Below are 125885 nucleotides of genomic sequence, written 5' to 3' on the forward strand. Positions count from 1 at the left end.
AGCGGCGTAGCGTATCTCACATACGCTGCACCTTTCTAATTGTATATGGATCTGGCCCAATGTGTATTTTTACTGAAAATCTGCACACATATGATACAGACTACAATGTCCTTTTTGGCACACTAGAAGTACCAGTATTTCTTTATATGATGTGACTAATACATTTGGAAATATTTTTTTATAATAATGTGTTGAATTGATGTCCTTGGGTGCCATCCAAGAAATTCACAATTTTTTTTTTCTTGCTGTAATTACTTGCTTGTTAGAAATGATGGCACTCCAATCTGTTAGCCCAGTGTCATCCTGCTTCGCTCCCTTCTCCTTTGAAATCACTTGGATATGAGAAAAAGACGGCCAGGAAAAAAAGAGAAAGCGCAAAATGACAAAGAATGCTTCTCTTGTTCATTACATTAAGAAGCGGGACTGATGTCATGCTGCTACATGCCCAAAATATCTCTTTTTATCAGCTCCAATATTTAGAAGAAAAAGGGTTCACCATTACTCCAGCTTACAAAATCATATAAACTATGGGCCAGATTCAGAAAGCATTTACGTCGGCGTATTTCCAGATACGCCGCCGTAATTTCAAATGTGCGCCGTCGCATCTTTGCGCCGACTCACAAAGCGAGATACGTCCAAAAACATGGCTTCATCCGTCCGACGTAACTTGCCGGCGTATGGTGGGCGCATAGTTACGCTGGACGCATTCGGCGTTCCCATTATAAATATGCAAATGACCTAGATATGCCGATTCACGAACTTACTTGCGCCCGGCGTATTAATATACGCTGTTTACGTAAGGCGTACGACCGGCGTAACTTTACCCCTCATAAAGCAGGGGTAAGTCATGTTAAGGTATGGACGTCGGAACCACCGTCGAAATTTACGTTAGTCGTACGTGAATAGGGCTGTGCATAAGTTACGTTTACGTCGTAGGCAGTGTTCGACGTATCTTAGGCATTCCAGCCGACGTGATTTTGAGCATGCGCACTGGGATACGTCCACGGACGGCGCATGCGCCGTTCGTTCGGCCCCTCATTTACATGGGATCATGGCTCATTGTAATACAACACGCCCACTGCCTTGATAATTTGAATTAGGCGGGCTTACGCCGGCCCATTTACGCTACGCCGCCGTAACTTAGGGCGCAAGTTTTCTGAAAACGGTACTCGCCTCTCTAAGTTACGGCGGCGTAGCCTATATGAGATGCGCTACGCCCGCCGAAAGTTACGCCATTCTTTCTGAATCTGGCCCTATATGTCTACTTCACTACGAGACTGTCTATCCTGTGCTTTTCAATGGTGTTATTTTATTAAAGTGTATTAATGAAACAGGGATTGGCAATGTGTGTATCAACACCTGGTCCGTCTAATCCAAAATAGACAATCGAAAAAAGGAGAACCTGGTGTTCAAGGCACGGTAATACCCAGGGCCGTCTTTAATATGGTTTGGGCCCTGGGCAAACATTGTTTTTCTCTTTACCCCAACATCTAAAAAAAACAGACACTAGGGTTGCCACCTGCCTGGGATTCACCCAGATAGCCTGGGTTTTAAATCATGTGTCCGGGTTTCAGTGGACTGAAACCTGGACACATTATCCAGACAGGAATGTGGCTTGGAACAGGGCGTGACAGGGGGTGAGTGGGCACTATGTGCACCGCATTACTATTCTCTTTGAAGTGCCCAAAGGTGTCTCGGGTCTGTTACAATCCTACAGCGTATACTAAAACAAAAACAAAAAAAATGTACTATGCGCTGCTAAAGTGTTCGGGTTTGGCTTGAAGAAAAATTGGCAAGCCTGACAGACACACACATAGAATTAGCTAAATGAAAAAAAAAAATTGCAGACCCCCTTCACAGCAGTCCCACGGTGTCCTCAGTTCTCTTTCATGTCACAGCACTCAATTACATTGCAGCCTCTTCACATCACAGCGCTCCATGACATTGCAGACATTTCCACATTATAGTGCCCCTTATCACATCACAACGCCCCCATTACATTGCAGACATTTCCACATTATAGTGCCCCTTATCACATCACAACGCCCCCATTACATTAGAATCCCCTTCATGTCATAGTGCCCCTTTACACATTACAGCACCCCAATTACATTGCAGCCATTGTCACATCACACATTCAACTGTATGGATTTTGGCAGCCCACATTTGCGCAGGCACAGCATCCCATTCAGTTGAATGGGCTGCCGGCTGCCATGCCTGCGATTCCTGCAGAGTAAAAAATGGGCATGCATCATGTAATAGGCTGCGCACACCTATGCCCACTGCCATTTTAAAATGCTGCATGCACCTTTTTTTCTGCAGGAAATGCAGGCATGGCAGCCCATTCAAATGAATGGCTGCAATGTAAAAGGTGCATGCAGCATTTTAAAATGGCAGTGGCCTGGTTGTTATCAGTGATTCGCTCATCCATGGTATAATCTCCCTTGCCGTGATGTCATCATATGTGTGTAGACATGCATTTTTTGTCTAAATAAACTTCTATGGTAATTCATTACCGAAACATTGTAATCAACCTACTATTTGTACTAATGTTCTTGATATTTATATTATAGAACACTCACGATTTTTCAAATGACAATAAGCCTCTGAGGAAGGACTACATGGTCCGAAACATGTTAGGCATCATTTCTTAGTATGCATTCTCGCTAGCCCAACATTGTATACCGGGCAGCTGAGATCCATGCTAAGGTTGTACTAAGTTTACTTGTCATTGTTACATATATACCTTTTTACTATGTATTTTCTACTCCCTTGCTTCTTGCTTCTGCAATTTTATTGTATGTTCATAATAAAAAAAAAATTTGACTCTATTATCTGATCTGTCTTTAAAAATCCGTAGGGGTATTACCGAGCACCAGGTTTTCCTTTTTTAGATTTTCATTAAAGTGTAAGTTCAACTTTACAGAAAAATCTGTAAGGTGAACTTACACAGGACCCCCTCTGTGATACATTTGCCTATATGTCTCAGTGTACTGCTCCCTGCTAGCCATGGGTAGAGGTAGAAAGGAATTTCATGTGTGATTCATTCCTCTGACCGGTTATTGACGTGCTAATGTCCCCTCACTATTCTAAAGGTTAATTGATCTATTGTGTTGTGTAAAGAAGATCTGTGTTTACCCTTAAAAGATGTGTATTGTATCATCAGGCTAAATGATTAGAGAAGTAGTATGTTAATTATTCTGATTGCTTCAGTGTAGTAATTAACTCCAGTGATGTCTTTATCTAAAGAAACGTGTCTGCATGGTCGGCTCCGACTTGTCTCCTATAATCTGTATGGGAAACCCCACTGTGTGAGGGGGGCGTTCCTAACAGGCTGTAACCACATATAAGCTGAGTTTTTGTGTCAATAAAGTGTCTTGGTTCCAGCATCCAGTCTTGACTCATGTGTGGGGAATCCTGTGATGTTCTTGTATGGAGAGGAGGGAATGCTTGACGGGGATATCATACCGATACCGTCACAAATTGGTTGGCAGCAGCGGGATCTTCCCTTCTACTCTCCTTCACACCCGGATTCCAAGCAGACACTGGAAGAACTACTGGAAGGATTGCTAGCAACAAAACCAAGCGGGTCATCATAGCGGAATCAATGGAGATAGACCAGAAGGACGGGATTGCAGCAACGCCAGCAGTACAAGAGATGGAGACACCAGTGATTCAGGAGGAGGAATCGCCAGCCAACAAGCTAATGAGAGAGAAGCTAGCGTGGTTCGGCCCGAACCCAACGCCGGATGTGGTGCTGAAAGTGATGGACCTGTTAGCGGAGGAGGCTAAACAAATAAGGGACGCAGAACTACAGAAGGCTAAACAAATAAGGGACGCAGAACTATAGTTAAAACTGGCAGCAGTCCAACAAGCAGCCGCACCTTCTACGAACAGTGAGTACAGCACAGCAGACGCAAGGAAGATTCCGTTTAGCGCTTTTAAAGCTTTTGATGAAAAGGACTGTGAAATTGATAACTACCTGGCGGATTTTTAGCGACAATGTAACCTGCACCGAATAGCTAGAAGAGAGTGGGTTGCAATATTGTCAGGCAAACTGTCAGGCAAAGCTTCTGATGCTTTCCGGACCGTGCCAGATCAGGATATCCATAGCTACGCCCGGGTTAAAGAAGTGCTCCTGGCTCGTTATGCAGTAACCCCAGAGTCCCACCGACAGAAGTTCAGGGACTCATGCAAAACCACGAAAGACTCTTACGCAGAATGGGCATGCCAGCTGTCCCTGTCGGCCTCTAACTGGGTTAACAGCAGCCAGGCCACCACCGCAGAGGACATTTTGCAACTAATGCTCCTGGAGCAATTTTACAATCACATCCAGACGGATGTCAAAGATTGGGTGAGAGATCGCAGGCCCATGACTCTACCAGAGGCCGCGAAGTTGGCGGATGAATATGCGGATACTCGCAAGACAAACCAGGTCACACCACGGGTACAACCTCCACGACCAACGGCGCCCTCACACCCACCAGCCGCTAGATACCAACCTCCTAACAGACCGGGGACATCTAGCCCTCGCTATCCACGCCAGGAGGACAACGAACAACGCTGCTTCCGGTGCAAACAGTTGGGTCACTTCAAGCAGAATTGCCCCATGAATGACAACACCAGGTCAAATTGGTCTCAACCTGGGTACCGCCCACCAGCAGCAGCCCATTGTGTAGACTCGGCTTGGGATCCCCAGGAGCGGGGTCGGGAAGAACCATTGGGTACCCCTTACGAAGCCCTCATGGTACAATCTGTTATTACGGACAACAGGGAACACCATTGTCAGCTGGTCATGGGCGACAGCCATGAGCCGGAGGGGCCCTGGAGGGAGCTGGGCAGAAAGAGGCACCGCCGGCCATCCTTCAAGAAGAAGAGGTCCTGGAAGTCATATAACCAGCGGACCTGGGAGGAGAAGAAGCGACTGGAGGAGAGGGAGTCGCAGCGGGCGTCCCAGATGCGGGCCGAGATGTTCGCCAAGGGCCCACCGGTGGCCCCTTACACCACCACCCAGTTCCTGATGATGAAGGACCACGTGGAGAGCCTGCAGGACATGAGCAAGCAGGATCTGATCCGTGAGTACTTAGAGCTGGAGGAGTGCATAAGCCGCATGGAGGAGGAGAACAACCACCTGAGGTCACAGCAGGCTGACCCCCCCAGGCTCCATGAACTGGAGATGGAGCTGGAGAAGCTCCAAGAGGAGAACCGGCGGCTGCGGAGGGAGCAGGGGGTGGCTGACCTTATGGGGCTCTGAGTCCCCTCTCTCCCCCCCCCCCCCCGGACTCTGAGCACCAGTGCTACAACAAATATAACTTTTCCTTTTTATGAATCTCCTGTGATTGTCACTTCAGAGCCATAACCTGCCCCCTCCCATAGCGGGACACCTAGACGGCGGCGCACAGACCCATTCGCTGTCTTCACACTGACTTCTGGTGACTTTGCAGATCGCACAAAGACTTGGGGACTGACCGGCGTGTGATCTGACGACCCGGTGACATACCTGAGTCTGAAGCAGTTGTCAAGGGAGGTCAGTCATGCCAAACGGAGTTAACCTCGGACTAAAAGCTCTGAACCCGTTAACCCTACTGGACCAGGGAAGGTCCAACCGGATTTGCCGGAGCAGGGAGCAAAAGGGGGGCCATTGTGATACATTTGCCTATATGTCTCAGTGTACTGCTCCCTGCTAGCCATGGGTAGAGGTAGAAAGGAATTTCATGTGTGATTCATTCCTCTGACCGGTTATTGACGTGCTAATGTCCCCTCACTATTCTAAAGGTTAATTGATCTATTGTGTTGTGTAAAGAAGATCTGTGTTTACCCTTAAAAGATGTGTATTGTATCATCAGGCTAAATGATTAGAGAAGTAGTATGTTAATTATTCTGATTGCTTCAGTGTAGTAATTAACTCCAGTGATGTCTTTATCTAAAGAAACGTGTCTGCATGGTCGGCTCCGACTTGTCTCCTATAATCTGTATGGGAAACCCCACTGTGTGAGGGGGGCGTTCCTAACAGGCTGTAACCACATATAAGCTGAGTTTTTGTGTCAATAAAGTGTCTTGGTTCCAGCATCCAGTCTTGACTCATGTGTGGGGAATCCTGTGATGTTCTTGTATGGAGAGGAGGGAATGCTTGACGGGGATATCATACCGATACCGTCACACCCTCCCCCCCCCCCCCTTGGTCCCACTGACCTGGACTGTGGCAATCTCCTGTTCCGAGCCAGGGTTTATCCATGTCAGGAGTCTGGGACTTAGAAGTCCCGTCAGCTGAATGGGGCGAGGAGGGGGCCCTGTGTAAGTTAACCTTACAGATTTTTCTGTAAATGTGAACTTACCCTTTCACAATATCTGGTCTCAACACAGTACACAGTACACAGAAATGCAATTATTTTAGTAAATATAAACTTTTCTCATCAGCAGTATATAGCAGTCTTGTGACTTCTCTCAGTATCTGGTTAAAGCTTGATGGAGGACCCCTGACCCTCTGTCTGGACAGTGCTAATTGGTCCTGTTCTGATCACATGCACTCTTCCAAGGAAAAAAAAAACTCTCTAGCAATACACACCAAACAGAGCATGGGAAGAGTGTCCCCAAGGCTCTGTACTAACAGCAGATGGATTGGAGACAGTGTAAGAAGGGGAGGATCAGAGAAGACAGGATCAAACAGCCTTTTTACACAATGGAGATGATTAACCCCTTAGGTTCCATAGTGAGTATAACAAGAATGTTTTACAGACTTATTTTACTGTTGTTGGAAAAGTAATGCCGCGTACACACGATCGGATAAATCCAACAACAAAACCGTGGATTTTTTTCCGAAGGATGTTGGCTCAAACTTGTCTTGCATACACACGGTCGCACAAATTCCGATCACCAAGAATGCGGGCACGTACAACGCGTATGACGGCATTATAAAAGGGAAGTTCAATACCAAGTGCGCCACCCTTTGGCGCCACCCTTTGTTCTGCTAATCTTGTGTTAGTAGAAGTTTGGTGAGAGACGATTCGCGCTTATATGTCATCTGCTGCTGTTCCCAATCTCTCTGAGAAATCAGTTTGTGTGAATATCAGCAGCAAAACAACTTCAGTATTCTAGCATTATAAATAAGAAGAGAATGCGCTGCATTAAAAGATTAAAAAATTAGCAGCGTGACGAATGTGTTATCTCCATTACGAACGCTAGTTTTACCAGACTGAGCGCTTCCGTCTCGTACTTGATTCAGAGCGTGCGTGGATTTTTTGGCGTCGGAATTGTCTACACACCCTTGGAATTTACAAGAACGGATTTTGTTGTCGGAAAATTTGAGAACCAGTTCTCAAATTTTTGTTGTTGGAAGTTCCGACAGCAAATGTCCGATGGAGCCTACACACGGTCGGAATTTCCGACAACAAGCTCCTATCGAACATTTGTTGTCAGAAATTCCGATCGTGTGTACGCAGCATAACACTTCAAATTAACAAATCTTGGAAATGATCTGCCAATGATTGTGATGATGCGCCATTGATAATTTAACAACCAGCTCAAAGTAATCTTGGAAAAAAAAAAAAGTAATTGGTTTACGAGAAAGGGAAGTGGTAGTATTCTTCAAGGATGTAGGAATGTGACTCAGGGCAATGATCTAAAATAATTATAAACAGTTTGTGTGATCTTGTTAATGTATTATTGATTTCAACCAGACAAATGACTGAATTACAATCCATACACATGTAATTTGATAAATTCTCCATTGTACATTCATGTATTGTGCAACACATAGCTAAAACAGAGAAGGACAATACTAAAGATACATTGGAATGGGACAGATATACAAGTTGTAATTAGAGTTGAGCGGACACCTGGATGTTCGGGTTCGGCGGGTTCGGCCGAACTTCAGAAAAAAGTCTGGGTTCGGGACCCGAACTTGACCCGAACCTGAACCCGAACCACATAAAAATAAACTTAGAACTATCCCTGCGCAAAGTGTCATTTCTGAAAAGAAAAAAAGTCATTTAAAACCGGCTTTGCGGCTATAATGAATTGTCGGCTTAGGCAATTCAGAGAGGATTCATTCATAAAAAGTAAAAAAAATAGCGTGGGGGTTCCCCCAAATTCAATTACCAGGCCCTTCAGGTCTGGAATGGATATTAAGGGGAACCCCGCCGTCAATTAAAAAAAAAAATGACGCGGGGTTCCCCCCAAATATGTGCAGCACCCCCCCCCTCAGCCCCCTAATGCTTACCTGAGCCAGCGATGTTGCACGAGAGCCTCGGCTGTCCGGGACTCTCCCTCCTCACTGGTTAAGGCAGCAGCTGGTGCTATTGGCTCCTGATGCTGTCAATCAAAGTCAGTGAGCCAATGAGAAGAGAGGGGATGGGGACGAGCTGCGGCTCCATGTCCGAAGGGTCACACAGAGCAGCGGCTTGGCTCTGGTGCCCCCATAGCAAGCTGCATGCTGTGGGGGAACTCTCCAGGAGGGAGGGGCCAGGAATGGGTATGCCTTTCTTCCTCTTAAATGAATAAAATATTAAATATGGAAAAAAAATGCTATAATAAATATCCTAAAATTAAAAAAATTCAAAATAAATGACTTAATCAGATTAGGCTAATATATGTTCTTCTACATATTTTTGGTAAAAAAAAAAAAAAAAACGCAATAGGCGGATATTTATAGCGTCTACAAACTTTGGGAAACATTTATGGCATTTTTGTGGTATTTTATGGCATTTTTACTAGTAATGGCAATGATCTGTGATTTTTAGCAGTACTGCGGACAGATCGGACACTATTGACACATTTTTGGGACCATTGACATTTATACAGAAATCAGTGCTATAAATATGCACAGATTACTGTGTAAATGTCACTGGTAGGGAAGGGGTTAACACTAGGGGGCGATGACAAGGTAAATGTGTGTTCCCTAGAGGTTTTCTAACTGTGAGGGGATAGGACTGACTGGGGGAGGAGACATAGCGTGGTTTCTACTTAATAGGAACAAACGATATGTCTCCTCTCCCTTGACAGAACAGGGATTTGTGTGTTTGCACACACAAATCCCATGCTGGGTCTTGTGCACGCGGTCGCGTCCTCTGCCATGCAGTGGGTGCGTGTGTGCCCTCTGGCGACTCTTGAAGGGAACCCCGTAACCATATGGGGTTTCACGCAGCGGTGCCATTGTGCCACAGTAAATATGCCTGAGTCACCCTCTGGCGGGTGTCACCCATGTGCGGGCCACACCCCCCGCACCCCCATAGCAACGCCGCTGAATGTGAGCAAATTCAGAAGTAAAATTGAAGTATGGTGCATTGTCAAACATCACCAGGCACCCTATCTGGGAACAATCTGTGCCACGGGGGGACACAACACGTCCAACTATTAAGTTATATCCACTTTCTTCATACCTTTGCTCAACGTGCCAACCAAGGTACTCAAAATAGGAGCACAGTAATGGCAGCCTAAATATTTTTTAATATAGGCTTCCTTTAAGCAAACCCATTTGTTCTACCAATATTTTATAGTTGTTTATGTGATGTTAAATAAATTATAATACCAGAGAGCTGAAAATTACCAGAGGAGATTACATATATTCTGGGGGGGGGGGTGACCTGTTTGGAACAGTGCGTTGCGGCACTCCTGGGATCTTACACGTAGTGAAGTATGTCCATAATAGTTATTTCTGGAGCATTAAAGGCCACTGGTCTGTCCGTGATAAGCTGCTTAAAATAAGTTGTTATCTTTTCATTCCTTCCAAGAAAGAACACCGTCAGGCTTTATTGATTAGGTGGTATTTTTAACTGGAAAGGCTATCTGTGTTTCAAATAATCTTAAGCCAACTGAGAAGTAAAGAAAGAATCTGGGTGCTTTTTGGAACAACTTCTCATGTGCTGTTTTAAGTCATTAAAAACATTGGTTACATTTAATACAACCAAGTCTTAAACTATTAGAAGAGAAAGATGATTTTTTTACGAACACTTGACTTCTCGATCATTTTCCAGTAATGTCCAATTTACCTTTCTACAAGTAAACTGAACAGGCCAAATTCAATAGTAATAGAAAGAAGTCCGTACACATACTATAATAAAAACACTCATAATTGCTAACATTTTAACAATTAAGCAGGGAAAATCTATTTAAATGTCAGTTTTACTGCAGCAGATTTTATACATGGTACAAATGCATCACTTTACAGGCAAACTAAGAGGACTCCCCAGGCACTATATTTAAAGGAATTTTTCATTTTTATTGTTTCACTTTAAGCATCATTAAATTTACTGCTCCTTTTAAAAAAAACAATATATATATATTTTTTTGCTATGGTACATGTGCCCCAGGGCGGTACTAGAGCCCCATACCCCTTTTATGACCAATAACTTGCATATAAGCCTTCAAAATGGGGACTTTCTAATTTTCAACTTCAGTTATAGACTTTAATAGGGTTTGGGTCTTAACTCTTACTATGTTCGAGAGTTCTAGTGCAAACCGAAGCAGGAGGTGTTCGGCCCATCTCTAATCAGCAAAGGATCTGTTCACAATCCACTGCTGAACAGAACAGAGCACACCAGTGTAAAAGGACCATTACAAAGCAAACCTGACATCTCTCCTGTCATTGTGCCTTTAAAGCCTCGTACACACGATCAGTCCATCCGATGAGAACGGTCTGAAGGACCGTTGTCATCGGTTAACCGATGAAGCTGACTGATGGCCCGTCGCGCCACCACACCATCGGTTAAATAACCGATCGTGTCAGAACGCGGTGACGTAAAACACAACAACGTGCTGAAAAAAATGAATTTCAATGCTTCCAAGCATGCGTCGACTTGATTCTGAGCACGCGTGGATTTTTAACCGATGGTCGTGCCTACTAACGATCGGTTTTGACCTATCGGTTAGGACTCCATAGGTTAAATTTAAAGCAAGTTGGCTTTTTTTTAACCGATGGTTAAATAACCTATGGGGCCCACACACGATCGGTTTTGACCGATGAAAACGGTCCATCAGACCGTTGTCCTCTGTTTAACCTATCGTGTGTACAAGGCCATACAGAACCCGTGTGTCATACTTGATGATGGTTATATAGGGAAATGTTTGCCATTAAAGTGGAAGTAAACCTGAAAAAAAGTTGTTCATGAAGACTTCTACCTGGTAGAATAGAGGATGTCAAGTCATCTGTGCCCAATCTTGCCACGAAGAGTTAATCCAGCTCTGAGCAAACGACACACAGATAAGTTTGTGAGGTGGGCGAGGAGACTTCTCAGAAGAAATAAGGACATTTAAAAGCAAAATTGAAGGATGAGGTAAGTGAAGGAGGACTGCACTAAGGTAAAGGAAGCTATTTAGCAAAAACATTTTTTACCTTTACAACCCCTTTAATTGTAATGCCGCGTACACACGATCATTTTTCGGCATGAAAAAAAAACGATATTTTTAAAAACGTCATTTAAAATGATCGTGTGTGGGCTTCACATCGTTTTTCGGCTTCTGAAAAACGACAGAAAAAAAATCGAACATGCTGCATTTTTTCTCGTCGTATTTTAAAATGTCGTTTTTCGTGTTGTTAAAAATGATCGTGTGTGGGCAAAAACAACGTTTTAAACCCGCGCATGCCCAGAAGCAAGTTATGAGACGGGAGCGCTTGTCCAGGTAAAACTACCAATCATAATGGAGTAAGCACATTCATCACGCTGTAACAGACAAAAAAGCGCAAATCGTCTTTTACTAACAAGGAATCAGCTAAAAGCAGCCCAAAGGCGAATAGAACTTCCCCTTTAGAGTGCCGTCGTACGTGGTGTACGTCACCGCGCTTTGTTCATCATTTTTCAAAAACGATGGTGTGTGGGCAACATCGTTTTTAATGATGAAGTTGGAAAAACGTTGTTTTTTTTCATGCTGAAAAACGACCGTGTGTACGCGGGCATAATTATTATTGGCATCATTTTACATTTACCCTTCCACTCTCGATAAATTCATTACTTTCAAAGATTTTGTAGCGGTTTGATCCATCTTTCCCAAAGTCCAGAATTCTGCTGTTTTTTGAGTCTAGTGAGGCCAAATAAAAATATGCTTTCAAGATTTGTAGGTATGCTATTTAAACGATACAAGAAAGGAGTCAAACAATTAATATATAAAAACTTTTTTTTTTTTTCTTTTTTTTTTAAACGAATAAAACAATAACAGAGCAAGTCCATTAATGCAAATTTCGGGCACAACCGAGCAGGAGATATTCTGCTCATCCACAAAAAAAAATGAACTTTCATATAATGCTATTTTTTTTTATCAGAGGAAACATTTACATTTTGGAACACAGAAGGTCATGCAAACCTGCGATTTTAAAAATGGTTATTTTTTTTAAATAACATATTTTATAATAATTTTGCTTTTTGCAGATTCATATTTTCTAGAGTGATTATCCTTTAAAAGAGCAAACCTCGCCTGCAAGTTTTATTCTAGACTTCAGTGAATATTCTGTTAAATCCTCTTCTGCCATCTACTGATCTTATTTGGCATGCACACTCCAGCACAAGCACAGATAAAAGGAACCGGATTGTTTTTTACAGTACATACTAAAAGACTGAAACATGGCCAGTGATAATCAAATCATATAAAAAAATGGAAAAATAGGAAGTAAAATTATGCTTACAAATAAAACAAAATGCAGTCAAGCGATAAAGTGTGGTGCAATTATTGACAATAAGATAAAGCTGCCAAACTCCTGTAGTAACATAATCATATCAAATAGATACTGTATGTGGGGCAGATCCTCGTACAGCGGCGCATTTATGCCCTGGGCGTAGCGTATCTAAGATACACTACGGCGCCGTAACTTACTTTTTTTTTTCAAATCCAGAAAGAATCCGCGCCGTAAGTTACGGTGGCGTAGTGTATCTTTGCCGGCGTAATGGCGCCTAATTCAAATGGATGTAATGGGGGCGTGTTTTATGTAAATACGTTGTGACCCGACGTTAACGATGTTTTTTTTAACTGTGCAAGCGCTGTCCGTGGGGGTATCCCAGTGCGCATGCTCGAAAATTAACCCGGAAAAAGCCAATGCTTCCGACGGTGACGTCATTCTATGCAAATCCCTATTCGCGAACGACTTACGCAAACGACGTAAAAATTTCAAAATTGTCTGCGGGAACGACAGCCATACTTAACATTGAGTACGCCTCATAACAGCAGCTTTAACTATACGCCGGAAAAAGCCGAACGAAAACGACGTAAAAAAATGCGCCGGCCGGACGTACATTCGTGGATCGCCGTAAATAGCTAATTTACATCGACGCGGAAATCGACGGAAACGCCACCTAGCGGCCGCCGAAAAATTGCATCTAAGATCCGACGGCATACTAAGACGTACGCCTGTCGGATCGATCCCAGATGTCGTCGTATCTTGTTTTGTGGATACAAAACAAAGATACGACGCAGGAATTTTAAAATTACGCCGGCGTATCGATAGATACGCCGGCGTAATCCTTTTGTGGATCTGCCCCTGTGTGTTTACATTGGGGTTGATTTACTAAAGGCAAATAGAGGCAAATAGACTTTACAAGAAAATTTGGACCAGAGCTTAGTGGATGAGGTGAAGCTCTGTTGACGTCCATCATCTAATCTTGTGGAAGATTTTTTTTTTAAATACATTTCCTTACATGTATGAAGCACTAACCCCCGTAGGAGCTGCTGAGTATTTAGGGTGGCACATTACCTCTATCTTCTCGCTGTCCAGGGTTATAAAAGAGTCTGAAGAATTTCAATGTCCACAAGATACACTTATTTTTCTAAGATTTATTTGCAGAACGTAGTAGAAAAGAAGTTGGAGGGGTGGAAGGGTAAATAGGTAGATAGGTTCAGGTGCATAGTCACAAATAGGGAAACACTCCTGCTTCCAGCAAACAGTTCTCGTCGCCACTCTAACCAGAGCGGGTATTGATCACCCGGATAGGTCCCTCTCACTGGCCTAGCAGCTGGAATGGCACACAGAATAAAGTACAGTCTCTGCCACAGACCTTCCTTTATGAGGAGACACTTTTGGTCCAGAATCCTCTACCACAGGATTCAGCACCCAGAACTCTCCAGTCTAACTTCTTTAGAACTCAGATCTGACAGGCGATCACCATAAAGCCTCTCAGCGTATAGTGCATCCTTTGATGAAGTTTCCAGGCCTTCTCCCAAGATACCAGCCTCTTGCATGGTCCTCTCCAGGATAGGTCCTCCCCTGGCTGCCTTCATCAAGTGGCTTCCTCCCGCAGGACAGACAACACAGGATCACCTTGAAAGCGTAGACTCAGTCTGACTGCTGGGTCTACTAAGCTAAACCACAACCCCGGACCAACGTGGTCCCGGAGCCAGGACTCAGGAGGACGCACCCCAGGCCAGGCAGGCCAAGAGGCGCGTGGGACGGCAGACCGATGACCCCGGTCCAATGGCGTCTGCCACTTAAGCACCCCTCCCAGAATGCATAACGGGACGACCACTCCCCTGATTCGCTGCCGAGGGGGACACCCAATACACCCTGACTCTGCTGCTGCCACCCTTGGCCTGGAATGGTAATAACACCCCAGACGAACAATGGTGGTTACTCCCAGCACAGCCATGGCTGGAACAGAGGCTAAATTGCCCATAATTACATTTGCCTGAGTCAAATAACAACTCAGACCCCCTCTAAATTTACAGCAGCGCCTGTTCAACAGGAGCAGGCCGCTACATGTAATTGCGTATACTTTGCAAAGTGAAACATCACCACAATCGCTAAGTTTTAGGGACATTTTTCATTGCAAAGTGCAACTTCCCAAGTGAAAATTAAAGTACTTATGTTGTACATGTATGAAAAGAATGCTTTTAAAAAAAAAAAAAAAAAGAAGAAAAACATCTATAAAGCAAATGCATAATGTGCTAGTATGCATCCCATAATAGCACATTATGAAATACTTTCCTTAGAACAAAGCCCCCCAGCAGTGTTCTGTTCACTGACAGTGCTTCCATCTTCCCCTGGTCTTTCTTCTGGGTTTGCGGGCTCTATATGTATGAGTGGCCGGAGGCGTGATGATGTCACTCACCTGCATGTGCTTGGGAGGCCTCGGCTCCGGGACAAAGCTCTGAAGGTTTGCCGCGGTATGCCAGATCATCAGAGCGCATGTGTCGGTGATGTCACTGGCTGCATCCAGGGTGAATATCTCATAAACGGTGCACGTTAAGGAAGCTGCCATCTTTCCCTCTGTTTGATTTCCAACTGCCATGATGCTGCACATGTGATTGGTTATGACACACACCATTTTATGAATTGACAATTTGGTTGAGAACAGAAATAAAGGGGACAGTTAGCATCACTGGCCCATGCCAGAATGTAACTGTTTTTTTAAACTGTTAAATCAATGGGTTTAGTTTCACTTTAACCACTTTTAAGAGACTGCCCAGGGTAACTTTATTGCAAGAAACAAGGTACCTGTACATTGTTTTGTGCATGAGATACTGTAGGCGCAAGCCTGCTGCACGGCAAGGGAGCCAATCGGCGGGTCCAGAGGACTCGATGTCCACTGGCGACCCACAATCACTATGTAAACAAGGCAGATCTCCGTTCTGACAGGAAAATACACAGAGATCGGGAACAGTCATCACTGTGTTCTTCCTGTCAGTCCATCCCCCACACAGTTAGAGAACACTAGCAGGGAACACATTTAACCCTTTGATTGCCCCTGATGTTAACCCCTTCCCTGCCAGTGTCATGTATACATTGATCAGTGCATTTTTTGAGACTGATCAGTGTATTGGTGTCACTGGTCCCCAAAAAGTGTCACTTAGGGTCAGATTTGTCCACGACAATGTTGCAGTCTTGCTAAAAATCGCTGATCGTCGACATTACTAGAATTTTTTTTTAAATAAAAATTACATAAATCTATCACATAGTTTGTAAAAGCTATAACTTTTTGCGCAAACCAATACATTTTTACCAGAAATATGTAGAAGGATACATATTGGCCTACATTTATGAAGAAATTTATTTTTTTGGGGATATTTCTTATAGCAAAAAGTAAAAAATATAGATTTTATAGTTATATAAATATAGTCTTTTTTTGTTTATAGGGAAAAAAACGCAGGAGTTATCAAATACCACCAAAAAGCTCTATTTGTGAGAAAAAAAGAACATCTATTTTATATGGGTTCAGCATCGCACAACTGCGCAATTGTCAGTTAAAGTAACGCAGTGCCGTATCGCAAAAAATAGCCTGGTCATTGAGGGGCTGAAGTGGGGTGACAACGTTCTGCACCTACCTCCCAATTGCTCTCTTAAATTGTCACCCTGTCATTAGGGTTAGGGTTAGGATTAGGGCCTAGGGTTAGGGTTAGGGTTATTATTAGGGTTTAGGGTCAGGAATTGGAACAGGGACCTCTCCCAGAGGTCAAAGGTCAGAAGGTGGGTTCCCAGAGGTCACAGGGCGTGGCTGACCCACCCCCACCAAAGTGTACCGCCTACCCCAACTAAATCGGGGAATGAACAAGTCGGGGAATGAACAAGTCGGGGTAAGCGTCTTGCAGGTTCTCTATTTTTCCTAACGGAAAAAGTTCCAATCGGAAAATCCGCTTGTCTGTATGCAATTCCGACACGCAAAAAAACATGCATACTCAGAATCAAGCACAAGAGCCAAACTACCCATTGAACTTCATTGATCTTGGCTCGTCATACGTCTTGTACATCACCGCATTCTTGACGGTCGGAATTTCGGACAAGATTTGTGTGACCGTGTTTATGCAACAGAAGTTTGAGTCAACATCCCGTCAGAAAAAAAACACGTTTTTGTCGGAATTTACGATTGTGTGTACGCGGCATTAGTCTTAAAAAGTTATACTGTATAAGAAAATCAAAGAACATGTGGACTGGCTGAAGCTACAACATAAACACATTGCTATGTTTCAGATAGCAGTGTATTTTTATAAGTTAATCATTTTTCTTTTAAAAACAGCTCTGATCCATATTTTTTACTTTTATTCATCACATGGCCTCTCTGCCATGAGGAAGAGGGCTGAGTGCGTGGCTGCATTCACTGAGGGCAAGAATTACGTACAGTATAGGTAGGCAGGGAACTATGTTTGCCATCTTGCTACATTGATGCATAATGCGATCCATGTATCCTAGCTGCTGCTTTGGATACAAGGTTTCTTCTAAAAGCTGCTGTCAATCAAGCCAAGCCTGGCTGGGCAGTGTGTATGTCAACCAAGCTGATTAAGTAACTATAGGCAAGCTGATTAAGTAACTACAGGCATGCCAAGGGTCAGCACGGGCATTCTGTAGCACCAATTAGGAAATGAGGAACACATACTGACCAAGCCAGCATGAATCTGCTTCCAGACTTCCAGACTTAGCACTGCCAATATACACAAGGAAGGAAAGGGTACTGGCAGAATTAACGGGCATCGGCTGCTTTTAATCATTTATAAAAAGTAATACATTTACAAGCAATATTATGAAAAGAGGAATGCAATAAATAGATTTCAGTATTTAGGTTTACATTCAATTTAAGCAAACAAGTGGTTATTATGATTATTATTATTTTATATATTTTAATTATTTTATGTATCTTTTTCACACCAATTACCCAGCTATATTAACAACTTTAAACAATCTATTGACTGACTGGAAACACCACCTGATCTCTTGGCTTAGACGGATCACAGCATTTGAGACAACACTACTTCCTAAATTTTTATATTACTTTAGTGTTTTGCTAGTGCAAGTTTCCCCACATTGTGTGCTCTCTTCAAGCCAAGATATATAGGGAGACACAAGGTCACAAGTTGAAAAACATACCTTGTTTGAACCCAAGCTACAAGGAGGACTTGGGGTCCTACATATCTCTAACTATTTCTGTGCTGCGCAAATATCACAACCTCCTATTTTTCATGCTCATTAATGTGGCATTTTGAGTTGGTTTATAACAGGCGTCTCCATACTTTTTAAGCAAAGGGCCAGTTTACTGTCTTTCAGACTTCAGGGGGGCCAGATTCTGACCAATGGGGGTAGAAAATGCCCTAGGGCCGAGCATCAGTGAGAATAAACATGGCCCCAGTGTTGGTGAGCAGTAGGAGGAGGAATAGTGCTCCATCATTGCTATTGGTGCAAGAAATAGTGCCCCATTGTTGGTGTCATTGGGAGGAATAGTGCCTCTTATCATTGGGAGCAATACTGCCCCAAGGGCCAGATAAAAGCAGCCTTCGGGCCGCAGTTTGGAGACCCCTGGTTTAGAAGCCTATGTTATTGTCCCCTGTCTATGCAATCTCTCCTTTGGCTTCCACCATCATTATGCAAAGTACTTTCTTGTAATATTACCTCCCGCTCTATCCAAATGCTTCAGTTAAATACACCAGCGAACTTCTATCTTCTCACCTATCATAACTTTCCTTATTGGGAAACCCTTTTCACTCCTGGTTGAGATTCTCCCAGAAGCTTTTCTTGGTGGTTGGACACAAAATTGACTCGCTTGTATAATCCCTTTTGTCCCTCTGGATTAAAATCATTTGAATACCCAAAAGAATTGCAAAACATACCACCTACAGATATTTTTTGATATGTTCAAATTAAACATTATGTATCTTTGCTGCTTCGCTACTCTGATAGCCCTTTACAGTTTACATAATTTGAGAAATTCTGTAACACCGACCAGGTTCTGGGCATTATCTCCACTATTTACCCACTACAATTAATGTCCTGTTTTTCCTTGGAAACCTAGTTATATGACTGGGCAACTGACCTTGGGATCAATATCTCTCAAGAAGATTAGCGAGATATATGGAATAAAACATCTTAGAGTTCAATTAATGTTCTAGATGCTGAAACTAATTATAAAATGCTAATTGAATGATATCTGTTTTTTTTTCCCCCTTCTATTTATTATAATTCCAGGATACCCTTGTGTTTGCTTTAGGGGCTGTTCAGAACCCGATACATTTAGACAATTTTTGATGAGAATACCATAAAAATTGAAATTTCTTGTCCTATACCAACTCATTTATAATGTTTTAGCTAGACCTCTGTGGAAACAACTGTTTCTTGTCCTATATCAACTCATTTATAATGTTTTAGCTAGACCTCTGTGGAAACAACTGTTAGGCCACGTACACACAGTCGATCCAAACCGATGAGAATGGTCCGACGGACCGTTTTCATCGGTTCACCGCTGAAGTGGCCTGATGGTCTCATGTGCGTACACACCATCAGTTCAAAAACCGATCGGGTCAGAACGTGGTGACGTAAAACACACGACGTGCTGAAAAAAACAAAGTTCAATGTTTCCAATCATGCGTCGACTTGATTCTATGCATGAGCGGGTTTTGAACCGATGCTTTTGTGTACTAACCATCAGTTTGGACCTATCGGGCAGCGGTCCATCGGTTTGATTTTAAAGCAAGTTCTAAAATTTTTGACCGAAGGACAACGGACTGATGGCCCGTACACACGGTCGGTTTGAACCGATGAAACTGGACTTCAGGCCGTTTTCATCGGTTTGGACCAACTGTGTGTACGCGGCCTTAGAGGTTTTATTAGGTTAGAAAAGGGAGACAAATGTTCTAGAACTCCCCTTGCTCTCCTGTATTTTTTATCGGGAGAAGTAAACAATTGCAAGTAGATAGGAAAGACCTACTATCCTTTTTTTTAAAACTTAACCCCTTAATGCTTAAGCCTTTTTCTGACACTTGTTGCTTACAAGTTAAAATCCGTATTTTTTGCTAGAAAATTACTTAGAACCCCCAAACATTATATATATATATATGTAAATGTATTTTATCAGAGACAATAGAGAATAAAATTGCAATGATTGAAATATTTTGTCATGATGTATTTGTGCAGCAGTCTTTCAAATGCAATTTTTTGGGGAAGAAATACACTTTCATGAATAAAAATAATAATAAAAAAAACAACAGTAAAGTTAGCCCATTTTTTTTTTTTGTATAATGTGAAAGATGATGTTACACCATGTTTACATGAGTAAATGGATACCTAACATGTCATGCTTTACAATTGCACTACAGGTTGCCAGTTTAGAGTTATAGAGGAGGTCTTGTACTAGAATTATTGCTCTCGCTCTAATGATCTCCATGATACCTCACATGTGTGGTTTTAACAAATGGGGACATGACTTACATATGTGTTTGCTTCTGCGCGCGAGAACAGAAGAATGGGGCGCTTTAATTTTTTTTTATTATTATTATTATTTATTTATTTTTACACTGTCCCTTTAATTTTTTTTTTATGATCACTTTTATTGCTTTCACGAGAAATGTACACATCCCTTTTGACAGTAATAGGCAGTGACAGGTACTCTTTATGGAGGGATTTGGGGTTTATAAGACCCCAAATCCCTACTTTGCACTTAAAAGCATGCAAAACCCCAAGTTTTGAATGTAATTTTCTGGTGCCTTAAGTCTTCCGTAAACCAGAAGTGATGTCATGACATCGCTTCCAAGATACTAGATGCAAGATCCGATTGAAGCCGATTCCAGCTTTGTTCGGGTCTCCAGACAGGCGGCAGACGTGCTAACTGGTCGCTCGGGCCTCCTGATGGGATAGGAGAGCCCAGACGAGCCATGGAAGGTGGCAGGAGGGGGGACGGGACACCAACCATCGGCTCTAAAAACCAGTACTGGGGTGATGTGTGCAGCTGCATGTATCACCTTGATACAACCCCTTCAAGCCAAAGGCCACATATTTGCATACAGTCAACGTGACATATGAGAAAATGGCAGCCACATTGATTGGATACCTAAATTCCTAATAAATTGGGAACCTTGGACCTCCAATTACATGCCGAGCGACTTTGACTGTAGCCTTTTAACTAACTACAACTTTAGTAATTGACCGCTAAAGTTGTTTTTCCTTTGGATGAATATTGTGATATTTCTCAACCCGCCCCCCCCCCCCCCAATCCCAATTTTCCTTCTTTTTTTGTCCTGTTCATCCACCATGGAGGTGGTTTTGTGCTACCTCATCTACATAATTTACTATTATCCTTAAGACACATTCTCTTTGGATGACCCCTCCATCTTTTTGGTTAAAGCAGAGTTCCACCCAAAAGTGTAACTTCCTTTTTTTTGTCTCCTCACCCCTTCGGTGGCATGATTGGCACCTTTCAAAGGGGGGGTGACAGGATACCAGTCTTTGACAGGTATCCTGTTCCCACTTAGGGAGTCGGCGCCACGGCCCATGATGTCACCTCTGGGCTCCCTCCACCTCCCCTTGTCGCCAGGCCAGTGGGAGAGAGGAGCGGGCCTCATGCATGTGCAGTAGGGTTCCAGGCATGAAGCTGTAAGGCTACACTGCCGGGTTTCCCTACTCGCAATGGCGGCGGCAGCACCTGAAAGCAACCGAACTCCAGTACAAATAAGTGTCCTATTATTAAAAGTCAGCAGCTTCAGTATGTGTAGCTGCTGGCTTTTACATAATTGTTTTTTAGGCAGACCTTCGCTTTAAGTATGCTATTATTGGTCTATTTTTAAAACTGAAATACCCAATTATTTTAGGTTCATAGGTTGTAAAATCAATGTTCTGTCTCAATTATAAAGCGTATGAATAAAGTAAGAAAAGGATGCTCTTTTGTCCTATCTTTATTCTTTATTCCAAATTACACATAAACTAAATACAGGGAGTGCAGAATTATTAGGCAAGTTGTATTTTTGAGGATTAATTTTATTATTGAACAACAACCATGTTCTCAATGAACCCAAAAAACTCATTAATATCAAAGCTGAATATTTTTGGAAGTAGTTTTTAGTTTGTTTTTAGTTTTAGCTATTTTCGGGGGATATCTGTGTGTGCAGGTGACTATTACTGTGCATAATTATTAGGCAACTTAACAAAAAATATATATATACCCATTTCAATTATTTATTTTTACCAGTGAAACCAATATAACATCTCAACATTCACAAATATACATTTCTGACATTCAAAAACAAAACAAAAACAAATCAGTGACCAATATAGCCACCTTTCTTTGCAAGGACACTCAAAAGCCTGCCATCCATGGATTCTGTCAGTGTTTTGATCTGTTCACCATCAACATTGCGTGCAGCAGCAACCACAGCCTCCCAGACACTGTTCAGAGAGGTGTACTGTTTTCCCTCCTTGTAAATCTCACATTTGATGATGGACCACAGGTTCTCAATGGGGTTCAGATCAGGTGAACAAGGAGGCCATGTCATTAGTTTTTCTTCTTTTATACCCTTTCTTGCCAGCCACGCTGTGGAGTACTTGGACGCGTGTGATGGAGCATTGTCCTGCATGAAAATCATGTTTTTCTTGAAGGATGCAGACTTCTTCCTGTACCACTGCTTGAAGAAGGTGTCTTCCAGAAACTGGCAGTAGGACTGGGAGTTGAGTTTGACTCCATCCTCAACCCGAAAAGGCCCCACAAGCTCATCTTTGATGATACCAGCCCAAACCAGTACTCCACCTCCACCTTGCTGGCGTCTGAGTCGGACTGGAGCTCTCTGCCCTTTACCAATCCAGCCACGGGCCCATCCATCTGGCCCATCAAGACTCACTCTCATTTCATCAGTCCATAAAACCTTAGAAAAATCCTTCTTGAGATATTTCTTGGCCCAGTCTTGACGTTTCAGCTTGTGTGTCTTGTTCATAGGTCGTCGTTTTTCAGCCTTTCTTACCTTGGCCATGTCTCTGAGTATTGCACACCTTGTGCTTTTGGGCACTCCAGTGATGTTGCAGCTCTGAAATATGGCCAATCTGGTGGCAAGTGGCATCTTGGCAGCTGCACGCTTGACTTTTCTCAGTTCATGGGCAGTTATTTTGCGCCTTGGTTTTTCCACACGCTTCTTGCGACCCTGTTGACTATTTTGAATGAAACGCTTGATTGTTCGATGATCACGCTTCAGAAGCTTTGCAATTTTAAGAGTGCTGCATCCCTCTGCAAGATATCTCACTATTTTTGACTTTTCTGAGCCTGTCAAGTCCTTCTTTTGACCCATTTTGCCAAAGGAAAGGAAGTTGCCTAATAATTATGCACACCTGATATAGGGTGTTGATGTCATTAGACCACACACCTTCTCATTACAGAGATGCACATCACCTAATATGCTTAATTGGTAGTAGGCTTTCGAGCCTATACAGCTTGGAGTGAGACAACATGCATAAAGAGGATGATGTGGTCAAAATACTAATTTGCCTAATAATTCTGCACTCCCTGTATAATTCTGCAAGGGATGCATTGATAGTGGTGACCTACTGCAACAGCTAGCTAAAATAAATTCTTGCTAATAACCAAACCCTTTTGCCATTGTACTCCTAGTGAAACTACATGACAGACCAGCTCACTGTCTGGCTTATTACTAGACTTTGACATGACCCAACTCTCTTGTGCCCTAACCCAATTTAATTTGTAAGAGTAATTTGTCATGGTTATATCCAATTCTCCGATATGAAAGGTACCGTGTAGCATTCTGCTAAGCTGTCAGCATGGAAAAACTATTAGACTTCCTCCATGGAACCTGATTTTGACAGAAAAACTCAAGATCTGCTCAGTATTCCAAGAAACAGGTGAACAAGCTTGGAGTGGGTGTTTCAGTTAACATTAGGGACACACTGTTAGGCATTTAATGGATGGAAAATGTTGTTCCACATCTGAAATTACATTCTCCAGGACAATCAAAAATGTTATATTTGCTTCTACTCTATTAAATGTGCAGTATATAATTTAGAAAATATATGCATGTGTAGCTTTTAATGTTGGTAAAGCAAAGGAGATGTTGTTAGAAAGAGGAAAGTTCACTTTCTATCTTGTAAACTCCCATAAAAAAGTATTATTTATTATGGGTTCAAAGGATTTACATACTGCATTTAGCCCAAAGCAATACCTTCCAACTAGAATCACCTCTATTTAGGGATGATCTTTATGTTCGGGTCAAACATGAGTTCGACTCGAACATTGGCTGTTTGCCCATTCGCCGAATAGCGAACAAGTTGGGTGTTCGCGGCAAATTCGAAAGCCGCGGAACACCCTTTAAAAGTCTATGGGAGAAATCAAAAGTGCTAATTCTAAAGGTTAATATGCAAGTTATTGTCATAAAAAGTGTTTGGGGACCTGGGTCCTGCCCTAGGGGACATGTATCAATGCAAAAAAAGTTTTTTGGGAGCAGTGATTTTAATAATGCTTAAAGTGAAACAATAAAAGTACCTGGGGTGTGTCTATAGTATGCCTGTAAAGTAGCGCATGTTCCCTGTGTTTATACAGTCTCTGCACAAAATGACATTTCTAAAGGAAAAAAAGTAATTTAAAACTATTCACGGCTATAATGAATTGCCGGGTCCCGGCAATACAGATAATAGTCATTGGAAAAAAAACAGCATGGGTTCCCCCTTAGTCCATTACCAGGCCCTTTGGGTCTGGTATGAATATTAAGGGGAACCCCGTCCAAAATAAAAAAATGCGTGGGGGTCCCCCCAAATTCCATATCAGGCCCTTCAGGTCTGGTATGGATATTAAGGGGAACCCTTCACCACATGCCCTCAACATGGGGAGGATGTACCCATGTTGATGGGATCAAGGGCCTCTTCCCCACAACCCTTCCCCGGTGGTTGTGGGGGTCTGCGGGCTTATCAGAATCCGGAAGCTCCCTATCTTACCTCGCCACTCTGAGGTACGTAATTTCCTCTTTTGCATCGGCTCCTGGGATTGCTGTGTCATTAATCCCAGGAGTCAATTGGTGAGATCAGAGACCTCACTCCATGCGAGAGATCGGGAGGTGCATGCTGGGTAGGTTCTCCTCAATGAGACTTCAAGGGTCTCTCATCCCTGTAGTCTCCCTTAGTAGAAACTATGCTTGATCTGCTGTTTCTGCAACTGGGGATTGACAGCTCTGAACATACAGTAGAAGTGTTCTAAACTGAGTACATCTGGGTTCAGTGACCACAGTAAAAATCAGTGAACAGATTCCTGCTGGTCTCCCAACACTCTCCATCCAGACACTCTCCATAAAGATCCTACTAGACAATATGCATGCATGTGCAGAGAATTCACGCCTCTGCGACTTTTAAGGCAGAGTGCAGGCAAGGTAATCAGTTTAACAGACGAGTGACAATTTGAATTTAGAATACAAGGTAAAAGGGACATTAGTCCATTCAAATTTCACATATAACCAACAATATGTGTTAAAAACACAGACAGTTTCATACATAGTATACCCTATACATTAAGATATACCCCAAAGGGATGCCAGCAAAATACTTGGTCAGCTTGGGAAAAGATCTTAGATGGATCCCGACATGTTTCGGAAGATTTTCTTCTTCAAGAGATTTATTGGGTATAAAGAACTCTAAAATATGATGAGTAATTATGGAATGAGTATAGCATAGTTTACATACAATTTGTAATTTATTAAATCTATACATAGGCTGCTGTGTAGAAAAATTCACTTTCAGTTAACAGGTAAGTCAGATAATATATATCAAGCCTATTAGATGGGGCTGGTACAGGCCACTTTCCAATCAGTGGGCAAGGCAGCAATACACGGACCCCCTAGGTGTCCACAAGGACTCCAGACTCCAATGTGTGGCCAAATAGGGGGGGGGGGGGTTGTATCAGTAAAGAAATACAGTTACATAGTATAAATGGAAAGTGACACAGGTGTTAGTGTAAAGCTGATTGTGGCAAAGTAAGCAGGTAAATAGAAAAGAGGCCTAAGGGATAATAAGCCACGAGAGACCGTTGGTTGTACAAACAGACATACCTTGTGTAAGAATTACTGTGACCCACCAAGAGGTGGTAACAAAGTCCCACGTGATAGAAAAAGGTGTAGCCTCATTAGAGTGGGAAGGAGTCAACTCCTCCAACCCCTTACACTCTATTAAGCTTACTATTTTTGTCAATTCTATGGAGATTCTGGGCAGGATGGACAGGTAAGCCTGGGACAAATGGTGAAGGGGGCAGCATGTTTTAGAACATTTAGAAGTGATTGGAGGGATTATTCTACCATAGAGCTGGAAGTGAATAGAAAAAAGGTAAAGTGGTTGTAAAGGTGAAGAACAAGTTACAGTGAGCTCCTTTGTTCTTTTAATCTATCCTACAGAGTGTAATTGCTTTTTTTAAATGATGCCTGTAAATATCTTATCTTTGCTGTTTTATGGCCGGTCACGTGACCTCCGGCTCTTCTATTCCTCCGATCTACGAGCTACAGAGGGAGGGGCCGAGATCCCCCTCTGACATCAGCCAGGAAGTTCACGTGACCGTTGTGACCAGCCAGAAGGGATGAAAGATAAGGTATTTGCAGGCTTTGTTTTACAAAAACAATTACAGGAGAGATTAATATAACAGAGGAGCTGGCTTTACTTTTACTGCCAGTAAATGAAAGCATCGGGGCAGGGGGGGGGGCTGAGAGGGGGAGAGACACACAGGAGCTAACAGGCAGGGAGGGAGGGAGGGGAAACTGACCACGGTAATCAGGGCTCAGCAGCCATAATCACTGTGGTCAGCACACAGAGGGGGACAGAAGTGGTAGGACCAACCAGGTTTTTTAAAGCTTAGAAAGGGGCAAATTAGACAGCACGAGCAATGTGCTGTTCAATCTGCTATAAGGGAACATGAGCTCTCTTTTTTAGGGTTACAACCACTTTAAATAAGCTCCCAACTGCTATTTCTACTGAGGGTTTGTAAATATGCTATTCTGCCATTACCACAATACTTACAGCTATGACTGCAAAATGTTTACAGTGCATGCCTGCAGCAATTTCTGTTCTCCCCTTTACACCCAAATCCTGGGCCATTCTGAACAGGCAAATTCCCACACCTCTAGATACTATCAGAGTTTGCCCACTCCCGCCTTCTCCCACACATTTTTCTTTGCCCATCACTATAAAGTACTGCCTCACTTGTCAACAGAAAAGTATGATAGATGGGAGTGGGAGAATAAGCTCCATTAGTACCAGACGGTGCTAGAGCTTTACTGGATCAGTACCACTCTGCATTCATACATACAGTGTGGTGTGAAAGCGCCAGCACCATATAGCTGCCAGCACCATATACCTGCCAACTTTTTTAAAGTGTTAAAGTCATTTTAAACAATAAAAACTTTTGATGTTACTGTAAATTTAAGATGCCCTAGGATAAAGTCTGCATGTTTGGAATAGACCTAAGACTCACATAACCGTATGACACAGGCCTGTCAGGGACTGAGAACATAAAAAAAGATTCTTGTCTGAGCCTTTGAATTTCAATTTCACTCAACTCTTTCTACTTTCATGTAAAAGTCCCCTGTGGTATGAAAATGATCCCCTTTGGTACTGGAAGATTCATTGATGCACACAATTATAACCAAAGGAGCTGTTGAATCCAAGTGAAGAAGACCTGAAGTTTGAACTCTTGGAATAATGTGCAACAATCTGTATTACTCTTCTACTTGAATCCCAGGTCTTCACACCAAGACACATGACAGCTCAACTTGACTACCGTATATTCTTTCACTACTTGTCAATGAAACAGTCAGCTCATCACACAGTGGGACAGGGTCACTTCATCAAAGTGTCTCACAGAGATCGGCTTCCATAGGCGATATAAGGAAAATATTTAGGCGCTATGTGGTTGATTTACTAAAGGTAAATTGGCTGTTCATTTTCCCTAATGCCACGTACACACGATCAGGATTTCCGACAAGTTTAATGTGAGCTTTTGGTAGGAAATTCCGACCGTGTGTAGGCCCCATCTGACTTTTTCTGTCGGAATTTCCGACAGCAAAAATTTGAGAGCTGGTTCTCAAATTTTCCGACGGGAAAAGTTCTTGTCAGAAATTCTAATCGTCTGTATGCAATTCCAACGCACAAAAAAACATGCATGCTCGGAATCAAGTCGACGCATCCTCGGAATCATTGAACTTAATTTTCTCGGCTCGTCGTATTGTTGTACGTCACCGCATTCTTGACGGTCGGAATTTTGTGTGAACGTGTGTATGCAACACAAGATTGAGCCAAAATTCCATCGGAAAAAAACTCCATGGTTTACTTGTCTGGATTTACGATCGTGTGTACGCGGCATTAGGGGTCGAACTCAACCCTTTACCAAGTGATCAGCTGTCAGTCAATGACAGCTGATCATGTGATGTAAACAGAGCTGATCATCGACGGCTGTCAGAGGGACATAGGTCCCCGATCAAGGAGAGAAGCTGTGGAGTCATCTGTGCCTGCCAGTGCCACCTATCAGGGCATAACAGTGCTGCCTACCAGTGCAAAACAGTGCTCTCTACCAGGGCCCATCAGCACCACCTACCAGTGCCCACAGTACCACACACCAGTACCCACAGTGCCACATATCAATGTCACCAATAAGAGCCTCATCACCAGTGCTGCCCATCAGTGCCACCTACCAGTCCCCATCCATCAGTTATACCTATCAGTGACACCTATTAGTGCCCCTCAGTGCCCATCAGTGCAGCCCCATCAGTGCATATCAATGAAGGAGAAAAATTACCTGTTTGAAAAATGTTATAACAAGCTATGAACATGTTTTGTTTTCAAAATTTTCTGGCTTTTGTTGTTTGTTTAGCAAAAAATAAAAACCTCAGTAGTGATTTAATATCACCAAAGGATAGCTCTATTTGTGTGAAAAAATATACAAATTAAATTTAAGTACAGTATTGCATGATTGTGCAATTGTCATTCAAATTGTGAAAGCACTGAAAGCTGAAAATTGGTCTGGGCAGGAGGGGGGTTTAAGTGAGCAAGTGGTTAATAGATGGAAAATGTGACAAGAATGATCCCTTTGACAGTTAGGTGTAATAACTTCACTGATGTTTTAGAGATGCATGTCAAAAACAAAAAACGAACATTTAAATGGCTATCCTGCAATTGATTTTGTGAAAAAAACTGATTGAACTTAAACTCTTAAATATGCTTCCACCCCTAAAAGGAAGCTGTGATAATAGAATTATTGGAGCTGCGATAAGTGCCCTATTTTTAAATGACACCTAATTGGTGGTCACTGACCTGTTAATAGCATGTTTGTTCTAGGTCAGTGGCCCATCTGAAAGTGAAGCCAGGATCAGCATGAAAGCCTGCAGTCTAGCACACTATAATTAGCTTCCACATTGTTATTCTTATGGGTTCCTTTAAATTATAGGGATGAGCCGAACACCCCCCGTTCGGTTCGCACCAGAACCTTCGAACGGACCGACCATTCGCGTGAACATTTAGAACCCCATTGACATCTATGGGACTCGAACGTTCGAATTCAAAAGTGCTAATTTTAAAGCCTAAGGCCCCGTACACACGACCGAACATGTCTGCTGAAACTGGTCCGCGGACCAGTTTCAGCAGACATGTTCGGTCGTGTGTACGGCCGACCGGACAGGTTTCCAGCGGACATTTGTCCAGCCGACCGTTTTCCGGCGGACAAATGTTTCTTAGCATGCTAAGAAACATGTCCGCTGGAAGCCTGTCCGTCGGACATGTTCGGTCGTCTGTACAGATTCACCGTACATGTCCGATCAGCCCCCATCCCTCGTATGCGTCTAAGTGATTCGACGCATGCGTGGAAGCATTGACCTTCCAGGGTCGCGCACGTCGGCGCGTAATCCTCGCGGCGATGGCGCGGCCACGTCACCGCGGATCGTGTACGCGCGGATTTCTGTCTGATGGTTGTACACACCATCTCCGGGCGGACATGTCCGCTGAAAACGGTCCGGCGAGCCGTTTTCAGCGGACAGTCCGTCCGTCTGTACGAGGCCTAATATGTAAGTTATTGTCGTAAAACGTCTTTGAGAACCCGGGTCCTGCCCCAGGGAACATGTATCAATGGAAAAAAAGTTTTAAAAACGCAGTCGTTTTTTCTGGAGCAGTGATTTTAATGATGCTTAAATAAAAAAAATAAAAAAAATGAAAAATTCCTTTAAATATTGTACGTGCTGGGTGTCTATAGTATGCCTGTGAAAACGTCTTTGAGAACCCGGGTCTTGCCCCAGGGAACATGTATCAATGAAAAAAAAGTTTTAAAAACGGTCGTTTTTTCTGGAGCAGTGATTTTAATGATGCTTAAATAAAAATAAAAAAAAAATGAAAAATTCCTTTAAATATTGTACCTGCTGGGTGTCTAAAGTAGAACATGTTCTCTTTTTCTCGCCGCTAATCGCAGCGTTTTTTTTCCCCACAGTTTTCCTATGGGAAACACTGCGAGGGAGCATACACACGGCCTGTTTTCACAACCAAAGTTCTCCTGGCAGTTTTCCTGTCGGGAAAACCAGCCATGTGTACAGGGGAAAAGGGACCGAGCCGGTTCCCGGTTTTCCCGGCGGTCTTTTGACCGGTGGGCAAAACGTTTGTGTGTACTAGGCATCACAGTTAGATATCAATTAGCTTGGCCAGTTACATACCTCCCACCAAAATGGTTTAGCGGGGGGAAAGGGGAGCTACCGCGGGACGGCTAAAAACGTTTTCTCCTGACACGCGGGATGGCGACCACCAGACAATAGAGTAGATAAGCAGGGGAGCGGCTGCCACCGACGGTCGGTGATGTCTTCTTACCTTATCCTCCAGTGGGGGGAAATCCCGCTATCCCGGGACTGCGGGAAGACATTGTCTATGCGGGAAAGTCCTGCAGAATCCGTGCAGGTTGGGAGGTATGTAGTTAACTGGATCACCCATGAAGATGTACCCTTCAAACACACACACATAACACTCTGATTAGGGTTGCCACCTCATCCCTTTATACCCGAGCACATATTAATTTCACAAGTTCTGCGGCTGATTTAGGTGGTAACTAAACTCAGTTGGTGCCTTATCTGCATTAATTTAGCCTCAGAACCTTAAATTAGCCTCAGTGTAATTCATATGTGTTTGAGTTTAAAGGGATGAGGTGGCAACCCTAACTTTGCCCTGAAAAGGCTTTCAAAGTAGGGTGACCACGTGTCCCGGATTGCCCGGGACAGTCCCGCATTTTGTAGGTCTGTCCCGGGCACAATTATTGCAGGACAATACAGTGTCCCTGAATGAAACTGACACGGCAAGCCCCCACGGCCAATCTGATACCCCCAAAAAAGGCTGCCACATCACCACTTTACTCACTGACAGTACTTGTCCTGGCCGGGAATGCCTGGAGGAGCACAATCCCGCCCGCTGATTGTAGATTGGAGAAATAATAAATTCTGCCTCTTGTGTCCAATCACTGTGCTGTGATTCTTTACAGCTCAAGCTGATTTTTGGGAAAGGAGGGTGTCCCTGAATGGTAGTTTGGAAATGTGGTCACCCTATTTCAAAGTCTTGTTTAATCATGACAATATATTGCCTTTGGTTTTTACAAGGGGTATTTCTACCAGATTGCATAATCCTTAATAAAAATATAACTTTTTCTATTTTTCCAGAGCCCTTTAAAATTAACTTGTACTCATTAACCACCATCAGAAAAGCATCATGAACTTCAAAATTACTATTACTGTCTCCAACTGCAGCTGCTCATTTCCATTTATGTAATTCTCACTTATCCAGGTGTAGGCATCAGCCTATGCCTTATTATGCCTTATTATGTATTTTCATATCAAGCTTGGATTGGATGAACAATTTTCATTTCAGTGTTTTATATCCGACCCCTGCAGATGATACCACATGGCTAAAGGTTTTCTTTGAAATACTCCAACTGGCAAAATACGACTCACTGGCCAGAACAGCTTTGGCTCAGCAGGGATGAAACAAGCCGCTGTGAATATGAGACATATAAGATAAATTATTTTTTTCTGTGTGCAAGCTGCTGAAAAAGAAAACTTATAAAGAGAAAGTTTGACTGTACCTGCAAGACAGCATTGGTAGTACTGTCAGATTAATTGGGTAATTGCATCAGGAAAAGTGTCATAAGGTCAATATCCCAGTGGGATTTTCTTATATAAATTGCATTCGGACCTCAATTAAAGCAAAACTCTTTAAGTATACTTTTAATTTACTGATGTTTTATATAATTTTTCATGTTCTGATTAAAATATTATTCATACACAGCATTTGAGCACCACGCATCAAAAATGCTATTTATCGGTAATTCCTTTTTTAATATTCAAAGCAAACTCACCCATCGATCAATGTCTCCATGATTTATTTTGCTGAGAAACCACTTTGAACTCCCCCCTAGCACTTCCACAGTCATCTTGAGTAAGAACAAATGATTCATGTAACATTTACTTCCTGGCATCCATCTGCCCTTAGTTCAGGTATGCTGGCAGGAGGGTGTGCTTTGTTGATAAAACCCCTTCCCCCCTCCTGAAGACTCATGGGATGTGTGGCATCATTTGTCTAGGCCTGGAAACCAGGAAGTCACTGAAGAAATGTAAAAAAAAAAAAGTTTAAAGCAAGTAAATATTATATACTTTTCTATCTGTGTAACAAGTTCACGGCCAGTTCATGACCATGACGACATGCGTTGGGACAGACAGGCACCAGAAGTGATGCTGGCGAGCTTGGTGCTTGTGGATTTGAAACTAAGCTAAACTATGTTTATGTGAGTACCCATTGTTGTTTTGTAGCACTACCCCCGAGGGAGCTGCTGGTTTAGATTTGGGCCTACCGTTACCTTACGTTAGTCTCAGGGGTTCTCCTTGAAGAGTTATCCAGAAGAAATGTCTGCACCAACACAAAGTCTCTTTCAAGGGTTTTATTGAACAAACTTTCCAACAGAGGGATAGAGGGATGGGGAGAACTCGGGTATCCTACTTGCAGGTCACGAATATTCTCCTAGGTCCAGAGGAACAGCCGTCTTCACACTGGACTCAGCGACCACCGGATAGGCCCACTCTCACTGTCCTAGCAGCCGGTGCGAAGCTCGATCAAAGACAAGTCTCTGCCACAGACTTGGTAGTAGAATTTGTTCATTAGGCTCTGCCACAGACCAGGTGAACTTAGGATTTGCTCAATAGTCTCTGCCACAGACTTGGGTTAGTTTCTGAAGTAAAAGAACACAGCTCTCAGTGCCAGGATCTCTCAGCCGCTCAGGCAGCACTGTGAGATAAATTTTGATCCAGATACATCCTCCAATTGAGTCCTCGGTCCCTTCCATCAGGCAAGGCGACACAGGATCATCCCTGGATCAGTAGGCCCCAGCAACTCCTGGGCCTACGTCTCAGTTGCGAGGCCTCAGGCCAATGTGGCCCCGAGGCAGGAACTGCCAACACATTCCTGAGGCCAGGAGGGCCCTCAGGTGAGGATCGAAAGACGAACCCCACAAAATGGTGTCTGCCCCTTAAGTACCCTCTCCCAGAATGCACAGCGGGTTCACCACGCCCCCTGAGCTGCTTTTGGGAAAGAGGCACACAAACACTCAGCCTTTCCAACCCTGACCAGCGGTGACAGCGACACCCATCGTCAGGAGGAAAATCATGCAACCAGCAGTACTGAGACAGAGCCTCAATTTAGACACAATCCCGAGTCAACTACTGCTCAGATAACTATAATTTGAACACATAGTGCCCACTAATTGGGAGCAGGGCGCTACATTTTTATATTGAATAAACACTACTATTCAAACATACTACACCATCTCGGGATTCCCTTACTTCTTTCCCTGCTACCATCCATGTACTTCATACAAAGAAACACATTATACTGTGGACGGGGTAGCAGCATTTGAACCCTAAGGAACAACAACGGCACCCATCAAGGGACAACAAAGGCAGGACATACGAAAGATCTTACATGGATTATGTTACATGTTGTAACCTCACAGCAGTGAGGTAAGGAGCCACCTATCACTATGTGGATGGCACAGAAGAGTGTATCACCCCACACCATTTTCTGTGTAACTGCGCTCACATAAGAGCATTGGACATTATATCGTTACACCTAAGGAGTCATCACGTTTTCACTTTAAGCATATTTTGTGCACATTTATGAGACAGTCGCTGTGTCGTGTATATATACAGGGCCACTGATAGGGGGGACCACCAGTCCTCCTGTAGGGGGCCCGGGCACACAGGGGGGCCCAAACACCAGAGGGAAGGAGGGACAATTACAGGATGCCCTGTGCGGCTCTCGGCAGCAGCTGAAAACCCTCCCGCTGACTTTTAGCTGTTGCAGGGAGAGACACAGACACAACTGTTGGCTTCCTTGTTCTGTTAACAAAAAAAAAAAAAAACCTGTATTGTTTTAATCCATTGTAAAAAAAAAAATAGAAAATTGTATAAAAATAATTAGTAAAATAAAATAAATGTATTTAAACAAAATATATAAAATGTTTTTGTTCAAAAATGTTGAAAACTATTTTAAAAAACAGGCTAATTCACACAGCTTCTTAGTTATCTATGTGTCCGCTAAGAATGATTTTAGTATATTTATTGTGAACATTTTTATATATATACATATATTTGAGGGGGGCCCTGCCAGGTAGGCTGTACGGGGCCCCATGATTTCTAACAGCAGCCCTGTATATATATATATATATATATATATATATATATATATATATATATATATATATATATATATATATGTGTGTGTGATTGCATTTGCACTTTATTTTATTTTTTTGCACTTTATTACTCTTTAGAAGATCATTTGTCCCCTTTTAGAAGTCATTTACCTATTTAGGTTGTGTTGGAGGTATACGCATGCAGCAATTTTGCACATTTATTGATTGTCACTTGCACTTTTCTATTGGCACTTGCACTTTCAGATTTGTGTATTTATTTCATGTCATTATTTATGTGTGTTCCCACACCCATTATGACATATTAGCCAGTCATTTTTTAAACAGCTCAGCACTATTCTTTTTACTCAAAATCAGACAATAGTATGTTATGAAGCAGGAACCGTCAACAGGTGCAATATTAGTACACTATTTACCAAACTAAAAAGTAGATTTGTTTCGTTCCAAATTAAAATTCGGACTAATTTCTGTTATTCGGAAATCCAGACTTTTTAAATTCGAATAGTTTTTTTACAAGAATAAAATATAACAGAAAATATGGGAATAGAATTGATTTATTTTTTTTATATTCTATGCCTTTATTTTCTATTCTATTTTATTCTTTTTGGAAATTGGAAAACTTTTCACATTCGAAAACTATTCAAAAGTGATTCAAAAACGTTTCAAATCGATTCATAAACCAAACGAATCCCGAAAACGACTGAAACAAATTGAACTAAACAAATTAATGTAAATAACGAATCGAAACTAAACTGAACACATTTTTTTGTTCTGCACTAAAAAACACACCCTCCTGCCTGAATTCCTGAACTAAGGGCAGATTGATTCCAGGATGGAAATGTTATCTAAATAATCTGCCCTTACTCAAGATGGCGGCAGCAAGAAATGCTAGGAGGAGTATTTTTCAAGGTGAATTATTTTGCTTTGTATATAAAAATTGCTTGCATTAGTATTAATCTATAAAAAAGATAATTCTCCTCTCTTTCCTATTAGGAAATATTCCCAGTTGGTCACTGCAATATTTGAATGTAATATTTTGGGCATATTTCTGATACCTTCAGCACACCAGCCTGCTCATGGAAACAGATAGCTGTGTCTAACAGAAGCTGTTATTGGTCCTCTACCCCCCTGACCCGAGCTCAAACAACAATCCTATTCAGCTGAGCTCTGCTGATTTGGCTCTCTTGTTTGACTAGATAACAATCTGTTCTAGCTGACAACAAGAAGTCGCCATTGAGATCCCTTCATCACTCAGCAACTGTGAGCAGCAAAATGCATTATGATGCTACTATTCTGTTCCCAGCACTAACGAGGTCTTGGATAACTTAATGAGCGTGGATTATAAGTAAACTTGTTTTTATTTGTGTATTGCACATTTCGAAAAAAAAAAGTTAAAAATGTGCCAGAAATACACAGACCCAGACAGAAAGAACCAGGTGAGTCAACTTATAACTATTATTGTGTAATAATGATTACTACACATTCTGTAAATACTAACATAGAAATGTTCTAGATAATACTAAAAATATTAGAGTAAAACTTTAACTTTTATTATGGTATTTTATGATGTATTATTATGGCAGGTCTGGGTAAAATATAGTAAAATGGAGTGATCAGATCAATTAAAACCACATACTAACAGCATTTATAGAATCTAGGAACTACTTAGCAGGTACATGAAGTCTATCTTTGTGATCAGAGACAGGAGTAGATGCTAAGGTTGCAAGAAGCTTTGGGATTCATTCCACTGGCAATAGTAGACATGGGTTTTAAGAGCAAACAAATTGATTGAAGATTTATTTATTTTCTTAACCACTTCCCGTCGGGCCTATAGCAAAATGACGGCCGGGCGGTGGTTCAGTTATCCTGACTGGACGTCGTATGACTCTTTACCACGTGATCAACCATGTCCAATCACGGCTGATTACGATGTAAACAGTAAGAGCCGTTGATCGATTTTTCTCATTTGCTGATCGGTGGCTCTCCTAACAGGGGGGGGGTCTGCGCTGATTGTTTATCAGCGTAGCCCCCCTGCGGATGCCCCCACTGCACCACTAGGGAAGCTGCAAGGACCACCAGGGAAGCCCCTAACATGTGGATGGCCAGGTATGTCCCCATGGTATGTCCCCATGGCCATCCACATATGCAAATATATGCCCACTATATGTCCATCAGTACCCACAAATGGGCACTGACTGGCACCATTATGGATCAGATCAGTAATGCCCAGCAATGCCCCCCATCAGTGTCCATCAGTGCCACCCATCAGTGTCCATCAGTGCCACCCATCAGTGTCCATCAGTGCCACCCATCAGTGTCCATCAGTGCCACCTATCAGTGCCCATCAGTGCCCACCTATTAGTGACCATCAGTTCCCATTTGTGCCACCTATCAGTGGCACCCTTAAGTACCCACCAGTGCCACCCATAAGTACCCATCAGTGCACCCTCTGAGTGCCCATCAGTGCCGCATACCAGTGCCACCTATCAGTGCCACCTATCATTGCCCATCAGTGCCTCCTATCAGTGCCCATCAGTGCCACCTCATCAGTGCCACCTCATCAGTGCACCTCATTGGGTCCACCTAATTGGTGCTGCCTTATCAGTGTCCATCAGGGCAGCCATATTAGTGCCTGTCATTGAAGAAGAAAACTTAATTATTTACAAAAAAAATGAAACAGAAACAAAGAAAAACATATTTTTTTTCAAAATTTTCGGTCTTTTTTTTATTTGTTGCACAAAAAATAAAAATCGCAGAGGTGATCAAATACCACCAAAATAAATCTCTATTTGTGGGAACAAAATGATAAAACATTTGTTTGGGTACAGTGTAGCATGACTGCGCAATTATCATTCAAATTGCTACAGCGCTGAAAGCTGAAAATTGGCTTGGGCAGGAAAGGGGGTGTAAGTTCCTGGTATTTAAGTGGTTAATAGTGTGAGGAAAAGAGTACCAGTAAAAAAAGAGAAACTGCGCTCACTGCGACCGTAATGTCAATGTACCAATAAAAACCTAATTAAAGTTCTAATTTTTCCTTCGTGATTTACTTGTTAAAATTGTTAAAATAAGTATTAACAATATTACAGATGACAAGGCATTATAATTTTTACTTCCTAAAATGCTATAGGCTTAACCTCTTCTGGACCAGCCGTCACAGTTATACTGGGCGAGAAGTCGTAGATGTACATCGGCTCTTTAAGACACTAACGGAGGCACGTGCGCACGCCCCCCAGGAGCCAATATGCATGCCCGGCAGGCGCGATGACCGCTGTGCACCCGTGATCATTCGTGACAGAGCGAGAACCGGGATCTGTGTGTGTCAGCCCCTAAATCTCAGTTATTTCAGGGGAGAGGAGAGAGATTGTGTGTTCCTACTAAGTAGGAACACACAATCTCTCTCCTCCTCTAGTCAGCCACATTCCCCCCAGAGTTAGAACACATCTAGGGAACACAGTTAGCCCCTTGATCGCCCGCTAGTGTTAACCCCTTCCCTGTCAGTGACATTTGTACAGTAATCAGTGGCTATTTTTAGCTCTGATCGCTGTATAAATGTCAATGGTCCCAAAAAAGTGTCAAAGGTGTGAGATTTGTCCACCGCAATGTCGCAGTCCTAATAAAAATCGCAGATCACCGCCATTACTGGTAAAAAAAATGAATACCATTAATCTATCACCTATTTTGTAGACGCTATATCTTTTGCGCAAACCAATCAATATACGCTTATTGCAATATTTTTCCCCAAAAAATATATAAAAGAATGCATATCTATTTTGGGGGATCTATATTATAGCAAAAAGTAAAAACTATTGTTTTTTTTTTAATTGACAGTCTTTTTTTGTTTATATTGCAAAAAATAATCAATGATCAAATACCACCAAAAGAAATCTCTATTTGTGGAAAAAAAAGGATGTCAATTTTGTTTTTGTACAACGTCGCATGACCGCACAATTGTCAGTTAAACCGTCGCAGTGCTGTTTCGCAAAAAATGGCCTGGTCATTAAGGGGCCAACTTTTTAGGGGCTGAAGTGGTAAAAAGAGAAGTTTGGCCAAAGTAAAAAATGAAATGCACTCCTGTGAATCACAGGAGAAGTAGGGACAAAGGGCTTTGGTCCTACTTCCCCTTTAACCCCTGATAAACAGAAATCTCCCCCAAAGGGTTGTGATACCCGTATAGCACTTAGTTCTTCACTCTTGTGACCCAGATGCAGAAGACAGTGGGCTGAAGAGACACTCCAGACTCTGAAGGTATCCCGACAATAATGACAGGATCCTTGTTGTTCCTAGTTGCCTTACAGGCAGCTGGCTCAGGCTCTTAGTGCACTGCTGAGAGAATGAGCCAGCTTCTCCCACCCTCTCTCCTGCCCGATGCTCCAGTGAGCACTGGAGGGGCAGAGCAGAGAACAGTGATTGACAGTCACCACCCTCTGCTCAAGGCAGACCTTAAAACCGAGCCATCAGCAAGCATGTGATCACTTAATTCTCAGGCTTAGAGGTAGGGATGGGTGAACGGTTCAGCCCGAGTATAAGTTTGGGCTGAACTTGGTTGTTCGGGTGTTCTGGTGAACACCGAACAATATGCTGAGTTCGGGGAAAATTTGAAAGCCGCGGAACCCCGTTAAAGTCTATGAGACACTAACATGAAAAATCAAAAGTGCTCATTTTAAAGGCTTATGTGCATGGTATTGTCATAAAAAGTGTTTGGGGACCTGGGTCCTGCACCAGGGGACATGTATCAATGCAAAAAAAGGTTTAAAAATTTCATTTTTTCGGGAGCAGTGATTTTAATAATGTGAAACAATAAAAGTGAAATATTCCTTTAAATTTCGTACCTGGGGTGTGTCTATAATATGCCTCTAAAGCGGATAATTTTTTATTTCTCGACTATAATGAATTGGCGGGTCCCGGCAATACAAATAAAAGTCATTGAAAAAAAACGGCATGGGTTCTGAACCAAAATTAAAAAAGAAAAATTGTGTGGGGTCCCCCCAAATTCCATACTAGGCCCTTCAGGTCTGGTATGGATATTAAGGGGAACCCTGCGCCAATTTTTATTTTTAATGGCGTAGGGGTCCCCCTCAAAATCAATACCAGACCCTTATCCGAGCACGCAACCTGGCAGGTCGCAGAAAAAGAGGGGGGACGAGAGAGTGCCTCCCTCCTGAACCATACCAGGTCCCATGCCCTCAACATTGGGAGGATGTCCCCATGTTGATGGGGACAAGGGCCTCATCCCCACAACCATTGCCCGCTGGTTGGGGGGTTATGCGGGTGAGGGGCTTATCGGAATCTGGAAGCCCCCTTTAACAAAGGGGACCCCCATATCCCAGCCCCCCTATGTGAATTGGTAACGGGGTACATTGTACATTGCGGCCTGCCAGGTTGCATGCTCAGATAAGGGTCTGGTATGGATTTTTGGGGGGACCCCCACGCCATTTTTTTGGCATTTTGGCACAGGGGTTCCCCCTAAAATCCATACCAGACCTGAAGGGCCTGGTATGGAATTTGGGGGGACCCCCACGCAATATTTATTTTACATTTTGGTTCGGGGTTCCCCTTCATATTCATACCAGACCCAAAGCGCCTGGTAATGGACCCATGCAGTTTTTTCCAATTACTTTTATCTGTATTGCTGGGACCCGACAATTCATTATAGCCGCGAGTAGTTTTAAATTACTTTTTTTCCTTTAAAAATGTAATTTTGTGCAGAGACTGTTCTAAACACGGAAAAAAATGTGCCACTTTACAGGCATACTATAGACACCCCCCAGATACGAAATTTAAAGGAATATTTCACTTTTATTGTTTCACATTATTAAAATCACTGCTCCCGAAAAATGTCAGTTTTTAAATATTTTTTTGCATTGATACATGTCCCCTGGGGCAGGACCCAGGTCCCCAAATACTTTTTATGACAATAACTTGCATATTAACCTTTAAAATTAGCACTTTTGATTTTTCACGTTCGTGTCCCATAGACTTTAATGGCGTTCGCGTGTTCGAATACATTTTTTGCATTTTCTGCTGCAAACCGAATCAGGGGGTGTTCGGGTCATCCGTACTTAGAGGTGGAACATCACTTTTAGCATCGGCCATGACATGTCCTCTATATTGAGAGATCTGGGGTCTATTAGACCCCAGACCTCTCCTCTGCCTTGATTACTGTATTTATTGGTGTATAACGCTCACTTTTTTACCCTGAAAATAGAGGGTAAACTGTGCCTGTGTGTTATACGCAGGGGGCTGTGGAAAGTTTTTTCCTGAAACTTCCCTCTTAGGCCCCGTACACACGACCGAACATGTCTGCTGAAACTGGTCTGCGGACCAGTTTCAGCAGACATGTTCGGTCGTGTGTACGGCCGACCGGACGAATGTCCGGCGGATCGGACAGGTTTCCAGCGGACAAATGTTTCTTAGCATGCTAAGAAACATGTCCGCTGGAAGCCTGTCCGTCGGACATGTTCGGTCGTCTGTACGACTTACCGGACATGTCCGCTCGGCCGAAAGCCCTCGCATGCGTCGAAGTGATTCGACGCATGCGTCAAAGTGATTCGACGCATGCGTGTAAGCATTTACCTTTCAGGGTCGCGCACGTCGCCGCGTCATCGTCGCGGCCGCGTCGCGACACGTCACCGCGTTTGTTTTCCGCAGGGATTTTGGTCTGATGGTGAGTACAGCCATCAGACCAAAATCCGGCAGCGGACATGTCTGATGAAAACGGTCCGCGGACCGTTTTCATCGGACAGATCCGCTGGTGTGTACGAGGCCTCAAAGTTAGGGTGAGTGTTATACGCCTGTGCGTGTTATACGCCAATAAATACGGTAGCTGCTTTATAAGCTGGTAACAGCTTGTAAATAAATATACTGAATCCGGAAGTGACAAAACTCTTGTCCCTTCTGGTTTCTGATGTCAAAGAGAAGGAGAGACAACAGAAGTTCCTCTCACTCTTTGTAGTGCATCCAATGCATTTAGACAGGGATGTATCTAAAATAGTGGCCACTGTGTGCTCTCTATGTAGTATCTTTTTATAAGTCATATGTATCTCTGGTTTCTCTTCACAGAGTACTTCAGAACAGCATAGTGTTAATATTCCTAAAGCTACCATCAACATTAGAGGAGAACTCTTTGAAATTGTTAATTCCCTTGAAGCAGGTAAGATCTTAATTTAAATTGACATCGTATTTGTTATGAATATTATATTGTAAATTATCATAAAATGACATTTACTTTCACAAGCTGCTTTGAGCTCTTAGAAGGGCAGTGGAGGGTTTCCTAAGCATATTTCAAAGAAGCCGGTCCCTTTCATTAGTCTGTTTAAATGGAGAAGGTGAAAGGGTAAAGACTAGTAATGACAAGGGAAGGACATGTGTGATAATAAACCACACTGGAAGTACGTAGCAATATGCCTGAAGTTGCTGCAGTTTCTAGACTTTGTTCTGCATATTATGTGATAGATAAAGCTAGGGGACATTTTGACCACAATACTTTACCCCTTGCCATCTATTTTTAAAAGGGAAATATGATCATGATTGATTTCCTGATACAATCTCAGGGCTAACCCCATTTCTGTGGTTTGACTCAAATCATGGGAGCATGCAAAACCAGAGAGACTAAGAATTTCACATCCTCACCTTTCAGCGTTCAGCCAGCAAAGAGGCCCAACCCTTTATTTCCTATAGCTTTATAAACATCATGACATCATTTACATGAACACACTGATTGGTTAATTCTATACAGTACAGTCCCATTTACAAGCCCCCCTATGACGTCTGTTCTTTGTACACAGCACACATTCCACAGCACATGCAGTCCACGTGTAAGTCCATTGTACAGGGGTCCTCAAACCCAAGCTTTCAGGGGCAAAGCCATATTTGGTATAAACAGTTCTCTTGTCATGAGACACAAAGGGCCAAATCCACAAAAGGGATACGACGGCGTAACTGCTGTTACTCCGTCGTATCCCTGTTCCTAACTATGGAACTGATCCACAGAATCAGTTTTCCATAGTTAGGCAGAAGATCCGGCATGTGTAAGGGACTTACACTGCCGGATCTTAAGATGCAGTACCGCATCCGCCGCTGGGGGCATTTCGTGTCGAAATGCCGCCTCGGGTATGCAAATTAGCACTTACGGAGATCCACGAAGCTTTTCAGCTTCGTTTTTTCTCCGTAAGTTTTAGTTTGCATACGCAAAATTAGGGCTGCTTTTACAAGGTGTAAAGTTAGTACACCATGTAAAAGCAGACCTTTCTGTCCAGCGACGCGATTTTGTTTTAATTTTTATTTTATTTTTTCCCGCCGTATCTTTTTTTTTTCCCCGACGCAACTTTATTGACCCGTCGCAATCCACAAAGCTCGGCGTAACGTAATTTCGCGCTATGCACGTCGGGAAAATGACGTCACGAGCATGCGCAGTACGGCCGGCGCGGAGCACGCCTAATTTAAATGGGAATCGCCCCCATTTGAATAGGAACGCCTTGCGCCGGCGGAATTTAGGTTACACGGCCCAAAATTTCTAGGTAAGTGCTTTGTGGATCGGGCACTTAGGTAGAAATTTTATGGAAGTGTAACTTAAATGGAAAAATTTATGTTACGCTGGATCTTTGTGGATTTGGCCCAAAGTTCCTTCAGTAACACAAGGACAAGAGGGGGGAGAAGGAGGAGGAGGAGGTTTTAGAGCCATGTTTCCTATTATTAGTCCTTCTGTATCTCCATCCAAGTTGAAATGTACTTGTAACTTTAAAACATCATATCTGACAAATCTTTTCAAGGAAAATAAACACTATTGTGATATATACTTTTCACACATGCATATATAGATAATGAATATAAAAGCAATATAAGTATATAAAAGAATATAAGAGAAAACATTTCAGTGGTTCTAATAAAAGGATTAGCTTAACACAAAAATAGGAATGTTAGTATAATCCATCACAAATAAGTGGCAGGCAGTAAATTGATTTATAATAGATACAACAAACTTAAAGAGGGACTGCAGTCGGCTCACATAATTTGCAATAAAAACATATTTGCCATTCTGAAGCTTCCCTCCAACCACTTTGCATATTATTTAATATATACTGTGATTCTGCACTTGCCAAATATGCTGCAGAAATCTTCCTCCACTGAGTCTGGATGCAGCCATTTTTACTGTGGGCACATCCAGGAATCTCTCTGATTGATACAACCATCTTTAACCCATGATGTTCTGAATGATTTAATTTTTGATATACACTATCAACCGGACCTGTATTGAGGGGGAAGTACTATTCTACCTCTCCTCTATAGCTATGGTCTATATAGAGTTATACCACTAAGTTACAAAATAAGACCATTCCACATTCTATGGACCTCTGGCTGATGTCATTCACATTTTCTGTTGCTTGTGTGCTGCTCTGATGGACAAAGCTTTCTTTTTATTTTTGAGTTATGTTCTTCGTCTTTATGTGTGGAGCATCAACATGTGGCATATAAGCCACAGATATGGAACCCGCAAGCCCTCTGTCCCTGAAGAAGATTTGCATTTTGTTTTTCGAAACGCGTTTGACGTTTTGGGCTTTTCCTTGCAGCTGTTTTCCATTTTTGTTCCCAATATTTGTGTTTTTTGCGTATATCCCCATGTTCATGCTGTTATATATTATCAATGTGCAATCAATTTTGAATACCTTTTTACTATCAAACTGTTTGGCCCGGTTTAAAGTCCCAATCTGAGGAAGTTATGTTATGACTCTTTGTATCAGGGATGTGGTCCACAATCACTTTAAGTAATTAGTTTAGTCTCTTTACACCTATACTTACCTGAGCTCAATCTTAATTCAGTAATATGCAAAAGGGCCCTTTCACACGGGGCGGATCAGTAATGATCGTAAGCTCAACGGGGATCGCTCCGTATATTACCGCTGAGCCGGCGGCTGACAGGGCGGTCCCCGCACACTGTGCAGGGACCGCCCTGTCTTTTCTCCGCTCTCCCCTATGAAGGGATCGGATGAACACGGACCGTGTCTCCGTGTTCATCCGATCCGATCTGCAGACGGAAGAAAAAATAGGACATTCTTCCGTCTGCAAATTCGGATCTTTGTTTATCCGCTGACACCCGCAATCACATAGGAACCAATGTATGTCCCTTTTTCATCCACAAACGGATGGATGAAAAAGCGGACATACAGTCCGCACGTCTGAAAGGGCCCTAAGAGCAGTGGCTCTCTCAGCTCTCTGCCTCCTCATATGCTCAGTCAGGAGGGACTGGGTGCCAGGGCTGAGCCATGCTCTGTATGTCTATAAATACACAGAGCTGGCTCAGGAGAGAGCCCACACGGGTGCCCTCTTAGCAAGGGGCTTGCTATGGTGAGCACTCAGTTGGGGGGGGGGGCAAGGAGCACCAGCGGGGGACCCGAGGAGAGGAGGATCAGGGCTGCTCTGTGCAAAAACATTACACAGAGCAGATATGTATTATAGATAGGTATGTTTGTTATTAAAAAAATCTATCACATTAAAATCACAAGAGGAAAGAATCTGCTAATTTTAGATCTCTTAAACAAACTTATGCCGCGTACACACGATCAGATTTTCCGTTGGAAAAACCTTGGATGGTTTTTCCGACGGAATTCCGCTAGAGCTTGGCTTGCATACACACGTTCACACAAAAGTTCTCTGAACTTTCGACCGTCAAGAACGCGGTGACGCACAAAACTGCGACAAGCCGAGAAAATGAAGTGCTTCCAAGCATGCATCGAATTGTTTCCTAGCATGTGTCGGAATTTTGAGCGTCGGAATTGCTACAGACGATCGGAAACCTGTTCTCAATCTTTTGTTGGCGGAAATTCCGACAGTAAAAGTCTGATGGAGCCTACACACGGTCGGAATCTCCGTTCAAAAGCTCACATCAGACTTTTGCTGTCAGAATTTTCGATTGTGTGTACAGGGCATTAGAGAATAAAACCAAGAAGCAAACACTGGAGTGGTAAATAGATTATTATTATTTAAAATAATAATTATTATTATTGTTCCGTTTTAGCTATAGCAGTTTGCGTTTGAATCATCCACAGTTTCTGAATACTTATTAATATTCTTAAATTTTTTAGCATTAAATGGTAAGAATTCAGCGTACAGAATAAGATAACTAGTTACCCCGTTGATCCATGACATTTTAAAGTCGATGAATATGACTTTGGTAATAGAACTACATAATAGAATTGTATTTTACTGGCTGAAGAGCCTGCTTTTACAATGGTGATACAATCTTGTGCGTAGCAATACTTATTAAATGAAACAAAGCTCTATTATAGAGAAATTTAATAAGGACCTTTAAAAACATCATTGTTGGAGTAGAAATTACATAAATCCTACAAAAATCTTACACTAAAAATTATCCAGCAACAACTAATGGGACAAGCAGAATATTGGAATTAATTATATAGGGCAATACACAATACTCTTATTCCTTTCATAAACAGCATTTACCAGAAATAAATGGATTTCAATAACACTCTATTTTTTTTTCTTACAATAAAACTCCCAGAGTGATAACATATCGCAATAGGAATGGTTACAGAATTGTTTGGAATATGGAGAGAAAAAAAAACAGTTTACAAAGGCTGCTCTAAAAGGTACTTTCAGGAAATAATGACTTTGTGACACAAGATTTGGTGATTTGGACACTTTAGAGGCCCTTTAAGTGCTTTATTTTTACTTGACTTGTGTAAGCTTTGAATCATTTAGTGGTCTGGATTGGATTACCTTCATATACAAATATTACCTACAGTGCTATTTATTAGGTGAAATTAGGTGGTTTTGGATTCATTTTTGTAAGTTTATAAGGCATTGTTGACACTACAGTGGATTTAAACACAATAGAGTTGATTTATTAAAGGATAATACATTACTGACTTTGTAGGAGAGGTTTCACTTTGCATGGGAACTTTCCCCAAAGCTTAACAAATCAGATGAAACGTCACTTTGCAAAGAATATTCAATTACATGAAAGGGGGAGAAAAAAGCACTTTTGCTTGCATGTGATTGGATGATAGATAATAATGCTGATTCACGGAGTCGCCTTGTTGTTCTATAGGTATCAGAATATCTCTGCATTTCCATGTATGAGCAGCTTTGCATAAACTAGATGCACCACTGGCTAAAAATCATTCTCTACAGAATAAATAAATACTGATGGCCCGCAATCCCTAGCCCAGTATGTACCCCTTTATTGGGAAAGGGATTGAGTAGGAGCATTATTTATTTAATGTGTAGAATTGTCTTATCACCTTTGGGTATCAAGAAGAATGTTGTCTCTGTTAAAATTAAAATTGGATAAGATTGGAGCAAAGGGTTTTTTGCCTTCCTTAGGATCTCCTGCAGGTTTAGGCCCCTTTCATACCTGCGGATCCCATGATCCCATGAGATTTCTTTGCATACACACTGTCAAGACCAAATCTCGTCGTTCTCAAACGCGGTGACGCTCAACACATACGACGGCAGGGGAAGTTCGATTCCACTGGCACAACCCTTGGGGCTGCTTTTGCTAATCTCATGTTACTGCGTTTTAAGTAAAAGTTTGGTAAGAGATGATTTGCAATAAAGTATCAAAATAACTATGGAACCGTGGTTCAATGATATAAACAGCGCTATGAGATTGATAGTGTCTAGCCCCAAATAGGAGCTTTAAATGAGAACGTAGGTGGTGTGCTAGGTGACCAAAAGACCAGGTATTAGTGCACCCTAAACCTTATCTATAGATTCACCAGGTAATGTGATGGTATCACCCTCTGGGATGTAACCTTACCACAGTGTACAAGAGGACTGGCGTGTTAATGTCAGTACTCTCAGGCACACCTTCCTCTATTCTCTAAGTCAGCCCTCAGTCGAAGTCGGAAGTGACGAAACGCGTCAGGGCGTGGCTACATCGGCGCAACACGGAAGCCTTACTGCGCTCCACAGCTGACCATCAGTTCCCCAGCGATACCAGCACTTGGGCGGCCTCTGGTGCCCAGAGAACGGCGGTGACAGCAGGAGTTTGACAGGCTTGCATTTTGGTTCATTTACTTCGTTTTTTCTGTACGGGCATTTACATAGGGGGTTTGTTCTCCTTTGCATTGTGTGGGACATTGCTTAAGCGGTACTTCACCATTTAGTATTTTCTTTTGTTTTATGTGCCTTCAATGGAATGACCGTGGCTGACTTAGAGAATAGAGGAAGGTGTGCCTGAGAGTACTGACATTAACACGCCAGTCCTCTTGTACGCTGTGGTAAGGTTACATCCCAGAGGGTGATACCATCACATTACCTGGTGAATCTATAGATAAGGTTTAGGGTGCACTAATACCTGGTCTTTTGGTCACCTAGCACACCACCTACGTTCTCATTTAAAGCTCCTATTTGGGGCTAGACACTATCAATCTCATAGCGCTGTTTATATCATTGAACCACGGTTCCATAGTTATTTTGATACTTTGTTTTATATCTTTATTGGGTTCTTTACCCATTTTTATAATAGCTGCTTTTCTGGATTTTTATCAATTTTAATCACTTTTGATAATCCCAACACACTTGACTTCACATCCTTTTTCCTCACTTGGGATCAAGTGACTTACTGCCCATTGGCGCCGGAAGTGCATTTAGGTTCCCATTTGTCTAGTTTATGCACCTCAATTTTATTGTAAGAGATGATTTGCACTTTTCAGTCTGTTACAGCGTGACAAATGTGCTATCTCCATTACAAACGCTACTTTTACCGAAGGTGCGCTCCCGTCTCATAATTTATTCTGAGCATGCGCGGGTTTCTAAGCATACACAAGAACGTGTTTCTCGTCGAAAACCAGCCCGACGAAGAAACACGACGAGGAAATTGAGACTCCCGTCGAGGAAAAAGAGAACTTTTTTTCGTCAAGTTCCTCGATAATTTTCTCGATGAAAAACATACACACGACAATTTTCCTCGGCAAAAAAGCTCTCCCACCAAGTTTCTTGTTGGATTTTGTCGAGGAAATCGATCGTGTGTACGAGGCCTTAGGGTTCTAAAGATGCAAAGTTCAATAGTTGCGCCACTTTGTGTTGGTCTATAATTTTAAAAATGTTTCCTGGTTGAAAAGAGCAGCCATTATTAAAATTATAATACTATCTGGACTTCTATATTTTATGCACACCTTCCATATTAATTTACCTTCCACCTTCTTCAAATGCCTAAAATCTTTACAACAAAAATGTATCTGAGCCTACAAAATGCCTTGAATTAGATTCAAATCAGTCAGCAAACCCAAAGATTGAAGAAGCATGGGCCTCCCAGATTTCCGAAAATACTATTATGCTGCACACCTCGCCGGAATTATAGTCTGGAATTGCCATGATGTTAATTAAGACTGGATAAAATTGCAATGTAAGCTCACTTCAGTACCACTAAAATATTCTCCCTGGGTATCATGGTCATGCCTATTCAAACCTCTGAAACCGCACCCATTGACAGGAGTAACTCTTTAAGTATTATTGAGCAATTGCACAACACAATATCTCATCTTCACCGGGTTCACTAACCCCCATAGCAGATTATCCAGAATTTCCATAAGGTATCACCAATGCAAATATCCAACTAGGGAAAATGGCAACCCTCTACTTGCTGTGCATTGTTTCCACCATGGTCTAATAAAACCCAAAACTGCTTTTACAAAAAAAATTCAGAACAGAACACTGCCCAAACTGTACTACAATTGCATAGTTATATTGTTAATCATAAACAAAAACAGAACTTTATCAGACCTATACAACTTTCGAGATGTGTCTAAAAGGTTCCAGGGGTCTAACGTATATATATCTGATTCTAACAAACAAAAAACAACACAACAGATACATTTAAAGCGGGGGTTCACCCAAAAAAAAATTCTAACATTACATTAAGCTCCATACCAACATTGACTGTACGCGGATCTTTTTTTTTTTGCCGTACATACCGTTATATGTTTATTTTCCCCCCCGGCTTCCGGGTAGTGAATCCCCCGGGAGTGGGCGTTCCAATGCACAGGCTAATTAATTGACGTATGACATAAGCTTCCCCCCGGCGCATACGGCCACGTCACGAGTTGCCGAAAGAAGCCGGACTGCTAAGCGGCTCTATACGGCGCTATACGGCGCCTGCGCACCGACTTTTGGCTTCTTTCGGCAACTCGTGACGTGGCCGTATGCGCCGGGGGGAAGCTTATGTCATACGTCAATCAATAAGCCTGTGCCAAGGAACGCCCACTCCCGCGGGATTCACTACCAGGAAGCCAGGGGGGAAAATAAAGATATAAAGGTATGTACGGCAAAAAAAAATCAGCGTATAGTCAATGTCGAAATGGAGCTTAAAGTGGAGGTTCATCCAAAGAATCAATTTTTAACATTAGATTGGGCCTAATTACGGGAAGCAGAATCGGGTGTTTTGTTTAAAATCAATGCAGTACTTACCTTTTTTGAGATAGATGTTCTCCGCCGCTTCCGGGTATGGGCTGCGGGACTGGGCGTTCCTATTTGATTGACAGCCTTCTGACCTTCGCATACAGCGCGTCACCAGTTTCCGAAAGTAGCCGAACGTCGGTGCGCAGGCGCCGTATAACGCCGCACCGACGTTCGGCAACTCGTGACGCGCTGTATGCGACCGTCGGAAACCTGTCAATCAAATAGGAACGCCCAGTCCCGAAGACCATACCCGGAAGCGGCGGAGAACATCTATCTCTAAAACAGTAAGTACTGCATTGATTTTAAACAAAACACCCGATTCTGCTTCCCGTAATTAGGCCCAATCTAATGTTAAAAAAACATTTTTTGGGTGAACTCCCGCTTTAATTTAATGTTAGAACATTTTTTTGGGGTGAACCCCCGCTTAAAGGAGTGGTGGGAAACCACACTCTGATCTCCAATTCAGGAGAACTAGTGGAAAATAAACATGCCTTAAGACCCACCAGGGTTCAATAAGCACATGTATTAATGAAAAGGGCAATGCCCTTTAAGTGCTCCATTTTGGAAACAGATTTGTGACTTGACTATTTTTATCACAGACCTGGGAATAAGCCTCACACCAGCATGTTGTCGACTATACATCTCTGCATGCTCCATGCGGACATATAAACTTTCTTTGACTAAACACACACTAAATGCAGCCAAATGCCTAATTTCACATCATTGGAAATCAACACGTCCTTCTACAATCAGAGAATAAACACACAACTATCACCTTCTGTCTAAACTCCGGGTAAAATACATATATTCCCCTACCACCCTCTACCCTTCCTACTAACCATCTCATTCTTCGGTAGCTGATACCCCCTGTTTCTACTCCTTTTTTCCTTTCTATCTATAACCCCTTCATCTACCAGTTGTAATATTCTTCACAGCTAAATTAGCACCATAGCCCTATCCTTTAATGGTATATTGGCCTGCAGAGTCATGACTTCACTTCTGAGACCAGCACCTTGAGCTAAAAGTGTTGCTTGTATTACTGGCTACTGAAAGAAGATTGCTGATAATAATCAATTTTATGTACCTGTATCTCCTCCAAAAATGTAAAATTCTGCTGTACCAATATGACGTTACTACAGTAATATACTATGGCCCGGATTCACAAAGCACTTACGCCGACGTATAACAAGTTACGCCGTCGTAAGTGCAAATGTGCGCCATCGTATCTGTGCGCCGGACCCACAAACAGAGATGCGCCTAAAACCAGGCTACACCCCGCCGACGTATCTTGCTTACGCCGGCGTAGAGTGGGTGCACATTTAGGCTGGGAGCATGGTGCTGCTCCCATTGATTAGTCATTCAAATATGTAAATGAGGGAAATACGATTCACGAACCTGCGTGCGCCCGACGCAGGCTACGAGAGGTGCGCGTAAGTTGTATGTCCGGCGTAAAGTTATGCCCCATAAAGTTGGTGTAACTCGGCAGCAGACATGCAATGGTCTGCACCAGGGAACACAAGCCGGCCAAGCCGCCGTATTTTACGTTGGAGGTGTGTCTGGCTGGGCGTAGGTTACGTTCATGGCGTACGCATTGCTCCGGCGTATCTTAGGCAGTTGTTCTGACGTGGTTGTGAGCATGCGCAGGGGGATGCGTCCACGTCACAGCGCATGCGCAGTTCGGTAAACGTACTTGTCTGGCGCTCGGACCATCATTTGCATGGGGTCACACCTCATTTGCATGGGTTTGCATGGGTCAAGCCCACTTCCACCTACGCCGGCCTGTGCCTTTGAAACCTACGCCACGCCGACGCAGCGTTGGGAGCACTGGCTTCCTGAATTCCATTCTTGCCTCTCTGCGCTGCGTCGGCTTAACGTATATTATTTGCGCTATGGCGGCATAATGTGTGCCCGCTCTCTGTGAATCTGGGCCTATGTCTCTGTAATTCTTTTTTTTTATTTTTTTTTTATAAAAGTTCATATTGTTAAAATTTGGCAGCAGAAACTCCGAAATCTGGAGTTGCTCACAAATCCTCCCTATAGCTTAATTTGTTCAGCAAAATGAATGTGGTAACTGTATTGTTTGGAAGCAGCATGATTTATAGTGAACGCTTCCCTTAATTCCATTGGTATAAACTGTTCTTTTTGTTACATAGTTAATATGCAGGAACATAATCTCATGGTCATGTACATAACAAGGTTATAAAAATCACAATGGGGTTGGTTTACTAGAGGCAAATAGACTGTGCATTTTTCAAGCGATGTTGCACTCTCCAAAGGCATTTGCTCCAGAGGTTTAAATGTAGAATTAGGCATAAAATGCTTTATTAACTATGTTTAAAATGGCTGATTTTGATCATTCAACAAACAGTTGTGCAGGATGTATATGTCTATATACACATAATTTATGCAATATGGTATGTATCAGAGATTTGTATTCAGTAAATGGTCTGTATGTTTGCATGTTAATGTATGGATGCATGCATGTTGAATCTCTGAGGGTTTATTACTTGATTTAGTAAAGGAAAGGGAATTTATAAGAAACAGTCTGTATAAATTTATGATCAGTATTGTTCATAATAGATTATATTTTTATGAAGAACCGCTTTGATGATTTCGTATTATTAACCACTTAACCCCCGGACCATATTGCTGGTCAAAGACCAGAGCACTTTATGCGATTCGGCACTGCGTCGCTTTAACTGACAATTGCACGGTCGTGCGACGTGGCTCCCAAACAAAATTGGCGTCCTTTTTTCCCCACAAATAGAGCTTTCTTTTGGTGGTATTTGATCACCTCTGCGTTTTTTTGTTTTTGCTCTATAAACAAAAAAAGAGCGACAATTTTGAAAAAAAAAATTATTTTTTCCTTTTTGCTATAATAAATATCACCCAAAAATATATAAAAAAACATTTTTTTTACTAAGTTTAGGCCGATACGTATTCTTCTACATATTTTTCGTAAAAAAAAATCGCAATAAGCGTTTATTGATTGGTTTGCGCAAAAGTTATAGCGTTTGCAAAATAGGGGGTATTTTTATGGCATTTTTATTAATATTTTTTTTACTAGTAATGGCGGCGATTAGCAATTTTTTTTTTCGGTACTGCGACATTATGGCGGACACTTCGGACACTTTTGACACATTTTTGGGACCATTGGCATTTTTATAGCGATCAGTGCTATAAAAATGCATTGGATTACTATAAAAATGCCACTGGCAGTGAAGGGGTTAACACTAGGGGCGGGGAAGGGGTTAAGTATGTTCCCTGGGTGTGTTCTAACTGTAGGGGGTGGCCTCACTAGGGGAAATTACTGATCTTCTGTTCATTGTATGAACAGAAGATCAGCATTTCTCTCCCTGACAGGACCGGGAGCTGTGTGTTTACACACACAGCTCCCGGTCCTCGCTCTGTAACGAGCAATCGCGTGTGCCCGGCAGCGATCGCGCCCGCCGGGCACGCGCACAGGAGTTGGGGGCGAGTGGGGGGCACGCTCCTCCGGCCCCTAGTGGCCTGCTCAAGAGCCAACGTTATATTACATGCTCTCGCGCAGGGGAGGCGACCTGCCGCCGTAAAACTACGGCGGCTGGTCGGCAACCAGTTAATCGACTATTTTTAAGCATTCCCCCAAATGTATGGGGGGGGGGTTATAAGTTGTTATATAACTACCAAGTGTCACCAAATATTAAATAAGAAACATTTTAAACTTTTAAATTTATAAACGAATAACATTTTTTCTAATTATAAATCTGAACTTCAGCAAGCTGCTGAGTACAAAGATGAAATACCAAAAGGTGGGCATTTTATTTGACAAAGGGTTCTGTCTATCAAGTACTAAGATTTTGCAAAGCTGCAGAACTTGAAGTAAGATTCCACCTTTGTCATTCCCACTGCTAAAATGTGACTTCCACCACAGAAGAAAAATAGCAACTCCCCAGACAGTGAGACCTCCGACTTCGATAAATCAGAGGTCCATGGCACATTGTAGATCAAACCTTGTTTCAAACCTTCTGAAGTACTTGGATATGCACTCGCCAACCACCATTGCATGCTAAAGGCAATATTTTATCAAAAGAATGGACTCCAAATGCTAGAGGGCAAAATGTGCTTATGTATGGCAAATTTACATACAGGATTAAAAGGGACCAGAGCCAGAATCGCTCTCCCAACAATGTAATGTCAGCTTTCCTTCAGACGTCCCTAAAATACATAACAATGTCCTAATAGTGCAGATCCTCTATTACTTAATTATAAATATATAAGATATTACATTTATTTTGTGTTGGTGGTTGATACATGCACATATAAGGAATCTAACTTTAAGTGTTTCACTTTATGAGATTTGATGTACAAAGTTCATTTGACTTCTGATTTATCTGGATTTCACTGTCTGGTGTTATTTCTGTTCTATTGGTAAAGTCGTGTTCAAGCAGTTGTGATTACAAAAAGATGCCATTTTGGAAAGTTCACTTTTTTGAAATTCAAAACTAAATGTGGTCTATCTGCATGCTGCTGTGCTTTTATAATTTATTTTGTATCACACATATTTATAATTTATTATATTAGTGCAGATTTATTTAAAATCTATAGTAAAGTTCAAAGATTTACACAGCTCTGCCACACAGCATGACCCTATCTGGCAGGGTAGGAGACTTGAGTTTTCTCTGTAGCAGTTAGGTTAACACTTACAGGTCTTGTCCCTCCCCTAGTCTGTGAATGGACAGTGAAATGAGAAGCAGCTCACTAATAAGTTCATTCCTGTGTCACTTTGTTCTCTCCCCATAATCATGTTTCTTGTAAGAAATAAGCAGAGCCATACACCTTCCTAAGTGGCCAAATTGTGTGGCCAAATTGCACAGTGGGAGAATCTTAAAGGGGCAATAAATACCAGGAGTGCAGAGTTGAGGGATGCGCTATGTATGGAGTGCAGAGTTGAGGGATGCGCTATGTATGGAGTGCAGAGTTGAGGGATGCGCTATGTATGGAGTGTAGAGTTGAGGGATACGCTATGTATGGAGTGTAGAGTTGAGGGATGCGCTATGTATGGAGTGCAGCGTTGAGGGATGCGCTATGTATGGAGTGCAGAGTTGAGGGATGCGCTATGTATACTCCATACATATACTCCATACTTAGTTGAGGGATGCGCTATGTATGGAGTGCAGAGTTGAAGGATGCGCTATGCACCGATTACTGTGTAAATGTCACTTGCAGGGAAGGGGTTAACACTAGGGGTTAAATGTGTTACCTAGGACAGGGTTTGACAAATTTGCTTGGAATCTAGGAGCCAGCTAAAAAAGTTAGGAGCCAGAGACACGCCCCATTCCGCCGGGCTCGTGCACAGAAGCGAACGCATACGTGAGTAGCGCCGGCATATGAAAGCGGTGTTCAAACCACACATGTGAGGTATCGTCACGATCGTTGGAGCGAGAGCAATAATTCTAGCCCTGACCTCCTCTGTAACTCAAAACATGCAACTTGTAGAATTTTTTAAACCTCTCCTGTGGAGATTTTAAAGGGTAAAAGTTTGTCGCCATTCCACGAGTGGACGCAGCCCGACGCAATCGTGCAGCAGGGGAGGGTATCCTGTGTCTCTGTGTGCCCCCACCTCCCCTGCCGCTCAATCGCGTCATGCCGCGACAGCCGGTAATTGAGGCTGCAGCTTTGCGGCCTTCTGCAGGCCTATGCTTCCTTCCCCAGATGCTAGGTCGCTAATTCTAGTCGCAATTGCAACCTGGCACCCGGATTTTGTCGAACCCTAACCTAGGGAATGACTTTAAATGTGGGGGGATGGGATTGACTAGGGGAGGAGATTGATCGATATTCCTATATACAAGGAACACGCGATTGGTCTCCTCTCCCCTAACAGGATGTTGATCTGTGTGTTTACAATTGCGGGTGCCCGGTGGACATTGTGGCTGCCGGGCATGCACATCGGCTGCCGAGTGACGTGGCAGAGCCACTCTGCGGGCGTTATATTACAATGGTTGGGATGGGAAGTGGTTAAGGACACTCGGGTGTAAGCTGTCCGGTTTCCGGTTGATTTGTTTATGTTAAAGGGGTTGTGAAGGCAGAAGTTTTTTTTTATCTTAATACATTCTATGCATTAAGATAAAAAAAACCTGTGTGTAGCAGCCCCCCAGCACCCTCTAATACATCTGTCTAGCGATGTACACGAGTCCCTCGGTCGTTTGAGACTTTCCCTCCTGATTGGCTGAGACACAGTAACGGCACCATTGGCTCCTGTGGATGTCAATCAAAGTCAGTTAGCCAATCAGGAGAGAGAGGGGGTGGGCCAAAAAGAACCTCCATGTTTGAATGGACACAGGGAGTTTCAGCTTGGCTCGGGTGCCCCTATAGCAAGCTGCTTGTTGTGGGATCACTCGTCAGGAGGGAGGGGCCAGGAGAGCCAAAGAGAGTCCTGAAAAGAGGAAGATCTGGGTTTCTCTGTGCAAAACCATTACACAGAGGAGGTAAGTATAATATGTTTGTTATTTGTCTTTAAAAAAACAAACAAGACTTTACAATCACTTAGTGTTACTAACATTACAGTCTTGGTACTATATCACCCTTTTTCATTTGTGAAAACTGAGAAGAATGCATTTAAAACCATTGCCTTCTCATTGTCTTTTGTAACCAAAATCCATTCATAATCTCTTATAGGGCCAATCTGCTCTGGCCTCACTTTCTTACTGTTAATATATTTAACATATTTTATATATGTTTTGTATTTCAGATCTAGAAAAATCACGAAAGCAACAATGCATTGCCCGGAAGATTCTGATCCTCCTTTTTGCTGCTGGAGTTGTTACAGGGACAGCCGTGGGAGTTTACATACTAGGTATACTTATTGTATACCACATTTTGGTTGGTTTACGGTGGTTGCCAAGTGGACAGCAAACTACAGATAAATGTTGATGATGATGATGATGGTTACCTTTTTCCATACACATATGCAGTCCTATTTTATGCATAAGTAGCCATTGATTGTATACTAATCAATATATATATATATACACACAATGAATCATAAATGATAACCAATGATTAATGATTTTGGATAGTTAATAAACAATTCATAGGCCCGGATTCACATACATTGGCGCATATTTATGCCGGCGTAGCGTATCTTTTCTAGGCTACGCCGGCGTAGCGCAGAGCGCCAAGCACAGTATTCACAAAGCACTCGCCCCCAAATCTACGCTGGGTTTCCTCGTAGGTGGAAGTGGGCCTGAGCCATGCTAATGAGGCGTGACCCCATGTAAATGATGTACCGAGCGTCATAAAGATACTAATAACGTATGGCGCATGCGCCGTCCCGTGGACGCAACCCAGTGCGCATGCGCAGAATCACGTCGAAACTACTCCCTAAGATACGTCGAATCACTGCCTACGATGTGAACATAACCTACGCCCAGCCCTATTCACGTACTACTACGTAAACAATGTAAAATACGACGGCTGTTCCCTGGTCTATACCTTTGCATGAGTTACGCCTCCTATATGGGGAATAACTTTACGCCGGACGTACGACTTCCGCAAACCGCGTATATGATGCGCCGGGCGCAACTACGTTTGTGAATCAGCGTATCTCCCTCATTTGCATATGTGCATAGAAAATCTATGGGAGCGGCAAATATGCCCAGCTTAACTATGCACCCACGATACGACGGCGTAGGCAAGTTACGTCGGTCTTAGGAAGCCTATTTTCAGGTGTATCTAGTTTTGTGGGCACGGCGCACAGATACGATGGCGCATAGTTACACTTACGCGGCGTATCTCGAGATACGTCGGCGTAAGTGCTTTGTGAATCCGGGCCATAGTCTTTTTTGTTGACTTGTTTTGAATTATTGCTTCCTCATCCTGCTGTGAAAACCGGAATTCCATCATTTATAAAAACAACATAAAGCTCTATGAGTATTAAATGAAAACGACTAAATACTAGCAACAATAACTAACAGCAACTAATATAATAATAACCCCTATTGACCTCTACATATAATCAACATAATATAAAGTGACCAGTGCAGAATAAGAAAAAATATATTAGTCCATTCCAGCATTTGTGCAACATGAGAGAATATATCAATTCATTCAAACGGTGAAGAAACAAACAATTAAAGTCCAAAATAAATATCCAAGCTGTGCAACAACTTCCAGTGTTCAAAAACATTCTCAATCTTATTCCATCTCGCTGTGCTGTGATTAAATGCACCCAGGTGGATGAGCTCTCTCCAGATTAAAGTGGATGTAAACCCTCCATACACCCAGTGAAGTGAACAGCCTCAGATGATACACAGAGATGAACCAAATCTCCATATATAGGTTTTTTTATGTACATCTGCTGTCTTCACATTTATATACTGTTTAGAAGTTGAGATCCCGTTAGAAGATTTTCTCTTCCTGTTTAACACAGAGTGTGCTGTCTGGGCATACAGCCAAGATAGCTGACATTGCTGATTGGAGAAAAGGCACACACCCCCTCTCCTTATAGGCAGAGACTCTCAGAGGTGTTTTGTAATAGGGCCAGCTCCCTGTTAATCTATTTTACACTGAACTCGACGAGGAACTCAATGTGTTTGGCACGTCGAGTTCCTCGGACGTGTGTACGGGGCCTAAATCTTTCTGTTGTGTGTCTACTTGTGCCACACGGAGCATGGAGACAAAAAGAGCAGCATTGAGAAAAAAAATGCCGAAAAGCATGAACAATCTCAAGTCCATCTCCAGAGATCATAATGTTCCTGTCAGGGCTGCTGTTAGGAATCATGGGACCCCGTACATCCTACCAGACAGCCCCCCCCCCACAAAAAAAAATATCCAAACAATATTTTCACAAAAAAATACACTGAAATCATTATTTTTAGTGAGTAACATAGCACAACTTAAAGTGGAGGTTCACCCGGAAAGGACAATTTTTAAGATTAGATTGATGCTCATTTTGTCAAGGGGAATCGGGTAGTTATTTTTAAAAACAAAGCAGTACTTACCGTTTTAGAGAGCGATCTTCTCCGCCGCCGCTTCCGGGTATGGTCTTCGGGACTGGGCGTTCCTTCTTGATTGACAGCCTTCCGACAGCCTTCCGACGGTCGCATCCATCGCGTCACGAGTAGCCGAAAGAAGCCGAACGTCGGTGCGGCTCTATACGGCGCCTGCACACCGACGTTCGGCTACTTTCGGAAAATCGCGACGCGATAGATGTGACCATCGGAAGCCTGTCGGAAGACTGTCAATCAAGATAGGAACGCCCAGTCCCGCAGCCCATACCCGGAAGCGGCGGAGAAGATGTATCTCTAAAACGGTAAGTACGGCTTCGATTTGAAAAAAACTACCCGATTCCCATTGACAAAATGAGCCTCAATCTAATCTTAAAAATTGTCATTTCCGGGTGAACCTCCACTTTAAGTTGTGCTATGTTACTCACTAAAAATAATGATTTCAGTGTATTTTTTTGTGAAAATATTGTTTGGATATTTATTTTTTGTGGGGGGGGGGCTGTCTGGTAAGATGTACAGGGTCCCATGATTCCTAACAGCAGCCCTGACAGGAACATTATGATCTCTGGAGATGGACTTGTAACCTTGAGATTGTTCATGCTTTTCGGCATTTTTTTTCTCAATGCTGCTCTTTCTTGTCTCCATGCTCCGTGTGGCACAAGTAGACACACAACAGAAAGATTGAGTCAATGTTTCACCATGGTTGCTGGTATATTGTTAGCATCTGTTAATTAAAGCAGGTGAGTTTAATTACAACTTACAGCAGCACCACAAACTTAGAATGCAATTATTTCTTACAATTGTGAGAAGGTGCCAATCATTTTGTCCAGTCCATTTTTGGAGTTTTGTGTGGAATGTGTCAGATTTGGCTTTTTGTTTCTCCACTTTTTTTGTGTCATACTAATACACGAGAATGCCTAAACATTTGTAATTGCAACAATTTTCTGGGTGAAGTGGTAAATTATCTGACAGAAATGCAGGGGCGCCAATATTTTTGGCGATGACCGTACATTGGAAGAGGCAGGTTATTAATTATAGAATTACAGTAAAACCTTGGTTTGAGAGTAACTTGGTTTAAGAGTGTTTTGCAAGACAAGCAACATTTAAAATTTATTTTTGACTTGATATACAATCAATGTCTTGATATACAAGTAGCGTCATGTCACAACTGAGTATAAAAGAAAAGAGAGGTGCCTTTAAGTGTAGCAATATGGTTACATTTAATGAAGCTACAAGATTTAGCTACACTTATGCCGCGTACCCCCAGTCGGAATTTCCGACAACAAATGTTCGATGTGAGCTTGTTATCGCAAAATCCGACTGTGTGTATGCTCCATCAGACATTTGCTGTCGGAATTTCCGACAACAAATGTTTGAGAGCTGGTTCTCAAATTTCCCGACAACAAAACTTCAAATTTTCCGACGTACAAAATTTCACGCAACGTCGGAATCAAGCAGAAGAGCCGCACTGGCTATTGAACTTCATTTTTCTTGGCTTGTCAAACGTGTTGTACATGACCACGTTCTTGACGTTCGGAATTTCCGACAACATTTGTGTGACCGTGTGTATGCAAGAGCCAACATTCCGTCGGGAAAAAAAATCCACGGTCGGAATGTCTGATCGTCTACACGTGGCATTAAAGGCGCCTCTCTTCTCTGTAGCTACTGCTGGATTTTGCATCTAATCCCCTTGTGGAGGCTTCCATTTGTGGATGGACATTCTATGGTTACACAATCACATTGCTATAATATTTTTATGTGGACTATAAACTAAAGGACCTATGAAAAAACGGTTGTGGAACCAAACATTTGAGTTTCCATTATTTCTTATGGGGAAATTCGCTTTGATATACAAGTGTTTTTGGATTACAAGCATGTTTCTGAAACGAATTATGCTCGCAATCCAAGGTTTTACTGTATATGACAGGAGCAGCTTTAGCAATGTTGCAATATTTCTAGGGTAGCATTAGAAGTTCAATGAAAGGCTTATATTGTTGCTTTAAATTTTCTTTTATAAGCTCTTTTACATATTTCACATTTACTAGTCCATCATTTGCCAGTAATTAGTGAAAGATATTTGTTTTATTTCTCCCCAGTCCCCACCAATCCCTGCAGTCTACAGTACCAGAACATATGAACAGTACCGCCAACTTCCTACAATTCACAAGCAATTTGCAGTATTCCCACTGTGTGTGAGAAATAAATATAAAATATGAACTAATAAGGAGCTCTGCAAGCACATTATGCAAACTCCCCATTTAGAATAAAATATTCATAAAGTAAGAAATTAAATCACAAGGCTTTTTATGACTTTCTATACATTTCTTCTGTGTGAAAGCCATGAAATTGCACTGCAGGCAAAAATGTATAAAGTATAAAATATACCACATTGAGAAACTCTGGTGGTGAGGATATATATATATATATATTTACAGCATTGCATAAGGGCTTTGTATTAAATTGCTAAACATCTAAAACTGTTTGAAATTGGGAATTCTCATTCCACCAGCATTAGGTTGCATGATAGCTTGTTATTCAGAAATCTATGTCTGCCAATGCCCATACATTTAATTTAAAGGAGAGAACAGGTTTTTAATGGTCCCCAGTCTACCACTTGATGCATTGCAGGCATACACAGCTCATGCTATTACCAATATGCAATGAACTGTGCTAAAGTAAACAGATATGGATGAAGGAGCAGAATATTAATGAATTTGAAGAGTATATACATTATATAATCCCTGATAGCAGCTTTTAGTTAAAGCGGACCTTGATCTTAAACTTAAAGTGTTTGTTAACCCCCAAAAAAATAAAAAAAATACAGATCCTGGTCCCTTAAAGCAGATTGAAGTCGAGTTCCACCCAACGTTAGAACTTGTTCTTAAAGGAAAGACCTCCCCTCCACCCCTCGTTTTTGGATAGTTTTTTCTCAATTGGATTTAGGTCTGGAATTTGATTGGGCCATTCTAACACATGAATATGCTGTGATCTAAATTATTCCATTGTAGCTCTGGCTGTATGTTTTTGTGTTGTTGTCCTGCTGGAAGGTGAACCTCCTCCCCAGTCTCAAGTCTTTTGAAGACTCCAACAGGTTTTCTTCTAAGATTATCCTTGATTTGGCTCTATCCATCTTCCCATCAACTCTGACCAGCTTTCCTGCCCCTGCTGAAGAAAAGCATCCCCACAACATGATGTTGCCACCACCATGTTTCACGGTGGGGATGGTGTGTTCACGATGATGTGCAGTGTTATTTTTCCTCCACACATAGCGTTTTGCTTTTAGGCAAAAAAGTTAAATTTTGGTCTCATCTGACCAGAGCACCTTCTTCCACATGTTTGTTGCATCCCCCACATGGCTTCTCGCTAACTGCAAATGGAACTTCTTATGGCTTTCTTTCAACAATTCATTTCTTCTTGTCACTCTTCCCCATAAAGGCCAGATTTGTGCAGTGCACAACTAATAGCTTTTCCCACCTGAGCTGTGGATCTCTGCAGCTCCTCCAGAGTTGCCATGGGCCTTTGGCTGCTTCTCTGATTAATGCTCTCCTTGCCCAGTCTGTCAGTTGAGGTGGCAACCATGTCTTAGTAGGTTTGCAGTTGTGCCATACTCTTTCCATTTTCAGATGATGGATTGAACCGGTGAGATGTTCAAAGCTTGGGATATGTTTTTATAACCTAACCCTGCTTTACACTTCTCCGCAACTTTATCCCTGACCTTTCTGGTGTGTTCCTTGGCCTTCATGATGCTGTTTGTTCACTAAGGTTCCCTATTGCCTCGTACACACCATCGGAATTTCCGATGGGAAAAAGTCAGACAGAGTTTACATAGAGAACATGTTCTCCTTTTCCTCCAATGGAATTTCGTTGGCATTCCGATGCAAATTTAGTCTAACAAAGATTCGATCGTGTGTACAGGGCATAACAAATCTCTGAGGGCTTCACAGAACAGCTGTATTTATACTGAGATTAAATTACACACAGGTGGGCTCTATTTACTAATTAGGTGACTCCTGAAGGCAATTGGTTGCATTAGATTTTAGTTAGGGGCATTAGAGTAAAGGGGGCTGAATACAAATGCACGCCACACTTTTCAGATATTTATTTGTAAAAAAGAAATAATACCATTTATCATTTTCCTTCCACTTTACAGTTATGTGAAATGTTGTGTGTGTCTATCATATACAATCCCAATAAAATACATTTACGTTTTTGGTTGTAACATGACAAAATGTGTAAATTTTCAAGGGGTATGAATACTTTTTCAAGGCAATGTAGCTCTAGATGGAAGACTGTAGAGATCACCTGATCAACACTTTTGGAGAAAAAAATACTTTTTCAGAAAAATAAGTTTATGTTTTAGTCATAAATAATTATGGGTTCACTTTATTATTTCAACATCAGCCAACTGGATGTATGGGCTTAGAGACTACAATTTCCAAATATGTTATCTTAGCCCCCGTTCACACCTAGGCGTATATACGCCTGTAGTGCGACGCCGCAGCCGCCCCTGAGACGCTGGAGGGATGATTTCACATTGCCCTCTATGGAGATGGTTCACATCTCCACGCTGAACGCCGAACGCCGTACGCCTGCCGCCTGAAAACAAGTCCCGGACCTTTTTTTCAGGCGGCTTTCGGTGTTCGGCATAGGAGATGTGAACCATCTCCATAGAGGGAGTAAGGCTGCATTCACAATCGCAGCGTTTTGTCGCCGCAAATCGCGGTACAAAACGCTGCAATTTGTCGCCGCAAATTCGCGGGACAAAATGCCGCGATTTTGTACGCCAAGGTGTGAATGCAGCCTAAAAGCGTAAGTAAACTGATCGATCTAACAGTTTCAAAAAGCAGTTACATTTCCGGCATGCCGGGATTGCTAACTGTCACATTGGTTGTGCTCTCAACCAAACTGTCAAACCATCCAATGGCTGGTGCCATAACTGATCACATGTGCAGCATCATGGCAGTTGAAGATTAAACATAGGCCAAGATGGCAGCTTCCTTGCCTGAAAATGATAGGTGGGTTTACTTACACTTTAAGTTATGTCTTGTATCAAATTCTACATTATAGTTGTCTCTCTTCTCTTTAGTGATATACGCTACTGGGATCCCTATAGAAAGGGATTTAGAGAGAGAGAGTTCCTCCTCCTGAGATAGTGGCCCTTAAATTCTAGCTTGGTATTGAAGGACCGGGCTCTTTCGTGCTTCCATTGATTAGAAGAAGGATATAAAGGGTGGTGGTATTTATATAAATATATATATTTATAATATTAAATATATAAAATATAAAATTTTCAATTTTCAATATCTGTTTGTTACTGGATCAATCGGTTTTCCAGTTTACCCATTTGAAGAAAAGCCATAAGACCCTCTTCTTACACATACTCCTGCATTGCCTTGATTTAAGGCTTTAGAAAAGTCACTGAGCTGTTTTAGAAGTCAGGCCTCGTACACACGGCCGAGGAACTCGACGTGCCAAACACATCGAGTTCCTCGGCCAGTTCAGCCCTGAAGCCGCCGAGGAGCTCGGCGGGCCGAGAGCTCCCATAGAACATGTTCTCTATTTTCTCGACGAGTTCCTCGGCGGCTCCATCGGGCCGAAAGTGTACACACGACAGAGTTTCTCGGCAGAATCCGGCTCTGACCGAGTTTCTCGCCGAATTCTGCCAAGAAACTCTGTCGTGTGTACGAGGCCTAAGCCACATGTGCTCTTCTTGTTGAAACACCAGCCCAATACTTATGGGCCTATAGGCTAGAGTCTGTATAATAAAGGACCGAATATTCACCAACCCTCTTAACCACTTAAGACTCGGACCATTATGCAGGTAAAGGACCTGGCCCCTTTTTGCGATTCGGCACTGCCTCGATTTAACTGACAATTTCGCGGTCGCGCAACGTGGCTCCCAAACAAAATTGGCGTCCTTTTTTCCCCACAAATAGACCTTTCTTTTGGTGGTATTTGATCACCTCTGTGGTTTTTATTTTTTGCGCTATAAACAAAAATAGAGCGACAATTTTAAAAAAATGCAATATTTTTTACTTTTTGCTATAATAAATATCCCCCAAAAATATATATAAAAAAAACTTTTTTTTTCCCCTCAGTTTAGGCCGATACGTATTCTTCTACATATTTTTGGTAAAAAAAATCGCAATAAGCATTTTTTGATTGGTTCGCGCAAAAGTTATAACGTTTACAAAATAGGGGATGGTTTTATGGCATTTTTATTAATATTTAATTTTTTACTAGTAATGGCGGCGATCAGTGATTTTTTTTTCATGACTGCGACATTATGGCGGACACTTTGGACACTTTTGACACATTTTTGGGACCATTGTCATTTTCACAGCAAAAAGTGCTATAAAATGCACTGATTACTGTGAAAATGACAATGGCAGTGAAGGGGTTAACCACTAGGGGCGCTAAAGGAGTTAAGTGTGTCCTATTGTGTTTTTTTTTTACTGTAGGGGGCATGGCTGGACGTGTGACATCACTGATCGTCGTTTCCTATGACAGGGAACAGACGATCAGTGACAAGCCACAGAGAAGAACGGGGAAGGTTTGTTTACACTCGCCTCTACACAAAAAGACACACAAGCTCCTGCGCACGGGTGGATTGTCCGACAGTTGGTCAATATTCCGAATGGGAATCTCCACAAATATCAAAACTGGTAACAAAGGCCTTGCTGCCCTTCAGGGACGGGGAACATCCTAGCAGAGAACGAAAAGAAGAAAAAGAAAGGCGCTCCAGCCTAGTGTATTACCGTTTGACTGCCGGCTTATGCGTTTCAAGGCAACAGAAGCCTCTTCATCAGAGCTCAGCAGTGGTGCTGAGCTTTGATGAAGAGGCCTCTGTTGCCTTGAAACGCATAAGCCGGCAGTGACACACCTCTTCCCCCCCATTCGGGATTGTGGCTCGAGGGGTATTCATCATCCACCGTTGTTGACAAGCCTTTTACACTATCTCGTTTGTGAGTAGTTTTATTTTATCTTATCTATTTATTAAACTGTCAAACGGTAATACACTAGGCTGGTGCGCCTTTCTTTTTCTTCTTTACACTCGCCTCTCCCCGTTCTTCAGCTCCTGTGACCCAATCGCAGGGTCCTCGGGTCCCACGGGCGCAGTCACGGAGCTCAGGACTAGGTCGCCAGCACGCCACCGGCGGAGCGCTCGCGGCCCATGGCTGGGCTCTTAAAAGCGACGTACCTGTATGTGCCTGTGCCCTTCTGCCGACGTATATCGGCGTGAAGGGGTCCTCAAGTGGTTAAAGACATTTTGGCATAAGCAGTTCCAACATAAATTAATACAGTTGTAGGAGCAGACTCAACCAACTTCCGGGGGGTTGTAAAGGTTGGTAATTCAAAGTACTAGGAAGGTTAGTTAACAAGTTTGTAAATGCCTAAGAAAGTGTGTAGGAGATGAGTGCAAAAGATGGACATTCCCAGAATGCCTTATCTTCAGAGAGCAAAAGAGTGAGCAAGATGGGTTTTCTAACTTGCCCACTTGATGTTCCACGACAGGATGTCTACCAGTCTGCATTAGCATGCCACCATGGATCTATGATTGGCCCTATCCCACCAATCGAGTTCAAGGCTGATAGATTTTCATTTTATCTTGCAATCCAGAATTCTCTGCACACCCTGTACTAAGGAGAATAATTGCACCAGTGAATATTGTAATGTACCGATGTAAAGTGTATCATTTATATTTTAATTGCGTGTCTAAATATACACTATATAACCAAAAGTACTGGGACACCCTCCTTTACACACACATGAACTTTAATGGCATGCCAGTCTTAGGTCCAGATTCTCGTAACATATTTATGTTCCGCCTCCGCAACTTAGACGGGCAAGTGCTGTATTCTTAAAGCACTTGCTCCGTAAGTTGCGGCGGAGTAGCGTAAATAGGCCGGCGTAAGCCCGCCTAATTCAAATTTGGAACAGGGGGGCGTGTGTTATGTAAAATAACCATGACCCGACGTGATTGACGTTTTTCACGAACGGCGCATGCGTTGTCCGTGGACATATGCCAGTGTGCATTGCTCCAAATACGCTGCAAGGACGTATTGGTTTTGACGTGAACGTAAATTACGTCCAGCCCCATTCACGGACGACTTACGCAAACAACGTAAAAAAAATTAATTTCATTGCGGGAACGACGGCCATACTTAACATTGGTACGCCGCATATACGCCTCATATAGCAGGGATAACTTTACGCCGGGAAAAGCCTAACGTAAACGGCGTATCTGTACTGCGTCGGCCGGGCGTACGTTCGTGAATTCGCGTATCTAGCTGATTTACATATTTCTAAGCGTAAATCAGCGTACACGCCCCAAGCGGCCAGCGTAAATATGCAGTTACGATACAACGGTGTAACACACTTACGCCAGTCGGATCTAAGGGAAATCTATGCGTAACTGATTTTAAGAATCAGGGGGGTTATCCACAAAGCCGCGGCGCAACGTAACTTTTCGGATTTAAGTTACTCCGCCGCAAAATTCCCAAGTTAGGTGCCGATCCACAAAGCACTTACCTGGAATTTTGCGGCGCTGTAACTTAAATCCGGACGTACTGCGCATGCTCCGTCGGGTAAATTACCCGACGTGCATTGCGCTAACTGACGTCGCTCCGACGTCATTTGCTTAGACGTTAACGTAAATGGCGTCCAGCGCCATTCACGGACATCTTACGCAAACGACGTAGAATTTAAAATTCGACGCGGGAACGACGGCCATACTTAACATGGCTTAAGACAACTAGGGCTTAGCCCTAGTTTTACGCGGCGGAACTCGACGTAAACGACGTAGATTTAGAGCGACGGGCCCGTCGGAGCGTTCGTGGATCGCCGTAACTGGTCATTTGCATATTCTACGCCGGCCGGAATGGCCTCGCCACCTAGCGGCCGGCCTAGAATTGCATCCTTAAGATCCGACAGTGTAATTCAATTACACATGTCGGATCTTCGTCCTAACTATGGGAAACTGAGTCTGTGGATCAGTTCCATAGTTAGGACCAGGGATACGACGGAGTAACAGCAGTTACTCCGCCGTATCTCTTTTGAGGATCTGGCCCCAGGTGCATAGATACGCCGTCGTATCTCTGAGTTGAGCCGTCGTATCTTGAGATACGCCGTCGTATCTCCTTTGTGAATCTGGGCCTTAGTCTGTAAGGCCCCACCCTTTGCAGCTATAACAGCTTTGACTCTTCTGGGAAGGCCGTCCACAAGGTTTAGGAGTGTCTATGGGAATGTTTGACCATTCTTCCAGAAGTGCATTTGTGAGGTCAGGCACTAATGTTGGAATTTCCAATCGTGTGCACGCGGCATAAGACTAGGATGACAGTGTCCGTGTAAAGGTAGGTGTCCCAATACTTTTGGTAATATAGTGTATTTAAAATGTATCTTCATGCCCCGCACACCAGCACAGTAAGAGAGAAATAAAAAACATCAGAAATATCTATATTTTGCTTTACACATCTGTTTGTTTATATAAAGGTTGTTGTAGGTGGTAAATTCTGAGCGCTTAAAAAGAAACCTACATCATTCATATCTCTCTATTTTAATTGGTTTTCCTTGACAGCTTGTTTGGCAGTGCACCCCGCAGAGATCATACAGGCTTTTACACTGAGGTATCCACTGCTCAGACATTCCTGCCTGGAAAAGGTGTGCATAATTAATAAATGTTTTACTGTGTGATTTATTACCAACATTATGTATAATTAATTAGAATCCTAACAGCAACAAGATAGCGTTATGTTCTTTCTCATTTACATTTGAAGTAGCAAGTTACAGTTTTATGACAGGACTACACAATTTTTCTCTTTAACTGCTTGCCGACCAGCGCACGACGATATACGTCAACAGCTTGGCTCGGACAGGCAGAAGGACGTACCTGTACGTCCCCTTTAAAATCACGGCATTGTGGACACGCGTGCGCGCCCGCCGCACACTCCATGAGCACGACACGGGGATACCCACGATTGTCTCGCGGTTATGCCCTGTACACACGATCGGTTCGTCTGATGAAAACGGACCGTTTTCATCAGACGAACCGATCGTGTGTGGGCCCCATCATTTTTTTTCCCATCGGTGAAAAAAAATAGAACATGTTTTAAAATTTTCGTATAGTTAAAAAACCGATAGAAAAAAACGATCGTCTGTGGGGAAATCCATCGGTCAAAAATCCACGCATGCTCAGAATCAAGTCGACGCATGCTCGGAAGCATTGAACTTCGTGTGTACAGGGCATAAGAACGGTTGATGTGAACAAGCATCTCCCCACTCTGCCTAGTGACAATCGGAAACGATGATCACTGTCTTGTTATGTGTAGCCCATCCCCCCTACAGTCAGGCTGCATTCACACCTGAACGGGGCGTTTGTTACCCCGATTTGCCGCAAAAAAATTGCGGCGTTTTGTCCCGCGATTTGCCGCGACAAAACGCAGCGTTTTTTTAAGCCTAACATACATCGGAGGGGTGATCAATAGTGTTGAGCAGAATATGCCATATTCGATTTCGCGATATATCTCGAATATATATTCGAATATTCGAGATATATTCGCTAAATTCGAATATTCGTGATATTTTATCGAAATTAATTGAATGCGATTTTTCGCTATTGCGAATGCGAAAATAATTGCGATTTTTTTAATAACTGCGGTAGGAGCGCTCTGATTGGCTTAGAATATTCGTGATATTTTATCGAAATATCGCAACATGCGAATGCGATATTTATTGCGCAATTTCGAGATATGCTGGAGGAGCGCTCTGATTGGCTCAGAATATTCGTGATATTTTATCGAAATATCGCAACATGCGAATGCGATATTTATTGCGCAATTTCGAGATATGCTGGAGGAGCGCTCTGATTGGCTCAGAATATTCCTGATATTTTATCGAAATATCGCAACATGCGAATGCGATATTTATTGCGCAATTTCGAGATATGCTGGAGGAGCGCTCTGATTGGCTCAGAATATTCCTGATATTTTATCGAAATATCGCAACATGCGAATGCGATATTTATTGCGCAATTTCGAGATATGCTGGAGGAGCGCTCTGATTGGCTCAGAATATTCCTGATATTTTATCGAAATATCGCAACATGCGAATGCGAAATTTATTGCAGATATTTCGAAAACTGCTGTAGCAGCACTCTGAAATCGAATATGTATGATATTTTAACCAAAATACATATTGCGATTGCGATTTTTCGATCGCGCATGCGCAATTGCGCGAACAACACGCGACCATTTCCTGGAGCCTTGCCAGTTTCCAACTTATGATCGCAGCGCAATCACACAGCAACATGGTTGGAAGCAATTTCACTAAGTCTGAGGAAAAGTTGCTGATTTGTGTAAGTATTTTGACCACTGTTATTTCATCATCTTCAACTGCATTTTAGTCTAGTTTAAAAGTTAGTATATATGATCAGATATTAGTATTTCACAAAAAATGTGTCTCCTGCTTTTACAAAACTACAAGTCCCAGCATGCCTGGACAGCTGCAGACACCCTGGTTGGCAAATGTGTATTTAGGCACTTTTCCTTGTTATTTAGCATAATGAATTTAACATTTTATTGGACATAGGACGTATGCGAACGTCCTGACTTCAGTGTCCTCAAGGCCCAAGGACGTTCGAATACATATTGCCCTTTAGATGTTGCAGAACTACAACTTCCAGCATGCCTGGGAATGCTGGCACTTCTAGTATTGTAAGTTCTGCAGGCCCACATTTTTCAGGCCTTTATGCACGGGTCTCTAAACTGTGGCACCCTAGATGCAGCAAAAGTAAAATTCTTAGCATGCACTGACAGACCGTGGCTGATGGGAGTAGTAGTTTTGCAACAGCTGGAGGTGGACTGGTCTTGAAACCCAGAGTTAGGTAACAAACCCGTAGTGTTTTGCAACCATTCTGCCTCCAGCTGGTTATTTTCTGTTGAAAAGCCTGTGGCGTGCAAAACACAACCCAAAAACTCCACCCGGTGCAAGGAAAAATTTGCACACACCTAAAGAGTGACATCACAAAAAACTGCGACGGTTGCATACGTCAGTGGTCCTCCGAAAAGGTCCCGTCTCTGACCCCCCGGGGCGTTAGGCTCCTAGGCTCCTGACAGGGAAAAGAGTTACTGTGGTCCATACAGCCGAAGCCATATGGACCCATCTCGGTCCAAGCAGCGCAATCAACACGCGAACAACACGCGACCATTTCCTGGAGCCTTGCCAGTTTCCAACTTATGATCGCAGCGCAATCACACAGCAACATGGTTGGAAGCAATTTCACTAAGTCTGAGGAAAAGTTGCTGATTTGTGTAAGTATTTTGACCACTGTTATTTCATCATCTTCAACTGCATTTAAGTCTAGTTTAAAAGTTAGTATATATGATCAGATATTAGTATTTAACCAAAAATGTGTCTCCTGCTTTTACAAAACTACAAGTCCCAGCATGCCTGGACAGCTGCAGACACCCTGGTTGGCAAATGTGTATTTAGGCACTTTTCCTTGTTATTTAGCATAATGAATTTAAAAATTTTTTGGACATAGGACGTATGCGAACGTCCTGACTTCAGTGTCCTCAAGGCCCAAGGACGTTCGAATACATATTGCCCTTTAGATGTTGCAGAACTACAACTTCCAGCATGCCTGGGAATGCTGGCACTTCTAGTATTGTAAGTTCTGCAGGCCCCCATTTTTCAGGCCTTTATGCACGGGTCTCTAAACTGTGGCACCCTAGATGCAGCAAAAGTAAAATTCTTAGCATGCACTGACAGACCGTGGCTGATGGGAGTAGTAGTTTTGCAACAGCTGGAGGTGGACTGGTCTTGAAACCCAGAGTTAAGTAACAAACACGTAGTGTTTTGCAACCATTCTGCCTCCAGCTGTTTTTTTCCTGTTGAAAAGCCTGTGGCGTGCAAAACACAACCCAAAAACTCCACCCGGATGCAGTGAAAAATGTGCACACACCTAAAGAGTGACATCACAAAAAACTGCGACGGGTACATACGTCAGTGGTCCTCCGAAAAAGGTCCCGTCTCTGACCCCCCGGGGCGTTAGGCTCCTGACAGGGAAAAGAGTTAGCAACGCATATCTCCCCTATACGTGTATCCTGTGTTGTTAATAATATATTCATAATTATGCAAATGATAATGGCTGCTATATTTATGCAAAAAAGGTGGCGACCGAAATGGCAGGATATAAAATCTTTCATGTTACCCCTGTCATTGATTAATAAGGCGAGAATGCTTCCAATTGTTGAATAGCATACATTTACGTCATATATCCATAAGGCTGTCAACAGAAGTATTACAATATACTTTGTTCTTCATCTTGCAGAAGTTCCTGGAAACAGGATACGATGAGCTGCGGAGGCAGCCAGAGAAAAGGGCTGTGGTCAGCGCCCTAATCGCTGACTTTGGCGGCCAACATGACCACAAGGCCATTGTTAAGAAGTGGTCTGACCTGAAGAGGCGCCAAATGGTTCATGTCAGACGTCTTCGGGCTAAATATCATCCAGGTAAGTTATTGTTGACAGTTATGTTTTTTTTAAAAAAAGTGTATTTTGTGCGTGAACTCGAAAGAGAGAGGAGCCGGCCTGCAGGAGTTGGGAGGCCTCCCCCAGAGGCAATCTGCCACCTTTCTCCATGCCCCGGTTGGCAATGGCGGGTGTGAGGGGGTCCTCCCAACCCAACCTCGCATAGCACACCCACCAGGGGCGGGGCTGAGACCACCAAACTAAATTCACAGGTAGCCGAGAGCGGGATCCGAACCCCTAGCTGCAGAGGTGAATCAGTTGTCAGTGCAGTGGCAATCGCGTGGAGCCACCGCAGCTCCTTTGGTGACAGTTATGTAAGGTCATATGTAATTCATGTAAGGTCAGATGTTGTTAACCAAGATGCCATGTTGTGCTAACATATATCACCACCGGCCAAGGTATTCATAGTACTGTTGAAAAAAGACATGGGGCAGCAGACAGGAACACAGAAGTTATGTGGGAACATAATTTTCCCATTGCTTTGCATGGGACTTTAAAGAAAAACCCCGACCATGGCAAGTGGGGGTGGGTAAGGTTTAAACCACCTATCCTATGTTTGTGGCTGACATATAAGTAACCTGTGTGCCAAGTTTCATATAAATATCTTTAGCCGTTTGTACGTGATGCTGGAACATACATACATACATACATACATACATACATACATTTATGCACACACACACGTTGAGTTTTATATATATAGATTACCACTAAATTCCTGTGTTAGGAGTGGGGTTGTTATAGTAATCCCGTGTGCTCCATCAGGCCCTTTTTTTAACATGAGATGGTCTGAACAAAACAAAGTAGACAAAAACAGCTCATTTTAACATGGTTGCATCCCAGCTCACGCTCAGTCCCCTGTAGTGCCCACAAGACCCTTTAATATAACATTGTCCCATTGGTTAACTGTCTATATAAATCAATTTGTATTCATATACAATACAGCAGAGTACACAGAATTTGCATACGTCATTAGAAAACATTTTTATAATATATGAACATTGTGTTATTATAGGAGCTCCAATGCCAGTTATCCGCGCCAAGCGCAGAAGGCGCCAGGCCGATGAGGAGGAGGAGGAGGATGCGGCAGAGGAGGATGCGGCAGAGGAGGAGATGGATGAAGAGGAGCAGCCAGGGCCCTCCCACTCCCCAACCCCAGCTCCTGCTGAGGAGCAAGCTGAGGAGCTTCCCCCCCCCACCACCCCAACTTCTCAAGCAGAAGAGCAGGAGGAAGAGAGCGGTCCTGTGAGCCTCGTTCAGGAAGGTAAATATGTGCACAATGATTAATAACATTTCAACAATAAAATGTAGATATAAAAATGGACAACATATAAAGCGCACCTGTCAGATTGTAGAACCATAATATGGTATTGATGCTAGAAGTATACAGGTAGTGCATAATTATTAAGCAAGTAGTATTTTTGAGGATTCATTTTATTATTGAACAACAACCATGTTCTCAATGAACCCCAAAAACTCATTAATATCAAAGCTGAATTTTTTTGGAAGTAGTTTTTAGTTTGTTTTTAGTGTTAGTTATTTTCGGGGGATATCTGTGTGTGCAGGTGACTACTATTACTGTGCAGAATTTTTAGGCAACTTAACCAAAAAATAAATATATACCCATTTCAATGATTTATTTTTAAAAGTGAAACCAATATAACATCTCAACATTCACAAATACACATTTCTGACATTTAAAAACAAAACAAAAACAAATCAGTGACCAATATAGCCACCTTTCTTTGCAAGGACACTCGAAAGCCTGACATCCATGGATTCTGTCAGTGTTTTGATCTGTTCACCATCAACATTGCGTGCAGCAGCAACCACAGCCTCCCAGACACTGTTCAGAGAGGTGTACTGTTTTCCCTCCTTGTAAATCCCACATTTGATGATGGACCACAGGTTCTCAATGGGGTTCAGATCAGGTGAACAAGGAGGCCATGTCATTACTTTTTTTTATTTAATACCCTTTCTTGCCAGCCACGCTGTGGAGTACTTTGACACGTGTGATGGAGCATTGTCCTGCATGAAAATCATGTTTTTCTTGAAGGATGGTGACTTTTTCCTGTACCACTGCTTGAAGAAGGTCTCTTCCATAATCTGGCAGTAGGACTGGGAGTTCAGCTTGACTCCATCCTCAATCCGAAAAGGCCCCACAAGCTCATCTTTGATGATACCAGCCCAAACCAGTACTCCACCACCACCTTGCTGGCGTCTGAGTCGGACTGGAGCTCCCTGCACTTTACCAATCCAGCCACGGGCTCTTCCATCTGGCCCATCAAGACTCACTCTCATTTCAGCAGTCCATAAAACCTTAGAAAAATCTTTCTTGAGATATTTATTGGCACAGTCTTGACGTTGCAGCTTGTGTGTCTTGTTCAGTGGTCATCGTCTTTCAGCCTTTCTTACCTTGGCCATGTCTCTGGGTATTGCACACCTTGTGCTTTTGGGCACCCCAGTGATGTTGCAGCTCTGAAATATGGCCAATCTTGTGGCAAGTGGCATCTTGGCAGCTGCACGCTTAACTTTTCTCAGTTCATGGGCAGTTATTTTGCACCTTTGTTTTTCCACACGCTTCTTTTGTTTGATGATCACGCTTCAGAAGCTTTGCAACTTTAAGAGTGCTGCATCCCTCTGCTAGATATCTCTCTATTTTGGACTTTTCAGAGTCTGTCAAATCCTTCTTTTGGCCCATTTTGACAAAGAAAAGGAAATTGACTAATAATTATGCACACCTGATATAGAGTGTTGATGTCATTAGACCACACACCTTCTCATTACAGAGTTGTACATTACCTAATATGCCTAATCTGTAGTAGGCTTTCGAGCCTATACAACTTGGAGTAAGACAACATGCATAAAGAGGATGATGTGGTCCAAATACTCATTTGCCTAATAATTCTGCACTCCCGGGATGTGTTAGACACATAACAAGTGTATACACATGATAATGATTGATTAATAAGCAAAAAAAAAATTTTATTTATTTGGTAACGTTATTTTAAATCCAATTTTTTTTTTTATTATATCCTAACAGTATCAGGAAAGATGAGGAGGCAGACCGCGCTCATAAAGACAACCCACCAGAGGATCCAGGCAAATCAGCGCCAGATCCGCTACCTTATTCAGCAAAATGTGCTGCTGGAGCAGCAGCAATTAAAAAATATAGAGAAGCTGGAGCGCCTTCAGAAGCTCAATCAGAGTTATATCTGAAATTATGTTTTTATTAATAAATATTATTTTTTGGAAATGTTTCATTTCTTTTTGAGATAGATTTGTAGGTTTTTCAACACATCTAACTTAACATCAAACAAATCAACATCAACACATTTAACTTCATAATAAGCAAAAACATTTTATACTATTATTTTATTTAACAGTAACCTAGGACAAACTAAAGCACACGACACAGACACGACGAACACAAAATAAACAGTTGAAAAATGAACATAACAAAAGCAACAATATATATATATATACAAAGAGAGAGAGAGGGAGAGCAAGAAAGAGAGAGAATGCAGATGAGCTCTTGCAGACAGCCCAATGGTTGCAGTATAAATGCCGCAAAACAGTGTTTAACATAAGGTTCATTGTTATAGTTACACTTGCTGTTTAGATCCGGTCTGGTAGCTTGTAGCGGAGGCTGTTGGTGGATCCGCTGTGCCAGAGAGGTCATGAAGCTTTACTCAGCATGGAGGCAGCAGCAGGAGTATTAAAATATAATATAACTAGACAATGCATTTCCTGAGGAAAATGCGAGTGGGAATGCTGAATAGCTTAATTGGTGAGCCCCTTGCCAAAGACATTCACCATAACCACTACACTATCTTTAGGACACACAGCTTCTTTCTCTATCTGCAAAGTATAGCGTATGCTGACTTCCTGGTCGCCCCTCCCCCCTCAATAGGTTTCCCCTCCCCCCCAGGTCAGTGAGGAGGAATATTGCACTGAGGTCAGGAAAGTGATTTATAGAAAGAAATAACATTACAAACGCTTTTAATTCACAGATCTAATACATGATTTAAGCCTCCAAACAAAGCTTAATAAATCCTCAAACGTACATGCAATTGATACAACGACTACACCGTTTGAAATACACGGCCCTTGTAAACGCATCGATATGAAATTTATGTAGATAAACTTAAAAATGTGGCCATGTCTGCGATTTAGAAAAGAGCGTCTTTGTGAGTTCTGCAGCAACATTTTTTAGATAATTTAACATGAGAGTCTATGAGACATAATTTCTGGCTGTTGCTCCAATAACTAAAACTAAAATACGTATCGCAGACTTGATCACATTGCCATAAACCAGACAAGCATAGCTACGTTTTGATATAAAAATTGTGTATGAAAAGTAGATCTTGTGGGCGTGAGACCAATTTGTTTCCCCTTTTTGTAAAGATATTTTTAATTACAAAGATCTAGAATGTTAAGGTCACATGACAGACTCTAAATCCCCTCCATAGGATTACATTATAACCTATCGCATTTTTGTGAAAAATTCGCAAAACGTAAATTGCGTTTTCACCAAAAAATTGTAAACGCTAACTATCTGAAAAGTCATAGCCGGATAGCTAAATATTTTGTGACCGCTTTACAGTTTTTTCAGTGTCTGTAAGTGAAAGTATGAAGTAGCTGAAACTTTTGGCAGGGCATGTGAATTCAAAGGGGAAAAGGATGTTCTCATTGACTTCAATGTTAAAAAAAGGGTCTTAAAAGCTAAAAATTTATAAAAGTGTAAAAAGTAGGAAAAAACTTGAACAAGTCCCATCATTTGCTGAAAGAGACGAACATTTTTACAGTTGAATGGTCTCAATAGCTGAAAGTATGCCGAAGTTACGCAGAACCAAAAAACGTAAGGAATAATAAGATTACTAAATTTACGGATATCAATACTGGAAATGTTTATTAAAGCATTCACACTAATTAAGATTAATACATTTACGGGTATCCATACTAGGAATGCTTATTAAAGCATTCCCACTAAGTATCACACAGGCACGATTTACAAGCAGTAGTGGTAATAGTAATACATAGCATAAAAACACTTGGGGAATACTTTACAGCATTAGTAGTGGTCATAATAGTCAATAGTGTACCAAAAAATTGGGACACAGGTGTCTTGACTGAGCTGTAATAGTAGTAGTAGACATTGACAATACAGTGTCAAATCACTCGGGCAAGAGGTGCCATGATGAACAGCAGTCTTAATAAGAGTATATAGGGTGTGAAATAACTGCTGACATAGGTGTCTTGACTGGGCAGCAGAAGCAGCAGTAGTAGTATTAACAGTAGTAGTTGATACAGAGTCATATCACATGGGCAGGAGGTGCCATGATGTACAGCAGTCTTAATAAGAGTATATAGGGTGTGAAATAACTGCTGACATAGGTGTCTTGACTGGGCAGCAGAAGCAGCAGTAGCAGTATTAACAGTAGTAGTTGATACAGAGTCATATCACATGGGCAGGAGGTGCCATGATGTACAGCAGTCTTAATAAGAGTATATAGGGTGTGAAATAACTGCTGACATAGGTGTCTTGACTGGGCAGCAGAAGCAGCAGCAGTAGTATTAACAGTAGTACTTGATACAGAGTCATATCACATGGGCAGGAGGTGCCATGATGTACAGCAGTCTTAATAAGAGTATATAGGGTGTGAAATAACTGCTGACATAGGTGTCTTGACTGGGCAGCAGAAGCAGTAGTAGTAGTATTAACAGTAGTAGTTGATACAGAGTCATATCACATGGGCAGGAGTTGCCATGATGTACAGCAGTCTTAATAAGAGTATATAGAGTGTGAAACAACTGCTGACATAGGTGTATTGACTGGGCGGCAGCAGCAGCAGAAGCAGTAGTAGTAGTATTAACAGTAGTAGTTGATACAGAGTCATATCACATGGGCAGGAGGTGCCATGATGAACAGCAGTAGGAATAAGAGTATATAGAGTGTTAAACAACTGCTGACATAGGTGTATTGACTGGGCGGCAGCAGCAGCTGAAGCAGCAGTAGTAGTATTAACAGTAGTAGTTGATACAGAGTCATATCACATGGGCAGGAGTTGCCATGATGTACAGCAGTCTTAATAAGAGTATATAGAGTGTGAAACAACTGCTGACATAGGTGTATTGACTGGGCGGCAGCAGCAGCAGAAGCAGTAGTAGTAGTATTAACAGTAGTAGTTGATACAGAGTCATATCACATGGGCAGGAGGTGCCATGATGAACAGCAGTAGGAATAAGAGTATATAGAGTGTTAAACAACTGCTGACATAGGTGTATTGACTGGGCGGCAGCAGCAGCTGAAGCAGCAGTAGTAGTATTAACAGTAGTAGTTGAGCAGCAGTAGTAGTATTAACAGTAGTAGTTGATACAGAGTCATATCACATGGGCAGGAGGTGCCATGATGAACAGCAGTAGGAATAAGAGTATATAGAGTGTTAAACAACTGCTGACATAGGTGTATTGACTGGGCGGCAGCAGCAGCTGAAGCAGCAGTAGTAGTATTAACAGTAGTAGTTGATACAGAGTCATATCACATGGGCAGGAGGTGCCATGATGAACAGCAGTAGGAATAAGAGTATATAGAGTGTTAAACAACTGCTGACATAGGTGTATTGACTGGGCGGCAGCAGCAGCTGAAGCAGCAGTAGTAGTATTAACAGTAGTAGTTGATACAGAGTCATATCACATGGGCAGGAGGTGCCATGATGTACAGCAGTCTTAATAAGAGTATATAGGGTGTGAAATAACTGCTGACATAGGTGTCTTGACTGGGCAGCAGCAGCAGCAGAAGCAGCAGTAGTAGTATTAACAGTAGTAGTTGATACAGAGTCATATCACATGAGCAGGAGGTGCCATGATGAACAGCAGTAGGAATAGGAGTATATAGAGTGTCAAATAACTGCTGACATAGGTGTATTGACTGGGCGGCAGCAGCAACAGCAGAAGCAGCAGTAGTAGTATTAACAGTAGTAGTTGATACAGAGTCATATCACATGGGCAGGAGTTGCCATGATGTACAGCAGTCTTAATAAGAGTATATAGAGTGTGAAACAACTGCTGACATAGGTGTATTGACTGGACGGCAGCAGCAGCAGAAGCAGCAGTAGTAGTATTAACAGTAGTAGTTGATACAGAGTCATATCACATGGGCAGGAGGTGCCATGATGAACAGCAGTAGGAATAAGAGTATATAGAGTGTTAAACAACTGCTGACATAGGTGTATTGACTGGGCGGCAGCAGCAGCAGAAGCAGTAGTAGTAGTATTAACAGTAGTAGTTGATACAGAGTCATATCACATGGGCAGGAGGTGCCATGATGAACAGCAGTAGGAATAAGAGTATATAGAGTGTTAAACAACTGCTGACATAGGTGTATTGACTGGGCGGCAGCAGCAGCTGAAGCAGCAGTAGTAGTATTAACAGTAGTAGTTGATACAGAGTCATATCACATGGGCAGGAGTTGCCATGATGTACAGCAGTCTTAATAAGAGTATATAGAGTGTGAAACAACTGCTGACATAGGTGTATTGACTGGGCGGCAGCAGCAGCAGAAGCAGTAGTAGTAGTATTAACAGTAGTAGTTGATACAGAGTCATATCACATGGGCAGGAGGTGCCATGATGAACAGCAGTAGGAATAAGAGTATATAGAGTGTTAAACAACTGCTGACATAGGTGTATTGACTGGGCGGCAGCAGCAGCTGAAGCAGCAGTAGTAGTATTAACAGTAGTAGTTGATACAGAGTCATATCACATGGGCAGGAGGTGCCATGATGTACAGCAGTCTTAATAAGAGTATATAGGGTGTGAAATAACTGCTGACATAGGTGTCTTGACTGGGCAGCAGAAGCAGCAGTAGCAGTATTAACAGTAGTAGTTGATACAGAGTCATATCACATGGGCAGGAGTTGCCATGATGTACAGCAGTCTTAATAAGAGTATATAGGGTGTGAAATAACTGCTGACATAATTGTCTTGACTGATCCAAAGGAGTCATGGGAGAAAATCATGTGGTCAGATGAGACTATAATATAATTTTTTGATCATAATTTCACTAACCGTGTTCGGAGGAAGAATAATGATGAGTACCATGCCAAGAACGCCATCCCTAATGTGAAGCATGGGGGTGGTAGCATCATGCTTTGGTGGTGTTTTTCTGCACATGGGACAGGGTGACTGCACTGTATTAAGGAGAGGATGACCGGGGCCATGTATTGCAAGATTTTGGGCAACAACCTCCTTCCCTGAGTTAGAGCTTTGAAGATGGGTCGAGGCTGGGTCTTCCAACATGAGAATGACCCAAAGCACACAGCCAGGATAACCAAGGATTGGCTCTGTAAGGAGCATATCAAGGTTCTGGCGTGGCCTAGCCAGTCTCCAGACCTAAACCCAATAGAGAATCTTTGGAGGGAGCTCAAACTCCGTGTTTCTCAGCGATAGCCCAGAAACATGACTGATGTAGAGAAGATCTGTGTGGAGGAGTGGGCCAAAATCCCTCCTCCAGTGTGTGCAAAGCTGGTGTAAAACTACAAGAAATGTTTGACCGCTGTAATTGCAAAGAAAGCCTACTGTACCAAATATTAACATTGATTTTCTCTGATGTTGAAATAGTTATATTCAGCACTGTAAATACATCAGGTCCGGGGCTTCATCAGGGAATGCATGGCAAGGGACCCTTCAGCGCCCTGAACCGACGACGGGTGCCAGAAAGTCACCGCCGATCCAGGACTCATTCATCTTTATGAATGTGAGTCTGTCCACGGAGTCTGTGGACAGACGGGTCCTCTTGTCCGTGACCACCCCACCTGCCGCGCTGAATGTCCGCTCAGATAGTACGCTGGAGGGGGGGCAAGACAATAACTCCAGCGCATACTGAGCGAGCTCGCGGCAGGTGTCCAATCTGGCAACCCAGTACTCCATGGGGTCGTCGGTGCTCATACTGTCAGAAGCACCGACGGACGCCATGTAGTCTGCCACCATGTGGGCCAGCCGCTGGTGGTGACTGCTGCTGCTGCTGCTGGTGGTGGTACTGGGTCGCTCGGTTTGGAAGAACATCCTCATCTCTTCCATTAGGTCCCCTGCTCGGCTGCAGCTGGGTGCAGCCACCTGCTGGGTGAGATGAGGGGGGACAACTGGAGGCCGGGGAGTTGCCTGCTCCAACCGTCTGACAATGGCTGCCTGCAGTTCCTCCATCCGGTGCTGCCTCCGGCTGGCTGGGATGAACTGCTCCAGTTTCCCCTTGCACCTGGGATCCAAAAGGGTGGCCATCCAGAAATCATCCCTCGTCTTGATGGTCTTAACCCGGGGGTCCCTCCTGAGGCATCTCAGCATGTGGGCAGCCATGGGGAAGAGCACAGCCCGCTGTGACTCCTCAATGCTGGCCAGGTGAATGAGGTGCGACTCTTCTTCCCTGAGGCGCTGCTGGTCAAACTCAGACATGCCCAACCCCCGGACTATCGGTGCCCCCAACACCGGCTCTCCCTCCTGACCAGGCCCTGACTCCGGGACGACACCAGCAACCACCTCCTCCTCCTCTTCATCATCATCCTCCTCCTCCTCCTCCTCCTCCTGGTCCTGGCCCTGGTCTCGGTGGAGCATTGCTGACTCCTCCTGCTCCACCAAGGCACTCTCCCCAGCCTCGAGCAGGCGATCTAGTGTCCTCTCCAGCATGAACAGTATTGGCAGCACGCTATTGAGGCCAATTTGCTCACTGCTGACCATCTTGGTCGCCTGCTCGAAGGAGGACAACACTTGGCAGACCTGGTTTATCTGCCCCCACTGCGCACAGGCGATGAAAGGGAGTTGTGGTGAAGCCCTCTGAGTGCCTAGTTCCATCAGGTACTCCCTCACCGCCCTTTGCTGCTCCCACAACCTCTTCAGCATGTGGAGGGTGGAGTTCCACCGCGTCACACTGTCCACAATCAGCCTGTGAAGGGGCAGATTGTACTTCCGCTGCAATTTGGACAGGGACGCGGTAGCGGTTGGGGAGCGCCTGAAGTGGCTGGCAATCCTACGCGCCTTTGCCACAATGTCACTCAACCCTGGATAAGTGCGCAGGAACTTCTGCACCACCAGGTTGAGGACATGTGCCAGACAGGGCACGTGCGTCAGACTGCCAGCATGGAGGGCGGCGAGTAGGTTGCTGCCGTTATCGCAGACAACCATACCTGGCTGGAGCCTTCGGGGTGTCAGCCACTTCTGGACCTGAGCTTGAAGTGCTTTCAGCACTTCTTCTGCAGTGTGTCTCCGGTCCCCTAAACTAACAAGCTGGAGCACGGCCTGACAGCGCACGTGCCCCACACTTGAGTAGCTACGGGGGCGCTTGCTGGGAGGCTCAGCAGCTGCGGAGACAGTGGCTTGAGGGAGACCAGCAGTTCTCCCCTGGACACCCCGGGGCGGCACCACAAGATCGGTTGCCGACGATCCCTCACCGACGCCTCGGAGGGAAACCCAATGGGCCGTGAAGCTGATGTAGCGTCCCTGCCCATGCCTGCTGGTCCAGCCATCCATTGTCAGATGAACCCTGTCGCTGACAGCGTGATCCAGCGACAGGGTTACATTCTGCACAATGTGCTGGTGTAGGGCAGGGACACCAGTCCTGGCAAAGAAATGGCGGCTGGGGACACGCCATTGGGGTTGGGCCTGCTCCAACATCTGCCTGAAGGGGTTGCTGTCAACTATGTTGAAGGGCAGCAGATGTTGGGCAATAACCCTTGCCAGGAGCCCATTGAGGGAACGCACACGTCGGTCTCCAGGGGGGAAGGGAGTGGTGCGGTCAAAGGCGTCTGAAATCGACGCCTGGCGCCGGACGGCAGTGCGGGACACAGACGTGGAGGGTGCTGTGGAAGTAGAGGTCTGGCTGCCGGTACCATTACCTCTACTAGAGGGAGCGGGGGGGCATGACCTGCTGGAAACAGATGAAGATGTGGCAGGGGCTGCTGTACCCTGCTCACTTGTGGTGGTGGCGCTGCTACCACCACCACGCTTCATCTCGTCATACAACGCCCAGTGGTTTATCCTCAGGTGCTGGTTCAGGGCTGTGGTACCCACCCGAGCCAAACACTTCCCTCTCTTCACCCTCACTTTACAAATCCGGCAGATGGCCACGGTAGGGTTGTCTGCCACCAGGGTAAAGAAATTCCAGACAGGTGACTTCAGCACCGCCCTCCTGTCAGATGGGGTGACGCTTACTTGCACCTGCTGGGATTCGGTGCGCACAGGTGGAGCTGCCTGCTGCTGCTGCTGCTGCTGCTGCTCCTCCTCCTGACACCTCCTGCTGCCATCACCAGTGGAGACCCTGACGATGGTCTCCCTGGTGGTGACCTGGCGCACCGTTTCACCAGGGTGCCTACCTTCCCCGTCGTCACTGACGTAGTGAGCCGACGCGTCAGATGGCAACCATGATGGGTCACCCTCTTCGCCCCCAGAGATGTCAGACCAAGGGCTGAGATGTGTTGGTCTGAGGGAACCACGTGACATGGAGCCTCTAGCCTGGCTCCGCTGTCCCCTCACCCACGCCTGGGTCTGACTAGGTGCTGCTGTTTCCTGCACCAAAACAGCAGCACCAGTTTGAAGGGATGTCTCTGGGATACTGCCAGCAGGTATCCCATCCTCCTCATCCATCCCTTCAAAAAGGTCCTGACCATCAGGACAGAGCTGGAGGTCTGCCTGATGCATGGCCTCCCCCAAGAGATCCCTATCACTGTCGCTGTCGAACAGTAAGATGCTGGACTCTTGGGGGCTGGGGGGGGGTAGTACAGGCAACGGTGTAATGGTGGTACTACTGTGAGTCGGGACCGACGACTCAGTGGCACTGCTGTGCCCCATGTAGTCCACCACTACTTGAGCCTGAGATGGCAATATCGGGCGGCTGCCCGATGGGAAGAACTCCCGGATCAGGCGTACTCCCCTTGCACCCGATCCTCTACCACTAGTAGGGGCACGAGAGGTACCCCGTGCTGGCAGCGATCCAGCACTGGGAGTAACTCCCCTACCCCTGCTGCCACGGCCACGGATGCCGCTCATTATTGCTGATATGTGTGTGGGGGGGTTAAACTTTATTGGGGGGGAAAATGTGAACAAAATGTGTTTTTGTGTTTTTTTTACAAGACAGGCACGCAGACAAAGACGTACACAGACAGCTACTAAACTATAAGAAAAGTAGTACACCAGACAAGGACTACAAAATTAAAGAAAAAAAAAAAAAGCACTAAACAAACACTAACTTTTTTTTTTTTTTTTTTTTTTAAACACAAAACACAGACACTAAACACACACTAAGCTAAGCTAGATGAAATAAATGTACACTAACAGTGTGTACACTTACTACACAAAATTTAACTAAACTGAACACAAAACTTAGCTTTTATAAAAGCTCTTTAGGGAAAACTAAACAAAATTTGAACTGAGATGCCTATCAAATATCACTGAACAGCGAACCTGCAAGATCTAACAGTAACACAAGATGAACAAAACTTAGCTTTTAGAAAAGCTCTTTTATAAAGCTCAGCAAAACGTGTTCTGAAATCTCTTGCAAATATAACTGAACAGGGAGGATTGCAGGATCAAACAGTAACACAAATGAAAAAAACAGCACAAAACAGCACAAAACGTAGCTTTGAAAAAAGCTCTTGGGTCTATTGCTTTGAAAAAAGCAGTTGATATACTGGAAAAGATCCACTGGAATCACTAAATAGCAATGCTGGTGATGATCTAAATCAATCAAGAACAAAGACACAGGAAACCAGGAACACAGAAACAGCCTCCACACTCTATAGCCAGCTTCTGAATCTGCAATGAAATGGTGCTGGGAGTGAGCTTATATAATGTCCATGCAGGCAGGTTCCTATTGGTTGCTAACCTGTGACGAGTGTGGAAGGAGAACTCTGATTGGCTCTGATGCAAAAGGGCGGAGCAAATAATCGCGCAATATTCCTATTGCCGAATATTCGCATTGCGAATATTCGGCAATATAAAATGATCGCTTCAGCTACTCGGCCCAATGGCTCTAATCATACCAGCAATGCTTTCAGACGTCTATGGAGATCACTAGGATGTGATCTGTTTTAAAAATGAAACTGTAAAAATCGCTCTGATGCGGAAGATCGGGGCGAGGAAAGTAATCGCGCGATATTGCGTTTGCCGAATAATCGCATTGCGATCTTTCTGGAAAATTCAATGAACGCTTCAGCTACTCGGCCCAGGGTCTCTAATGATACCAGCAATGCTTTTAGACGTCGATGGAGATATCTAGGATGTGATCTGATTCAAAAAAAAAATTGTAAAAAATCGAATATTCGGAATTGCGAATATTCACCGCGAATTTCGAAATATAGCGCGATTTCTCGAATATGCTATATTCGAGTCGAATATTCGCAATGCGAATATTCGTGAGCAACACTAGTGATCAACATTGTCGGCTATGCCGAACGCCGAAAGCCGCCTGAAAAAAAGGTCCGGGACTTGTTTTGAGCTTCAGGCGTACGGGGTTTCGGCGTTCGGCGTGGAGATGTGAACCATCTCCATAGCCGACAATGTTAAATCACCCCTCCAGCGTATTGCAGGCTGCAATAGCGTCGCGCTACAGGCGACAAAACGCCTAGGTGTGAATGGAGCCTAAGAATCACTAGGGCACACTTAACCCCTACAACTCTGCCTAGTGGTTAACCCCTTCACTGCCAGTGTAATTTTCACAGTAATCCGTGCATTTTTATAGCACTGATCGCTGTAAAAATGACAATGGTCCCAAAAATGTGTCAAAAGTGTCCGATGTGTCCGCCATAATGTCGCAGTCATGATAAAAATCGCTGATTGCCGCCATTACTAGTAAAAAAATAATAAAAATGCCATAAAATTATCCACTATTTTGTAAATGCTATCACTTTTGCGCAAACCAATCAATAGGTGCTTATTGCATTTTTTTTTTTTACCAAAAATATGTAGAAGAATATGTATCGGCCTAAACTGAGGAAAAAAAAAGTTTTTTATATATATATTTTTGGGGGGATATTTATTATAGCAAAAAGTTAAAAATATTGCTTTTTTTTCAAAATTGTTGCTCTATTTTTGTTTATAGCGCCAAAAATAAAAACCGCAGCGTTGATCAAATACCACCAAAAGAATACTCTATTTGTGGGAAAAAAAGGACCTCAATTTCGTTTGGTAATCACGTCGTACGACCGCGAAATTGTCAGTTAAAGCGAGGCAGTGCAGAATCGCAAAAAGACCTCCGGTCTTTAGGCTGACAAATGGTCCGGGGCCTAAGTGGTTAAAAATGTAAAACTAGAAAATCGGAAAACAAATTGCTAGTATGTGCTAGTTGGAAGAATTTTCAAGGAAAAGTCTTATTATGTTCATTTTGTAGAGGTAAATCACATATGTAACTGCGACTACTATAATGTGTGACTGTAATGGAAGGGAGGAACCATGCCTTGCAGAGAAAGACGAATTATGTAACCACTGTCGATCCATTATTTTTGATTCATTTTACAACTTATAAACTGTTAGAATGATTACAGAACCCAAGAACTATCATTTTATTGCTTTTAATGTTTGCAGTGCAGTATTTGATGAAGCCCCTCATTTACCAAGGTTCCATTTCATTACAAGATGCTGAGGTGACCTCTCGGTGCAATGACACTGACAACAACGAAGTGGCTACAGTTCCACGCAGAAAAGGTTTGTGAAGATATCATTAATAATTAACCATCGTGTGTGTGTGTCACCAAGAAATTACTGTATTTATTGGCGTATAACACTCACTTTTTTACCCTGAAAATAGAGGGTAAACTGTGCCTGCGAGTTATACGCAGGGGGCTGTGGAAAGTTTTTTTTCCTGAAACTTCCCTCTTAAAGCGGGAGTTCACCCGAAAAACAATTCTTAACACTAGATTGAGGCTCATTTTGTCAAGGGGAATCGGGTGGTTTTTTTTTAAATCGAAGCAGTACTTACCGTTTTAGAGATAGATCTTCTCCGCCGCTTCCGGGTATGGTCTTCGGGACTAGGCGTTCCTATTTGATTGACAGTCTTCCGACAGGCTTCCGACGGTCGCATACATCGCGTCACGAGTAGCCGAAAGAAGCCGAACGCCGGTACGGCTCTATACGGCGCCTGCGCACCAACGTTCGGCTACTATTTTCGGAAAATCTTGATCGCGATGTATGCGACCGTCGGAAGCCTGTCGGAAGCCTGTCAATCATATTGGAACGCCCAGTCCCACAGCCCATACTCGGAAGCGGCAGAGAAGATCGCTCTCTAAAACGGTAAGTACTGCTTCGATTTAAAAAAAAACACCCGATTCCCCTTGACAAAATGAGCATCAATCTAATGTTAAAAATTACGTTTTTGGGTGAACCTCCACTTTAAAGTTAGGGTGCGTGTTATACTCCTGTGCGTGTTATACGCCTGTGCGTGTTATACGCCGATAAATACGGTAGTTAATATGCTTTGGCTTATTTCTTTGCGTTTAGAAAAAGATGAAGCATAAATTTTCGTTTAGCAAAGAAAACATACCTAACGGTCTTTAAGGCAAACAGCAAAGAACACAGAGTGGTAGCTTTTGCCAGCCAATTATAAATTACATTTAATTGGTCCAACTGCACCAAGCATCTGGGTATCACTGTGTTTCATGCCATGCTATTTCAAATTTCCTATACAAATTTGCATAAGGGGTGTTTAACCACTTCAGCCCCGGCCCATTTGGCTGCCAAATGACTGGGCCACTTTTTGCGATTCGGCATTGCATCGATTTAACTGACAATTGCGCGGTCGTGCGACGTGGCTCCCAAACAAAATTTAAATCCTTTTTTTTCTCCCCACAAATAGAACTTTCTTTTGGTGGTATTTGATCACCTCTGTGGTTTTTATTTTTTGCCTTATATATAAAAAGCCAATCTGTCATACTATTTAGAAAAAGGGGGGGTAGGTAGCGCTAAAAACCCACACAACTTGGGCTAGATTCAGCAAAGAATTACGCCGGCGTATCCATAGATACGCCGCGTAAATTCAAAGCTGCGCCTGCGTATCTTCTTTCTGTATTCAGAAAGCTAGATACGCCGACATTAGCCTAAGATACGACTGGCATAAGTCTCTTACGCCGTCGTATCTTAGGGTGCATTCTCACGCTGGCCGCTTGGTGGCGTTCCCTTCGTTTTCGGCGGAGTGTATGCAAATTACCTAGATACGCGATTCACAAACGTACGTGTGCCCGGCGTTCGTTTTTTACGTCGTTTGCGTAAAGCTTTTTCGGCACCAGGGAGAAAGCCTTGCATTACTGTGTGGAGTTACAGACAGAAGAACAGGAAGTGAGGATTTCTCAGAAGAAATAAGGACATTTAAAAGCAAAATCGAACGATGAAGTAAGTGAAGGAGGACTGCACTGAGGTAAGTAAGTAAGTAAGTAAGTCTGCCCAAAACTCCTCCTGCTAAAATCAAAGCTGCCAGGAATCCCAAGCAATGCCATTGACTAAATATAGGTACGATCCCTGGCTGGTTTGTTTGCTAAAAAGAATCCTAGGATCTGTGTTTTAGCAGTGGTAATACAATGGGGTGACATCATCAGATAGGAGGTCATAATGGTGGTGTAGAAAAATCATCGGGCAGGAGGTCATTATGATTGGGGCAGGATCCACAATCGCTGGTCGCCGTTTCCATGTGTTTGACTTTTTTTTGGAATGAGTAATACAGGGTAATTATGTAATAATTCCCCTGGGGGAATATCTATGAGGCCTCCATAGCCCTCGGGGCTTTCACACTGGTGAGACAGCAGCGGCTCTTTCAGAGTTCTTTGCAGGCACTATTTTTAGCGTTATAGCGCCTGCAACGTGCCCCAGTGTGAAAAGGGTCTTGGCATGTGTAGTCCCACTGAAATATTTACCAAAACCTTTTGAGTTGCCTCTTCCGCCACTCCCAACATTGGGTGCCCAAGTCTTTTTTTCGTAAGTTGAACCAAATTTTCTCCTCTTTCATTTGGGGCCCATCCCCGCCCAGGTACAGACTAACAACATTAATGAGGCCGCGGACGCAGGGTGGCATGGCATTCCCGGACTGCTATAAGTACTACCTGGCCACCCAGTTGGTGACTGCGGCTTGGTGGTTGCGGCCGGATGGGACAAACGCATCCACTGCCCTGGAGGCTTCGGTGGTTGGCTCGCTGGAGGCCCTCCAGCTTTTGCTGTTCCGGGGCCCCCGTGCGCCGTACCCCCTGACCCCCTCCATAACATCACACAGTTTCTGCAGACTTGTTGGCTGCACATCCATGATGCAAATCTCCCATTTCACCACATCCCAAAGGTGCTCTATTGGATGAGATCTGGTGACTGTGGAGGCCATTGGAGTACACTGACTTCATTGTCATGTTCAACAAACCAGTGGTGAGATGATTTGAGCTTTGTCACATGGTGAATTATCCTGCTGAAAGGAGCCATCGGAAGAGGGGTACACTGTAGTCATAAAGGGATGGACATGGTCAGCGACAGTATTCAGGTAGACCGTGGTATTTCAACAATGCTTAATTGGTACTAAGGTGCCCAAACTATGCCAAGAAAATATCCCCCATGCCACTACACCACCACCACAGGCAGCCTGAACCGTTGATACAAGGCAGGATGGATCCATGCTTGCATGTTGTTTATGCCAAATTCTAACTCTACTATCTGAATGTCGCAGCTGAAATCTCAATAGACTCAACAGACCAGGCAACGCTTTTCCGATATTCTATTGTCCAGATCTGGTGAGCCGGTGTGAACTGTAGCCTCAGGCCTCGTACACGCGACCGTTTTCCTCGACAGAATCCATCATGAAACTTGGTGGCAGAGCTTTTTTGCCGAGGAAAACGGTCGTGTGTATGTTTTTCATCAAGAAAACTGTTGTGGAAAAAAAGAGAACACCTTCAAAGTCACTTAAATCCCCTTTCTTCCCCATTCTAATGCTCAGTTTAAACTGCAGCAAGTTGTCTTCAACACATCCTAGATGCCTAAATGCATTGAATTGCTGTCATGTGATTGGCTGACTAGCAATTTGTGTTACCAAGCAATTGAACAATAATAAGGTGGGTGGTGATTGTCTAATAGATCACAAATCCAAAATAAGAAAGGAGACCCTCTTCTAATGAACCCAAGAGATGTGCAGGCTTGGGCACTTGAGAACAGAGATCTCTTTACTGGAGTCCTAGGAGACCTCGATCTTTGTGGTGGAATTAACCCTATATGATCTACCAAAATCTGAAATATGACTTGCTGTATGTTCTCTCACAAAACCAACAGTTAACCCAGTCGTGTTCAGGAAGCGAAAAAGACACTCTTATCTTTCAAATATTTGCAAAAGAAAATTTATAGGAGAAGCCTAAGGCCTCGTACACACGGTCGGTTAAATCGATGAGAACGGTCTGATGGACTGTTTTCAACGGTCCAAACCGATCGTGTGTGGGCCCCATCGGTTATTTATCCATCGGTTTAAAAAAAGCCAACTTGTTTTAAATTTAACCGATGGATACCTAACCGATAGAAAAAAACGATCGTTTGTAGGCACGTCCATCGGTTAAAAATCCACGCATGCTCAGAATCAAGTCGACGCATGCTTGGAAGCATTGAACATTGTTTTTTTCAGCACGTCGTCGTGTTTTACGTCACCACGTTCTGACACGATTGTTTATTTAACTGATGGTGTGTAGGCACGACTGACCATCAGTCAGCTTCATCGGTTAACCGATGAAAACGGTCCATCAGACCGTTTTCATCTGATGGACCGATCGTGTGTACAGGGCATAATACATACTTGAGTCATTACCAAGCCACCTGTTTCCAAGCACAAGCAATTTCAGTGCAACTGATAATATCATATGGTCTGGTGAGATCTAACAAGGCAAAGTCACATTACATAATGTATTATCGTTTGGTCATTTCAGTCAGTAACATGATAAATAAAGATTTATTTTTGTTGCAAGCTTTTTTTTTTTAAACTTATGAAAATATTCTTTCATATGAAATGGTTTCAGTATCTTTCAGAATAAACACAGAAAACTTCTTGTTGGAAGTACAGGTGGAATATAAACAAGAATGGCTCCTAACCTGCCATGAAGGATGGAACTCATCTTGGGCAACACTTGTATGTAAACATCTGGGTTATATCAGGTAGGAAATTCCACTGCAATATAACAGTTAAGCCCTGTACACACGGCCGGCAATCTCGTCAGGAAAAAAACGTTGGTTTTCCTGACGAGATTCCTGGCAAGCTTTCCTTGCTCGCCGAGTGTACACACACACCATTCAAAAGAACCGCCGTTCTTTTGAATGACAAGAATGCGGTGACGTCATCGACTACGACGAGCATGCGCTCGTCACATTCGATGCCGTCGCCGCCATCTTGCTACACCCTACACTATGCCTTGTAAGCTACCGCGCATTGCAGGAAAACACTGCAGAGAATCCCGACGAGAAAAATAGAGAGCAGGTTCTCTATTTTTCTCGTCGAGATTCCCGGCAGTTTTCCCGACGAGAAACCTATTACATTCCCAGAGTCTGCACCACTATAGAAATTGTCATTTAAAGTAGACTATCTATCTATCTATCTATCTATCTATCTATCTATCTATCTATCTATCTATCTATCTATCAAATATTTCAGCCATCACTGTCAATGGCATGCTAATGAGACTCAATGGCAGTTCCAGCTGTGTACAGTCCTTAACTCTAATGCCTCGTACACACGACCGGTTTCCCGATGGGAAAACTGTCATGTTTTCTTTTGGTCAGGAAAACCGGCCGTGTGTATTCTCCCTAGCAGTTTTCCCGACAGAATTGTCCCAAATGAAACTACAATAGTCCTTATAGAAAGTACTAGTAGCGCAAAAAGAAGTCCCCGAACTTTCGGTTTCGGCGCCGCATGGAGTAGCTGGCCCTCACCTCAGCTCCCGCAGCCAGACTCACAAAACGGCTTACAAAGCCGGCAGACCCGTCCCCGACCACCGGCAGCACCATCCTCCATCCCCCGGCCATAAGATGAACCGTTTTGTGGAAAAAAACAGCCCACGATCGTACGCGACAGCCACAAATCGAGGCTCTGGCTTCGGCCTTCACGGAACCCTCCGCGGAAACGACTCCCGCAATGGAGGTAATCGGCGCTTCGGCCCCCTCCTCCTCCTCACAGGCTATCACGGCTACTCCACACGCAGGGGATCCCAATACAGAGCTCATCGCCCAGGCAGTGGCAGGTCTCCTATCCCCCAATGATTGCGGGCTCTGTGGAGAAGGCCATCAGTGCAGGCATGCAGAAGCTCCAGGCCCAGATAGGGGAGCACGCCTCCAGATTAAATGAGGCTGAACACCGCATCGCTAACGTGGTGGAGGAACTGTACCAGGCCCAGTCCACAGAGCAGGCCCAAGACAAGACGAACAGGTACATCCTTGAGAAGCTGGACGATTTGGAAAATAGGTCCAGAAGGAGCAACCTGCGTTTCGTGGGCGTCCCAGAATCGCTACAACCTTCTCTACTCATGGATCTATGCTCGAGTCGCATTCCTGAAGCATTAGGCCTCCCAGGCCCCTGCACAGTCGAGCGTGCCCACCGTATGGGGTCCTTTAATTCCGATCGCAAATCACCCCGCCCCATAATAGCCAAGTACCTCAACTACTCGGACAAAGCTCTCATCCTACAGAAATTCAGGCAGTCCAATCTCTCCAGATCGACGGAATAAAGATCCTGATTTTTGCGGACTATTCCATAGAAGTATCCAAGAAAAGAAAAGCATTCCAACAGATCTGCTCAGAGCTTCACCGACTACAAGTCAAATTCACCCTGGCATTCCCAGCTACCTTCCGGCTTAAAGCCCCCAACGGTGACCAACTCTCTTTTCACGAACCGTCTGAAGCGGAGGCCTTCCTGAGATCGCAACACTCGGGCCCGCAGCTCAGTCCTTCTCACAGGCTAACCTTAACTCTATTAGTCCAAGATTATTCTACATAGAGAGGAAAGATTTGACATAGAGAGAAAAGATTTGACATTATAGAGACAGTGTTGGGGTAGACTGTTAGACATGAACGACGAAACAGCGAAAAACATACAAACGTTAAATCTGTCATTGAAGGCTTATGGTGTCTGTCGAAAGTTCTAATAAGATTCGACAAGCAGCTAAACTGTATGACGCCGCAATCGTACATTTCCGGTCAAATGCTCGGCCCATAGGCTATAGAAGAATTAGAATTTTGGTTGACTAGTAATAATAATTCATAAATAAAATTATTACTAGTGTCATACAACATTAGAATTCTTCTATAGCTTGTAGACGGAAAATTAGATCAGAAATGTACGATTAACTAAATAACTAAATAAAAAAATTTTTTTGGATGAAAATGAAATTCTGAAACAAAATATTTCAGTGTGCACATGTCTAGTACATGCTCTTATGTCGCGTACACGTGACCGTTTTTCGGGTTCTAAAAAATGACATTTTTTTTAATGTCATTAAAAACGATCGTGTGTGGGCTTCAGAGCATTTTTCAGGTTCTAAAAAATGGACAAGTTTTTTTTTGAACATGCTCTATTTTTTCAAGACAATTTTAACGTTGTCGTTTTTAAGGTTGTAAAAAATGGTAGTGTGTGGGCTTTAACGACATGAAAAAACCGTGCATGCTCAGAAGCAAGTTATAAGACGGGAGCGCTCGTTCTGGTAAAACTACCGTTCGTAATGGAGTAAGCACATTCATCACGCTGTAACAGACAGAAAAGCGCAAATCGTCTTTTACTAACACGAAATCGGCTAAAGCAGCCCAAAGGGTGGCATCATCCGAATGGAACTTCCCCTTTATAGTGCCGTCGTACGTGTTGTACGCTTTGCTAAAGCATTTTTTTTTCACGATCGTGTATATGCAAGGCCGTTTTAATGATCGGGTTGGAAAAAAATTCATTTTTTCTAGACCCTTAAAAACTTCATTTTTTAGAACCCAAAAAATGGTCGTGTGTACGCGGCATAATACCTCATCTATCTGGTGAGTGCATTTAGGAGGTGGAAGTTGGACAAATTATCGGTGATAGAGTGGATTATACTTGCACCCCGGGATTTTTGCATCCACTTTCTGAGGAAGAATACTTTGCGGATTTGCGGCTGTCCCATTCGCGCAGTCACAGGCGCGTACGATCGTGGGTTGTTTTTTTCCACAAAACGGTTCATCTTATGGCCGGGGGATGGAGGATGGTGCTGCCGGTGGTCGGAGTTTTGTGTGTCTGGCTGCGGGAGCTGAGGTGAGGGCCAGCTACTCTATGCAGGCGCCAAAACCGGAAGTTCGGGGACTTCTTTTTGCACTACTAGCACTTTCTAAAATGACTATTGTGGTTTAATTTGGGACAATCCTGCATCATATCAATGATTGTATTTTTTTTAATATTTTTTTATTTATAGTCATCTTGAGTGTCACTATTTCAATAGTATATGTTTGGTCATATGTCAATGTGTGTGTTTATAAAAGTATAAGCGCTGCACTGTCACTTTTTAAATTACAGGTTATTTTCATCAATAACAACCAAAAATCTATTAGATATACCTAAAAATGTTTAGGAAGCAAAATCATTGTTTTCCAGTGTCATCAAAATATCGATCAATGTATAACTCTCTCTTCCTGTTTTGTTTCTAAATTACTCCCCCAAGGCTTATGCAACACAAAGCTGTAAATCTGACAAACTACAGGCTAAATCACACTCAAGGATTTGCGCAGATCCCTCTTGCTCAGACTACTTCAACAAAACATATTTGGCAAACCAGGTAAGTTATTCCCTGAATTAAGTACAGATTTTAAGGCAAAATAATTTGACACATCCGATAATCAAATTAAAATCTGGCCATACACTTTTAATTTATTTTTCTTTCAGCAGGATGATAAAAAATATATATACATAACATATTCCTCAATCCATGCTTTATAGGTGAATGTCCCCCTGCTGGGCTATTGTACTCTGACAGCTCGAGCAATGGCTGTTAGAATATTTGAACAGCGGCCACATCAAATCAGGCAACTTTTATCCTTGCTCCTTTGATTTTACAATTGAAAGATGTCAGATGGGGCTGGGAGGGGGGGGGGGGGCTGACAGACCCACCCACTAAATTGATTTCAGTCGTTAATCAGACCAAACTTCAAATAGTGTCGACATTACAGTGGGGGAGATGTGGATATTACAGTGGGGACTATATATGGTGATGATCCGAAAAATTGTCCGATCCGTGACTCTGATCCGAGGAACAATCCGAACCATGAGTTTTTTGATCCGTTGCACCCCTACCAGCTACGTGTTTGACCTATAACATTTGTTGTGTTAAATGGTATACTGCATGTGCTACTGTAACGGAATGACCTGTGACACCCAGAGGCTTTTGAAGGATGGGGGGTACTCCTGTGCCAGCATCACTAATGATTCTTGGGTCTAGGGTCATAGGGCATAGGGTGACTGAGAAATATTAATTATAAATTACATGAGATGGGACATTACTGATAATTCATGTATTGAAATCTGGACATATTACAGGTGATTTCATTCTGACCCCCAACCGGTCAATAAGAGTGTCTCCTTCAATGCTAATACTGTTTTTTGTGAAAAGTCTATTGATGATAGAGGTGTTGTGAGTTAGCAGTCTAAAGGTCAGATGTCTCCTTTCAGGGGTAGGGAATTAGCATGTCAATTATGTTTAGTAAAGGAATGTGTATTATGCAGGTGAATCACTTATTGTCGGAGACGGAACGTCTGGGGGATAATTAACTCCTCTGAATGTCATTATCTAAAAGAATGTGATTGAAGCCCCATTGTGTGATGTGTGGGTGGAGAGTTTCTTTGTCCCTGTGATTAACTGTAACATGCTTGTACTGTATATAAGAAAGCTAAGATACCATTAAAGGTTCATTCATACATTTTGAAACCAGTAACAGAGCTTGTCAGTCTCGTTATTTTTGGAGATGGAATGGATCGTGTCTGCTGGATTGTAGATTGTCGGATAAGCTGTCGTGGTTGATGGAATGGGAATATCGTAAACGGTGGTGACCGTTACAGCTACCATTTCTTTAATTTTAATGCTTAGTACTCTTTCTTGCATGTGTCTGATAAAACATTAATAAATAATGTTAAAACCAAAATGTATAGAGTAGAAAATAGTTAAAGCCCATCATGTTTTTTTAACATCAGTGTCCCATTGAGAAGATTTCTCTTAATTTCCTGCTTTATAGGTGCCACAGGAAGTTAGAGAAATTCCCTCCTAGGCAGTTGTCACAAGAATGAGTAGAATATTTTCCTTATATTCTTTTCTACTGACAATTTTCCTTTTAGTCCCAGTGGCAGTGTTTTACCAGGACAAAGGAAGAGCGTGAATCTCTTTATTGGGGACAATGACAGCAACAGAAAAAAATGGGGTAAAGTTAGAATAGTGTAGTAATGTGTGTAAAGTCCACAATTATTTTAATTTTTTTTAATAAAAAGTCTCATACTGTAAAATATCCAATGCTTTTTAGGTGCCCCTTCATCACGGCTTGGTAAGGCAGGGTTCACACCTGGATATGGCTCACAGCAGGGGGTCCGATGCGTCCCTGATCTCTGCTTTAGGGACAAATCAGGTCTGAATTTTTGCCTGAATTCGGACCTGAAAAGGAGACAAAGATTCACAGGCCTCCTGTGCAATATGCTCTACGGCCACCCTGGAGATGTGTGAACTGGCTCCATAAAGAGCCAGTCACAATCTCCTGTTGTGCAAATTGGATGCGGGTAACCCCTATCCAATTCGCATAAGTGTGAACTCAGCCTCAAGGTTATAGATAGTGGATATTGAACTTGTGAGCCCTGTGGTGCTTTTAAAGGGCTCTTTGCAAAATTGAAGGCCAAGCAGCTTTTTCTCCTGATGCTTTTGCTGTTAAAATTACCAATTTACATTTTCCTAATTTTGTAGTGTATTTCTTGTGTTCATTTTACCATTTTTATTTCTAGACGTGAATGTCTTTCTGGTCACGTTGTTGCACTGAAGTGTTCAGGTAAATTTCCCCTGTACTTTTCTCTTATTGTTGAACATACAAAATAAATGGTAGTACATGTCATCAAAGTATTAGTATTAGTAATGAAGTATGAATTTTGTCTTTGGATGCTTCCTGTAGCCAAAATCTGTGTTTGGCTTAATATAACTCCTACCTATCACAATAGGTTGCCACTGTAGAATGCACATCATATAAAGCAGTAGGCACACTCAGACAGAGAAAGCAGTCTGGCAATGTTTATCAACAACATTGCTCAGCCGCGAATACGGAAAGATACAATGAAACATTGTTTCATTTAATATCGCTCTGTTTATTCATCTACAGATCAAAGGGATGAACTTTACTCTGCAGATAAAGCCAGTCAACCCATTGCAGACTCTGGGCCTTCTAGACACGCCCCAAAAAAATGTCATCAGTGTACACAGGACATGTCTAGCACATCAAGTCCTTCTGCCCTGCTGCCAGAATCCCCCCTGTCCCAGTACATGGCAGTTCAGCTCTGATTAATCACAACTGCATTGCCGAGTACACAGAGAAGGTCCTGGCAGTAGGAGCTGTAAAAAAAAAAAACAGTCTGGCAATGTTTATCAACAACATTGTTCAGCTGCAAATACAGAATGCTACAACGAAACATGGTTTCATTCTGTATCTTCCTGTTTATTTATCTACAGATCAGAGGGATGAACTTTGATCTGCAGATGAAGTCAGTTAAAGCAACATGACAGTTTTTTTTAAATAAATGTTCCTCTGTTGAACCCCTTATTAACCCTTAGTTTACTCTAATCAGCCCTAATTAACTCCTGATTTTCCTTCTCCATTGAATTATAATTTTTCCTGGTGATTTGTTATTTGTATTTTATTAACTAATATTTAAACATTTTTTCTGTTTTGTTTTCTTTGTTAATTAATATTTTACAACGTTTAAATATATTTACATGCATCACACTGAAAGAAAAAGCGCAAAATTAAAAAAAAAAAAGACTTTTTGCAATGCTTTGTACAAAAATCTGAATTTTGTGTTTTAAACAGGACAAATTACAGAATAAAATGCACACTTTTTACGTGCAGTAACACTGTTTATTTTTAACTGAACAGTGCTCCAAAAAAAGAACGTACCTTTTTGCTTAGTTTTATTATGTTTAATTGTCCAAGGATTGTGAAACAAAATTATTGTTGCAGGACAATATTCACAAAAAGAAAGCCTTGTTTGTACTTAAGATAACAACGTAAAACATATATTGTTTTTTTAAGTAATGACAAAATGATTGCAGAATAAACAGGCTTACAGCAAAAATGTGAAAATTGCTCTGGTCTATAAGGGGTGAACAGGTGTAAGAGCCGAAGTGGTTAATAAATCTTTCATTAACATAAATATTTCAATAACGGAATGACATTTCGTTCTTTAAAGCACTGTGTATGATAAACAAATTCTTTGTTTTTTTTAATAATAGTTTTCAATTTTCTTGTAATATTGTGCTGACCTTTTTGAAATTCTTTGTTGCATATCAGCTTTGCTAATCTCCCACAGCGTCCTTACAGCCACTTCTCGTCTACCTGAATATACTGCAGCAACTGCTGCTTGGTATTTCTTAAGGCAGGTTTCCTGCCTTACACACAACTCTCCCCGTTCTTCAGCTCCGGGGATCGATCGCGGGACTCCAGCGGCGATCGGGTCCACGGTCACGATCACGGAGCTTCGGACCAAGTCGCTGGCGCGCGCCCACGTCCCACGGCTGGGAACCTAAAGAGAACGTACCTGTACGTGCTTGTGCCCAGCCGTGCCATTCTGCCGATGTATATGTGCAGGAGGCGGTCCTTAAGTGGTTAATAAAAAATATATATATAGAAAAAAAAGAAAAGAAAGAAAAAGAAAGAAAAAAATATATAAATAAAATGTCATTTTTTTTTTATATAAAAAAAGGGGGGTTGCCATCCGTGGCCTTGGGGACCTCCGGGCCCCTGGGGACCTCTGGGCCCTCTAAAAAATATATATATATATATATATATATGTGTGTGTGTGTGTGTGTGTGTGTGTGTATATATATATATATATATATATATATATATATATATAATAAATACAAATAATTTTATAACAAAAAGGGGGGGGTTGTCATCTGGGGACCTCCGGGCCCCTGGGGACTTCTGGGCCCTTTAATAATAATAATAATAAAAAAATATATATACATTACATTTTTTATTTATTTTTTATAAAAAATAAATAAAAAAAGGGGGTTGCCATCCGGGGCCCTGGGGACCTTCAGGCCCATTACAGGTGTACTGCCTGTACCCCCCTGATGGCGGCCCTGCTCACATCTGTAGGGTTGCATAAAGCCCAGATATGGTGAGAAGCTGCTTTCCATGTTCCAGAAGAATGGGTACCAAACAATACAAGGATCCTGGTGTGCAATGAGGTTAGAGATTTAAACCCCTTAACAGTGGAAGTCAAGTCAGCATAGGGGCCCATAGTAAAGCAAAATGATTTAAAGTCTTTTCATCTAAAAGTAAGTATTTATTTGGTGTGTAATAATTAACAACACCATCAATGCATTTCTTGGCTACTTCATCAGAATCAGCGAGCCTGAACTGCATATGTTGTTGCTGCCAGAAGTGTTTTGTTTCATACTCTGCTGATAAATATAGTATTTCCCAACACTTCTTGTTTTGTTGATAATCATCATCAGGACAAACATAGAAGGCACTTTAACTGGTTCCCAACCAGGCCATAGCCAAAACATGGCTACAATGTGACTCTCCAGTTCTGGGAGGATGTCCATGGACATCCCCCCCCTTGCGTACTTCCTGGGGGAAGGAACGGGTGCAACATGTGACCACTGTGTCCTTTGGATACAGCTGATCACAGATCAGGATAAAGGGCCAATCACAGTGGCCCTTTACTATGTAATCAGCTGTGTCCAATCACAGCTGGTCACATGTAAACAGACTTGCCGGTTATTGGCATTGCTTTCCTCACACGCTTTCTCTGTGCAAGTCTGACAGGGCATTGATAATCAGGGCACCTTATTGTTGGAAAATTAAGGTAGAACGTAAGCCTAAGAACAGTGACTATGGTGTCCTACTACGCTTTCTTATTTTGTGCTCCTAAAATGCTGAAACCGCGCCATAGCTACATTGAATTGTTTAAAGGTTAATCTTTTTTCTTCAATCCAAACTTGCAATTTCTGCAGAATGTGGATCTCGTTCCAAGTCTTCCAGGATTATTGGAGGGACTGATGTCACCTTAGGTCGCTGGCCATGGCAAATCAGTTTGTACCTTAATAATAAGCATGTTTGTGGTGGCTCCATCGTGGCACCTAAGTGGATCATAACTGCTGCACACTGTGTACACAAGTAAGTGGTAAAAGGCAAGCTTTCTTTGATGTTCCAAGTGGCATTAAAAAGGAGCCATTAGAATAACAACAATTAAGGAGTTTATATATATATATATATATATATATATATATATATATATATATATATATATATATATATATATATATGGCTTTTTTTCTCTGAAAATAGGTGCAGGAACTCAACCACAACCCTCCAAACCATCCGTCCAACCTCCATCAAATAGTGTGGTCAAATTTCACTTACAGTGGAAGGGGCATTAAATACCAGGAGTGCATTACGTACAGAGTGGGGGGGGTTACACACAGAGTGCAGAGTTCAGGGGTGTTCTACATACATTGTGTAGAGTTAAGGGGTGCTCTGCATACAGAGTGCAGAGTTCAGGGGTGCACTTTGCCTTCTTCCAAAGCTGCTTACTTCTGTATCCCCTACCCACATCTCACTTTCACCCCTCTTCAGCTCTGGCCTCTGCATGCAACCCCCTTCTACTTCCTCCATCTTCTCCATGAGTGGATCAGCTATCCGGGACTCTCCTCCCGATTGCCTAAAACACAGCAGTGGTGCCATTGGCTCCTGCTTCTGTCAATCAAAGTCAGTTATGCCCCATACACACTATCAGTTTTCCTGCAGGTTTTTCTCTTCAGGTTTACCAAAACCATCTAATATGAGGCCAAACCTCAAAAGTTTCAATTCGTATGCAATCAGGCAGGCCCTTGCACTACATGGTTTTGGTAAACCTGAAGAGAAAAACCTGCAGGAAAACTGATAGTGTGTATGGGGCTTTTTCCAATCAGGAGAGAGGGGGCGGGGCCGCGCGGGGGCTCCTTTTTTAAATAGACACAGGGAGCGTCTTGGCTCGGATGCCCCCATAGCAAGCTGCTTGCTGTGGTGGCATTCGACAGGAAAGAGGGACCAGGAGAGCCAAAGAGGGACCCGAGAACAGCACCATTTAGTGACCCTAATGTGGCATCTTCTTGATTGAGGTATTTCAGGAAAACACTTCATCATGGCCACTAGATGGAGCTGATGATTATGGTATAAAAAAACATATTAGACACATTACGGTCATTATTTGCATTATATATTTTTTTAAATAGACCCTTATAATGTCAACCACTGAAAGTCCAAACATCAATTGGTACTATCTGCAAACCTAGAAAGCAACATAAGCTTTATGTGTATCCTTATTCCATAATCGGGAATATGACTAGTATCATTATGTGTCAGTTACTGGTATCTAGTAAATAATATGTACCTTAACATGAATGATTGATGTTTGGTGTTAAGGGGGGCAGTGTACTTCTTCAGTAGGTCTGAGCTACATTAATACAATACTGTAGTCAACTAAGCAGAATATAGATAAATGATCATGAGGCTCAACCTCAGTTTTATTTGAAGTCCGTGTGACCAAATCAGCTTACATAATGGATAATGCATGATAGTTTCGGTGGGGTGCAGGGAGAAAATGTAAGGTTGCATACATGCACATGGGCGTCCGCAGAACTTTTTCCAGGGGGGGGCATAATTTTACGTTCACCTATGCTTCGCTTCTTTGACATGTCATGAAGGGGAGGGGCTTAGTCATTATCAAATAAAGCGCAGGCATGTGCCCATGATATGCAGCCTCACTGTGCTGATCAAATGTACAATACAGAGGGTGTACAGTATGTATATATAGAAGGGGTGGATGGTATTGGTATATAGAGGAAGGAAGGTGGGTATATACAGCTCTATATACAGGACAGATGATGTATACCTGCAGTCAGTGATAATGGAGGAATACAGGAAGGAAGATGGGTGTATATAGCTATATACAGGACAGGACAGATGATATGATCTTTCCTATATCTGGCACCCCCCTTCACTGATCATACCTGTATGCACTCAGCTGCCCCCCTCATCTGTATATATGTCAGCCACCCCCCCCCCCCCTGTACACAAACAGCCTTCTCCCTTCACTTGTACTTACAGCCCCCACTTGTAAGGTCACGGTGGTCATCCGTCTCCCAAGTCCTGTTTCCACATGTCCCTTTGAAAATACATTACAGGCAGCAAAGCAAGCACGAGGGTGCACATACAGGAAGCAGCTATAGCTGGCAGTAAAGAGCTCTGTAACTCAGTGACACTGATCTTGCAACAGCTGTGGAGCCGACTCGCACAAACACAGAGAGAGTCAACACAGCTACAGATACGAGCATGGCAGACCCTTGCCGATTCCAGGGGGTTCACTCGCCCCCCCTTACCCCTATGAGGGGACGCCCGTGTACATGCATACAGCAGTACAGTGATCTACAGTGAATAGCTGTGCAGGGGGGGGTGCTTCTCAGCACAAGTCTGACCATTGGAAGACAGGTAGGCTGTGTTCCCAGCACAGCCAGAAAACTGACCAGGTTGAGGTGGATCTGCTTCAATGCCTAGCATGGACAGTTTGAAATAGTAAAGCAGAGAGACTGGCAGGATCACCAAAAAGAAACAGAAAGAGAACCAGATATGTTTTAACCCAAGTACATGCTACAACAGACACATATCAGTAATATAAAATGCTGGGGTAAAAAGCACTTTAAATACTACTGACATATCTATAGCAGTGATATCTATGTTTAATTGATTGATCCTCTTTAAGTTACAGGTCTCCTCAAGTGTCCAGCTGGTCGGTTCTTGCGGGTATTATTAGCCACTCCTCAGTGGGACAGAAAGGCTCAGTGTCTGCAGTAGAGAAGATCATTTATCATCAGAAGTATGATGATAGAAGCCATGACTATGATATTGCCCTGATGAAACTGGACAAACCCTTAAACTACTCAGGTTATCTAACCATTATGATTTACTGGATATACTTTATTGGGTTTTTAAAAAAATAGCCATAAAATACTCTTTAGGCTCCATGTACACTGTAAAAAAAAAGATTCTACAGGCGTTTGACGTTTTTTTCACATGCCTGTAGAAGCACTTCTATTGTATTCTATGGGTCTTTGCACATTATGATGACTATAGGCATTTTCTAACAGGGACGTTCAGAGGCAGGAAAAAAACTTCTCGATCGCGTTTTTTAGAGAAGTTTAGGAGCTGTAAAAACTTCAATCGCTCCTAAACTCTTGTTATCGCTTGTGAACGACAAGTTTCAACGTTTTTTTTTTATTTTTTTATTTGGGAGTTAAAGTGGATGAAAATTACATTACTTCTATCATGGATGTTCATTTTTATTATTCTATATAGGAATTTTTTATTATAAATTATTACACTATATGATTTTTCACTTTTATGGTAATTAATGTGATGTGACATTGCGACATTCCAAGGAGAAGTAGATACAGCTAACCATTGAATTCTGATGACCACCCAACAAATTGATCATTAAAGCATGTGTGCTGTGCTCTTGATTTATTTTTTCTATTTCTGGTGAGTTGTCGCTTCTCCCGCCGGTTACATATGAGGAGGTTTCAACACGCAATCATTTTGGAAACACATATGAACTGTTTATAATACATTTGAACTTTTTAAATCTATTTTTTAGCGCTGCAGTTTTGTTGATTTAGTTCCAGTAATTTATCTGCCCACCCTCCATTCACATGCTTTGCATTCCAGAAAGGACTAGTACATGCTCTATGAATAGAGGAGGCCGGAGGAAGGTGTGCATAAGTGGAAGAACTCTTTCACACTTCCGCTTTAGACGTACATTTAATTTATTAAAGCATGTTCACAAAGCACAGGGAAATGCAGAGTGAAAGCACAGATCAAAGATCATAATTACATAGGTTTAAGAAAGACACAAGCCCATCTAGTTCAAGCAATATTAGAAAAAAAACAACAAACAAAAAAAACATGTTTTAACAGTGTAACATCATGTGAAAATCATTTTAAAAACATACTTAACAGAGGCTCATGCATAGATAGGGTCCTTAAAAAAGTAGAGTGTTGTTTTCCTAATGAACAAATAAAGAATGTATTTATTTTTTAAAGTAATGTGATGACTATAAATTTGACTGATATGGTTTTGCACAGACAGTATACGTCCAGTATGTCTACCACAATACGATCAGGATCTCGCCGCTGGTTCCGAGTGCTGGGTCTCAGGCTGGGGCTACACTCATCCTGACAACAGTGAGTATCAGTATCAGCTTGTAAAGACCTGACATTACCTCTGTCTATGTCAACAGTGCTTAGGTTTTTGCACCTTAAAGTGTAGTGCTAATACTTACTTTGCAAGAGGCCCCATTCACACCCTCCACCGGTCTGTTATAACCATTCATAAAGAGCAGTTAAAACCATTGGGGCTGATATGGCCTTCGTCCAACTTTATCTTTGAGTATTGAAAACAAACTTTTTTTTTTCTTTTTTTTTTATAGCTAATCTTAGTTGAAGAACAGCCCTTGATAGTATACCTGCCAAGAGGAGTGTCGGACCATTCCCTAATGGTTCTAACTTTAAACTTAGGGGGACAAAAAAAACATAGAGAGTGGAAAATCAACCCATATTGGTTCAAACTAATAAAGGAATCGGATGAGGTCCTGCCTGAGGGAGGAATTTAATATCCCGCAACACTAATTTTTTACTTATGTACAGGTAGGGCATGCCCTTGAAGCCCAATTCAGGACACAAACCCTAGAGTGGAATAAAATGCCCCTATTCCAAAATTTTATTAAAGTTGGTCCAACTAAGGGACTTATATCTGAAATATATGAACAGATAAGCAAAAAGATTAACACAGGGTCAAACCTCCTTAAAGTAAGAGAGAGATGGGAAGAAGATATAGGGGAAATAACACAGGAACAGTGGAAGAGAATCCTAGAGATGGGATCAAAGGTTTCAGTTTCACCCCCCCCAGAAAATCTCCCACCTGATGTTGATAAATAGAGCTTATTATACGCCAGTTCAAGTATGGAAGAAGACCAGATGATAAATGTCCTAGATGCCAGGGGATACAGGAAGGAACAGGAGGATAAGAGGAGTATTACAGTTGCAATATTGAGATGTTTGTTTCAAGCCATAAAATTAATAGCCACGAGATGGCAGGCGACAACATCACCGGCAGTAAGAGAATGGACCAGGGTAATAAATGAGTCAATCTGTATAGAAAGAGCAGTCTATATAAAACAAGGTAATCTTAAGGACTTTGAGGAAATATGGAAGCCATGGTTGGAGAAAAAGGGTGCTCCTCTCTAGGGGGTAAGAACTACAGTAGGGGTAGAGAATAACCAAATATAATATCTGATTGAAAAGCCACATGTGGGATATCTTGGTAGAGCTATGATTATTGTAGCCTCTGGACCTAGATGGGGGAAGGGGGACAACCGGGTGATGGAATTGACTTACGAAACCAACAGTAAACAGATTAATGGAGTAGTACTAAGTGGGGAGGAATAAACAGAAAGGAGGGTTGAGAAATAGTACAATTATAATATCGAAAGGGGGTAAAATAATATATAGAATTCCTGGCCCGGTGGGCTCCTCAACTCCAGTAAATGTTATTATTTGCTTCCCAGTATAACAATTAAGGTGGTCTCACTTTTTTGTATTTGCACTAAGACTATGATATATATGAGGAACATTTTTTTCCTGTTTTTAATGAATTGTTAAAATCTTGTATGAGATAAAAATATAATAAAGAATGAATATATATATAAAAAAAAAAAAGAACAGCAGCCCTGAAAGGGGTTGTAAAGGTAAAAAAAGTTTTCCCTAAATAGCTTCCTTTACCTTAGTGCAGTCCTCCTTCACTTACCTCATCCTTCGATTTTGCTTTTAAATGTCCTTATTTCTTCTGAGAAATTCTCACTTCCTGTTCTTCTGTCAGTAACTACACACTATAATGCGAAGCTTTCTCCCTGGTGTGAAGAAAGCCTCTTGAGGGGGTGAGCAGGAGTGTCAGGACGCCCACTAACACACAGCTCCTTTCTCTATCTGCAAAGTAGAGAGTATCCTGAATTGCCTGCTCGCGCCCTCCCCCCTCAAGAGGCTTTCTCCACAACGTTGGGAATAAAAACCTTTATAGTTTTCACTTTATATGTATGATTGTCTTCTGGTGATTGTTATCCAAGCTAACATTCCCCTATAATATGTCTTCCTTTAGCACATATGCCTCGCATCCTGAAGGAAGCTATGTTGCCGTTAATTAGCACTAAAAAGTGCAATAGTTCCTGTATATACAATGGTGACATAACTCCCAGAATGCTTTGTGCCGGCTACCTTGATGGAAAAGTTGATGCTTGCCAGGTAAAGATTTACTACATTTATTTATAGCTTAGGCTCCTAAAAACAGAAATAAAGAAAATATTATCACCCATATCAACCAATTAGGACTCTGCTAATTGTTTCCAATAAAAAAAGGTGATACCTAAGAGTCGGTTCACACTAGGGCGACACGACTTCCAGCGCGACTTTCAGAGGCGACTCCGACACGACTTGAGCATGAACCACAGGGCGATCTGGGGCGATTTACAACACGACTTGAAGTCGTCTCCAGGACAGGAGACTTTCCAGTGGCCAATTAAACAACAATCAGCTCTAGGGGAAGGAGGGGAGGGAGGGGGAGGGAGGGAGAGGTTTGCCTGAGAAATGTATGTTATCTTCCTGGAAAGTCGCTTCAGTTAAGACAGTGATCAGACTTGGAGGCGAATTCCATTGAAATCAATGGGTACAAATCGCCTACAAGTCAGATTGAAGTACAGGAACTTCTTTTGAAGTCGGAGCGACTCGAGTCGTGTGTATTAACACCGCTCCAATTCACTTGCATTGTTTTTCTCGACAGCGCGACTTGGGACGACTTGAGGTGACTTCAAGTCGGATCCCAAGTCGCCCCAGTGTGAACCGGCTCTAATTGGTTGCTGCAAGTAACAACTGCAATTTTGTTCTCAGGTTTCTTTTCTCAGTTTTGTTAATAAGCCCTCGTGCATTCCAAAATACCTATGATTTGCACCTTCCATATTGGCTCTAGCAAAGTATACATGACTAGGAGGAGTTTATATGTACAGTATGTGTATATAAATATATCGATAGATTCTGTATATGGATAGATCTATCTAGATAGATATATACACTCACCGGCCACTACACCTGTTCAATTGCTTGGTAACACAAATTGATAATCAGTCCATCACATGGCAGCAACTCAATGCATCAGAATGGGGAAGGAGTTCCAGCCTTTTAATGTTTATTACAAGTCAGCAGCTACAAAAAGTATAGCTGCTGACCTTTAATAAGCACTCACTTACCTGTTCCATGGTCCAGCGATGCGGCTGCCCAGACTGTTGCTCCTCTCCCCCTCCTCTCCGCCTCCATTAACAGCTTTTGGCTTCACGGTCGGGCATGCAACGCGCTGCACTCTCGGAGTGGACAGGCGATCTTCTGGGACCTGTCACGTGTCTCAGAAGATTGCCTAGAGGGAGGGGCCACCTAGGTGGAGAAGAGACAGAAAGTCCCACTCCAAACAAAGCTTCCACTCCCCCCCCAAAAAAATACATCCCAAATGTGGCATGTAAGGGGCGAGGAGTGCTTAAAGCGGAAGTTCCATTTTGGGTGGAACTCCACTTTAAGTGACTTTGAACATGGCATGGTTGTTGGTACCAGACGGTCTGGTCTGAGTATTTCAAAAACTGCTGATCTACTGGAATTTTCATAAACAACCATCTCTTGGGTTTACAGAGAATGGTCCAAAAAAGAGAAAATATACAGTGAGCAGCAGTTGTGTGGACAAAAATGCCTTGTTGATGTCGGAGATCAGAGGAGAATGGGCCACAACCACCCTGAAACAGAATGTAATAAATGTGGTTGTAGTGCATAGGTGCTGCATTTACAAGGGTAAAACTGGTGACAAGGAGGCCTCCTTACCACCTGTCAACTCCTCTGAAATGTGATCCACTGGGGATAGCTTCTCATAGAGGCAAAAAGGTCTGCCTCACGTCTGATCCTTCTCACAAAGAAAGTTTAGGAGTCATCAGACTAAATAAAAACAATGCACTCCCTGTGCAGCTGATATCTTATCCTAAGGCCGCGTACACACGGTCACACAAAACCGATGAGAATGGACCGAGGTTCAGTTTCATCGGTCCAAACCGACCGTGTGTAAAGCCCATCGGTCTGTTGTCCTTCGGTCCAAAATTTTAAAACATGCTTTAAAATCGAACCAATGGTTAGTACAGAAAGCATCAGTTCAAAACCCGCGCATGCTCAGAATCAAGTCGACGCATGCTTGGAAGCATTGAACTTCATTTTATTCAGCACGTCGTGTGTTTGAACACGACATGATTGACCTCAAGTAGCTGAACCAATATATCTGGAAAAAAGTCCGATGGAGCATACACACGGTTGGAATTTCCGATGGAAAAAGTCAGTTTTATACAAATGTAGAAAAAAACTGTGCCGGCAAACATCCAGTGCCTGGCATCCGGAGATCATCTTCTGCTGTGATTAATCACAGCACAAGTGGCCCGCCAGCGGTGAGCCCGCCCACCCCGTGGGCAAAAGTGCATAATCTGGTGGATATATATATATATATAATATTTATATATAAATACATGATCCTGCACAGGAGGGACGCCCTGTAGTAGTAAATCTGCCATAGGGCAGTCCAGAAGTGGTCAAGCTGGCCATTTCATCCTGTTCCTGACATCCTTTGATTGTAGGCTGAACAGAGGCTGCATCCAATCAGATGCAGCCACGATTTGGGCATTTTGACCTCCACGGGTGCCAGCTGTCAGAATACAAAAGCCAGAAGGGCAGGTTCCTCCATCCAAACTGTTTAGCATGGATGGGGGGGTCGATAGATTTATTTTAGGGCTGTGCAAATTAACTATTAATTCATCGGTTAATCTTTAATTTTTTTGATCGATCAAAATTCTTTTGATCAATCAAAATTCTTTTGATTGGTACTCACCTCTCCGTCGGCTTCCGGGCCTTCAGGGAGTTCCGTCAGAGATCCGGTGACGTCACGGACACCGGCGGGGCTTGCCATGTCAATCTGAAGGGCTCCTTTGCTGTGCCTTCATATCTGCATGCCGGCGGGACCTCACTATCTGCCACACGCAAGTGCTGTTACACTTTCCTTTATCAACCTGGGATTCTACAACCATCCACTGGGAGTTGTAATAGTTCCCTTCACGGGACATCTCCATGCAGACGAACTGATGTTAACTCATCTGTATTCAGCAGTGGCATCGTTGTACACATTTTTATACCAGTATCATACTTAGCAACATGTTTTTAAGACTGCTTTTGGTACCGTTTGGTATTACTCGGACCATTTTTACAGTTTATGTAGCTACATCGATTTTTATCTCCAGTGCAATATTTATTTGGTTACCTACTTGAAGACTATAAAAGTGTTAATGCTATTCCCATCGAGCGCTGCCTTTGTGTGTTTTGTTTATCCTGCTATCCATTTTTCCAGTGGTTGGTAGCTGCACTCGGAATTAGCCTGCAAGGAGATCAGCTAAAAGTAGCTGGATCTGTATGTGCGTTATAATTAATCAAAATAAGTCGAATAATCGATTAAAAAAAATCGATTAATCTAACACAAATATTTTAATCAGTAACAGCCCTAATTTATTTTGCTCAGCCTAAAGGGGCTTAACAAAAGAGTTGTTAGCATATGGCCAGATTAGCTTGTAGTTCGTTGTCACTAACATACTATAATAATATATATAGCATTAATATAACAATGCTCATGGACATAAGTCCTAATTTTCCAATGTTCCTACATAAACATACATGCCTTTGCTAACTCATCTTCTAAAAAATTACTGATCCAATTAACTTGCACAGCCTATTCATACAATGGCCCAACTTTCGTTTTGCTTAGTATACACTTTAAACTTGATGATGAAGAAGCTGATATTAACTGAACTGACACAGCGCTAAGACTACAGTGATATTTACCTTCATGAATCACCTCTAGAAACTCTTGTTAAGATCTGGTAGCTTTGTCAAACTGCAATTCATCATCTGTCAAAATGTAAAGTTTGCTATTATTTTTACATAAAAGGGGTATTCTAATTTCTCTATCTACAACTCCAATCTAACAGAACATTAGCATTTGTATAGGGCAGCTCTTTTCCGTAATAATACTTAAATGTATCTTGAAATTACGGTTGGATTAGGTTGTCATTAATTTAATAAGTAAAGTTAGTAAAATACTGTACAGTATACAGATTACTGTTCTGGGATATTTTACTTACCACTGAAAGGTTTTTTAGCTGTCACATTAACTTTATCATAGTGCAAGGTGGGGCGAGTAAGTAGGTATTAACACCGTAAATTTTTGTGGAGGGAAAAAGGCAATGTCACAATCAAATAAAACAAAAATCCTGACACTATCCCCCATTATATCGTAATAGCCAAAAGAGAAAAAGAGAACCCCAAGTCCCCAATCAAGGAGTACGGGGATGTTTGGTGTGTTCAGTTCGCATGTGTTGCGCTTTACAAGTCTCTCTCTCTCTCTCTCTCTCTCTCTCTCTCTCTCTCTCTCTCATATAATACACCAAAAAGTAAATGTATACAATTTTATAAAATCTGTATTAGTGTATAAAATATACAATATAGTTAATCAATATATATGATATAGGTTTGCAAATTACACAATGTAGAGCCTATTGGACCAACGTGTTCCACATAAATCCAGTGCTTCTTCAGGATCTACAAGCTCTCTATATCAAAAATATGGGTACAATGTCTAAAATAAAAAATAATTACAATGTTGTACATTACATTATTATACATTGTATTTATGCCTGCAAGTTCCACCTGTGGAGTGTTAGCCCAAAGTGGATAAAAGAGAAGGAGAAGATAAATAAATAAATTGTATTATTATTAGTTTTATTATTATTTTATAATAATTTTTTTATATATTTTCTATGATTTTTTTTTTGTCTTCTTCACTTTTCTTCACTTTGGGCTCACACTATCTTCACAAGTGTAACATGCAGGCATAAATGCAACCTATAATAATGTAATGTACAACTTTGTAATTATTGTGTTTTTCAATGTAGACATTGTATCTATATTTTTGACAAAGAGAGCTTGTGGATTCTGAAGAAGCACTGGATTTACACAAAACGCGTTGGTCCACTGTGCTCTACATTGTGTAATTTGCAAACCTATATTATATATATATAGAATCTCACAAAAGTGAGTATATCCCTCACATTTATGTAAATATTTTATTCTATCTTTTCATGTGACAACACTGAAGAAATGACACTTTGCTACAATGTAAAGTAGTGAGTGTACAGCTTGTATAACAGTGTAAATTTGCTGTCCCCTCAAAATAACGTCCAAATTTGGCCAAAAGTGTAAATATTTTATGTGGCCACCATTATTTTCCAGCACTGCCTAAACCCTTGTGGGCATGGAGTTCACAAGAGCTTCACAGGTTGCCACATGAGTCCTCTTCCACTCCTCCATGATGACATCACAGAGCTGGTGGAAGTTAGAGACCTTGTACTCCTCCACCTTCCATTTGAGGATACCACACAGAGGCTCAATAGGGTTTAGGTCTGGAGACATGCTTGGCCTGTCTATCACTTTTACCCTCAGCTTCATTAGCAAGGCAGTGGTTGTCTTGTGTTTGGGGTCGTTATCATGTTGGAATACTGCCCTGTGGCCCAGTCTCTGAAGGCAGGGGATCATGCTCTGCTTCAGTATGTCACAATACATGTTGGCATTCATGGTTCCCTCAATGAACTGTAGTTCCCCAGTTCCGGCAGCACTCATGCAGCCCCAGACCATGACACTCCCACCACCATGCTTGACTGTAGCAAGAAACACTTGTCTTTGTACTCCTCACTTGGTTGCCGCCACACACGCTTGACACCATCTGAACCAAATAAGTTTATCTTGGTCTCATCAGACCACAGGACATGGTTCCAGTAATCCATTTCCTTAGTCTGCTTGTCTTCAGCAAACTGTTTGCAGGCTTTCTTGTGCATCATCTTTAGAAAAGGCTTCCTTCTGGGATGCAAGACCAATTTAATGCAGTGGGCAGCGTATGGTCTGAGCACTGACAGGCTGACCCCCCAACCCTTCAACCTCTGCAGCAATGCTGGCAGCACTCATATGTTTATTTCCCAAAGACAACCTCTGGATATGAAGCTGAGCACGTACACTGAACTTCTTTGGTCGAACATGGCAAAGCCTGTTATAAATGGAACCTGTCCTGTTAAACCGCTGAATGGTCTTGGCCACTGTGCTGCAGTTCAGTTTCAGGGTCTTGGCAATCTTCTTATAGCCTAGGCCATCTTTATGTAGAGCAACAGGAGTTGGCAATACATTACATTATTTCCTTTAGAAATGCAATTTTGCTGCCGCACTGTTCTACACATTACACAGATGCACCACTTTACAGGCAGACTAAGGGGACCCCCAGGCACGATATTTAAAGAAATATTTCATTCAGCAAATCAGTTGCATTACATAGACTTTGCCCTTAAACCCTTGGCAGGGGGTGGATGCAGGCATATTTTAAGCAATTTACATGCAGTACTATTTTTTCAGAGACCTATCTATAGCGTGAATGTAATATGCTGTCCAGCCCTCCTAATCTTAAACCTGCTACACATCTAGACTTTCCTCAGAAATTAAGTGTTAGATCAGCAAAACAACCCATAGCCTACCTTAACAACCCATAGAACCTATATCCAATCAAGCAGGTCCTGATACTACTTGTTTGTAAATGTTGCTGATGATGCAGACTAGTGTCTACAGACAATCTAGCTTATGGACACTAGACATAAACTAAAGATATTCAGTATTTGGTTGCACCCTGTTTTCTACTCAATGCTACATTTTTACTGTAGGATGGATCCTTACATGGGGAGATGAAGTCTTTCCAGAAGTTAATTTCCCTTTTTCTTACAGGGTGACAGTGGTGGCCCCTTGGTATGTCAGACCGACTACACCTGGCGCCTAATAGGAGTGGTGAGTTGGGGCATGGGATGTGCTGAGCCAAATCGTCCTGGAGTCTACACTAAGATTGCATCCTTTTTAGATTGGATCCACAAAATCATTGAGGTTAGTTTCTTTGTATTCCCTGGATCTAGATTTGTTTTCCATATCCTACATACACACAAACTAGATATGAATCAGAATATTTTTTATAATATTACAGGATGATTAGAAGAGATAAAGAAGACAGAAGATGTCTGTATCCCTGAATTTCCAAACTCCAAAACTCATGGGTGATATCTCCAATCAATATAGTGTCAATCAGTGTTGAATCTTCCAGAGACCTCTGATTGTTACACTGCTGTAGCCACCATACTCCATATACATCTGTGTCAGTAATTTCTGTCTGTAGTGGTGTGAGTAGCTCACATACAGGACTGGACATACATGTCATTGCTATAAAGCTAAACCCATCATATTACATCAATGAAAAGCCAGTGTATCACTGGTTTATATATACAATACATAAGAGCAACACCAGGAATTGTTTCAAATCTCATCATATAATAAAATACAGCTTTGGGGTATATGTAAAACAGAAGTGTTAATGGTAGCTTAAAGGGGAGGTTCACCCTAAAAACGACTTTCTAGTATTACATTGGCCCCCCACATTACAATACAATTATGCCTATTATGTTTTTTTGTATGCTGTACATACCTTAGGAACAGCTAATTCACCCGTGGCTTCCGGGTTGCGAGTCCCGCGGGAGTGGGCGTTCCTAACATGCTGGTGATTGACGTGATGACAAAAAAAGAGCTCCCCCCGTCGCGTAAGCTGCGTCACGATTGGCGAAAGGAGCCGAACGGCGAGTCGGCGCTATACTGCGCCTGCGCACCGCCGTTCGGCTCCTTTCGGCAATCGTGACACAGCTTATGCGATGGGGGGGAGCTCGTTTTTGGTCATCACGTCAATCACCAGCATGTTAGGAACGCCCACTCCCGCGGGACTCGCAACCCGGAAGCCACGGTGAATTAGCTGTTCCTAAGGTATGTACAGCATACAAAAAAACATAACAGGCATAATTGTATTGTAATGTGGGGGGCCAATGTAATACTAGAAAGTCGTTTTTAGGGTGAACCTCCCCTTTAAGTAACCAACCAGAGTTTTCTACCGTAATAATATCTGCCATCTGATTAGCTAACTGATTGGTGCATAATTTTATCTTCTGCACCACATTGCCAAAAATGATTGTTTTATGGAAAAATATTTTTTGAAAATGTTTGTTTTGGGAGGTCAAATCTTGACTTTCATATTAGCAGTAGAGTAGCAGTGTCAATGAAACATCCTGGTTTTCTACTGGTTCCTCTGAAAAAAGGTTTGTTGTATGTTCCTCCCATTTTGCAACCCCCTGGTTTGCTTTACCAGTTAAGCCCTGTACACACGATCGGATATCTGAAGGAATCTAATCCGATGGATATTTTCATCGGATATCCGATGAAGCTGACTTTTATCAGTCTTGCCTACACACCATCAGTCAAAAATCCGACTGTGTCCAACGCAGTGACGTAAAACACTACGACGTGCTGAGAAAAATTAAGTTCAATGCTTCCGAGCATGCATCGACTTGATTCTGAGCATGCGTGGATTTTGGACTAATGGACTTCCACACAGACGATCGTTTTTTTCTATCAGTTTTTTAACCATAGGAAAATTTTAAACCATGTTCTATTTTTTTTTCACCGATGGAAAACAAACCGAAGGGGCTCACACAGGATCGGTTCGTCCAATGAAAACGGTCAATCGGTCCGTTTTCATCAGACAAACCGATCGTGTGTACAGGGCTTAATAGTTGATATTGCCAGCAGGAGAAAGGGGTGAGACAAGAAAGATAAGTACATGTATAGACTTCAATTAAACAATTTGGTCACAAAACAAGCATCCTGGACCTACTGTATAATGACCCACGCATATATTATAACTTTTAAGGTACCATATATCCCAAAGTCCAAACAATTTAGTATTTAAAAAAAAGATTTTATTTTTATACATCTTACGCCAAAATAGCATCTGTAAACATTTCCAAAAACATGCTGCAGCTGTTCCCCATTGATGTGACCGGGCACCCTTAAAAACATTGTGATTTCCTTAGTAAATGGTGTGTGTGTTTACAGGGGCTTGAAAACAATCATGTACATAATTCATGAAGACATTATTTAGAGCATGAACATAAAAATACCCATCCTGGCTCTAACCTCAAGGTAATCAACAAATGTTGTTACCATGGGACCCCTTGTATATCTGTATATAAATAACCATACGACTTGATTGAACTGTAGAAGTATCTTGTTAGTAGTGTTAAATAGGTCACATCATGACACTTCCTGGAGCCAGCCCAAAAATATGTTTACTTTCATGCACTAAATATTGTTTTTTATAAATTATGTACATGATTGTTTTTAAGATGTATACAATTAAAGCGGGGGTTCACCCTAAAAATGATTTTCTAACATTAGAGCCAGCATACTAAGGACATTTACTTTCGGCAGGTCATTTTTTTTTTGTTCATACTTACCTTTATATTCTGATTTTGTCCAGGGCTTCCGCGTTCTGATGACTGCGGGACTGGGTGTTCCTATCCCTGCCTCAGGGTTCCGATGACTGCGGGACTGGGCGTTCCTATCCTTCGGTTAGATGATTGACGGCTTGTGAAACAGGTCCCCTGTCGCACAACGCGCGTCACCAGATTTCCGGAAATAGCCGAGCTGCGAGTCGGCACTATACGGCGCCTATGCCCGCCGTGTAGAGCTGACTGCGCAGGCGCCGACATCCTCTTCACCGCTCAGCCTGGCCATTGATTTGCTACATGGATGGATTGAAAGCACCGCAGCCATAGGCTGTCAATCACATACAAGGATGTGGCGTGCCGGGGGTGGGGCGGAGTGATACAGTGAGCGGCAATAGCCGCCGGCTGTATCATGAGAGCGCGCCCTCAGGAACCCAACACCATGCGAGCTTGCATTAAGTTGTTGAGTCCTTGCGGGGGGAGCCGAGACAGCCGCTGAGGGACCCCAGAAGACCAGGTTCGGGGCCACTCTGTGCAAAACGAGCTGCACAGTGGAGGTAAGTATAACATGTTTGTTATTTAAAAAAATTAAAAAAATAACTTTACAACCCCTTAAAGCCCTTGGAAGGAGGAACATTCAACAGCAAGATCTTTTTTCAGAATGTAAGTTACCAATATCTTCAGGGCTGATCCTAGGCAGGTGCGTGGGGTGCAGTGCACCCAGGTGCCACAGAGGTGGGAGCACTGAAGCGCCAGAATGCTCTCCTTCCTCCTCCTCTCCTTGTCCATGTCCAGGGGCAGCTCTCTCCGCCGGTCACCACCACCGCCACTGCCACTGTGTTTCCTGCCCAAGCCCGTCCCCCCTTCCTCCTGTCAGAGGAGGAGAGCGACGCAGCGGCTGTCTCTGTGTGGAGAGAGACCAGCCATGCAGTGACATCGATGGGGGGGTGGTCCGTGCCTGACGTGTTCTCCTTGTCCATGTTGGGGGAGCATCTCGTGGCCACATTTGAAACATTTGTAAAGGGGAGGAGTTAGTAAGACGGCCACGCCCATGTAGGGGCGCCAGAAATATTTCTGCACCCAGGCGTCTGTGACCCTAGGATCAGCCCTGAATATCTTACATATCACACTAGATGCTACGCATTACTCTGTATTCATTTATTGTTGGAATTATTTTTAAAAATGTAGAACAAAACAAAAACTGTCAGCCCTGAGGGGTAATGGATTGCAGTACTGTTGATCAGTGTTTTATAATGGATATGAAATGAATCTAGAAACTAATTTCCTGGTGACTAAACTTATTAGAGTCTGTTAAGTAAGTAATTCAGTGAGCAGCCGTGAGCAAATCGTAGACCTTTCTCAAAACGAGAATACAAAACGGTTATAAATGTTATCATAGCCCTGAGTTCTGCAGACATGTTAAATATAGTGCATGCAATGATAACGCAAATTACATTTCATATCCATTTATAAAAAGATTTGCGTGATGGATTTTCATGTAATTAGTATAATTGATTGCTTCCGTAATTACTCTCAGTCATGTGCTGGTGTTTTTGCTCCGTTCTTGTTGAAGTGATATAATAAATCTTCTTTAACTAGTTTTGACAGTTGTATGCTCCGTGGGGATTTTTTCACATTTAGATATTTTATAGCTAGGGTAGGCAAATACAGACATTGTAGCTGAATTGCCAGTTCTTTCTTTCATCCTGGCAAAGAGCACAGAGAACAATCTGATACTCGGTTTTGTTTTGCATTTATATTCAGTGAAAATGTATTACAGGTTATTTTTTTTACTCTATCCATTTTGTATGCACAGCTGTTTTATTCACCTTTTTGTGCTCCATCAGGCCACGGTATGTGAGATGGCATCATTGTGGGCGCACTCTGATGATATCGTCAAGGTGCATGGCAAACAAAAATTGTCTCTTAAAGGATTTCCAAAAAAACAGTAACATCCCTTGCCACTATATTAAACAAAAACAAGAGGCTTCACCATATAGGTGAAGCAAAATAGACAATAAAAATGCACTCAGATGTGCAAAGCTGGTAGAGACATCCCCAAAAAGACTTGCAGCTGGAATTGCAGTGAAAGGAAGTTCTACAAAGTATTGACTTAGGGGGGCTGAATACAAATACACCCCACTTTTCACATATTTATTTATAAAAATATTTGAAAACCATTTATCATTTTCCTTACACTTCACAATTATGTGCCACTTTGTGTTGGTCTATCACATACAATCACAATAAATACATTTACATTTCTGGTTGTAACATGACAACATGTGGAAAATTTCAAGGGGTATGAATAGTATAACTTTTTTCAAGGCGCTGTCGTTTTGGTAAATCTCAGGTTGATTGTTCAGAGATTGTAATGTGTATGTTGAGCCCTAGCAAGAAACAAAGATCACTGGACAAAGTTTAGCAACATGTCTAGACGTTTCTCTCTCAACAAGTTTTGTTTTACAATGTCCTTTGCTGTTCTTTATATATAGGTTTATCTCCAGAGATGAGCTTGGGTGTCCTCCGAACTGACTTCTGACTTTCAAAGTTGCACACTTTTTTATGTCCAGTCAGCTTCAGGCCAGATATTTCACCACCCGCAGCAGACGTGAACTGGGGCTGGTGTCTGGTGACCAGTGTTAATTTTGGCAGCATATTTCAAATTAAGTTTAAGTCTTAGGCCGCGTACACACGATCAGTCAAAACCGATGAAAACGGACTGAAGGACCGTTTCATCGGTCCAAACCGATCGTGTGTGGGCCCCATCGGTCAGTTATACTTCAGTAAAAAAAAAGAGAACTTGCTTTAAAATTTGACCGATGGACGCCTAACCGATGGGTCAAAACCAATCGTTAGTATGCAAAAGCAACGGTCAAAAGGCCGCGCATGCTCAGAATCAAGTCGACGCATGCTTGGAAGCATTGAACCTCGTTTTTTTTAGCATGTTGTGTTTTTCACGTCACCGCATTCTGACACGATATGTTTTTTAACCGATGGTGTGTAGGCACATCAGACCATCAGTCCGCTTCATCGGTTAACCGATGAAACGGTCCTTCAGTCCGTTTTCATCGGTTTTGACTGATCGTGTGTACGCGGCCTTAGTCTGAAGCCCTGTACACACGGACCATAATCTCGTCAGGAAAAAAACTTTGGGCCAGATCCACAGCCAGCCGCCGTAACTTAAATATTCCCATTTAAGTTACACTGCCGCAAAATTTCTACCTAAGTGCCCGATCCACAAAGCACTTACCTAGAAATTTTCGGCTGTGTAACTTAAATCCGGCCGGCGCAAGGCGTTCCTATTCAAATGGGGCGAGTCCCATTTAAATTAGGCGCGCTCCCGCGCCGGCCGTACTGCGCATGCTCACGACGTCATTTTCCCGACGTGCTTTGCGCGGTTTTACGTTGCGCCAGGTTTTGAGAATCGCGACGGGCGTAAAAAAAAAATACGAGTTGCGGCGGGAAAATAAAAATTTGAAAAAAAAAAGACGGCGATGGGGGATAGAAGGGTCTACTTTTACAAGGCCTAAACGGTTTAGGCCTTGTAAAAGCAGCCCTAATATTGCGATTGCAAACTAATACTTACGGAGAAAAAACGAAGCGTAAAAGCTTCGTGGATCTCCGTAAGTGCTAATTTGCATACCCAAAGCGGCATTTCGACGAGAAATGCCCCCAGCGGCGGCCGAGGTACTGCATCCTAAGATCCGGCAGTGTAAGTCCCTTACACATGTCGGATCTTCTGTCTATCTATTGGAAACTGATTCTGTGGATCAGTTCCAAAGATAGAAACAGGGATACGACGGCGTATAAGTAGATACGCCGTCGTATCCCTTTTGTGGATCTGGCCCTTTGTTTTTCCTGACGAGATTCTTGGCAAGAATCTCTTGCCGCCCGAGTGTAAAGACTCTCCTTTCTCCGTGGTTCTCTTGAAAGGCAAGAACGCGGTGATGTCATTGCGTACGATGAGCATGCACTCGTCACATTCAATGCCATTGCCGCCATCTTGCTGCACCCTACCTATGCCTAGGAAGCTACCGCGCATGCGTCAAAGTCATTTCGAGGTTTCCACGGCGACCAGGTATGTATACACACTCTCGGTTTTCTCGGCAGGAAAACTACAGAGAATCTCACAACGAGAAAATAGAGAACATGTTCTTTTTAATATGACCCGGGTCATTGACTCACACAGCATTGAAGTCAAAGCATCATCAAGACATCAAGGAAGCTAGAATTCTCAGAATTAGAGGAAATTCTCAATGAAATAGCTGCTGACATGTGATCCATGCTGGATCGCTTTGTCAGCAGCATCTGGCCCATAGTTTGCAGGTGATCAGGAGGGTATATGGCAGCTACCGCACATCTATTTCCAGAGGGATTTCACACTGTGTGTCTGTATTTCTGCAATAAATGCTTTTCCCCCATATGTTAGCAAGTTTCTTCAGATTGTGAAATACATATGGGGTGGTTTTAGATTCCCCTATTTATTATAAATATGTAATATCTTGTTCATTACTATAATTAGCTACAGGGCCGCTGTTAGAAATCATGGGGCCCCCTACAGCTTACTGTGTTTCCCCGAAAATAAGCCCAGGTCTTATATTAATTTTGGCAACAAAAGACCCAGTAGGGCTTATTTTTGGGGTAGGTCTTATAACGTGCTGTTTCTCTCCCTCCCTGCCTGTCAGGAAGCTTCAGTTTGAACAAAGTTAAAATGCTTGTAAAATGCCAAAATCCTGTTACAACTGTTACAGTAGCACACAATACAATACACAATGTGTGTGCCCCTGCAATCCAATGGTGCCAAACGCCTCAGCTCTGCTCTCCTCCACCTCTCCCAGCTACCAGCCCCCCCCCCCCTCCGCAGCTCTCTGAGTGGGGAAGAGAGCACACCGGCATGTAACGAAAGAAAGATCTGTAGCATTTTAGTGCTTAAGCCTGTATGGATCATGTGAAGATTGAGTTAAATATGGTACCTTGTGGAGACAGGAGTATTGGTATGCACACAGTGTGACATGTTAAATTAAGGGCAGAGCCTCTGCACTGAGACGACTGTACCTTCCGTGACTGCAGAGGAAGGAGGGGCCCCGAGATCCCAGCCGACAGCCAGGAGAAGGAGGAGGAGACCAGCAGGGAGATGAGCTGAGCACCGCTCTGTACCAAAGGCAGCTGACACTGCTAGATCAAAGAGACACATACACAGCCACAGCACACCGCACACCGCCGTATCAGAGAGGATTATAGGAGTACACAAGCACCTCAAACTAGGGCTTATTTTCGGGGTAGGGCTTATATTGCAGCCCTCCTGGAAAATAGCACTAGGTCTTACTTTCGGGGTAGGTCTTATTTTCGGGGAAACACGGTACCTGAGACGGCCCCCTTCAACCACACCCTTGACCCCACCCCTGGCCCCGCCCCTGACCCTTGCTTGAAACTAAATGCAGGTTTGTTGCCATTTACATACGCGTGCAAAGCCAATGCACACGTTTGCAATTAATAAGCACGAAGGAGCGGGACAGTTTAAATTTATTTTAAATTGTAGTTTATTACAAATGAAAAAAATCTTACAATGTATCGTTACATTTGATGAACAACATTGCTTGTGATAGCATGGGCCATGACAGGTCCTTTTAATGGGGAGATCCCCATATCTGCCCTCTGGCCTCCAAAGCATCTGATCAAACCAAGATCAGTTTGATCAGATGCTTGTTCAAGCCGGCGATGGCTTCTTTACATGAGCCTGAAACCGTAAGTGACAAAATCCTTGTCACTTCCAGTTTCTAACGTCACACAGTGGAAGAAACAACATCCATCCCTCTCACTTTGTCCCAGGAACCGGATGCTACTGGTCACATCTTAAAAGCAATAAAGGTGGTGATGGGGCCACCTTCCACTGCCTGTAAAAGTAATCCAGTGGCTTCTTAGCCGCTAGGATTACTTTTAATTTGTGCAGAATTGCTGGGGCTAAAAAATTATATCTCGATCATTGCCGTAGTGATGACCAAGATATCATGCTTCCATTCCAGTGATGTACTGGTACGTCGCTGGACGGGAAGCAGTTAAAGAGGATTGGTTTGGGGGGCAGTAGAATAGGTTTCCTCGCATAATAAAATGAAACAAATGTTTGTATTATGTGGTAGCAATTGTGTCACATATACCTAGTTGTAGCATAAGTGGGTCCTTAGCAATCGTTAACCCACTAATAGCTCCCAGGTCCGCCACCACTGCATCCCAGAAAATTTGTAGCAGTGGGCAGGACCAAACTATATGTATGAATGTGCCCATCGAGTTGTGACATTTAGGGCAGGTAGGGTCTACCATATATTAGATGGAGGACAGCCTATAAGGGGAATAGTCCACCATATGGAGAAATGTTAACTGGATCCATTTATCCCTGGTAGATATCATGAGCGGGAGGTATTGTTGTATGCCCTCCTCCCAGTCCCCATCTGTTAAATCAGGTAGATCAATGTGCCACTTATCATATAAGAGAGATACGTTCGACATGTCAGAGTAAGCAATACAGTGGTATAAGAAGGAGAGAGGTCTGTTTGGGGTGGGGAACTTGACTGACCCCAACCTGATAAAACACCTTTGGTATGAATTAGAGCGGAGACCTAAACCTTGTGGACAGCCTTCCCAAAAGAGTTGAAGCTGTTATAGCTGCATAGGGTAGGCCAACTCAATATTAAACCCTACGGACTAAGACTGGGATGCCATTAAAGTTCATGTGCATGTAAGGACAGGTGTCCCAATACTTTTGGTAGTATGGTGTATGTGATTCAGGAAGGGGCCACAGACCTCCACAGAGCACTGGCTCTGTAACTGGCTCACAATCACCCTCTAACACTCTGCAAGACCACATGTAGAAAATTAGATCAATGTCCCGAATCACCTGGATTGCCCGGGACTGTCCCGCAATAGACATGTCTGTCCTGGGTCCCGGGCACCTTCATTCTGGGACAATACGACGTCCCGGAATGAAATAGAGGACATAGCCATCCCCTACTAATTTTTTTTTTACATATCATTTATTTTTATTTTTTATCTAAGACCACAAAGAGGTATTATCATAACAGAAAAGAGAGAAGTACATATACCATCCCCTACTAATAACTACATTTATGGAACTGGTTGCTAGGGCCAGCACTGCCTGGCATCTTGCAACCAGTGACAATTTACTGTCAGACAGTGAGACCGGGAGCGAGGCCTGAGCCTAGTGCAGCACTGCTGTCCCCACTTACCTTGGCACCTCCTCCTTCTCCGGCACCCAGTGGCAAGCAGCAGGGACTGGTGTGATCTTCACTCTCCAGATAGTGACGCCACTCCTTTCCTTCTACGCACCTGGCTCATGCAGAGGGAGTGACAGCAGCACTGCATCTGGTGGCAGGCTATGGGTGGCAACAAGCGGCACTGCATCTGGTGGGAAGTGGCACATTCACCTGACAAATAACCCACCGCCAAATTCCCCATCAACCCCGAGACTACATTTCCCCCGCCCCCCCTTATCATTTTTGGGGAAGGAGAGAGGGTGTGTGTCCCTGAATGGCAGTTTGGAAATGTGGTCACCATACTGGCCTACGATTCATATAAATAAACAAATACAGTTAGAAGCATCCAATTTTATTCCTATGACTTACTATAAATCTGTCAGTGGCAAAGCTTGTAGGAAAAAAAGCGCAATAATTGATAGTGAAGTGCTATGCAAATTCTGATTTAGAAACACTAATGAGAACAAACACACCTCTCCAAATACATTGTGAATCCTTAACAATCCACTGAGAGGGTTATTCTATTTTGTTGATACCCCCCAAAACTGAACCTTGTAAATGTGCACTGAATGGGATGAACACGTAGCAGAGAATAGAGAAGCACGCCAGGTGGAATAAAGAAGTGAACATGAGCGTTATAGTGAACTGTCAGGCAGCGAATTGCAGAGTCCTGGCTGCTGACATAGCGAAGGGCACAAATCAGACAGGACAACACGGATCTCACATCCCGGGGAGAGGAAACTCATTCCAGCCATTATTACTGTTATTATTCTTTTTTTGGCTGGGGATTTACAGCAAAAGAACTGCCATTTCAAAAACTGAAAAGCATTCAAAGATCATCTATTTTATGCATAAAGGGAATGTGCAATCTTTAACCACTTGCTTACTGGGCACATAAACCCCCTTCGTGCCCAGGTGAAATTTCAGCTTCCGGCAGTGCGTCGCTTTAACTGACATTTGTGCGGTCGTGCGACGTGGCTCCCAAACAAAATTGACGTCCTTTTTTCCCCACAAATAGAGCTTTATTTTGGTGGTATTTGATCACCTCTGCGGTTTTTATTTTTTGCGCTATAAACAAAAAAACAATTTTTTTTCTCAGTTAAGGTCGATACGTATTTTTGTACGTATTTTTGTAAAAAAAAAAAAATAGCAATAAGCGACTGGTTTGCGCAAAATTATAGCGCCTACAAAATAGGGGACAGAATTATGATTTTTTTTATTATTTTTTTTTTACTAGTAATGGCGGCGATCTGCGATTTTTATTGGGACTGCGATATTGCGGCGGACATATCGGACACTTTTGACACAATTTTGGGACCATTCACATTTATACAGCGATCAGTGCTATAAAAATGCACTAATTACTGTATAAATGTGACTGGCAGGGAAGGGGTTAACACTAGGGGGTGAGGAAGGGGTTAAATGTATTCCCTGGGTGTGTTCTAACTGTGTGGGGGCTGACTGGGGGAGGTAACCGATGCTGTGTCCCTATGTACAAGGGACACAGATCGGTCTCCTCTCCTCTGACAGCACGTGGAGCTCTGTGTTTACACACAGAGATCCATGTCACCTGCTGTGTCACCGCCGATCGCGTGTACCCGGCGGACATCGCGGCCGCCAGGTACACGCATCGGCTCTTCAGCGATGCGCCGGGACAGTGTTTACCCGATGCGCGCCACACAGTGGCGCGCGCGGGTAATGCTTTTAAAAAAACGTCCACCCGGCACTTGAGAGCCGCGCTGTTGACGTCTTTTGTCAATAGCGTGGGTCTGAAGTGGTTAAATATTGGCATTATAATAGTAGTTACCGTATATACTCGAGTATAAGCCGACCCGAATATAAGCCGAGGCACCTAATTTTACCACAAAAAACTGGGAAAACGTATTGACTCTAGTATAAGCCTAGGGTGTCCATCTGCATGCGTCACTGTGCCTCACTGTGCCCATGCCTCACTGTGTCCATGCCTCACTGTGTCCATGCCTCACTGTGTCCATGACTAGATTGACGTTTAACATTGGAGTCTATGGAAGGGGTGCCTAGCTTTAAAAAAATCGGTGCTCCCCGGCCAAAAAACTTTGCACACTTGTAGAGGAAAAGTGGGGGTACATGTGTGGCAAGTTTGGGATCCAGGGGACCTACGGCCGGCCAGTACCGGATCCCCAAAGTCCGGGAGATCAGGCGCAAAAAGGTGACTCGAGTATAAGCCGAGGGGGGCATTTTCAGCACACAAAAATGTGCTGAAAAACTCGGCTTATACTCGAGTATATATGGTAAATAGAAAAAAAAATGTTTTAGTCAATTTATTTTTATTTAACTTTTTCCATATGCAAAATTTCCATACAAAACAACAATTAATCGATTTCCATAAATGCATACATCTAAATTGCGTCCCCCCTCCCCTTCCGACTTCTGATCCCCCTCCCTATTTCTCTGTTATGATTGGTATGATATAGTCACAAAGGCCCGGATTCACAGACAGCGGCGCACATTTATGCCGCCGTAGTGTATCTCCTGTGCGCTACGCCGAC

General features: G+C 42.8%; 1 protein-coding gene across 1 annotated transcript; it reads left to right on the plus strand.

Annotated features, from left to right (window-relative positions):
• The first annotated feature begins 35483 nt into the window (after positions 1–35483).
• On the plus strand, positions 35484–114144 carry TMPRSS5 (transmembrane serine protease 5). The gene is made up of 13 exons (XM_040326022.1): positions 35484–35791; positions 41415–41505; positions 56503–56607; positions 86856–86975; positions 91292–91427; positions 94937–95050; positions 97252–97295; positions 100484–100646; positions 103270–103451; positions 104649–104747; positions 106717–106859; positions 113496–113648; positions 113746–114144. Exons 1-13 carry the CDS (start codon positions 35753–35755, stop codon positions 113752–113754), a joined length of 1398 nt encoding a protein of 465 aa, XP_040181956.1. The 5' UTR covers positions 35484–35752; the 3' UTR covers positions 113755–114144.
• Positions 114145–125885: the final 11741 nt, after the last annotated feature.

Source organism: Rana temporaria, chromosome 10 (assembly GCF_905171775.1).
Source record: "Rana temporaria chromosome 10, aRanTem1.1, whole genome shotgun sequence".
NCBI lineage: Eukaryota > Metazoa > Chordata > Amphibia > Anura > Ranidae > Rana > Rana temporaria.

What these genes read in the sequence shown, in the direction of transcription:
- TMPRSS5 (XM_040326022.1), top strand. Translation starts at nt 35,753, where the DNA reads ATGTGCCAGAAATACACAGACCCAGACAGAAAGAACCAG. An exon ending in AAACATCTGGGTTATATCAG is followed by an intron (nt 91,428 to 94,936) that starts GTAGGAAATTCC and finishes TACTCCCCCAAG; the next exon opens with GCTTATGCAACACAAAGCTG. An exon ending in CTACACTCATCCTGACAACA is followed by an intron (nt 104,748 to 106,716) that starts GTGAGTATCAGT and finishes GTCTTCCTTTAG; the next exon opens with CACATATGCCTCGCATCCTG.